Consider the following 144,179-nt stretch of genomic DNA (forward strand, 5'->3'; position numbering starts at 1 on the left):
CTAGTCAGTTAATTATGTCCATCATTTTTTTTTATAACCTCATCCTTATTTTTCACAGTTCTTCAGTTCATCATTTCTAGTCTGTCAAAGCCAGTCCACACTTTTGCCTCTGTCACTGTCTGGCAAGGCCATGGGTAAATTAGCTTGAGGCAGATATCATTTCAAAATTGGTTGTATAACAGGTAAATGACACCTCCTGCTTTCACACAGACATCAACACAAACCCTTCCTACATTTATTTGAGTGAAATAGGCTTTCATTAGTCCTTGTATCCAAGCCAGAAATACATGGTTTGGTGCTCTGGCATTATTGCTTATAAAGTGTACTCCAACTCAGTTTATACATAAATTAAGATGGTAAATGAGCTGTGCAATTGCAGAATCATGTTGCATTTTACATCTATAAAACTTTTAATAGATGTAAATGACATTTTTTGAAATCCAATATATGGATTACCATCAAAACGCTCAATATTATTTTGTCGATATTTCCCAGACTTAAATCTTATGGGGAAACTGATCTCACAAGATGTGTCCTGGCTTTGTGAGGCCACAACATTCATACTTACAACAAAATTTTCTTTGCTCAACTGCTATAATCTGGTAAGACCCTGGGAGACACAGCTTTACAAGTGAGTGGATAAGGAAATCACAAATTGCAGCAGTGTGTGAAACTCATCTGCTTGTTGAGTTGCATTGTGCATTTGACTGTAAAGCTGTGTCTAGTGATGTTGTTGTGCGACCACATTTTACAGTTAATTGAGTAAAATGGTCTCATGACTGAGGGGAATTAAGACAAAAAAGACTAAGACAATTTCTTATTTTGCTTAAAAAGCCATTTGTAAGTTTTTTTCTGCCTCCGCACGTATTATCTTGCAGGGAGCGAGTGGTGGTAAATGTCACTTGACAAGAGCTTTGGCCATCACTGTCTTTATAATACAAGAGGTTACAATAGGCCCTCTGATCTTCAGGGCAAATTGGAGGCTACAGTGAGTCGCTATTGGAAAGTGATTGGAGGGGCAATAGCAATAGCAAAACTTAAATCGCTCCTTTAAAAGAAGATTGAGTGTATTCAAGTTAAGCAAGAATGTTATCCTTCTTCTGCATTACTTACATTGACATGCATGTTCAACTATAATAAACCCACTGAATGTATTCAGTTGCAAGTGACAGCTGTACTTCTGTTTATTCACTTAATTGTCAGCCAATCATGTGGGAGCAGTGCAATGTGTAAAATCGTGCAGCTACAGATCAGATCAGATCAGATCACATCAAACATCAGAATGAGGAACAAATGTGATTCAGTGACTTTGAGAGTGGCATGATTGTTGGTGCCAGATGGGCTAGTTTGAGTATTTCTGAAACTGGTGATCTCCTGGGATTTTAACACACAACAGTCCTCTAGAGTTTTTACTCTGAATGGTGTGAAAAACAAAAAAACATCCAGTGAGCAGCAGTTCTGTGGATGGAAACGGTTTGTTGATGACAGACGTCAGAGGAGAATGGGCTGGAGCTGACAGAAAGGCTACTTGGGAACCTTGAGGTGGATGGGCTACAACAGCAGAAGACCACGTCTGGTTCCACTCCTGATGCTGCAGTGGACACAGGCTCACTAAGCTGGACAGTTGAAGACTAGAAAAACATAGCCTGGTCTGATTAATCTCATATCTGCTGAGGCAGCAGATGGTAGAGTCAGAGCTTGGCATCAACAGCATGAGTCCATTGGCCAACCTGCCTTGTGTCAACAGTCCAGGCAGGTGGTGGTAGTTTAAGGGTTTAGGAAATATTTTCTTGGCACACTTCGGGTCCCTTAATACAAATCAATCATTGTTTGAGTGACACAGCCTGTTTGAGTGTTGCTGCTGACCATGTACATCTCTTTATGGCCACAATGCACCATCTTCTAATGGCTACATCCAGCATGAAATGGACCATGTCACAAAGCGAAGGTCGTCTCAGACTGGTTTCATGAACATAACATTGAGTTCAGTGAACTTCAGTGACCTCCTCCGTCTGAATCCAATAGATTTGGGATGTGGTAAAACCATGAGTGTGCAGCTGACAAAGGATGTGATGCAATCATGTCAACATGGGACAGAATCTCTACCCAGTATTAGTACAATGTTTGGAATAAAGTGCTCGGTTAGTGTATCTGTCTGTAACTGTTTGATAGCTTGTGTGTGTTTTTAAGTGATAAAATGATGGGAATTAATGCTGCAGGATAGAGAGAAATGGAGTAAAATGCCATTATCTTACAGTAGCTGTATAATTGTTATTTTCATTTCATTATTACTTTCCTCAGTTATTATGTGAAAAGCTTTTATTTCTCTAATTCTATGAACACACCTCCTCCCTGGATTACAAAAGGCTTCTATTCAACCTTGATAATGTCCCTTCTATAAATACCTATGAATATGCGATTACATTGTAGACACGTCTTATCACATACATGACATCCTATATATGAAATGGATAAAGAGCTGGTGTTACCGTGCATAACACTCCCTGCTTATGACATCTTAATTAGCAGCATCTGCACTTGTTCACAGCAGTGAGCGTGAGTGATGAACTCCCCAAGTCACCAGAGTCTACTGGGACTTAGTTCTAATGGCCGCTGAATATTCCTCATTCTGTGACTGGCTTCGCTGCAGTCCTCAGAGAGTTGATACCCCATGTTCACACTTCCAGGTCAGGCCATGATCCCGTCAAGCCTTCCCACCTGGGGGATTAAACAGGGAGGGGCGCTGGTGGTATTGGCATCAGTGGAAGTACTCTGGAGGCCCCAGAGTGTGTTTGGTGTTCATAAGTGTGTGTAAATGCGTGTACATGTGCATGCCTTGTGTATGTGTGTGCCTGTAAAAGGGCTGAGCAATTCATTTATACTTTCTGGTTTTTACACTTCAGAAAAATAATTTCAGTGACCAAAGTTATCACCACTAATTCATGTAATAAATAAATCAACTAAAATGTGACCTTTTGCACAAGATGTTTTCATTTCAAGTGACGTGTGCTTCGATTTCAACTGTTCGAAATATTCATAAATTCATTTCATTTTCTGTGTGTTTTCTTAAATTATTTTAAAATCACAAAGAGATGCACTTTTATTAGAAAATAATAATAATAATAATAATAATAGTTCAGCATATTTACAGTACAGACCTTGTAAGAGAACTGCAAGGGAAGTGTTTGAAAAAAGCATAAAAAAGAAGTTGTATGTTATTGCATGCGTATGGCATACACATAAAACCATGCATTTTATATGAATGTAGTTGTCCTCACATTTCTATTTGGACATGCAGGTGATAGACACAATAACAGGGACTTCTGTACAGTATGCACTATGGCCTCAAATATTACCATGAAGTGGGTTTAGCACCTCAACACGTCTATCTGTGATAGAGATATTGATTTAACGTCAGTTAGTCAGAACTGTTGATCATCATCTGTGAGGCAGAGAGACTGAAGCTTCAAATCGAACATCATATGCTTATCAAAGATAGAAGCATATCACACAGGTGTTCCTATTATTATGTCTACCTTCTGCTGGGATTAACACAATAACAAACATTATCACCCCCCGACCCCCTCCACTCCAAATATGAAACATATTAATTTTAATTCCCATGCTGTTTCCTGGCCTCCACTCTGCTTTTCATTCGACATCACCTGGAGATAGCAGGACGTGAACTGTGTAATATTACAGTGACAGCATAGCATTAGACAGGGGCCAACCTTCCTTTTATAAAAACTTAATCTCCACGCTTGTGAATGTCCTTTGATTTGTGACCTTTTGAGCCATGGGGCTGGCTCTGTGTGTCCCTGTAAGAGCAATGCACCACCCACCCTCCATTCTGTGGCTCAGTGATTAATGCCCTGCCTTCATATTTTACTCTTTTACTGCTTGAACCTGTCACATAGCGTTCGTAGCTTCTTAAAAAGTTCACGTTCACGAATGTAGTTTGGTCGCCGCCTCCATGGCAGAATATTCAGGCCAACACTTGTTGCTTTTTAAGCAGCACATTCAAGTCCAGTTATTCAGCGATAACAATAATGTAACATCAGAGGCGCTGATTAAATTCCAGTCACTCCCCTGACAGTGACTTTTTCACAAGGCTATCTATCCAAAGACTTCTTTAATCTGATCGCTTCATGTGGATCGCAAGTGGATTTTTGTTCCTCTCTGAGCCCCCACTATTCATGTTTTATTAATGTCATATGCTGTCGAGTTGGGCTCTCCTAACTGACTTACCAAGTCATCCCTTTCCTTGTCACAAATCAAATTAGCCCAGGCTGTGATTAATCATCAGGCGGAGCACCCAGTGAAAGGGGGCTGACACCTTATTAATTTCCTTAATTACATCTTGTATTAGGTTTCAGAATCGTCCCGTCTAATTATGCTGCCTTTGACTCCTAACTCTTTCAACCTGGCTACACAAATTATTTGTGCAACCAGGGGTATTTAAATGGATTTCATTTAATATAGGTGAGTGTGATTAATGTAATAAGTGGGGGGGGGGGGGGGGGGGGGGGGGTTCAAAGGGCTTCAGTTTCAGTTCTTTCTTTTGTTACACAACAGAAAGTCAGGGATTGGCTTCAAAGTTAGATTATACAAACCATGGCTGAAAGAGGCATTACATCATCTTGTGTAAAATGTTATGTTCTTAAATTAACAACAGCATCTTTAAAGGTTAGAATTTATTGTCTCTCATTAAAAGCGTAGGCAGTATCAATATATTGCTATTTAGCATTCAGTAAAACAAATATCTGACTGCTGCAGCACAGCACTGTGCTTCCGGGTAGCAAAAAATTATGAATCAGCCAAATGATCAACACATTTCATATGAGCTCGTGGATAGGCTCGCAGAGCTTTGCTGCCACTATCATTATTTGTGTTTAGAAGGCAATTCTGGAGGTGCTGAAATGAAAAAGAGAGATTATGTGGCTGAGTGCACACACACTGCCTATGAATCATAGGAGAAGGACTATGCTGTTAAATCGATGACGCAGTCCAGGCATTCATTTACTAAGTTGTTCATATGGGGAGCGAGTTTAAATAGTTTTGCTCTGAGCACTTCAGGAAAATGCACAGCCAGTGTTATATGAAATGAGAGCTGTGGCTTGGGACATCCCTGCATTGGGGCCTGCAGTTTCTCTCCAGTTGAACCTTTCACATTAAACCTTTGCTATACTGAAAATTGCTTCATGTAAAACACAGTGAGCTGCTTTCACATGTTCTTCATGGATTCAATGAAGCATAGTTAGCATTTCTATTCTATTCTATTCTAAGTGCTTTTTCCATTTTTCAGGTAAGAGGCAATCAGTAGCTTTTCATCCCAGGGTAATTTGATAGAAGAGTCTGATGTACAGTATAATTGGTCAGGCAAAGTTGAAAGGTGCTCTGCAAAACAACACCATGTACAAAAGTGTAAGCTGCCTCTGCTTTTGATAAATTCTTCTTGTTTAAGTATTCTTAAATGAATATTGATATTAACTGTAGCAGAAATTAGACCAATAAATAAAACATAATATAAAAATAACCACAGCAGTTTTTAAAACTTGATGCAACACTGGTCAAGTTAGTATCCTTTAATATGAGTAGAGACACCATCTGCCTCTTTGTGAGCGTATGCTGTAGAAAAAATAACTTGCCTCTATATTTCAGTGCCTCTAATTAGTCTGTCAGTTTGCATTATGACAGCTTTGTGTCACCTACAGTTATTATGTTTACACAGGCCTATTTGTCTTGTATTTGCTGTCTGTCAGGGAGGGTAGGATACACTGTACTACTGTGAAGGGCAAAAAATGATACAAGGCCTGAATAAATAAATAAATGAAAAATGAATACATTTTGGTATTAAAAAAGGTTATATCTGTATTTTAACATTTATTCATTTTTGTATTTATATCTTTGTTTATTTATTTATACATATATTTATGTATTTATTTACATATTTCTACATTCATTTATGCTTTTCTAACATTATCTATTTCTATTTCTGTATTCAAGGTTAAGGGTTAGGTAGGAGGTCCTGCCTCAGTCTACACCTAGACTGGTTATAGTGGTGTGATTAATCAGCTGTATCTACTACCAGCAATTATACAATGACAATCAGGAAGGCAGGCTCTTGAAATGAAGTGTGACAGTCCTTATAGTGTCTTGCTTGTTTGACTAAAGCTGTCAAATAGATGTGGTAGAGTAGAAAGTACAACAGTTCCCTCTGAAACATAGTGGAGTGGAAGTATAAAGTAGTATAAAATGGATTTTAATAGAGTCCAATTACCCAACCAGGTAAAACTCTTTAATCCTTGTGTGAAAACAACCGAGGTGCCTCTTAAAAAGCAAAAAGGTAAAAGACTAACTAAACCACCGCAACCACAAGAAACCTAAAATGAAATATTAATGTCAAAATCTCTACAACTAACCCTCCATTGTCTCACTGCTCATGACTTAGCACCAGTGTTTGCTACAATTAGATAGAAGATGGTGATGAAAGGGTGAGCTATCTTAAGGCAAAAGTTAGAAACTAGCTAACATTTGGGTTCATCCATAGACACTTGACACAATGTCATTCAGAAACTCAGAAGGTAAGAAAGTAAAGTGTATTAAACAAGATAGATGGTTAGCTACTGCTATTTACATTTACATGGGACACAGGTCACTGATGGGAGGAGGCAGACGAGATGTCAAGGTTAAGAAATGGTACGGTCCACTTTAGGGATATCCGAAATCATATTACACGTTTCTTCTGGGCATGAATATGGGAAATAAATTATGATATTTACAATTATAGGTAAGAAGATATGAATGTTTCAACCCCCCTGAACTGTTGTGTTTACCTCTTTTGTGGGGTCACAGTCTTTTATCAGGGGTGTCAGACCCCAGACCTCACCAAATTCCTCCCCCGTAATTCGAACCCTGTCTTCTACTATTTCCTTGACTGAGTGTTAAACAGGAGCTTTGTCTTTCCAGTGTTGTCAACTTCACGTCTTTGATGTTGTCAGTTACTGTTGACATTTCAGTCACTATTTAACTCATGTTCAGTTGTCTGACAACAGAAACATAAAAATATGTAAATTAGAACAGCTCTATTGGAAATTCAGCTGTATTTAAATACTGTATATGTGAGCACAGAGAGGAGGAGAGAAGCAAACAGATAAAGGGCTGAAACCAGCTGACACTATAGGCATAATACAAATACGACATGATGACAGACAAATGTTGGGCAGCTGCGTCTAGTAAATAAACTAAAGTAAAATAAATAAAACTGAACTGATTTGAACAATGTCAGATTAACTAAGCAGCTAGTAGCGAGTGAAATGCAAAGCTCCTGTTACCAGTCAAGTCAAGGCAGTAGCAGTAGATCTGGTCACACTGCTATAACCAATCTGTCTTTAGACTGCATGAGGTGGGACCACCTACTCAATTAACATACGGACAAAGAAATACAGAAACAAGTAAATGTAGAAAGGTAGAAATGTGTGTAACTAGTTGTGCAAGTGAAACTGGTACAAGTTTAGTTAGAAATTAAACTAATCTATATGAGATAATAATGAGAGGTCCAGGGGGCAGACAACTACTGTATTTCTCTCCAACAGATCCATGAAGGATAAAAAGTGAACAGCAAAGCATCCTGGATGTTTAGCATAGATTCTTGCGCATCCACATATTTTCTTTTACAATACATTGTGTGTTACATTTGCTCAGACATCATGGTCATTTTAAATTAATGTCAGCCAGATTTCCTACGCTCATCATATAGTACAACTATAAAGGCTTGTCATGCAAGATATTAAACTGCAATCCTCCAAACTATTATTCTCTGCGCCATTTAAAGGAATACCATGCTTATGAGATGTGAGAGGCTATTACATAATATTGTTTATATAGACTAATTCTAATGGGTTCATTTCATACATGTGAAAAAGAAGGAGCAGGTTATGCATAGAGCTGCTGCAACATGGTTTAATGACATGGGCAATTTGCAGTTCTTAGGAACTGTTTTAACACAGCGCCTTGTGTTACAGCAGGACTTTTTGCATGGTCTATCTGTCTAGTTGCACTCATCAATGTGGCCTGACAAATAAAATGCATTGCGCTGATGGCTCAGGCAGTAGTATCTCACTTCCAATGTGGATCAATGGCCATCGCCTTGAGACAGAGACACCATTCTATTTGGGATGATAGCTTGGGGAAAAACAAGGTGGGGATGGTAATACAAAATAGAAATACCCTGGATAGTCATACCCGGGCACTGTCATGGGAATAACATCTAAATTGATTTCTGCACTGTGCTCATGTTAACATTCCATTCTAGCAGCACGGTTTGCTCTACCGGCTACTTAGATAAAGGAAGGAGTCCTGCCATTTTGCATGCTTATGTGTCTGTATGCTTGTTGCTAGGTTATGGTGATTTGCTAATCAGCGGTGAGTTGTATGCATTTTACGGCCACGATAGCACATTGTGGTAATTCACACTAAATTTTGGTAGCCTCAACAAGATTTGCAAAATGACTACAGGTCACACACAACTGTCTCTACATCTTATGCAAGGAACGTCTGCTTGTGTACTTGGCACTGTACAGTGTAAGCAAGGCACTTAGGTTTCGCCTGCCTATGTGAAATGATAGCATTGAATCTAAATGAGATATGCCTGGCCCTCCAGTGTGGCTCTGTCTCCTCCTGGTCCAAAAACAGTGTCCTTCACAATCCCTGCTTGCCCTTGGGCCTCTCATTTGCATACAAGTGAACGAGGCAGCTCATTGGCTGATGGTGGAATTAGGAAAAGAGGTTCTATCATGCACCGATTAGATGATCACCTTTACATTAATCTAGACTACAGACTCTGCTGAGAGCTGTTTCTAACTCTGCTGCGTTAGTGTGACATTGATGAATCTATATGCAGATTAAATAAATAAAAGACAATGGTAGTACATTCAAATACATGTCTACAGAATCAGTATACCAGATGGATTTTAGGAAATCTGGAACCATTTTTTTTTTTTGCATAATAAAATGAGAGGATAAGAACTTGAACATGATGTTTAGCAGCAAATTATTCTATCTTTATTAATAATCAATGTTAATGAAGTGGTATCTGGTACGTTGTACTAAGAGAGGAAACAGAATGGTATGTTTGTTTCAAATTCAAATATTAATTCTGTTGGATTTTTCTTTTATAAACAGTGTTTTTCTATACTTCTGTATTATTGTATTATTTTTAAAAAAATCATGTGGTTTCATGCTTGGAGTTGTGTGATATGTTTTAACAGAGAAGGACTGTTATTCATTTTAAAAGGCAACAGAATGAAGTCCTTGAGTCCTTGAAGCTGATATGATATAATATAGAGCAGACAGAGTCAGGTAACAACTGAAGACATTGAAACTTTCATTTTGACAGCTTTTGTGTGAAAAAGGTGAGAGTTTAAATTCATTATCCCTTAAAAAAAAGTGAGCTTGAAGAAGAGTTTTATTTATTATTCTTTTTAAGTATAACTGAACCCAAAGATGGTTTGTCACATACTGTACATAGAAGAACCGAGACTGTATGTGGATTTGGTCGACAGTCACTGTGTATCACTGTAAAGACAGACACTTTTTTATATTGCTCTTTATTCCACATGACTTTGTGGATTAATGCAGTAGAAATGTTTGAACTTCATGGTGACTCAGTTCTAAGCACTGTCCCCTTATGTAAAGAGGTTCAAACTCAACTCACCGAACTGGGGCTCTTAGAGTTTGCATGTCCTCTCTATATCTGTGTGTCGTAGCTTTCCACCAGAGAACAAAGACCTGCAGGTCAGGTGGACTTTAATCTAAATATCTAGTCTATATCTATGAAGATGGTCAATTATCAAGATTATATTGTATGTAGAAGTACAATATCGAAGGAAAATAGACCTACTGTTTCAGTCTTGAAGACACTATTCCATCCTAATTTTTTGATCCGTTGTGACTGGTGGTGATTCCCAGTCATTGGAACCACACTCGTGATTGTGTTGAGGCCATGTGAGCTGTAAAGGTCATGGAGCACTCACACAGTATGAATCTCATTAAATAAATGGTGAATTGTTAGTGTAGAGCAGTGAAAATTCTTATAATTTGGAGGTGTCCTTCACTTGTACTATCTTTTGAAAATATTCTCACAGGTTAAGAAAACACAGGAAGCTTGATGGAGACTGAAAGAGAAATAGTGCATAAACCCAGTGACATGGCGAAACTTTCTGGTCAGTGTGTAGGCAAGACAAATGCTCTAATCCTTTCCATTGTCCAAACTTTAGATAAGTTCACTGCAGCATACTGTGCGTGTGGGCAGGTTTGGACTGACGGCACAGTGCTTTGTCTTTGGCAGGGAGCCTGAAGGCCTGGCTGCTGTTGTGAACTCTGCATACAAACTTGGACAGACAACATGAAAATTTCATCTGACCTCCAAACAAAACAAAAAGGAAAGGAAAGAAAAATACAATCTGGTCCTGGTTATTACAAACATCATATACTTTTTCACATGACACATTTGCTAATATACTATAATATTTCAAATGAAAATTATTTATGCAGGAAGGTGACATTTTAAACATATTTTAAAGAATAATATCTAAATAATTTCAAAAGACCTACATGATGTAATGCAGTGGAATATCAGAACACAAAGATGTTTTTTTATTGGACTGAATTGCATTGCACTTGGTTTTCTACTTTCTGGTCAGTCAGTATATAGGCATGTTCAAAACATGCACTTGTGCTTCTTGGTTTTCACACATGAAAGAGAGATTTTCACAGGTAAGTGTGTTTTAAGGCTGCAAAGTGGGCTGTGTGTCCTCATCCTCCTGTGATGGTCCCACGCTGACAGCAGCAGATTGTTCGCGCCGTCTGTGGTGGCCAGAGACGCTCCTGCATCCCCTGTGTGCCGGCATGAAAAGGTCATGAAAACAAATGATTGAAAGCGAGCCTTTCTATGTTATTATAAAATACATGTTTGTACGGCTTGAGATGCTTGAGATCTATGTGACTTACAAAAATATACTCGGCATGTTTGTACGCTCCCCTCAGGCGTGGAACAATGTATTGGCTCCTCTTTCAACCTAACCCCTCTCTTTCCCCAATCCAGCTCTTGCTCATTCATTCACCAATGGCCAAAAATTGAGAGTCAGGGTGTTGATGTCATTCCGGCGGTGTGGAGACACACTGCTGTGAAAAATGTTCTCTGTTTAATGGGAATGGGTGAAGTTTGAAATCTCCTGGGGAGGTCGGTCTGTGACGACATCAGTGCCCCCGGTGGGACAAGAAGACATGTCGTGTACAACACTTGCGCGCTCATGTACATCATGATGGATCTCGTAGTTTGACCCTTTGCAAGTTGCGGTGTTTTGGGTTGAAACAGGAGGGGAGATAAGGTGAGGAAAATAGTAAAGCAGTGGGCAAATAAATTATCATTATGGCAGCTGCTGACAATCACAGACTGGCGAGTCATTTGGCTGACAAGTGTACTGGTGGTTGGCGGGCATGGTGCAGCGTCATGGGACTAGGACAGTGATGTATTGTGTACCCATCAGAGTGTTCATTTGTTACAAACAATAGCACTGCAGCAGGCCACTGGTGCGTTTCGCTTTACACTATGTCGTTTGCTGTTTTGACCTTGTTTATCCCGACAAACTTCAGAAACTGTTGCGCAAACGCAGCTGTGGGCTACTCTGTATCAGCTTTGCGATCTTTGCGATCACTGTGGCGTCTTGTAGAGGATCACATATTCCTCATTTACTTCTTACTTATGATGGTGCTGATACTGGGTATAATGACATGTAATTTTCCCATTTCTTATGTCCAGTAATTAAAAAGAATTAATCATGAATCTACCCTAACAAAAGACTGTCTGATATCATTACTTTTCATTGCAAATGGGCCTCTGGTAATAATGCCCTAAGTCTCTGAACAGCTATCACTGAGACCAAGTTTTAGTGTCATTAAGGATTTTGGGACGCTTTTAGTTGTCCAGCTCCAATAGATGTTCATTGTAAAGGCGACATTCACAGTGACTCATGCCCATAATGACTATAATTATAGACCGCAAAGCACCCACAGGTAAGGAGTGTGCCCTTTCCACAAATTATAGGTTGCTGTGCAAAATGATTAAAGAACATGAATGTGATAAAGTGCAAAGACAGGAAATATTGTCAAAGAGGAGTGGAGGCTCTTACTTAAAGCTCCTAAAAGCAACCAATCATTTAACTTGTATCCAGGGCAAAAGTTTGGCTGTTACTTGAGATACCCTTGGAAGTTACTAATACAAGTTTATAAACAACACTGTCCAATATGTGCTGCACACGTCTTGGCTGTATGAAAGAGGTTGTCCTTGCTGTCAGGCGTTGATTAGCCATCCAGCGTGATGTGGACATGGCTGTCTCTGTGTCTCGGTGGGAGGTCGGCAGGACTTGATGGATGTCTCTCTTTTGAGATTGCACAGCATCGTGGAGAGGGAGGAGGACCCGGCCCCTGTTATCTATTCATGCTGTGTTCCTTTCTGCTCTGCCTAAAATGGAGCAGGACCTCCCTCCACAGCACGACTCCATCATTTCTGGATAGAGCTAAGGAGTGCATAAAAGAGAATAAGAAAAAGCACCTCTTCCATTTCTGATCCCCAAGCACCTTTTAAGCAAAAATCCACTTAGAACCTGCATAAGTAGGGAGGGAGAAATCCCTTGATTTTCAACAGAAGCACTGAATTTGAGGATAATCTTCACAGTACGTCGTTGCGGGACGCGTGTCTCACAGACTGTCTCTAAAAATACACACAGAGGCATGGTAAAACAGACAAATGCACACATACACTCACATAAATTCATTTACAGCAGCAGAAAACCACCCGTATACACTCATGTACATACACACAAATTCATTCCCTGACTCATTTTCTTCTGCACCAGCTCAGTAAGACTGCAGGACAGTGAATCCTATTAGATATGAGAAAACAAAGAAGGGAACGGCTCATTGAAGAGGAAAAAACACGCTCTTTTCTCCCTCTGCCTTCGTATATTCCTTCACGATTCTGGCAAGACCACTGGGAGATTGATGTGTCGGTGTTTTTCATACCTTCTGTGACTGCTCAGCGAGGCACCGGGCTCCATGAAACTAGCCAAATTCCTAAATGATGAATGTACACAAGCGCGTCCTCTGGGAGAAGAAACGAATCTCATATCAGCCGAGAGAGGAGGCTGATATTGAAAATCATCTGGAATTTTTGCCTGGCACAATATTGGAAATCTTTATTCTAATTGCACGAATGAATTGAATGTGGTGTTCTGATAAATCCACTCTGCCACCAAGGGAATTGTATAAATGAAGCATCACAGATTTGTTTGTGTGTTTACTGCATGTGTGTGTTTGACTGCCCGTAAGTCATTTTCATACCCGCCTTGTGCTGTTGTTGATTGCTTGTTTACTCAAGCAAAAACTCTGTTCACAATGTTAACATATCATATAAATGAAACTCTTGACAAGATCTTCCATGAACATATTACAATATATCAAATAGTCATATGAGGGACATTTTTCAAAATATCAGTTACCATATGAAGGAATGGGGAGGCAGCATATCAGTATAGAAAACCATTTTTATTTCTCATAAGGCTGTCCTGTAACGTACTTATATCTACTGGGGGATAACTGTATGTTTCTCCTTTGTGACTAATACTTTCTCACTGTCATTTAGAATAAATCATCTCTCTCTGGTGTGTGAGAGGGAGATCACACTGCTGTGGAGAGTGCGGTCATGGACCACTATCCACAGCAGAAACAGACACTAACTGTCCGATTATGTTCCCGGTTTTTCTGACGCTGCTCTAAGTCCCTACTGTATCTGAGTGGGAAGCTCAGGGGTTGTTGTTAGTGCTGCTTTCTTTTTTGAGGCAGATCTATACAGTGTTTTCCTCATCTTTACAGAAACTACAAGCATTTTCTGGCTTAACCAACAGCATTGCTGGATGACAAAAGTGACCGATACCTATTTTTATGATTCCGTTGTTGCTTTTTCCAATGCAAGCATACACTGCAAAGCAGTCCTTTACACACCGTATTGGAACAACAGCCTCTGGATTATATTCAGGGGCTGATCAATATTCGGAGCTCCTAATAGAGTCTTAAATATATTTCTCAGCTTCTTGGATCTCTCATCTTATTTGTAATGTATTTATATATGTATATATACACAAATTATCTTACATACAAAGAAAAGATGTGCTCATGGATTTACATTGGGCATGCCCACGAATAAAAGTCAAAGTGAAATGTCCATCAAGGAGTTTGAAGGTGAGGCCACGAGGGCAGACCTTAAATCCTCCCAAAGATTCTTAACTCTTTATAGGCTGCTAGTGGTCGCATTCACTGAGAATCCAGTGTTTCTCAGCTAAATGTCCTCCGTGTCTTCACAGCAAAGCCAACCTGCTAAATTAGTGAGTCCAACACAAATGCCCTCGGGACATAAATAAAAGGATATCAAAGTAATTTCTCTCCCATAGTTCTGCAGATCCTGTGTTCAGGTCCTTGTAAGCTCCTCAACCTTCAGGCAGGCGGGGCGAATATCTTCAAATAATGTTTTAACAACCTCTAAATAACCCCTGCAAAGCTGTTTCAATTTTTCGAGGGGGAGACAAAGTGAGGGAAACAGAGAGAGAGTAGGTCGGAAACTGGCCACAGCTGTGTGGAAGAGGAGAGTCACCAACATGGGGCTCATTGATCAAACAGGGGATTAGTCTGGTTTGAAATCCTTGGCACCACGCGAGCAAAGCTGTTTTATCTGGGTGGATATCCTTTCTGTGGTCCCAGGTAATCCAGTCAGTAGCCGCGGATGTAATAGTTTTAGTCCGTTCGGTGGGAAGAGAAAGGGTAGATGAGGGAAAGAGCCTGGCACACAGCCCTGCAATGGGAGCTCTCTGTTAGGTCCTGGGATGAATCTGCAACACACAGGAGGAAGAGGAGAGGAGAGAAAACACACATACACTTAGATAGAACAAAGGCATACAAGTGTGCGAGGATTAGACCCCGAAGAATTGCTCCGTTCGCATGTTTCAGGAACAAGGGGAGTCTTTTGAACTGCGGAGGCTTTGTACAGCCCCGTCTCATCCCCTGGTTCCTGCTTCTACTAAAAACAGTCGGCGTATACGAGTGGAAACAACACTGAAAATTAAGGTGTGTTCGGTATTTATAGGTAAACTGGGATATATCTGGAAAAAGCTTTAAAAAAAAGGAAAAAAACAAACACCTGATGTGTTTTCATGCTGTGTATGTCTGCTTGACAAACTGACACTCTGGCATATTTTTGACTTTATCGCAGACTATTTTAGCAACATCATTTCCACCCCCAGCTCGCCTGCACCCCTCGTTTGCACCTTCATGCCAAGCCAGCCAATCAAAGCTGAGGATTTTCCTCCAACCTGATAAATTGACTTTGGCTTTGCTAAATGGGATCGGGGCCCCCACTGTGGAGTCTGAGCTGTCTCTCCGTGACTCTGGTTCAGGGACTCTTATTCAGCCTCAGCTGCAGACCTGGACACATTTCAATGGTACATTGTGCAACCTTGAGACTGCTATTGAATGTCAGTCTTTTCAGCATCCTGCTCAACCTGAAGCTCAATAAAATCTTTGTGCGTGATGTCTGTAACAGTTAAAGCAGTTGAGTTCTTTGACTTCTTATGACCGTCTATTCGGCCGAAGCGTGTAAACGTTTGCCAGAGTATTTCTTCAACTAGCTTTTATCACATTTTCCTCTTATTTTTCTGCTTTGAGACTTTAGATGGAATAAATCTGAAGTCACCTGCACACTGTGGAGCCAATTAGAAATCCCATAATCCTGTTCAACTAAGAAATACAGCCATGACATTTCCAGCAGGCCTGGCAGGTGGTAGCCAGGTGTGTGGATTTGATTGTGGAAGGTGCTGCTTGGGACTTTGTGTGCTGTGGCACATAGAGTCTCAGAGCTCCAATATGTTGGACATGCTAGCAACAGAGCCAAATGATTTTATTAACCTTTTTTTTTCCTATGGGTTGAGTAGTGAGCACCTGTGCTCGCCTCCTGCATTGTGCACTAAAGCAGGCAGAAGCAGGCATTATAAATCTAATTTAACATTGAGTAGAAAAAGAAAACATAATGCAATGCAGTTTTATTGTTGGTTGATTATTGCATTTGATCTGACTTAATAATTTGATACACTGAAAAAATCTTAATTCTAGTCATTTGGCTCATTTTTAAGTGACAAACTATTGTTTGAAAACCTCTTTTGCTGCTTTCAATCCAAATTAACTCATTCTAAGTCAAGTGCCATTTGCAGCTCTGACTCTTTCATCACATCGCACTTACTTGAATGAATGAAAATATCATTTGTATTTTGATGCAGATCCAGATCCAGACTAATAGCAATTTTCTAACACTAAAACAACATATTTGCAGGATTTTGCAGCTTTCACAGGGGTTTGTGCTGAGGATTGTCTAGTTCTGTCTTGTCTGAAACAAGGGAGGCATCACTGGAAACAACCCCATTGGTTGACTTTTTAAAGAAAGTTCTTTTTCAAAGATCAAGTGTCTTGTTAAGACAGATGTCATATGACTTGTCTCACAGCTAGAAAGACTCAACTGACGTACACAGTGCTGACGTATTCTCCCTTGCTGACTATATCATTGCGTATTTAGATAGTTGCACTGCAGCTTCTCCTCTGTGTTGCTCTAAATAGCTTCAAAATCCCACATTTAACATGTTGATTTCTCCTCCAGATCTTGTCACAGCGTCTTTAGATTTGCTCTTTTCTCTCATGATCCTTAAACAAAGTAATCCTCTGGGCTCATCCGTCCAACATTTGCATCTGTATCAACTGCTGTACGACGACATATCGAAACGTTGGAGCAGAAGAATGACCCCTGCCAGAACAAGAGCACTAACAGGTTACACATTACGGCTCACTCTCTCTCTTAGTCACAACCCACCAGAGGTTTGTTAGCGAGAGAAAAGGGGTTGTATGGAAATGCTGTCATTTCAACCCACATGCATATGAGTGAGTGTGTGTGTGTGTGTGTGTGTGTGTCTCTCTCTGTGTGTGTGTGTGTGTGTGTGTGTGGTGTGTGTGTGTCAGACTCAAAGTGTCCTGTTCGTTTTTGTCCTCTGTCTCTTCAAATGAACAGTGCAGCAGGTAGCGGTGGATTGCTCAAGGATTTCCTGCCTATCCCATCTTTGCTGGCAACTAAGCCATCTGCATTCTAATTTGCTAGCCGCATTAAATTGCAATTTACTCAGACTTCAGTTAGTAAAAGGAGCCAAGGACAATTGCCTTAGCAAAAGAATTTAGTGCAAACACAGCCTACCCTTTCCCCCCTTTCTCGTTTAGTGCTGAACAAATCAATCATGCCAGCTGAGAAACCTCTTCAAACACCACTAAAGAGCACCCTCTAAAAACAGAAGACTCCAGACGACAAAATACATCAAGATCCATTTAATGTGACATTGACAATGGAAAAAGCAAAGAAAACAAGTATAAATTAATCAGTAGCACTTGGAATGAACTCCCCCACTCCAAACCTGTATAAAAATGTCATGAATATGACAACCTGGGCAGTCTTTTGCAGCCATCTGTCAGCTTGCAGTCTCATACTTTTCGAAAAAAGTCATTTATTATTTATCCAAAATGACACACTGTTTATCGTATGTGTATGATTTTATGTTGGTCTTCATGATGACATTACACAGGAGTGAAGGAGGAGGAGGAGGAGGAGGGGGAGGAGGAGGAGGAGTGTTGTCAAGCACAGAGGTGAGACAGATGATTTTCTCTGTGAAGTTGAACTTTATGTGGCATGGCCGCTTGGAGTTCATTTTGATCTACGGCAGCGCGCGGTCTCCCAGTTTGACAAATTAGATGGTGATGCATCTGCTGGCAGGTCACTTTTGCTCTGAAACTGTCTCACAGATGGGCTACATCTCGTCACAGTGTGTTATTTTGCTTGAAAAAGTGCTCTCTGCTCCTTTTAATAAGGGGACACGTGGCTCTCTGAACAGCAAGTAAATCATGGTGGACCAGTTAGAGGGGATACACACTGTAAAGTGTGAAAGAGTGTGATGCTTCACTGGAGTGTAATGCTTAGCACTCACTAATCTGAGCAATTACATACTCCTTAGTGGAACTGCTGTGGATTTACACAGTTCAAACAACTACTGTACATGAATACATGGTTATGTTGCAGTGTCAAATTACTAAAAAGAGTAATTTAATGCCTGATAAGGTTTGTATTATGACATTCCTGCCTTGATACTGGTGACATATTCATATTCACTCCAACACACGAATAGTGAGGTTATCAAATAAATGTAATTCTTTTCACTATCATCAAAAGCTGGGCAGAAGAACGAGCAGGAGAAAAGATGTTTTCATTACAGCCTCTCTCACTCTGCCTGTCTCTCTTAAGGTGTATAATTGTTTGGAGGGAGCAGAAATGGATTGATCTATTTAGCCAGTGGAGCGGGTAATGCAGATCTATGGTGGGCGAGTGTTTTGGAAGGTGCTCCCCAGCCTCGCTCTCACTGTGACTTCCACAAACAAAAGGGCCTGCCTTGTCTGCTGCTACAGAACAGGCAATGAAGGGCTCCCTCTCTGAAAGACATAAAGAAAGAAAAGAAGAAACATGGGTGTCAGGCACTGGCTTTGCTTGGCTTTTTACTTTTCATGCCAATTTTTATGAAAGATGGTGATGAAGTCTGTGTGTGGGTGAACATGTGTGCGTGCCTGCCTGCCTCATTGCGCTTCACTGACACTTTTCAGAGCAAAATGAAAACCTGCAGGAAATAAAATGTCTGTGAGTAAAAAAAAAGAAAGAAAGTAAACAAAAAAATAAATAATAATAAAAAAAAAAAACACAATGTTGTGTTGTGGGCTTGCTGACTTGTGACAAAACAAATACAAATGAGGCAATTTGGCCTGAGAGGCAGGTGAATGAGGAATGTTGATTAAAACAGAGAGCAGAGTGCAGGATAAAAGGCCTTTCATGTAGCCTGTGGGCTATGCTGTGTGCTGATAGCTGCTTCAACAAGACCCTCAGAGGGGGATCAGGATATCAAGTGGACTCTGATAAGGAGCCACACAACGAAAAAGGGAAGAGGCCTGCCCGGGGGTCTCGCGCACACATGTGAGCATACATGCACAAACACATACATATCAAACACATCAAACGTGTGCGTGCGTGCACAACTAGGAGAAAACACAGAGAGGAGCAAGTAGCATGTCACAGATTAGTGCCTAATGGGATTGGCAGACCGGTGCAAGGCACTGTAATCAAGCCCACACAGTCGCCGATAGCAAAAAACAGGACATGGAACAAAGGAAGCAATGAAAGGAGGAGGGACTGATCCTGCCATTACACACTGATCACAAACAGCAGGGTTCTGCTGAGGGGTGGACCTGGCTCTCTGTGTGTGTTTCTACAGTACTCAATGAATGCGCTGCTACAGTATCTGCACGTTTACCCATGTGCCGTACATTTCAGTGATACACGTATCACCGTTTATAAGAAAAACGCAGCAACTCACTTTTTATTTATGCGTGCGCTGCCTGTGCCGGGTGATAAATATTTACAGTGGGTGGCGATGCGTTCAGTATTTGTGTCACGCCTGCCCAATCATGCACAGCATGTAAACACACACTTGATTATTTCGCGCTGAGCATTTGGGTTAATGAGAAGTCATTGAACATGAGTTGGTCCCACTCCTACTGCCTGACACTCGAGTGCATACAGTGATGTGAGAGAGAGACGGGAAAACAGAAACAGAGAACAGCTTGAGAAAAAGACTAACCTTTACAGAAGCAAGAATGCAGCTCAATTTCTGTTGACGCATCCTCTGCATTTTGCTTCCGGAAGCTAAAAAGGGGAGTATGGCTGGGTGTTCTGCAAAGAGAGGGTCAAGAAAAAAGGACACGTGTGTATTGGGTAGAAAAGCAGCTTCAGGCCTGACCTTTGGCCCTCTTCTCATAAGATTTTGATTAAATTAATCCAAAGCCATTTTACTCATAAATATGCATTAATGCTTTGTGTGCAAAATTTTACAATCTCGACCAACGTTTCTCAAGAGAATAGAAAGAAAATGACTTGTCCCAAGTTACATAAAAACAATCATATCAAGTTTACTTATTTCAAAATTGTGCAAAGGGCTGAGTAGAAAATTAGAGATGCATTCTTTAAAGTGAACCAAGTACTGCACCTTACCTTGACAGGCTGGCAAAACCCCATTCGATCAACTTCTTTCTGAAACTTTTAAGCCTGTGGCGGCTGTGAGGGGGCCGAGTGAAAGGCTTTATGTCTATCTGCCGGCATATAAATCTGCAGAACAACCTTGGGAAGCCCCGTGTGGTCTAACCTTCACTGGCTGTTCCCTCTTTTCCCTGCCATCACATTAGTCTCTACTTCTATTCAAAGTCATTGTCACCAAGCAGTAAGAGGATACGGAAGGGGGGGTGGGGGCTGCTGATCACGAGCACAGGGGGTGAGGGGGAGGGTGGGGTGGGCCCAATTAAATGAATACAAATCGGGTGATCAACCTGTCACCGAGTGCTGGACTGCTGGCTTCGAGGACTTAACTCCCTTCATTATTTTTGCATGCTGCATTTGGAGTCAGTTTACAGAGCCGAAAGGCAGTGCAGGAGCAGAGAGGCCGTTAACTTTATCTCTGAGAGGAGCGCGGCCTGAGGCAGAGCCCACCTGTTTGTTTACTGCCTGTTTTATGTTTGTTGTGTACTACTATGGGCCTTCATGGATAGGCTGCTTACACCGGAACAGAATCCACCTTGTTATACAGTAGTCGATACAGTGTTACTTGTGCACGTCATTTTTTACCCACTGGTTTGATACCGTGCATGTTTGATTGTTCAGTGACAGAAATTATGGCGGCAGAGAAGCTTTGTTAAAGCATTTAATCAAAGTATTCAAACACAGCTTCTTGCTATTTCTTTGTGACGTCCTCACTTCAAGTCTAAGAAGAAAGGTTGAATAGTAAAGTGAAATCTGTCTGACATTTTAGATAGAGACTATGTGGAAATGGTGTGTGTGTGTGTGTGTGTGTGTGTGTGTGTGCACTCTAATGTGCACATGTGGATATGTGTGCAAGTGTTTTTATGTCTGGTATGATGTATTGTACATGTATTTGTGCAGCTGTACATTGTGAGTGTTGATCTGTGCATGCAGATATATGTATTTGGACTGAGGTGTGTGTGTGTCTGTGTTTGCGTGCGTGTATGTGTCTATGTGTGTGTGTGCGTGTGCGTGAGGTCTCACCCTTGTGGTCTTGATTTTGTTCCCAGAGGAGCACATCCATCCAGAGTTGTCAGGCAGAGTCTTGCACTCCTCTCCCTCCAGACATGGTTCCATCTCACACCACCATTTCCCAATTACAATGGACGCTGGGGAGGGTGAGCACAGACATGCGACATAGCAGGTTAGTTTATCACGCAGACACTTGTGTACACACATATTCGCGCATGTATGCACCCAACACAGATGGGCACTAAAAGTAATAATAATAAAATAAAAACATACAATTAAAAACACAAGGAGTAAGGCGATTCTAATGTAGGCCGAATCGTTACAAAAAGTTGAACAAACGCAGAAGCCTCCAATGCAAACACATTGTGTACATTTGTGTACATATTCAACACTGGCACACTTGTATATGTGCGCTCCCACACACTATATTATGAGCTACTCTGCTGAGGTACACACAGCCGTGTTATCTAAATGAATGTTTTTCCTCCTCTTTGGCCTCAGAGCGATTGTATCATTGCTGCACGGGTACTTCTGCTGTTGACAATAATGTCTTATACCAACAGAAATGAATCATTATTTTGTTTTTATATAGCTACATTGCATGTTAGGGAGCAATCTCATTTTTAATCAAAACTAATTGCCTCTCATTAACATCAACTGAATTCTTCCTCCAGCTATGTGACAAAAACAAATATGTTCTCATCTTCTCATCAAGATCCCACTTTCCCTCTCTTACTCTCTATTTGTATCGGTGTGTGTGTGTGTGTGTGTGTGTGTGTGTGTGTGTATGTGTGTTATCTAGGTGTCAGATACCTTTCATCATTGGTGAGTCACCTGTGTGAGTAGCAGATAGATGCTAAATAAATAACCTTTGTTAACCTACAGTATATGTTCTCCTAATTAACTTACCACAGCCCATATGTTCAATTAATCACATGAGGAAATGTGCTTCCCTGTTTTTTCACATCCAGTTGTGCTGCAATTATATTACAATATATTATAACTACTGACCCAAAAAACGCTGTTGCAAAAATGCATTTTATACACTTTCCTTTTTTTTCTCTTTTGTTGAATCAAAACGTAGCACACAAATCTAAACCATTCTCTCAAACTCAAGTTCTGATTCATTTATTAACCATGATGTTTGAAAAACTTTTTGTTTTCCACACTCCTCTGTATGAGGATTGTGAGCTTTCTGACAGCAAATGTGAAAAGTTCAAAGCAATATTTCAGACGAGAAGTCATCATTCCCCCCAACAAATTTTTCCCGCATGTAGGATTTTTTATTAAAATTTGCTGTTTAAATCACCAAAGAGCATCTTTCCTTTCATCATGCTGACATAAAGAGGATGTGAAGGTCAAATGATTGGGTGAATGCGATGAGTTTAACCGGCATCATTTCATTTTCCAAACCCATTTTTTTGAACCTTTCGGAAAAAGAAATAATATTTTTTTTCCCCTCCAGCCTGTGTTGCCAAGGTTACAGGCCAACCACCAATCAATTGTGAGTATGAGCAACATGCCGTCTCCAACTGATGGAAGAAGATGGTTAAAGTGCAGTCCCTCACAGCATAGAGTGTACTACGGTTCTGTGTGGACGGACATGCATGCTTGCACGCACTCACCCACGCGCACACAAACACACACACACACACACACACACATATATTTGAGAAATTGACTGGACACAGAGGCACGCCCCACTGCTCCTCAGTGAACTTACTGCATTTCCTGACTTCCTCCTTCGCTTTTTCCCTCCATGAGCCCTGAGGACACTGAATGCCAGAATGAGAGCATCCACTAACCAGCTGTGAACCCGCCCTTTGGCTTCCCCCATGGCTGTTTACCTTATCCACTAATTACCGCATGTTGGTCCATCATCCACTGTGCTCCTGCTATCTTGCTTTTTCTCCCTCTGTCTTCATCCATGGGCTAAATATGCATTTCACATCATTAATCATGTTTACATTCAGCTGCATTTTAGGTTCAACACTATGCAGGAAGTCGTTGTTAAGTGGCAAATTATGACTGGGCTTGCGGAGATGTGTTTAATCAGTTCTTTCGAGTGATGATGATGTGCTGCGAAGCCGGCACTCTGTTTAGCCTCTTCCTCTCGCTGCAGAGAGTGCGGGGGAACAGAGACATTGTTTTTCATTATACTACCAACTGAGGACGATTTATATTCAACTATGTGAATGCAGAATCTAGTCTGAATTGAAAATGGTAAAGTAATACCTGCAAAACAAAAAACAATTCCTTCAAATGGAGAGAGAAAGCTGGAAAGAGACAGAAAAGGAGGCAAAACCATGCAGGATATTGAAACACTGCCTCACCTGAGCTGCTTGAAACATGGGAGCTGCTTTGCATGAAAGTTGATTGATATTTACTGTACTTCACAGAACTGAATTCACCTCACACTCTGCGCCCTGAAATGTGTGCGCATGAAGCATAGATCATTTCTATACGAGGAGCCGAGAAAACAGCTGCATTAACATGAGCCTGGGAAGGTTTGGATAGTATTATTTGTTGCATCTTTTGCATTATTTATTTTCATGATGACCAACATTAAATTCCTTTACAGTGCTTGGTTGGAACTGGTTGTTCAATAATCCACTCCTGGATTATTGATTTTCATTATATGTTTTACTGGTAACATGATTCTGTTCTTTTTTTGCCAATAAAATATTAAATAATGCACTGTTTTTACGCCTCTGAATTTTATTTAAGCCAATGTTTCAAGTGGGCAGCATGGTGCTCAGCGGTTAGTGCTAGTGTTATTGTTCTTCAACATAGGAAGACTGTATCATCTGGAAGCTTTGTGTTTCTACTCATATGTTAGCTTCTTTACTTTCTTTTTCACCTGTATTAAATGTTTGATTATGTTTGTTTGCTTTGTTATAAGGTCTTTGACATTGAAAGCTTCACTGAGATTCTTTCGGCCATTGTTGTGTTTACAAGAGGTTATGATACGCCCTATGAGCAGCGCTACATCCTCAGGTCAGACTGGACGCTAAAGTGCATCGCTATCGGAAAGTGACGAGACTGGCCAGGGCTAGCTGGTTAGCATGCTAACTTCAGTAGAAGAAAAGATGTGATAGAGTTTGCAACGTGTCCGCTATAGACTGGTAAGGAAACAGCTGCCAATTAATGCTGGCTATGTAGCAATAGCATAACTTTGAAATAGCTCGTTTGACGTTAACATTTTTCACATAAGCTGCTGTATTTCAAACTTATGGAGAGCCATGTGTCAAAGGGCCCTCATTCACTTATTCATTTCACACTAGATTTATTGAGAATGGACATCAAAGCTATTGAGCTTGGACATTAGATTCATATTGTTACACTTAAGCTCCAGCTACACTTAGTTAAGTGTTTTGCTTATTGTCACTTCACTTAAATGTTTAACCTTCAGTGTGCAGAATGTCTGGCCAAAATTTGCTACTAGAAGTTGTGTAGTGTGCAGTGTTTTCAGGTTCCTCTGTGTGAACCTTAAATCTGAGTTTCACACATTTGTACAACCAGACTGTGGAACTCACACAGGAGTGATGTGAAATGATGTGAAAAACGTGAAACCTCCAGTGCACATACCTTCAGAATGGACTTGATGTAGGACAAATCTTGTATCTACTAATTAAACTTTAACAATATTTACATATTCATTCTAGATCCTGTATTCAATGAGGGAAGAGGAGAAGACGTAATTGTAAAAAAAAAAATGTAACTAGGTATTTTAGGTTTTGTACGGAAATACCAGATCCGAAACAAATTATTATTCTGATAATGACTTGCTGATCTTTTTTGTGACACAAATAAAGCTGCCTGATTTCAAGGTTCGATAAATGTTGTGGACACTGTGGAGTCACGAGGCTGTGCTTAAGTGGCCTTCATAACTCTTCAGCCTGAAAATAAAACGTCCAACCAGAGAACAGCACTACCTTCTCATTAACTGTATATTATGCCCACAAGATCAAAGATGGATTACCAGAGTCTTCACAAATTGCAGTGTGTTAGCCAGAAAATATGCAACCGTTCAGAAATTGTAAACTAGAGCAGGGTTGCAGTTCTGCACTCTTGTAAATCATGTAAAAAAAAAAAAAAAAAAAAAGTATTGTTAAAGTTATTCCACAGCGCAGAGCAGATGATGTAGATAATCCACCATCTTGAAAACCTGCAGTTTTGCACAACTCTAATTAATATCTTGACAGCTTCCCATCTTGTACTAAAAGGAGAGTAAAAGTTTAATGAGCAGTGACTATGAAATACATCTTATAAATATTCATGCTCAAATGTGATCTTTGCCTTAAAAAAATCTATTTTAAGTCAATCAGTGTGGAAGACAGCAGGCTCATCTCAGCACAACTCGACAACACATTGTTAATGACATGTTTGTTCTGATGGCCACAAGGATAAAAAAAAAAGTCGAGCCTCATGTGAACACACACATGTCATGTCTCCGGCTGTAGCCGGGCCAGGACATCTGGCTCCGACCTTGACCGCTGGAGAAGAGCCATTTCTGGGCCGGGATCCATGCATCACTCTCTGGTGACCACTGACCTCCAACAGTCGTTTTAACTACTCCCTGTGCAATCGTCAGCATAGAGGGTATAACCTTTGTTCCAACATCAGCAAACTTTACTCCTCCTGTGTGTCTGCAAGGGAGTGTGTGTGGGGCGTGGGGTGTTTGCAGTGGGCCACTGTCCCAAATCCTGCTTTGGATTTAGGACTAATAATTCTCAAATCCATCTATTTAAGCTTCAACATGATTTAAAGCACCAGCACCAATTAACATGATCCTCACATGTTACCACAAAGTAGTTGCTTTACACTGTCAAAGATGACAGATGGGCTTGGAATAATCAGCAAACAAGGAATGAAAGCGTGTTTGATTCAAGATGTTAGCCAGGTAGCAGGCTGGAGTCTTTAGCTTTGATGGACAAACAACCGAGAGTGGGACTTGAATTGATTGAAAAACATGGAGCAATGGACCTTTTACAAGTGCATCTGTCAGATCACTGGTGAGCGGGCTCTGTGATGGATTGAACTCGCTGACACGTCCCTGCCAGGTAGCAGAATGTTTGAACACCTTGACGGATGAGGAAGAGAATTGATTTCTGTCTGTGTCAAAATGTGAATACGTGTCTTTGGGCTCAATGAATAGTTAATGTTTTTTAACTTGGAGCGGCTGCTCAGCACTTGGTGGACTTAATCATAGCAAAACGGTGGCTTTCCAATCGTGTCAGCTGTAGTGTTTGCTTTTTTTTTTTTCCTGGGGAGACACTTAAATTAGTTGCCTTCAGTCAAGATCCGGAGCAGAAAGCAATTAGGGTTTAAATTCTCATGCCATTTGGTGGGTTAAATTTACTGTTCGGGGTGAAGGATCGATGCTTCCCACAAGATAACACCTAGCTCCACTGATTTCTTTCACTGACTCATTCAGGTCACATGGGTGTTTTTCTTTCTCCTCTCCTTTACATGAGCAGTTTATATCAGTGCTCTGCAAGTGCCCTGATTACTCAGTTATTAACCGAACAAATGGGCAATCAATCATTCATTCATATAATCATCCAACTAAAAAAATAGTCCATTTATTTAGTGATCCATCTCTCACTTTACTGGATGAATTACACAGTTTGATTAGAAAAACACATTTCCATCTCAATGAGACAGAGGTATGAGGGCAAGCATTGTGTAACAGCAGTAAACTATCGGAAGGGTCAAGGGAGCATGAAGCAAATGAAGCGAGTGTATAATTACAGCAGGAGTGAGACTTGGACCACTGAACCCAAGGTCAGCCTCAGATAGTCATTATTCTGCATTAATCTTTGCCCTCTTGGAAAAGAGAGCCAAGGTTTGATTAGCTATTCAGAAAATATTGTTTGGCTTTCTAATCACATGGCTTTAATGAATTTCTGAATTCATAATGGACGTCCTGCAGACTCGAAGAAGAATTCCTCTGTTTTAATTTGATTATTTTCAGTGAGGAATTAAAATTGAATTAAAATGAATTCTTAAACATGCCTGCAGAGGGGTTTACTAGTTTGCATGACCTCAGACTCAGTTGAAACTGGGACTTACAGTTACACATACAAAACATAAGCAAAATGTATCAAGCATAATGCAAAATGACACACAGCGTGTGGAATAATTCAGGGCCATATACTCTAATTCTACAATATTTTGTTTAAATATAATTATGTGAAAACATACACTGCCTCCAAATGTCTCATTTGTTGTTACGGTTCCTTTTGGAGTGTGTCTGTGTGCATTTTGAGCATGAGAGAGTGAGTGTAACTTTGTGCCTGTGGAGTGTGTGCATGTGTGTGCATGTATGTGTGTGAGTGTGTGTGTACACGCATGCCTATTAATGAATGAACAATGACTCCTTTTGTTGTGTGGTTATTTTCTTTCCTTTCAGTGGTTACAAAAGCGACTCACGAAAAATGTATCTCCCACACAACTGACATAGATCTGCCCTATGTTTCTTCACCTCTCTCTCTCTCGATACAACCACAGACTTGTTACTCCAAAACAGAAAGGAAATATGATGTTGTTTTTTTAAGAAAAAAATCCCAAAAAATCCATATATATATATATATATATATATATATATATATATATATAAGGAGACAGAGAAAAAAAGAACTAAGGAGACCTTTCAACTCTGGTCGAAGGTCAGATCCTCTCCTGGCAGGTTAAAGGTTGAGAGTCTAATCACATTGCCAACGCTGTGAGAGCTCAGTGGGATGTGACAAATATGGAGTAGAAAACCTGCTTCACAATCATTATCTTCAACTTCTTGAAAGACACAAACATCTTTTTTGACCCTGGAGGATTTCTGTGTTTTGTTAGTCTCTCCTTACGTCTTTCTTTGTGTGTGTTTGTCAGTAAGAGAAAGGAGTTATTGTTTTCTATTGAACAGTATAATCTGCTCCTTCTGTTCCTCCTCCTTCCCTGAGGCAGAATCTGCAGCAGGTTTACGTCTTGCCAACCACGTACAGTAGCAGGGGTGGGGACTGATATCATAAAATGTGTGTGTGTGTGTGTGTGTGTGTGTGTGTGTGTGTGTGTGTGTGTGTGGGGGGGGGGGGGGGGCAGTGATTTTATGATAGAAGGATGAGATGGTCTCTTGGCTTGTCTTGGGTGTCACCAGTTTAGACATGCAAGAAAGTACAGTGATTAGTAATTAGTAAACTCCTGCAGATCACATCTGTTTGTCTGCACAAGGACAAGCTTTGCCAATAAGGAAACACTTTGTCTCATAAACTACATTCTTGATGGTAACCATGACTGCCCTGCTTATAATGAAACTATTATATTTTAGAGACCATATCAAACAGTGCATCTTATTCCAGCATAATTATGATGCTCTGTTTTCATTCATGATGTGCATCTGTTTGACCAGTAATGTATGTGGAACAGCACATCTTGTCCCTCCCCTCAGGTAGAGTCCACGAGTGTCTCCCCCTGGATGTATCTCAAATGTACCATGACAACCTGTCATGCTTGGCTATATGCGCCTGCAGCCAGACAGAAGGGTTCATTCCCCATCACTGATCAGCAGTGAGCGGGCATCTGCGTGCATCTCTTGTTGAAGAGTTTACTGCTACAGCAGCTACATGACAACACAAAGTGGTAGCATGTGTGCAAATTAGGGCATCTGCATGCATGTGTTGAGTAGATGAGCGCATATGTATGTGTGTGTGTCTTTCTGCGTGTCCATACTGTGGTTTAGGGCTTACACGTCTCATACGTTGGGATAAAGGCAGTGGTGCGGTGACGAGCGCCTAATCTGAATGCATGTGATCGGCCCGGTGAGGCTGGAGAGATATGAACGTTTTACTTGTTAAAAGGAATGTTCTTCACTAAGAGTCTCTGTGGCCCTGACATAACTGGGACATAGTTCTCATAGTCAAAGCTAATAATCAATTCCCACTACGGGGATAATCTGACAGCAGACCCCCATGGAGCGTGACGCCTCCCAACGCAAGCTGTCGTCACATCCCCGTATATTAATAACAACCAAAACAGTTACCAATAGCAACTGAAATAACCCCATGGGGCTCGCATTCACGAGGTGACGAACACTTGACAATGGGACTGATCTTCGCTGTGTGCTTTCATGTTGGAGTTTGACGCTAATGACCGATAATACGGCACATCATTGAAACTGTCTGTTTCTGCAAATTTGGCCAAAGATAAAGGAGCGTTCATTCTTCCAGGCTCTGTATGTGTGTCCAAACCAAATGACCTCTGAAGATATACCTCTGATTTGTTATATCACAACACTATCATATATATATATATATATTTTTTTTTTTTTTTTTGTGGGGGAACATAACCTGTGTATGGTACAGTGGCGGTAGGTGTCCCCCAGGGGGGTGGCAAGATGAGCTGGGCTGCGGCATCGTTCCTTATCTGGATGGAACATTAATAACGCTGGGACCTGGGGAGAAAGCTCCATCTGGGCCGGGTCGTGCGCTGCTGAGGGGCCAGACCACTGACTCTACGAGTCTATAATCCCTCACATGGTGCAATGATAGCCTGTGGGGCCCAGTTGACAAACACACACTTTCAGGTGTAGCTTTCCTAGACAATCAAAACCCTTGAATGGAGTGCCCCCCCCCGTCCATTTATTTCCACACCTACAAAAAAACCCCAAAAAACCTTAATTAAATGGTGTGTCTGCAACGCCTGACACTTCCGACTACAAATGAGCTCTTATGAATAATCATAATTATTTTGTCTGCCCTTCAGCCCTTATCCCATGGTGGTTTCAGTGTTAAATAAATTACAAACAGCCTGATTCACTTTGAAGCAGGTGAAAACGATCCAAGAGAGGCTGTAAAGGCCCTAACCAAAGGAAATCATATTATTAAGAGGGCAGGTCACCTTAGCTCTTTCAGTGGGGTGCTCACGTTGCCGCTCACTGACCTGTCGATTCAATTTTTTCACCACTCTGTCTATAAGTGCTTGTTAATCAATATACTAATAACAAGGATCGTCTCGCTGTGGGTGTCACAGAGGCATGAAGTGGTGGCAACATCTCCCACCTCTCCACCTCCACGTGTCAGTTTGTGTAATTCAGTTTTTGATTTCTATATCTTTGTCCATCTTCTGCTCACAACTTCTTTAGATTCCCTTATCTCGCTGTAAAAAAAAAGAGCCTGACGCATCAAGTTATATTCTGCTTTCATTTTTTTTTTTTATAAGCCAGCAAGCAATGCTGTTCATCTGAACGACTGAGATGTAATTTTTAATTGTGGACAAGAAAATATCCAGTTTACAGGTATTTTATGAAGCCTGTCTATGCCATGTTTAGTGAAAAGGACAATCTCAAAGGATATCAAAGCAGTCCAGAGTCCCTTGTCTGTTCTGTGCTGCAGAGGAGACGGCGTCTGGTTGTCTGCCTCTCTGTACAAGGACAACACAGCCTGCTAAAAAGGCTACATCTCAAGGTCAGAGCTCTGTAAATGTTTCATCCAGGAGATGTCTCCAACCACAGGGCAAACACAACATCAGTTTTTTTTTTATTTTATTTTTTTTATTAAAACCCAAGGACTAAAAATTCAGCTGTTCACTGAAAAATTTAATAGGATTTTGGCTAATTTTTCTTCCAACCAGGAGAAGGTTCTCTTGTATCATCCTCAGGTCATATCTAATTCATATTATAGCATCGTCTTGAGTGTCAGCTGTGCCTAACCAACCCTGTGAAGCCCACTGAGCTGGCATGTCTGGCCCTTCATGTAACATTCCTGATAATGGATATATTTTTGGTGTTATTTCCTTGTGAGAGGGGCAGTCAGAGAGATGACTTTGATCTCTGCTGAAGGTGGAGGTGAAAAGATCGAGACTGAGGAGCAGTAAATGAGCTCCGCGGAGTGAAGGGGGCATCGCAGTTCTGTCTCAGTAGACTTCTGACTTCCTGTCAGCCCCCCCACCCCCACACCCACCCCCACCCCCACCTCCACCCCCCTCATAGAGCTTCTTCTGCCTGATTGTTTTTCTCAGCTAAGGTAATTCAGGTGCACTAGCCTGGAGCTTCCCTGACTTGTGTTTATTAGTTATTCATTTCCATCAGCCTGAGTTGCTTTGGGCGATGTGATCTGCAACGTGCTCCTTGCTCAGGTGTTCAACAGCCCAACTGGATCATCCTCTCTCTCTCTCTCTCTCTCTCCCATGATGCCCAGCAGCACAGCACTACTGGGTTCTTAATGGTAGAATGCATTTTCATTATTGGAGAAAATCGCAGAGAGACAGCACAGATGTAAAGTTATATTGGAAAATGCTGTGGGTCTTGGTCTGAAGTGTTTATTAAAGCAAAGTGTTTTCAGAATTGTTCATTCAAACCTGATGATAATCCCACCTTGGAACATTTCATTTCTCATATTCAGTGATAACAGATAAAAGAAGTATTCACATTCCTCACTGAAGTGAAAGTAGCGATATCACGTGATAAAAATATTAAATTTCAAGTAAAACTCGTGCAAAAACATTCAACATTTTAGTTCACTAACAAGTATTAGCAACAAGTTGTTCATAAAGAATAAAACTTCTTTATTATTATTATATTGTTGAATAATTTGTATTGATGCATCAACATTTAGGAGGTACTTTAATGTTGGTCGAGGTGAAGCAAATCTTTATTATTTTATACATTTGTGGGTATTCATATATATAACAATGTGGCATATTTTATAAATGAATCAAATTTTTTATTTTCAAAACATAATCTAACAACTAACTTCTAGAAAATGTGTAAACTCCTGATTGTAGCTGTCAGATGTAAATACCTTACATATATACATGTATGTAAGGTATTTACATATATGTAAGGTATTAAATAATTATATTTCTTAATTAAATAAATTGTACTTAGGTACTAATTTGTATGTATGGTCAGCCGATGCACATGTCATGTTGGTAGCTGTAGTTTGGAGGAATGTGCCAATAAGAAATCTCTAATTTAATAATGCATGCATGGCCAAAGTGATACTATAATAGCCCAAACTCAGCAGAAATGTACACAAACCTTCAATGTATTCATATGGAAAACTTGATCTGATCTTGATTTCTTGTATATATTTATTCAGATGATAATTTTAAACAATATCATTTTGTCTAAAAAAATTAATTCAATTTAAGTCAAATGCTATTTTTTTTTCACAAGATTGTCATGTTTTCTTTGAATTTGAGATAAATACTTTCCATTACAGGAATATGTGAAGCTTTTTAATCAAACTCATGCAGTGTAAAATGAACAAGTGCTGGATCATGTTAGCTAGCCATAGTACGTGGCTGGACCATGTATGGGTGCCAACCGTGGACTTGGTTTCTCGGCTGCTCAGGAGCTTCAGGGAAGCAAATTAACACTTCCAATTCACTGAGCATCGCCTCCTTCACAGCAAATAAACTATTTTCACCACATCTACTATTATTACTAAATGAGGCAGAGAAATAACTAAACATAAGACACTCTTTATCTTGTGTGTTTGGTGATATTTTCAGTCGCTTTCATGGTTATTAAATCAGGATTTTAGCATATGTGGTCCAGCCATTTTGACCTAGTCTTGTTTATACATAACATGGGCTAGGGAAGAAGATGTATCATAGATAATAGATAACAACTTCTTCCCTCACAACAGTCTTCAGTAAGAACTAATCAGCAGCAACACAATTTTAAAACAAATGATTTGTCCTCACCATCAACACAAGAGGGTTTGTTGCGTGTCGTCCCGGCCACTTTCCCCGGTAAACAGGAGCACTTGACTGTCTGAGAACGCTCCTCGATACGGTTCTTGTTACAGCATCGGTGGGCAGCAATCACCTCACACGTACCTCCCTCTGCAGACAGACACACAGACAGACACAGTACACAGTCAGTACATGTGAGACAATGGGAAATATATCAGTGAAAAGTAACTGAAGCAACCACAGAGCGTGTTCATTAACCGATTATAGCTCAACTGCGCACCACACTGTGCATTTTCTTTAACAGAAAAATCCAAACAAACAATAATGATGTGAACGAAAGATTTGGAAACCTCAACTACCTCACATCATATCATGTGCTGCAGTACAATTTTTGGGCACTGGAAGTATGTGTTACAAATTGGCCCTCCAGGCATCTCAATTATGTCATCTAATTTCCTCTCAGTCAACGTCGGCTGTACTCACTCCATACAAATCAGCCTATGATGAAGATCACATCATACACTCAGTAAGCGTAATGTGGCTGGCGTTAAATCATTGATACCTTCCATATGTTGTCAATATGATTAAAAAGGATGAATCTTTTCACTGCGCTACTCTATCGACGATCTGGCAGTCATTAGACTTACATGGCTGACAAAATATGGTCTTAGGCTATGCTACACTAAAGCATTAACTCCAAAACACAGGTGACATCAGTCAGAGCAAATACTGTGCAATAGGTCCCAGTCTGACAAAGGAGGATGTCAAAAGAATTCTGTGAAAAGAGAAGGCGATATGCGCCGATGGCGGTACTGGGTCAAAATAACAATAGGGAGGATTGCCCAGGGGAGGGAGGGGGGGTGTTGGAGCTGAGGGACATCCTGAAATGAGTGAGACAGGCAGAGAGAGCGAGAGAGAGAGAGAGAGAGAGAGAGAGAGAGAGAGAGAGAGCTAGAGGACAAGGTGTGTCTGGCTGCCAGGGACTGGCCATGCCAGTGAGTAATGAGGGAGCCACTGGAAGTGCCCCCTTCACACAATTATAAAGCGTGGGGCTAATGCAGCCAGTGGAGCTGCAGGAGAGAGGCCCTCCATCACCACTCTCCCCTTTCCTTACGCCCCAGGAAAAACTCTTTATCTTCCCTTGACAGCCACCGCAACAGACACCAGCATCCAACAATTAAACTGGAGCTCATCCCAGGACAGAGGAGAGTAGAGGATAGGAGAGGAGAGGAGAGGAGAGGAGAGGAGAGGAGAGGTGAGGTGAGGAGAGGAGAGGTGAGGAGAGGAGAGGAGAGGAGAGGAGAGGTGAGGTGAGGAGAGGAGAGGTGAGGAGAGGAGAGGAGAGGAGAGGAGAGGAGAGGAGAGGAGAGGAGAGGAGAGGTGAGAGTGCAAAAAGAAGAGGAGACAAGCAAATGCCACATTCCATCTTGTTTGTGCCTCATTTCACTTGGCTGTACCAAGTTTTAAAGAGGACATCCTGCTGTGGTGGGAAGATGCATTTGCTTCCACTGGTGTGACAACAACCGGTGTGTGTCTCTCTGGCTGAGTTGGCTGTGCAAATGTTTAAAGTGGCTCGGGTCATGAATTACAGAACTGAGCTCCCAGCAGCCTAGACAAGTTTGGCAACAGTTTTCTTCTCCCATTCCCACCAATGTCTGTCGTGGCCAGACCAAAAGCTGCAGAGTCCTGGATTAAAAGGCAAACATTTGCAGTCCTGCTGGACCGTGCTGTCGTGCAGTATTAATGTCACTCTCTCAGTGCTTGTTGTTAGATATTTCCGGGCAGGAGGAGGCAGAACACTGACTATAAAAGTGAGTAGAAAAATCCCTTGAGTGTGCTAAAACCCCAAAACCCACAATGTGTTTTCTTGTTGAATATTTTACCGACAACTTCCTGACCTGCAGACTTGCTTTCAAGTCAGAGCATACCTCTGAATAAGTGAGGACTTTACATTGCGTCACTGAATGCTGAATTGTGTTGAATCCCCTCAGCTAGCTTCAGTGGTTGATATGCTGGTTAGCACTACAGAGGCTTAACCGTCGAACAACTGACAAGGGACAACAAAACACAGCCCTTGTCATCTTCATATCACTTGTTTGAATGTTACTTGTCTTGGTGTGTGACTTTTGGTTATGGGATTTAAGTTACAAAGACAATTTTGCATCCTAAATATTTAACACTCTGTGTTTTCCCATTTCACCAAGGGGACACTTAACATTCACAAATTGACCAGTTGTAGAAAAAAGAGAGTTCTCAGAGAACCTGTGCAGCCATATGGGTTCTACTGGGGGAATTAATCTCCTGTAACACATATCGGAACATAATCAAGGTATGACTGTGAACATACATGTACACACATGTCAACAATACCAAACCTTCAGCTACATAAATGAGGTTGGGATGTTGGAGGGCATTGGCATGAGGGTATCACAAGAGTTATATTATATGCATATAACTGAGAGTTTATATAGTTACACTTGTGTGATCGGTATTGGCTGTTGCTAGACAGCAATGAACCAATGCTACTGATCATGAATGAAATTGCGACACCAGTTATGGGAGCGCAACTTCCTCCTTCTATATGTTGTACAGGAAGGGCAATAAATGTATCATGATTCATGTTTACCTTTATAGACTTTCTGCAGTTCACGTTGACAGTTAGTACAGTACAGAAGATCAAGCAGGTTTTGAGCTGCTGCCAGTTGATTTTCAACCTAGACTGAAAGAATTGAAAACTGATAGTTGGTCTTAAGGGACGTTCAGCACTATTCTGTATGAAGTATGGTACAACTTACTCCTACCAGACCTTTGGTAATGTAAAGAATTCACGGTTTGTGGGGATTAAGCTTGTAAAAATGTTGAACTGGGGGACAAAAGTGATCTTTTCAGTGAAAAATTGTAGTGTATGTTTCACTTTTAGACTTCTGACTGAAAATGTCTCTTCTGGAAAAGACATTTTTATGATTACCCTTCTGATGATTATTATAATTATTGCCATCAGAACTTGGGGATATCCCTAACACACACACACACACACACACACACACACACACACACACACACACACACACACACAGTCACTTGCCAGCATGTATCAGCCATGGAGTGAGGTCCTGCCATCAGCCAGGTGGACATTAGGCGTGATCACTATGAACCATCTGGTATGTGGAGGAGAGAGCTGTGTAAATGGTTTCACGATGACTGTACTGGGCCAGTCATGAGAGCCACTTAGACGACAAATGACCACTTGAACTAGACATAATCCCATTCAGGTAGCTGGGAGCTCAGGGTGGGGTAAATGACCATCCATTATCTGTGTCTGAGTTTGTGCGTGTTGTGTATTTATGCATATGATTTCTTATGGTATTTCATAATGGATATTTTCTGCTCAAGTGCACAGTGGTTACGGTGTGTGCATTCTGGTACGATATAGGATCACCACAACTTGAGACATGATGGCAGGTTGTGATGGATGTAGTGCTTGGAGCCTGTCAGGCAGCTAAAGGGGTTAAACCAACCTGCAAAGATGGAGTGGCTGGCTGTGCACTGTAGCCTTTGGTGAGGGGAGGTGAAGGGCATCGATGGGACCACTGACTGGTCATTTTTCTCCTGGTGGCCCACAGTGACAGCAGCCATTAAATGACTGGATGAGGTGATTATGTTTAAGGAAATCAATGCTTCATTGTTTTCAGCTTAGCCCAATGGCCAATTAGGAGCCGTTAATGAGGGAAGGTTGTAAAATGTGGAGATAGAGAGAGGGAGAAGGAATGGGGGCTCATGATAAAAAGCCACACTTCATATTCAAGTGTTTTCTGCAGAGCACAAAGAGTTTGTGAACCGGGAAAAGTTATACGTATACATAACTTTTCACATTAAGATAAATGTACCACACTGGTCTGAGTATAAGAAAGTATTTTTTTTTCTGGAAAATACTTAAAGAAGTGTTGGTTGTCTTATATCTGACAACTAGATAATTACGTGCTCACAAGATGAGATATTCTTTGTGAATGGAGAGAGTACTGGTTTTGTGTCAGAAAGTGTTGCATTATGGGTTGTTTGCAGCGCACTGTGTATCATCTGTCTTTTAGAGTTAGTCAGTCCTAGAAGGGTTTTGTTACGAGTTAATGGCGTCTCCTGTTGTCTTTAGAACTTGACCATGGAGCAAATCATCAGTCAAGCTGGTCAAAATTACTACTGTCACATATGATGAGGAGCTCAAAAAGACAGCCTGAAAAGTGCTAACTGCCAGAGAAAATCATTTTGACCTCTTCCAAGAGCATGGCAGGAGAGTGTATGAGTATGTGACTGATAGGCAAACTACACAGATGTGGGATTTATGTGATGCTTAAACGGCATTATTCATGTTTGAGTTTTATGAGAAAAAAGGCTTGAAGGATGAGGACTTTCTTCTCGGAAACGTTCCCAATAGGACTCGTGAAATTATTTTGAATGTTTTTCAAAAAACGGGTGTTGGAAAAGGGGTTGGAGGTTGGATGGGTTTGTTTTATAATCTGGCCAATACTTGAAACCTCAGATGCTTCAAATCAATGCAGTTATAGATGAATTTACAGCGAGAGGTATTGCAGTAGGATTGCAGTGCATAAACCCTGCATTACAGAGATCAGTGCACATTTAATAGTTCAGTGGTGCAAAAGCCACAGGCTACAGAGGGGGCATTTTGCTGACATGGTTTGGGTCTCCTCTGAGGGGAGTGTCACTGCAAATCAATACAAAGTTCTTCTGATTGATCACCTCTATCCTGTGATGAAACGTTTCTATCCTGATGGGAGTGGTCTCTTCCAGGATGACAAAGTCTCTATCCATAGGGCATGAGGGGTCAGTGAATGGTTTGATGAATATGAAAATGATGTGGATCAGATGCTATGACCTTCACAGTCACCAGATTAAACCCAATTGAGCACCTATGTGAGATTTTGAACTGACAGCACTCTCCACCACCACCATCATCATGAAAGGACGGAATATCTTTTGGAAAAAAGGTGTTTATCTCTCCAGTAGAGTTCAGACACTTGTAGAATCAATGCAGAGAAGCATCGAAGCTGTTCTGCAGCACGTGGTGGCCCAATACCTTACTAAGACACCTTATGTTGTCTTTTCCTATAATCTGTCTCCCATCTGTACAACACGCAACCCATGACTATATTTTTTTCAGTTGATACATTCAAGGTCACAATAACAAACCCAGGAGAATTTATTCTCCAAAAGACTGCAGGCTTACAGACAGTTTCTTTTTATCTTCTGAGTTATAAAGAACATACTCTACTGGCAGCTGATTTCCTTCTGATCTCACTGCATGTGGCAGTTTTTTGACACAGAGATAAATGCAGGTGCTCATGACAATGTCACCACAAAAAAACACAAACTCTTTTCACTACACTTTGGCTCAGCTTCAGCGTCAACAACTATAATCTATGCAGAGTAGCCAAGAGCAGTACTCACTGGCACACCATCAGCAAGCATTTCTGTCACCTCCTCTCTTTTTAACTCTCTTTAGCTCTCTCTCTCTCTCTATCTCTCTATCACGACTCCTCTCACTGCTACAGTTATTAGGTAATAACATATGGCCAAAGAAAGAAACACAGCACCCGAGAAAAATTAAGCCTTTCAAGGACTCATCATAACAACTTAATCAGTGCATACTCAGGTTAAAATGAACCATTTCTGCCTGTGTGTTGGAGTGGCTGCTTTGTTTTGCCAAACAGACAGCTGCTGCATCAACCCCAGTCCATCTCTCCTTGCAATTCCTCCTTCTCTGCAGGCTTGCTGCTGTTCCCCGGTGCTTCTGCCTGACAGCTATCCACTGCTTCTAATTGTGAATTTACATCTCAGGTGGAAACAGGAATTATAGCTCCCGTTGTCAGTAAATAATTGTAGACATGTGGAGCTGAGAAATGTAAAAATGACACTCAGTTGTTATTCAAGAAGCAGAGTGAGAGCTGCGTTTCAAATTATTGCCGAAAATTATTCACATTTGAAAGACAAATTGAGCCTCTCACAGTTGCCAAATGCTTCTTTCAGTACAAAGTAACTTTGTTCACTTTGTAACTTTGTTCACTTTGTACTGTGTGCCAGACAAGTCCATTCAAATCCTTGCAAAGTTTTATTAAACGGCAGATTGTTTATTGAGTTGATTTATTTCTGTCAACGGATCCTTCTGTGAAATCATGCATAATGGAAAATGACCCAATTTTATGCTGCACGGTTTGAAACATGCTAAAATGCATCTGATTGAAAAGTTGTCAGATATGTCCAAATAAAGAATAAAAAAAACTGTATTCTGTTTGTCCCAATTAGTGTTTTTATTTTTCAGATTGGAGGGAAGAGAGAGGGAAGGGATATTAATGACCTGTTTCAAGAGGCAAAGGCATCAAAGTGGCTGCGGGCCAGCTGTCCCACTGCATATATGTTTAATGATGCTCATCAGAATTTTGCTTTTCATTACTTAAACATCAAGCTGGAACTTCATGAACACTCCCCCTGATTACTTAGGATAATGTTTAAACACGTTACAAAGCACCGCTGAGTGGATTCCAAATGGAGGCCTTAGAGGCAGTGCCAGGGAACAACTTTTCATGTCCTTCCCCTTGGCAACAGATACGGTTTATATATTTTATCAGAAATTACACAACCCTCATTTACTGCTCAAATTCCACTACTTCTGTAACAGGACTGGTCAAAATGAATAGTGTGTGAAGAGAAATCCCAGCATGGAGCAGAATTAGACCTCAGTGCTATATTTTCATGATGGAGTATATCACGGCTAATGCGCTCTGAATCACACCTTATGCAGTATGTAGGCGACGTGTGAAGCAGCATGAAGAGAAAGACTGCATGCATAGTGCATAGTTCTTTGCATGAGCCATATTAGAGCTACACTGATATGTATGTTGCTGAACAGATCTGTTAACATGGACACTGAAAGATTGAACCCCATGAACTCCTCTCATCATTTGGATATTCTTTGTAGTGGTAAAGTCCACTAAGGCTTGAGCCTCAGCCAGTTGTTCTCACTTTGAAGGCCCTTTACACACACCTAACTCTTGCCAATGAATAATAAAAGTCAGCCTCAAGGAGGAAGGCTACCATTCGCTGTTAAACACATCTAAAGAAGTGAGAGGAAGGCAAGCTTCAGGACATTTTACAGTCTGTCTCCACGAATAACAAACAAATTAATCTCAGGGATTGTTGTATTTATCTAATCTAAAAACCTTTTGACCCATGTGTCGCTGATGCATCAGGAGCTGGAGTGGATCCACCATTTATCAAGTGCGCATCAGCACCCTGTTGGAGCGATCCGTATGGTTTCTCTGACCTCAGCCAGAGTGAAGGCTTCAGGCTGGTTTCTCACTGACCCTGCTGTGGCCTGGATTTCACTTTCCTCCTGAGGCAGCATCACCCACAGTAATGGGAGTAGACAAACAAGTGCACATAGCAGCTATAGTTGCGCCCGGAGCTACCACAAACCTGGGGGGGGGGGGGGGGGGGGGGGCACTCCAGAGCTCAAGCTGACTGACGGGAACCACTGACCCAGCTACACTGGAGTCACATGAATCAATGTTGTTTTTCCCCTCTGTTGGTATGGCTTACTTCTGAATCTAGCTATACCCTAAGAGAATACTGAGTACTATTCAACTACAGTGGGCCCAACGTACAGAAAGGTATTCTGAATGGGTTTGAAAAAAGACAAGAAAGCCAGGGGAAATAAAAGACATACAGAGAAAAATCTTAGTATTCACCTTCCTTTTAACAGGTATTCTCGATGCATGAAGACATGGAAATGGCTCCAGTTTACTGAATAGGAAAAGTATAATGCAGCAATTGCACCATTGGTGGTAATAGTCTTGACATCTTTAACAGGTAATTCCATTAGTACGAATAAGAGATGCAAGGTGCTGCTGGCCACGGCCCTGGTCGATTCTTAATCACCTGTATGGGTTTCCTCTCATGGGCCTGTATGACTCCAATGCTCACATCTTTATGGTTATTAAAGTTAACGATTGCTGCGTGCCTCATTTACCAAGGCTCTATCAATACCAGTTCAGCACCATGAAATTACCCCAGTCCAGAGGGAGCAGCATGACAAACCGGATTAAGAGGGGCTCTGTAATGCCCTGGCATATATAACTCTCCGTGTCATGGACTCAGCCCGCCGCAAGAAGACCCACTACCAAGCTCAGCCCTAGTGAAGGGAGGGGCGCTACCGAGGGGCTGCTGACAACCATTACAGCTTAAATGTCAATCCAAGCTTTTATTACCCACATGGTTGTTCAGAAAAGTGATGAAAACTAATAGCTGGCAGGTAAAATAATACAAAAAAAAACACTTTGGAGAAAACACATTAAAAGTTCTCAGAAGTTACCTTCCAAATGAATGGAAAAAAGAGGGGTGATTATGCTAAATATATGCAGGATATAACCTACTTCCGTGGTCTTTCAGGTGTAAGCATAACTTTGTTGGATACTCTTTTATAGGCACGACAGTTACATTTTCTATGAAGATGGGCTTCGTTGCATTTTAAATGTGGTGTCAAAATAAAAACCTGCAGTAAAGGGGAGAGGTGGCTTGTGTCCCTTCACTTGCATCCTGCTTATCTTATTTCCATGACAGGAGGACGAGGCCAGAAATAGTGTAGTGCAGTGCCAGAAACAGTATAATATAGAATTTACTGTATGCTGTCACACTCATATAAAGAGGTGCATTAGATAAAGCCAGCAATTTTCTATTTATCACTTCTTGTTTCTCACTTTATTCCTCTCTACTTGTGTGCGTGTCTGTGTTCGCGCACACTCTTTATACTTTTTTCTTTTTTGTCTTTAAAAACACAACACAACCACTGAATCCAAGCCTGCAGATGTGGCCGTACCACTCTGTGTTTTACTGCACCCTGCAGTAGGCTTCAATTGGTGAGGCCTGACCTCTATTCAATGTCCATATGACACAGGTCACTGCTCGCTCTAAATGAGAGTCGGATGGTGAAATGAGCAACTAAATTGTCCATTCAAAATCACAAAACTGCCTTTTTGAACGGCACCACAGAGCAGCCTTCAAAAAGTGACATTCCTTGGGAGAAAACAATTGGATGCTGTGAGGCCTGGAAAATGGCCTGAATATAACCCATGAGTTTCAGTTCACCTCCTCGGAGGAAAAAAAAAAGGAGGAAACTAAGAGGAAGGAAAAAGTTTTGAAAACGGTTCAAAGTAAGGTTCCAAAATGCTATATGTGATTGTTTAGTGTGACATAGGGTGTAGTTACTGTCTGGTCTGAGATCTATTCTTAATACTGTGCAACACAGAGTGACACAGTGGAGGAGGTGTGATGCACGGTGGCTGTCTCAACCAGCAATCACGCTATACTGCGGCTTGTGCGTGTGGGGTCTGGAACGACATGTCGCCCCAGGTTCAGGCGAGGTCTGCCTGGCTTACACACAATGCATTATCTAGCATGCATAATGCATCAGCAGGCACTTAACATCAAATTATGGATGCATGCAAAAATTCCCAGAGTAGTGTATGTAGAGAAAGGGCACTTTGCTGTGCAAATAATCTGCCCACTTTCTGTAAAGCCGAGCAATCAGGGAATCACATGATTTTGCATAACTGGGCCTCATATGCAATAAATGTTAATAAGCTCATATCCTTCTCACTGGCATGTTTGCATGTTTTAATGCTGCCTTTAAGCATTAAAGCAGTTGGCTACAGCTCAGTGTCTGTCTTTTAATGGCCTCTCTCATTTATTTATTTATATTATTGTAAACACTTGCAGGCACAACCAGCAATTTAAATGCACTAGCACACACAGTACAAACACAAACACATACCTCTCGGCTGTTTGTGGCTAGTAAATAGTGAAAAGTGACCCTGCTTTACCGTGTAACTGTTGGAGGCCCATTTGAGCTAAGGCAGTCTGGTCTTCAGCATGCGGCCTACAGTATGCTATCGCTAACATTCTACAAATGTGTCAAACGCACACAATCTATTGCTAAAAAGCTCACAGCTTTTGCACACGTTTTACAATTCAGCGCCTGCATTCTCTGTTCAGGTCCCGTGTCACTGGCTGACGTGTGCATGACAAAGTGTTTTTCACTGAGCACCTTATTAAAACGGATATTGGCTTTTAAATGACGCATTCGTGAGATGATAATTGTACGGCAGAGCATTGATCATTTTCCCAAAGACTGACTTCCAAGTGATAATCAATCCAAGTAAGAGCAAAAAGGAGGAAAATCAATGTGCTAAACACTTAGCTGCTGTTTGACAATGCACAGTAAGGATGTCAGATGTGGCATTTAGCAGCTGACCTTGCTCTCGTGGCGGCAAGGACGGGAGACCGTTGTGGATTATGAAGAAGACGTGTTGTGATGTGAAGCTGTCATAAAAAGCTACAATTTTTCATGACCGCAGAAATTTTATTTAAAATGATCAGGTAACAGTCCTTTTTTCATACCTCTTATTAGACGACGGGTCATACGCTAAAGAACAGCTCGAATTACGTTTTTTCATCACTACATTAATTCATGAATCAAACAAAGGGCACAAGGGTGATTCACTAGGTTCCTATGATTTCATTAACGGACACTTTCTGAATAATTTCCCATAGCTGTTACTTTTGTCATATCATATGCAGAGCGTACTCTGAGCTTGGTTATATTTTTAATATCACAATATGAAATTATATATAAACTGAGCCTTTCACCTCATCTTCCAGTGTGGCTGAGACAACTATTAACACTTTTGCCTTCTGACGTGGTCGAACTTTGTGTCGTGCAATGCAGCTATTTTCCATCATAACCAGGCCTCAGGTTTCCAGCAGACGAAGCAGAGACAGAGCATACGTTCCATATTATCTAAGATAACATGTAATTGTAGCCAAAGATAGCGAGAAAATGATTTGAGAGGAGGCTTCACTGTTAATTCTCACCACTCTGAATGGTATTTCTTTACTGTAGAAGCTAATTATCCTTCTCATAAAGCAGCAATGATACCTTTACAGACAGGTTCTCAGCCTTATCAGAGAGCAGAATGGAGACTATTGAAAACAAGGCACAGCTCACAATGTACAACAGATTAACTACGGACCAAATAGACATTGGACAATGATAATCCATTTTTGTGTCACAGAGCACTAAAATGGGTTTTCAACCTATTTCTCTACCTTTGGGGAAGCTATGACAAATGACTATAAGCGAGACGAGAGGTTTTGATGGGGGTAAGAATGAGAGGAGAAGGGGAGCGTAGTTATTTGCAGTGTCTAAAATCGGAACAATATGAGGAGTGGAACACAATTTGGCATCAGATTACTCACAGCGATATCCATCAAAACATACAATTCAGTCACTCAATATCATTACTGTCAGCTTGATAAGCTTTTAAGCTGGAGATAACATCTTGATGTGGTAACACAAATGGGAGAAGAGTCTCAGTCTCATCTGTTTCTATTGTCGAGGCCACAACAGAGAAAAATGAACCGCGTACCACAACGATGAGCGAGATGATTCATTCTAAAAATGATTGAGGAGTTTATCATTAACAAACCGCCGTCTCCCATCCCCACAGAGATGAAGACAACAACAAAGTTTCCACACCATTGACATCTCTTTGAATCAATACTTTTATATTCTGGGAGTGTTTATGCGAATCACATGTTTTCTCTGTGTGCAGAGAAAATAGCGCAATCAAATGGTTTTAAAGATTCCTGTGGCTTCTTATCAAACGTCATGACGCTGAATTGACTTCCTGAATGCTGGAGCTCTGTGAAAAGAAAAAGCTCTAACTTTCACTCTTTTTCTCTTGTCTGACTGAGAGTGATTGCTTCATCTTCCGTAGCAACCCTGTGCAGAGAGGAATCAATCATGAATTGAAATATGCCTTGATTCAGTCACAGAAACTATTCCCCATCTACCAGATTAAATATCAACAGTAATGAATGACACAGTCTCTTGTAGCCATTAATTATAAAGATTAGAATCATGACTTTGTTTTCAACTCAGGCCCATGCTGATTCTCAAGGTCAGTCTCTCTTCTGAGAAGACTTAATTGCAAAGAAACACAGAGACGGAATGAATTAAATAGTTTTACATTTATTTTTCTGTTGCCTCGTAACTTGTTCATGCAAAGTTATGATGAAAAGAAAAACAAGCAAACGATTGAATTTTCAGTCCTGTGTTGACAATATTCACATACAGTGCATGTGCCATAGGCATTATATTGTCTCCTAACTGTGAAACCCTTACGTAGAGATGAAGTGAAAACTTGAATCTCCTCATCAGTCTTGCCTCTACATACCTGTAAATTTGATCTGTGCCACCAGGGTGGACTGTGAAATCATGTGGCTGCACATCAAAGTGTGACTGAATTCAGTGTGCATACTAATGCCAGAGCGATGCATGCACTGAGCTCTGAGATGGAGAGAGAGAAGAGGAAAGGAGAAGAAGAAGAAGAAGAAGAAGGGGGAGAGGGAGAAAGCAGGAAAGCAACCAGAGAAAATTTCTCTTCAAAGAAAAATAAATATATTAGAAAAACTGAATTATGTTGACATTTCGAGAATATTTTATCCAGGAGAAAAATAAGGTTAAACTCAATTTTCAGGTACATAAAGGTCCACCTTAACTACATTTCCATGCTGGTATCGACCTTTTATCTACAGATTGTACTTGCAAAAATCCCCCCAGCCCCACCCCTTCCCTACAATACATCAGCTTGGGAAGAGATATGGCTGGTATGCTGCCAAAAGCAGCAGTCACCGTGTGTATCCTCTTTATCCATCATATCCGCTGCATCATTTCCCTGGTCATTGCCTGCGCACTGGTGGTGCTCCAAGTTGTGACTGCGGGTTCAGAGCACGAAGATAAGTGATTGTCCTCCGACAGACAGACGAGCTACCTTGACAGGCAATGAAGAAAGGAGCCTGTGCACAGCACTTCAGTAGATGCTCTCCCTATTTCTCTCTGCTCTGTCTCCCTCCATCCATCCATCCACCCATCTGTCCATCCATCCATCCACTGCTCTCCAAGGTAGGTCAAAAGAAAGATCCTGCTTGGCAGCTCATTCCTCACTCTGATGAAGCTCCTTGTTAGAGACTCATCAACTCCTCTCTGTGTCTCACACACACACACACACACACACACACACACACACACACACACACACACACACACACACACACTGCAACACTATCTTTCACTCTAATACTTGTCTTAGAATGTCTCTATTTCACTTTTGCCTTCCATTCTCATGTCTAAGCTCTCTCTCTCATTAAAGACATCTCCAACCGTGGAGTGTGCGAGGGAGGTATAGCATCTGACCAGACTGAACTGTGACGTGTTCAGGGAGGGCAGATTGCACCGTGCACCAGCTCTCATTACTGCAGGTCACTAACCAGAGGTCATCGAGGCCGAGTGGGCCCAGGGGCTGGAAGCTGTTGCAGCAAAAATGCATCTTTGCCCTAAAAAAAAAATATATATATATGCTTTGGGATGTAACGCATGCCACAGTGGAGAACATGAAAAAGGGAGATATTAAAAAAAATGTGTGTGTGTGTGTGTCTACTCCCATAACACACACACCAAAAGATTAGACTTTCAAAATGACTCTTACTGCAATTAAGTCTGTCACACAAAGGAGACATTCAGCGCAGTGCAAGTAAATATTCCTAAATGGCAACTAATGGAATTGTACAGGTTGTCTTTTGGTTGACACTGTTGCAGAGAAGTGTATTTTTGATTAATTTCATCATGGGGTAATTTGTACATTCATTTTCACATTATTGCTCCGATCTGTCAACACCTATGCACTCTAAACGGAAGAAAATACAATAATGATATTTGCCAGCTGTTTCTTGCGCACAAATCGAATTAGAGTGCAGCTCTCAAGGACAGCAACAGATGGTTGATCACAAGAGGAGAGTAAATCTCCAGCAGTTATTGTACTATGACACTCCTATGTTTATCTCCGCAGTCTTCTGGAAAAGCTCCATTATTTCGTTTTCGCAAGTACTGGCATTTTGTAACGGCAAACTGCTGCACGTTTCCTACCAGACAGACTCGTTCAGTTGCTCACAATGGCAGCTTGTTAAAATGTGTTTGAAAAGTCTCCTATCTTTCTTTCTCAGAGTTGCTGCTGAGGCAGATGCCAACTCTTTTCAAAATAGAAATGTCTTCAGACCCGCCCTGCTCTCGTCGAATTTAATTAATCACCTTCAAATTTGGCGCCCACCCGCCCTCCACGCACCAACCTCCACCCCCGAGAATAGCGCCACTTTTTGGTGACGTCACCAGTGAAGCTTGACACGCCCTCTCTGGCCCGCACTGCCCTGTTGGCATCGGCTGGAGGGCTCCGATAAGACGAAGGAACAGGGTGAGATGCAGATTGCGGAGAATCCGTCGGTTTTGTTTCTGATCTGACTGGAGGCTCTTTCTCTGATTGTGCAGTATCTCCTCTCAAAGCACAGCAGCCCAGCAGCGTCTCTCACAGGGGAATATATAGGAGGAAGGACTAAGCTGATAAACTTTGATATTCAGCTAATCACTTAAAAGGAAATTCTGGTTTCATACAACCCAAGTCTTATTTGTCATAGTTTTTTACCATGATTTCTACTGGTAATAATGCGAGGCAGATGCCGGTCCTCTCTTTTTCGCATTGCTAAACGAGATATGAAGTTTAAGGACATTCATTTGGCCTCCGGTATCTGGAACAATTTGTCATTATTTTTAATCAATTACGTGTTTTATTAACCCACAACGAAAAATCAATAGATTCATTGATATTGAAAGTAATCCTCAGCTGCAGCGCTGTGCGTGCAGCAGATGAAAAGGATGAAATGAGACAGAAGAACAGGCAGTCGGACACAAAGACAGATGGAACAGGTTGCAAGCCAGCAAGCTCACCATACTGTTGTGTCTCCTCTTATAACTCATCACAAGGTACGTTCCTTTTTTCTCCTTTCTTCATCAGGACTGGGTCTCCCACTGACCTTGTCACAACTTTAAACAAAACTTTTTCTTAGAGGACACAGTTTAACAAAACTTTCCCAATGTATTCACTTGCTCCTCTTCCGGAAACAGGGCGGTGAATATGGGTCAGCCCCCGCTGGAACACCTGAGGATTTTCAATAGCAGAGCTATTGATGCAAAATCTGGATGTGAAGAAGGCACCTGAAAAGCTCTTTAATCAAAATCACTACCTCAGCTCAACACTAGATGAAACCATTGGACTTTTTTTTTACTAATCCAATGAAATGGAAGCAGGGAATAAGGAATAAAGCCTTTTCTAACATTCACAAAACAGACAATTGGAGAGGAGGAGAGCCAACAGAGAGGCACAAGAACCCATAACATGAATGAAAACACCTGTCAAAGCTCTCCTTAAACTCTGTTAAACACATCGTACCTGTCATGCACTTTAGGAACACTGCAGCCTTGGAAATGACACAAAGTTTCCTCATCAAAGTGCATACACAAACCTTGAGGGACACACTGAAAGTTGAACACAGTAATTTGTCATCTCAGTCGAGCAAAACTATCGATCAGTGTGTATACTGTACTGTACTGTACAAGGCATTCATAACTGTCACATATGGCTCAGTGTAGGTGCTGCATCAGACAGACTTTCAGAAGTAATTTGGTCCAGTGCACTTCACTCTGCAGTGTGTCTGAGCTAAAGCTCTGTTATATGGCTCCTAAAGTTTTTAGTTGTAACCTTTGTAAACCTTTAGAATAAATCTGCATGAGAAATTCAAGTTTGTAGATGGGTGTAAAAGATTTGTATATGCAAAAAATCAAACAAAGAGACTGTGAATAAAATTTGTGAATGACACAAAGTCAAAAATGACTGAATGAATTTTGACCCTGTTTTTACATCTGAATCTGATTGGACAACGACAGTCCGACCACAAGGCGAGTCCAATCAGAGGGCAGGTGGTTCCGTTACCTTGACCTTAACCGCAGATCCTGAAACGCAGTGGATTTTCAAGAGGCAGAACGGCGCTGGCTCTCCTGTGACCCAGGTGAGTTTACATTCATACACAGTACAGTAATGTTTGCCATTATTGTCATTATCTATAATGAACTCAGCTGGGTCACAGAAGACCCCATGCTGTCATACAAATCTTTTCTACACATAAAATTGAATTTCTCATGCAGATTTATTTTGAAGGTTTACAAAGGCTGGTTTACAACTACAAACTGGAATTATTTGTGAACACAAGTTTACTTAAAATCTTTTGTACTGTAGTTTGAGCCGATAGTGTTAAATCAGGATGCCTTGTCGTATTATAAGGCAGTCTCCGTAATATTGGAAAGCATATGGACGGACTAATTAGGAATGCTCTGTTCTTTGCCACAAAGCTCTGGGCCACTGACTACACTGGCCAGGTAATGAGCTGAGCTGACGACATAGGATCCCCTGTATGTTGCTACAGGGGACGCCCAGCTAAGACCTCCAGACTGGAGACGTGTTCTTTCAACACGCGCAGCGGCATGTGGCAAGGTACACCGCACTGCCCCCAGAGCAAAGCACTGTTCACTCAGTGTTAATGAATCAATCAATTTCTCCCAGATAAATCACAGTGAACGCCTCGCAACGGCCGACTGTCACCATGATGAATTCCTTCATTTCATGTAATAAGCTGGCTGGGAAGTGATTTATCCCTGCTGCGCAGGCGGCTATATACAGCAGTGGACAGGGGCGAGAGATACAAAATGAAGTGTAATATGTCATTGAAATATTTCCCATGCAGTCAGTGAATAAGGTTGAGCCGCGGGAAGAAAACACTTCAGTCCAAAATCCAGTCGATATCAAAAGACTTCACTCAATCTCTGGTTGAAGCAGCAGCCGGTTGGGACTTTCGGTTGAGCGGCTGATCTCGTGCTGCGCTGAGGGGCCCCTGATTGACCATGAGCCAAAACACATTTCCTGACATCACCATATAGCTTGCTGACATTTGGCTTGAATTATGCACTGAGTCTTTTCAAGGCTTGTGTTCGCTCTACTCCTTATATTACAGAACGAGACAAAGATAAGTGGGAGTAAGGACTAAATTCTAATGCTATTGATTGCCTTTGCTCTGCCCTCGTTCAGGGCCAAGATTAAGAGCTGTTGTGATTCTTTTAAATGCAGACCTCTCCTCTGGCTAAGTAGGAGCCACCGCTTACTAATCAATTTAAACCACTGCTGAGCTCCAAGCACATAACAATCCCCTCCCAGTCTGTGTGAAGGGATTGATGTGAGTGTTCTGGTTTCTGCGCTGATCCCAGTTAAGTGATGCTATTACTACACTTCAGTCCATCTGCCTTTTGACCCACAAAACCTATAATACTACATTAATAGCAGAGCAAGTGGCGCATCAGTTAGTATTATTTTCACCGCAGAGACATCTCATTGTCCTCATCCAGTTATTTTTCTGATCATATGAATAAATTGTAGTGATCTTTGCAAAAGTTGACTGCAGCGATCAAGACCTGAAAAAAAAGAAACGCATTAAAGTCGATTTAAATGAGCCCTATCAAACTAATTCTGCATGAATAAAAAATGCCTACATCCATAATCATTAATCATATTAATATTAACATTGCTAAAAGATTTATACCGACCAAACTCCATTGATGATTCCATTTGTTGAAATGGGAAAAGGCTCACAGCATTTTTCTCCCTGTTCCACATATAAAAATATCCTCCACTTTAATTTATGACTCATTTGGAATCCATAATAGTGAAAGTGATAATAGTATTTCAAAGTTTTCTGCAGAGTGAGATAATTGGAAGTGAGACATTAGGTAGCAAGTGGACAGTAAATGAAAATAATATTACTTAGTGAGCACTGAAAAGATGGTCCAGAAGCCCTTGCCCCGACTAATCTGTTTCAATTAAGCAGCTATGCAGAGACGCTTCGTACGCGTGTATACTAGATGAAAGCTTGTGAAAATATGTGGTGTAGTTTCAACTGTTTGTTCAAATGATGCCAAATATATAACGTTACATTTAAAATAGATATGTTTTCCATAGTAAACACAGAGCAACATCTTTGATTCCTCCTCATCCAAAACTTCAAAAGTTCACAGATGAATCCCGTCCCCCCCCCCTGAATTAGCCCCTGAGGAGCTGTCTTGCCCTCTTCCTTGTCATTATTACCACCTTTATGGTGCAATCTGATAATTAATTAAAAATAAATGAGATATTCCCTGAACTTATGGGCTGTAGAAATCGAGAGGTGATGTAGGAGGCTGTGCTTTAACGACTTTGGTGGCGTGATAATTAAGAAGCTGTCATCGCCTGTTACCTTGTCATTGTGTGTGTGTGTGTGTGTGTGTGTGTCTGTGTGTCTGTGCGGGTCTTCGTGTGAATAGCCCACTAATCTCTTAATATGTGTCTGAGGTCTCATTTGAGTTCAAAGGTCACCATTTAATTATACTGCGGAAAATACTTAATTTTCAATTATGATGGCGCTGGGGAGCTCACCTTGAAAAAGGACGACTCAGAAACAGGCGGACGCGGCCCCTTCTCACCTTTTCAGAGGTGGTTTTTATTTTTTTAAACACTGGAGTTTGTCACTGTGGTTGATTTGCATTGGGCTGTGGCATAATGAAGGTCTCCTGTTGGTGACCCTTTTTAGTTGTGACTTAGGGGTCATGTTGCTGGGATAAGCTCCAGCTGCATAGGAATCTGTCTTTCACTGGGGCAATTAGCGCACACACACACACACACACACACACACACACACACACACACACACACAGACACTGAGTCGGGCACAAAAGCTTGCTTGCACACAAACACGACACTTAAAGAAACATTTATGCCTGTTTTTAGGTAAGAGGAAGTCACATGCAAGTCTAATGCTACTCCTCCCTGCAGATAACTGAGTTGTGAACAAAAGAAAAATGAATTTGGAGCAAGAACTGCTGACACACAGTATGAAGGAAACAGGGTCATGACACACTTGGGCGACTATTGTTTGAGTCATTATTCAAAACACAATTTTCACTATGGGAAATAACCTGCAGTGGTGAAACTGCTACTCAATTATAATGTGCCACATTCGAATTGAAGTCAAAGGAAATGAGTGGAATTTGAACAGTGTCGAGTGGCAGGTTTGACAATGTACTTTTAACTCCAGCTCAGTCCAGAGGTGATGAGCCACATTAGAGGAGACATTAATGTCCAAAAGGCTGAAAGCGGCAGTTTTTCTTCAGGGTTTGAATTCAATTTAGAGCCGAGAAGTTTAGAAAATTTTTCCAGTAGAAACGAGGTTAGCATTATGCAAAATTGCCCATTTTATGTTGCCTCAAATGTTCTCAGAGTGGCAGCCAATAGACGGCACTCAGCAGGACACTTTCCTACGAACAGTTGGCATCACTGAGCCCGAGCAGTGGGACAGTCTCACAGCACAATGAGTGATGAAACGGCTCCCGATCCACGTACTGCGCCTTGTTCACTTTCCCTCTTCCTCCCTGTCTGTTTCTCTCTCCCTCTCTCTCTTCAATACTCAACTGAAAGCTTCCCTTGTTCTCAGCATGGAGAAGCGGATGCAGGTTGAAAGACATTTCTTTTTTTTCTTCATCTCAGCGAAAAAATGAGTTTGTTTCTGGCACTGGTAGGGATACGGCTTTTACAGCTTTCTGCTGCTGCGATCAGGTATGGTATGTGGGTGCCAGTTCTCAACATTTCCATTTTGCCAGGCATACAGATGCCCCCCTACACACTTTTCCCACCACCAAACACTTTTACCTATCTTACTTAACTGTTACATGCAAACAGTCCAAAAAAGGTGAGGGTGGAAAGACAGGAAGGATGAGGAAACCTTTTGCTAACACTTTATTTGGATAGTTCACCTACAGAGTGTTTACAGAGCATTAGTAACATTTCAACAGGTTATTAATTGAGATTCAGCTGTTTGGCTAACCCTCACTCTAACCACTAAATGGTATACTAATTGTTGAATATGTGTAAATACATTGCTGAACATTAGTTGAACAAAGATAACATGCTCCATGTGGGCGGACTATCCAAATAAAGTGTAACCAACTTTTTTACTGTTCAGTGCAGTTTCTTTGTTCGATTCAAATGCTGCTCATTTATCAGGCAAAACAACCTGCTGAACAGGAGAGAAAAAACACAATGACTAAATTCCCTCAGAGGTGCAGAGAGAGGAGAAGGAAGGAAGGAAAGCAGGAAGGAAGGAAGGAAGCCACCCCGTTTCCGTTGGCTGACTCATTTTTATTACAACTGGACTCAGTGTGCCTCTCTCTCTCTCCACTTTGAATAACACCCACGATTGAACGCCTACTCTCAGTCTAAGGTGACATCCATCTGCTTCATAAATGCAACCTGCACACAAACAGGAAAATGGCACTGAAGTGATGCTGACTAAGATAAGATTGTATATTTAGGCTCTGAAAATAACAGCCCTACACAGGGTGGGTGTATTTATTTATGACATAGACTGTTTATATTAAAACATGCATATCAATACTTTTGTTGGGTAAAAATAATACACTTTGTTCTTAAGCATAGGTTCAGATATTTTTATATCTTAAACTTTAATACTATCCTCTCCTGTCATATGATTATTGATATAGTAATAGTCAGTATCATTCCTCCCTGTTACTGGCTGTGAAGTGATCCCTTAATGCAACTGCGACATAAACATGGCCAGAATTTTAGAAACACATCAAACATCCCCACTGCAACTTCACCCCTCAAACAAATGTTTGACTTTTTGCCCAACTTTTTTGAATCATATATTTGTTCATTTAATGATTTCAGTAAATTTTGTGTCAATATGTGACGATCTAAATGGTGTTTGTTTTTTCGGTTGTAGCAGACTAGTTTTCAGCACAAAAGTTGTGTATGACAGGCATAGAGAGGAGAAATAATGATAGCATCCAATACCTCCTTCAATATACACAGCATATGGCATGTGAGCGCTGTTTACAGACTAGCGAAAAATCCAAACCCATCCTTCTACATTTGAAAGATTTTAATTGTTCGTCGTTCTAACCGTCTGCTTTGATTGAAGCACCAGCTCTCATTTGGGACACATTTCCACTGGAAGAGGAGCTCTGCTGCAGAGAGCAGCTGGAACTTAAACCGTTTCATGTATGTAGAATATAAGCCCTGTTTTGCTTCGGTTTGTTCACAATTGTTCTAGGTTTTTTTTTTGCCAAACAATTTGGAGTATGCGTCTATTCTTCTGGGACACGCTGGCTGCAATTGCGTTTGTGTGACTGAGCAGACTGTTACTAATTTCCTTTTTCTGTTTTCACCTGTTCTCTCTCTTTATTGGCAGAGCAGACCTTGAGGCTCTGTCTTCTCTCCGGCACTGGGGACCCTTTAGACATCCAAACAGCACCTGGATCGCACGCTAAGACATGCGGCAGCTGTGATATTTCAAAAACTGAAAGAGAGGGAGCATGAGAGAGGGGAAAGGCATGCAGGGAGTTGTGTCTACGGTTCAGCGATTATTGAGAGCATCAGTATCTGCATGTATCCACTGAGGTTTCTATGTACACTGGACGTCAAAATTGTGTTTCTCCTGTATGCAGCTTCTTCCGACTCACGCGAGCAAACCCACAGGCATGTGAAATTTAAAGAGGAAGGGGGTCTGCCAGGGTCTCAACTGGACCACAAATTGAAATGCACTATTTAATATAGTCAAAGCAAATAGTTGTAGTCTGAGTGTAAGTGAGAGAAGCAGGGAGGATAACAGAAAAGGGGTTGGGGTTGGGGGGGTGGGGGGGTCTTACTGGTTTCCCACAGAGGTTTACTGCTGGGTGGTCAGAGCATCCCAGGGTGCTTCCTTTTTCTCCTGATCGTGGTTTAATTAGAGATTCAACAGCATCGGAGAAGACGAGGGAGAGTAGGATAGGGGCCGATGTGGAATGAGATCGGAGGTGGTTACTGCGCACTGCACTGCCTTGTTTGTACTGGATTAATCAGCAATTGTCCTACAATTGAGAGCTGGAATATTTATTCTGCAGACAAGCTGATAGCACTAATGATGGTAATAATAACAACAATAATAACAGTTGAGTCTCTTGGGAAAGCCTTTTCTGTGGGCATTTCTTCAATAATTACATGATGCATACCCATAATTCAGCACTAATGTGTTGTGAAAAATACTGGGGGCTGAGAGGTAGGTTACACAACAGAGCGAGGCTGAAGTCTGAAAATAAACCAGGCAGAGCTAACATGAGGCTACACTACTGTATGGCTGTGTATTTAAGAGATAAAGAAGCTGAAAGGCAAAAATAATAATCCCACTGAGACATGGGTGGCCCCTGAAAATGCAAATGATGTTGTTAGTGCGTGTGGATCCCTCTATGCCCGTGACCCCCACACCGTCCCCGAGGTGAGCCCAAATTGCTTTGACAGGGGCGCTTGTTTTTATCTCATGCTTGGCTTGTCCAGGCCTGTGATTGATGCAGGCCTTTCCGAAGTAGCAGCACTCATTGTGTTTAAGACCACATACCTGAGTTATGAATGTTTCATTCAGGAGACTAAATATGAACTGGTCGGGTGAGAGCCTCCCCAAGAGCACTGAGGAATGGAAGACTGATGCATGCTAATAATGGCCTCAGAGAGGCTAAAAGAAAGAAAGAGGGTAATAGTGAGAGAGAGTAAAACGGGCAGCAGCAATATCATCAATTCACTGGCTTCACTGTTTCCTTCAGTCCCTGTGTTTCCACCCTTTCTGTCAATCACTCCCAATTCCTGTTACCAGCAACAAAAATTCTACGACAAGCCTCCAAAAACAGAGAAATCACATGAACACTTTTGACTAAACCAGCACAGCAATAGATCCATCTTGTTGACTTGGGAGACGTGGGGAGTAGTTTTTTTTTTTTTTTTTTTCCGCAGTGACACGCTGGCCTGTCGCATCTGAATTCAGGCAAGATTTATCAGTATAACATTTGTTTCAGTGGTGGCTGACAAGTCCTGCTGTGTCCTACAGTGAGGTCTGCACGGGGGGAGGTGGAATAAAACCACAGAGTCAGTAAGTCACACCAACCCACCTTGCTCTGCACTCCTGATCTGACCCCCTGTCCCCCTGCGGAGGGGAAGAGGAGGAGATTGAAAAAAGCACTCATCCACGAGCCAAGAAATGTCACATCCGCAGCGAGATAGTGATACCGATGCATGTTCAAGAGGTGACATGAGTGTATTTTCCATTGGTTGCCCTCTAATTCCAGGACAGTAGCTGTGATGTGTGTTAGGTGTGATGTGCAAATAGTTTAGACGTGCGCGCACACACACACACACACACACACACACACACACACACACACACACACACACACACACACACACACACACACACAGTCCCTCACTTAAACTCAATGTGACTCTATGGCGTCAAGTCCCATCCATGCTGAATAGTTCCTCTCACCATGAGCAGATTATGATTTGTGGTGAACTGAGGCACACTAGCTGCTTAATGGAGTTGAACAGGATGGAGGAGTCTCATTCTCATCTGCCAGTGAGATACATGCACATACACAGGGAGACTGATTGAAAAAAAAAAGAGAGGGGGGGGGCAGTGAGAGGGGAGAGGAAAGAGAGAAAGGATGGGAAGGGGAGATCCACTGGGATGTGTCAAATGTTGCATGAATCACTAAATGCTTCCTTCTCTAATTGGCTCTATTGAGTGCATCAGCGTCTCCTGTGGTGGGGGCCAAATGCATCCCAATGCATGTGTGCGTGCGCTTCTCACATCTAACATTCAAAGTGATGGGGATCAAAGGATTGCCACTGTGAGTACAGTGAGTCATGAAGTGATATTGTCAGATCCACTAAGGCTCAGATCCTTGTATGCAAACGTATGGCGGAGCTCAGGACTACAGTGCAAGGGGATCTACGATGCTTTATTCCAACAGTTGAAAGCCTGACATCAATGTTGAACAGACATTCAAAGTGAATACCAAAGGCCCTTGTCCTGGTCCATCATATAAAATGAGCAAATCTTTGACAGTGCCCGCTCATTTTCATGCAAGAGCACTTAAGCAGTCCTGACACAAACACAGCCGAGCACACATGAAACCACACTCTCACTTTCTCCAATGTGCACACACCGTCACACCACTGAAGCACACAGAAAGATACAACCAAAAAAGGTGAACTGGGGCAGAAAAAAATGCTTCAGGTTTTTTTCTGACTAATGGCTTTCAGTGGCTTACATCACCATTACATCATTTTCACCAGGCACGTATTAAGTATTCATGGATTCTCCAATCCCTGCATTGTTAAAGTAGCCATAATCTTCCTGCTGTGTGCGCAACAATTGAAACTGACAGAGCAAAATGCAAAAACACACTGCGTGTAACTCCAACATTTATATTTTATGGAACATGGGATTTAAAAAAAAAGTGATAGTATTTCTGATACATTGTAATTGAATAACATCATTAGACATTGATGCATTCATTATTTGTGTAATATATTCATGAATATATAACAAATGTCATATTCAATGATTTTTGCAACAATGGCGTATGTATTGAGTTGGACAGTGTTTACTAATGCACATTTAAACACTAAGAATACAAATGATAAATAATAATTTGCTGCTGCACTCTGATGGCTTGTATTCAATTTTCTCATTTTGTCATCTTGTTGAGTGCAAGTCTTTTTGTAAAGGCTCCTGGCTGTCACCATGGCTCACCGTGCAGCTGCTGTTTAAGCTTATTCACTGCTCTCATATGGTATTTTTTTTGCACAATACTACATGTCGCCTGTAATGCATAGCATAACAAGGCTGAAGCATGCACAAACAGTGTTCTTGCCTCTTTCTTTCCTTGTGCACAGTAACAATTTGCCTTCTGAAATGTGTGTATACCGGTAGGCAGGTGGTTATTGTGCTGCGTGGGCAGTCGGCACATGGCAACTGCTTGGTTTCAAATCACCTTGCAGCAACACATCGGGGATGTTGTATGGTGGTCGTCAAAGGGGTCTGTGTTTGTGTGTGTGTGTGTGTGTGTGTGTGTATGCAGGGAGGCATGAAGGGGATATTGAGGCCAGCAAAACTACACTGTCATGATAGACAGGCTAACATGCAACAACCTGGAAGAGAGACTCTCTCATACAGTTAGTAGGTGTTGGCTATGTGCCAGTCACATTTCCAAGCATAAGCACTGCATCAGCCTGATATATAAGAGCTACTATTCATCGAACCAATAAAATAAGAGAACTATTACAAATACAAATACAATACAAATTATTGTCTTTGCAATAAAACTTAAAGTAGAATAGGATACTGAGAGGAATTTTGTTGATTCCTGTGGAAGCTTATAGGTCTTTGTTGCAGGAGATTTCAGAGCGTGTGGCTGGTTTCAAAAGGACACAGCCAAATGTTGAAGGAACAAAAGCACGGTCAGGTCTTCTGATGCTCTGTGCCGTGTTTCACAGGAGTTTACCTTTTGTCCTGTTGCTGAGGCACAGACGCATGAGGACACAGGATCGGTTGTTTTCATAAGCCTGCTTGGAACAGAAAATATAACTAAAAATAACCAAGATATTGTACTGTAATGTCTCTTTGTGAAGGAAAAAGCCTAAAATTTCACCCAACAATAAGTCAATTTCCCCCCTTATTTTCTCACATTTCCCTTTTCCCTTTTATTTGTCTTGCCAACAAGCTTTCAACAAAAAATAAATAGGTAAATAAAAATGTGTGGGAAATGTGTGATGTGCCATCTATGGCAGGACCTAGCTGTCACATGTGTACACTGCAAAGGTAACACATCTATAGTATTAAAGGAGAGAACTCAAACGGCACCTGAGGTGTAATTGACCCAAACAAGTGGTTAACATTGTTGGCAATGTTTCTAATCTGAATAAAGTGAAAATGAATTTGATGCAAAGATAAGAAGAACATAGTTACAACTAAGACATTACGAATGATAATTGAAGCTGTGAGTCATTCAAACATCTTTTACAAGACATATTTGCTTTTGACAGTGTTATGCAAACTGGAACTGTACTTCACTTTATATGACACATTTCATATGAGTGCAGATGGCACGTGGATTGAAATATACAAAGAACACAAACGTTGGAACAAACTGAGCTCTTGTCTGGCTTTTAATTAACAGTGGACTGCAGCAGTCGGTACGAAATTCAAACAGCTCAAAACATAACAATAGCATCAAGCAGTTCACCGTGTCCACCTACAAAGGCTGACAAAACCGGTGCCAGGAGCTGGTGTTACTATTGTTTTAAAGGAGCTGAAAAAGCAAAACATTTCAGTGTTTTTGAACATTTTACGTATTTATTAGGGAAACAGTAGTGAAGGCAATGAGGGGAGAGAGAGAGAGCTAGGGAACAACAACATAGGTCTTGAATCCAAAACTGTTAAGAAATTAAGATAAATGAAAAATGCCTTGCCTTATTTTTTGCAGCTATAACCTAAGGTAAGTCGTTTTTGCCATGCACCCCACCTGTACTCAGGTGAGTAGGTGATACGCTTGCGAACCCTCGTCTTTTCAGATGTGTTGTTATGATTCCAATGTATGTTTCCTCCCCATTCCCCAGTTCTCTGCCAAAATGGCCAGGGGGAATCAATTTAACAGGTAAGGGTCTGACTCTTGGGACTGCTTGAGTGCACAGATAACCCAACTGATTGATAGAATACACTTCTACCTACACAGGGCATCTCAGACACACAAACACAACATATACTGGATGATACACTGTGGAAAGAGGTAAGGAGAAAGGACGGTTTCCGGTAAAAACATCCTCTTCTCTGACAAACCTCTGAAACTCCGGGTAATTCTCAGCCCTCTGTCCTCTCCCCTTTCCTGTACCTCGTGAGGCTGCTGAAAATAAACCTAGAGGACCTGTGGTGTACCCTGACCACTCTGTCTTAGCTAAAACTGCCAAGCCTCCCCCCAGGAGAGACTAAACATCCTCAGATGTACAATACCTGAGCCCTCCAGGCATTTGGCTCTCCTTTACCTATCTGAAAGCCCTTACAGTCATCACAAGCATCCACGGGAGAAACACCCCAGCTGAAATAAACAGTGCCAAATCACATGTGTGCACAGTAACCCTGTTTTGTGACCATGAACCTCTAAAACTCCATTTAGTGTAACTTTGCAAACTCAACTCGGCTTCCCTCAAGCCATAAAGCTGGCGATGATCACAGTGCAAGTCATTAAAGGAATAACACTCGGGGAACATCAATAAATGCCCAGAAGGCTCTTGGTTCAGGTCAATCATTCTAGTCGGTTAACGGTCTCCAAACAACAGGGCAAATTCATCATAGGGCCTAATCACATTGGGCAAGTCCACATTTCGCCTCAGAACAATATCCGCTAACGACATTAGTGAAGGGCTAGTAATATGATGTGATTTCCTGCCGTCACACGGAGGTGCTGATCGATGGGAGGGATGAGTGGAGCATAATTCAGGAAACCCAATGTTCCCATACAAATGTGGCTACCTGCTGTACACACACAGTTATGCGTGGGGTTGCATGCAGAGGCTGTGTGTGTTTGTGTGTGCGTGAGCGTGTCTACCACACAGAATGGGATTAATAGGCAGGATACCTCTGCACACGATAAATAAAAAACACCCAGGTTTGCTTACTTTAGGACCAAGGCGACACTAAATGTCACTCAGGTTTAGCTGAAGCATGTTGGCTTTCAGTTTGTCTATTTTTTGCTGTTTGCTGGAAGTGAGACTAATATGTTTTTTTCTTGAATGGAAAAAAAAGAAGTATTTTTGGGGTCAACAGATTCAATTAACCTTTAAGAAGAAAAGTGTCATACGGAAATAAAGAAGCAAAGAAACCATTCAGTGAACCCATGGATGCACTAGCACACACAGTACACAGTATCCGTTCCCTGTGAATTGAGCCCAGTGACTGTGTTTCCCTCTGAGGAAGGATTCCTACCCAAGTCCCACAGGGTGCACATCATTTGTGCCAATAATTGGTTTGCAGTTGGATTTTTAGGAGCTCAGATCAACAGCAGATCCCAGAACACATCTACTGTATAATAACTGTGTTTCCCACAGCATTCGCAGACTGTAACTGAAGCAGGGTGGTTGTTAAAACCCACATCATTAGCTATGAACCTATGACTGGATCCAAATCCGTGTATTATAAGTTCTCAAAAACATAAATTAATCTTTAGTATGATGTGCCTCTCCGGTCAGTGATATTTATGTACAAAATATTTCATCTGAATATTCAGTGTGGAGGCAAGGATATTTATTTGAACCGCCGTTTGTATAACAACGGCGTCTTGAGTTTTGAAATATTTGGTGACCACATTAATTTTTCTCCTGTATTAGTTACACTTCACTATGCTGAGCCCCTGGGCCAAGTGGCGTCTCAGATGTGTAGCTGTGTGCTGAGCAGTCACTGAGCAGTAACATTTTTGGATGTTCCATGGTGTTTAAGCGTTACCGGGCTCTTGAGCAGGGAGAGCTCAGCCTAGGCAGTCTGTTCGCTCTGCCACCTCACTGACAGCCCAGCAATGGTGTCTGGATGCAGGCCTCTGTGGCCCCCCTCCTCCTTTCACCAAACACCACCTACGCCTCCCCAGAAGCACCTCCATCCATATTCACAGCCGCCTGCTCCCTGTCATATTCGCCTCCCTGAGCCTCTACTACTGCCCAGTTTCATTGTCACTCAGCCGGGGATGGATGACCAGGCAAGCTGGGAGGAGGCCAGGAACTGAATAATGGCTAGATGGCTAGTCTATCTCCTACCAAGAGAGACCAGCAGTTCGTTTGGAGGCGATCTTACTGTGCCTATGAACACAGACTCCTGAGAGACACACACAATAGAAGTGTGAAAACAACACAGGGCAAAAAGCAAAATGGCGCAAAAAAGAAGGCAGCAGAGAGCTGACAAAGAAAACAAAGGAAAATGTGTTTCTCTTCTAACAATCTCCACAGCTGTAATTATCTGTGGCTCCATGCAATTACCACATCATATAGTTATTCAGCAAAACAGAAAACACAACACCGCAGTGCATTGCCACAACACAGACAAACACTGCAGTATCTGAAGACATCACAGCTGAAATTTTGTGACAATATGGCATAGAGAGACCTTAAAAAACAAACCGAAAAACAAAAAAAACAGTATGTGGGATTTCTTCAATCTTCTTGCTCTGGAGGTCTGATGGAGTGAGCAGCGTGATACAGCACATCCCTGCAGCTCTTGTCCGAACACAGCTGCCCTCTGATGGTGGTCCCACGCTGACTGGTGAGCATTACTGGCCAGGCTCCAGCTGATGTCCCTCGAAAGCTTCTGATCAATCACGCCAGCTCATTACCAATCATCCTCCCCTGCAGCAGGCAGTGGGGTACCACCTTGGAGTCACCTTGGGTATTTAAAGTAACTGTTTGCACAACCCCCTATATATGCCAGCCTGCTCAAGCTTACTGTTGGTAGATGTTGCAGGTGGCTCTGGTTTTATACAGAAACAGACCTGCTGAGTAATTGTCATAAGGCTTGTTGTGCTGGTACAGAAGGGGACCGGGAGCTCTCTACTGCCTAATCCAGCTTTGCGTCTGTGCCAGGTAGCTGTCAGCTCCAGCCTGGTCAGCTGGTGGGCTGGCAGCTACAGCAGCAGCATGGCAGAGAGGGCTCACTGTAGTTCACCTGGGCGCTGGGGCTCACACCCATCCATCCTCAACACCGAGTTGTGAGGCTGAGATGTGACAGAGGACCTGTCGCACCTCTGGCGGAAGGTCAGCCTTGATGGAGGGTGCCCTGCAGCAGATGCTCCACGAGGATGGGCAAGGTTAATGTGCCTGGCTTTACCCTGGGGTACGTTGCCTTGTCAAAAATTAACAGAGGACAGCTCAATTGAAAGTGAGAGCAAGCAGGTTGTACACAGGCTTGCAAATTTAAAATGACCTTAATTGCAACCTTTATACACCAATGAGCCACAACATTATGACCACTCACAGAAGAAGTGAATTATGTTGATGATCTTGTAACAACTGCACACGTGCATGTCTGGGATGGTAAGTGAACATTTCTGAGTTCTCATAGTCAGTGTGTCCGAAGCAAGAGAAAATGGCAGGTGTAAAGAACTGGGCAACTTTCACAAGCACTAAAACCTCATGGCCAGATTACTCGAGGCTCATGGGGTGCTCCCCGTTAGGAATGGTGAGTACCTGTCGACAATGGTCTGAGGAAGGACAAACCTGTGACAGGGTGTTGGGGGATGCGCTGGAACAAGTGGCTGCTCCATCTCGCAACTTACAGGATTTAAAGGATCTGCTGCTAACATCTTACTGACATCCAGACACCAGGTCCCTTCAGAGGTCTCGCAGGGTCCACGCCTTGTTGTTGTCAGGGCTGATTTGGCGGCATGAAAATGACCAACAGCATGTTGGGCAGTGTCGGTTGTAATATTCTGCCTCATCAGAGTAAATGTTTGTGTTATATGTTTGTTTACTTGTCAAGAAATTGCAAATAGCCCAAGTATACTTTGCTGCCAGAGCATGTTCCCTCTTCTCTGCTGACATATTTACACCATCCTGAGCATCTAAAAGATGCCTCAAATTCTGAAATAGTCTAATGGGCCATTATTTACCTCGGCTACAAAAACAAATGTTGCTGTAATGTAACTGCTGAAGCTGTAACTTTGCTTGTCTGTAGATGGTACATGCCTGCAGCAGCAAAGGACTGCTGCTGCTGCTGCTGCTGCTGCTGCTGCTGCTGATGCTGATGCTGCTGCTGCTGCTGCTGCTGCTGATGCTGATGCTGCTGATGCTGATGCTGATGCTGATGCTGCTGCTGATGCTGATGCTGATGCTGCTGCTGCTGCTGCTGCTGCTGCTGCTGATGCTGATGCTGATGCTGATGCTGCTGATGCTGATGCTGATGCTGATGCTGATGCTGATGCTGCTGATGCTGATGCTGCTGATGCTGATGCTGCTGCTGCTGCTGCTGCTGATGCTGATGCTGATGCTGCTGCTGCTGCTGCTGCTGCTGCTGCTGATGCTGATGCTGATGCTGCTGATGCTGATGCTGATGCTGATGCTGATGCTGATGCTGCTGATGCTATGTGGCACAGGTTGAACTGGAACTGTGGGTTCACAATTACAGGCTACAGGTAGCTGTCACTGCATTTGTGGTTGCTGTTCCTTTTGTCAGAGACATTGTGCTTGTTTACAACATACAGGAATGTGACCAGTCATCAGCGAGCTCTAAATTGATAGCCTGCTGGGATACAAATTGCGCCACTGATGAAGACAATTTAGGGAATAAAATTGTAAGGACTGTGAAAGTATTTAGTGTGGTGTTTTGGAGAAGGAGAGGAAATACACAGAACTGGATATAGATCTGATGAGTTTAAAACAATAAAAAAGAACGTGGAGTAATGCTAGTTCCTTGCAATGATGACTCAAAGCTATTTGATTCTCAAGGGCTTTCTGATACTTAACAAGGGTGTTTTCATCAAGGACTTGGAGCCTTTTTTTTTTTTCCACTTCCATGCTCATCGTTTTGTCATTCTGTTTCTATTCTGGTACTGTCGATCTGCTAATGTGTGTATCAGCTTGTTTATTAATATAGCTGCCAAAGCTGGAGCCATGGGTTAGCAGTTTTACAAGAGATGCTGCTGTCACATTCCCAACGTGCCTCCCTGGGACATTCAGAGAAAAACACAAGCAGAGTGTTCCACTTCCAGAAAGTTTCTCCAGAGATGGCTGGCGCTAACAGCATTATCATTATGCAGACATGTGCTGCTGAAAATTAACACAGCTAGAATGAAGGTTTTATAGGGAAACTGTGAAAGTTAACTCTCAACAGTGCAGTTTCTCCATCTTCAGATGAAGAATGCTTAACATACCGCAGGCCTGGCATGGGAGACAAATACTGCGAAAGGTGTATTTTACACAGTGCACTGGAGGAGAATGGTAAATATTGCAGCACCAAGTCAATGTCACAGTGGGACTTGTGTGTCCACGGCTGTAGCCCGAAGGTACAACAGTGGAGTTCAACACCAAACGGAATTCTCGCTCTCTTCGCTCTGAAGTCCAGTCTGCTCTATATAAAGCACCATGTCAGTGAAATTCACTTGGACAGCTACACGTTTTTCTATTTTTTTTTCCTACGGCTGTATCATACTCTCAGATCATTTATAAATGAGTTGGCGGGATGTCTGCATCACGATGCGTGCCTGAGCATGGTGAGAGCATGATAATAGACACACTAGCTCTGGCTGGGCGTCAGTTTTCTCCAGTGAAGTAGGTTATGGTGAGGGTTATTAAGTAGAATCACACTACCAGCCATGTAAATTCCTCTCCTTGTGTTGGGCCATTTTTCAGTGTGAAATGCAACGAAAGATGAAAAAATAACAGGCAGGAAAGATATTTTCACGCTCAGACACATATTAGCACATGTCCATGCTTTCATACAGCGTTCGTTCATCTTAGAGGTAAACGGTATCTGAATAATCCTAGCAGTTACTGGAGAAGAGAATGGGTGAAAGGGGGCACGCAGCTGTAAGAGCCGGTCAATATATTGACTTCCATGGCTCACCAAGTTTGGGATTAAGGCAATAAGGCACTGAAAGACTGTTGAGGCTGAGCTATGTGTCTAAGCGTAGGCATTCATATACAGACGGGTGAGAAATGAAAGGAAAAAACAACATAAAGTGTCTGAGTAAGGTGCTGGGCCACCAGATACTGCCAGAACAGCTTCACTGCTCCTTGGCATTGATTTCTTAAAGTGTCTGAATTCTACTGGAGGGATGAGCACCATTCTTGAGGGGCACCGCTTTCCTCAAAGAGACCACTCCCATCATGTTTCATCATAGGATAAAAGGTCACTCAGAATAACTTGATTTACAGGGACCGTTCCCTCTAAGGCCCAAACCATCCCAGTCACCAGATCCCCTCACTGTGGGGGTCAAGCATTCAGGCCTGTACTGGCCTGAAATCGCCCACTTGTGAAGAATATGCTGAAGGATGACTCACAACATTCATTTTGCATAGATCTAAATGCAGATGTCACTTTAGTCACTGTTGCTATTGAAACAGCTGAGCATCTTTGTGACTGAAGCTGCTGCCATCTGTGCCCCACCAATAAACCCTCTTTCAGAGTCACTTGATTTTCTCCTCTTGCCATCTTGATACAAAATCCGAATCAGCTGGTCCTGCTCAGCATTTTTCTACCTGCCGCAGAGCATGACTTTGCTTGATTGTACTATGCAGTCAACCTGTGTAGCAGCATCATTATGTTTCCCCACTCATTTGTTCAGGTTTTTCCTTTTATGTGTCACCCATATGTGTCTATAGTCCATAGTCTGAACCCAGCAACAGACATTCGATGCTCCAGTGAGTGCCAAGACAAGACAGCCTGTGTGTGGGGTTCACAGCAAGAGGGAGGGTCTGTGTGAGTGGGATGACAGGTCCAGCTACCTGAAGGTTGATGGGGTGCAGGTGTCAGTCATACTGTGCCCTGAATGCTTAAGGGTTTTGCCGTGCGTCACCTCCCACCATCGGTGACCTACATCTGCAGTTCTGCCATGACAGCTCTAACATGTGTCCGTATACCAGAGAGCTTCCGTTTTCTGCAGTCAAGGTCATCTGTGTTGCAGGGGTTGGGGAATCGGTAAAACACTCCAAGGGTCTTAGGCAACGACGGGAAATATGTTGAGCTTGCCTGAAAAAACTGCTTGTCAGCGATTTGCTACACAGAGGTTTGGGGTCAGTGTATCTGGACATGCTGGTGCTGGTCGCACGGGCGGCATGTGAAGAGAACATGGTTCATCACAGAAGCACAGAGGGCCTGACCTTGCACAGCCAAAAATCGTTCTCAGGACGTGGGAGAGAAATGACCATGCTGTCTGAGTAACTTCAAGATCATGTGCTTTCTTAAGTGCTGCTATAATCAAGATTTAATTACATCTTGCATAAATTGTTAACAGATGCGGCTCCTGAATATCACAATAAATGCTGCAAGATTTTAAAAAGCAAAGTACTTCTGCTTTCTTTCCACAGTTGTGTATTAAAATGCAGTGGTAGAAGTGAAACAGTTGCATAACAATTGATCAGCCCCCTCATTGTAAATGGCTGAACATTGCTGTCTTGCCAAATTTAACTGGAGGCTTGGGACTGGTTGTCGTGGGTGGACGCAGGGCCTGCTTCCCCCTGGCTCTGACAGGGGCCTGTGGGCTGCCCAGGGCCACTCGACATCATTTCTAGCCCCAGTTCCCTTTCATCTCCATTATTTATAGACTTAGAGCAGAGGAACAATCTCCCTTGCGGCAGCTCATTGGGCTTATGTCTCCACTCCCTCCCCATTACACAGAACCTTTATTTACACAGACATCACTGGTTAAGCACTGGCCTCACAGGGACAATGCTGTAAGCCTTCCATCTTTTACTTCTGTGTAATACACTACAGTAGGAGGGAGAGGGAATGGGGGACTTAGCATTTCACCGTGAACAGCAAGAGAATTTATCAAGTTTTGAGAAACCAGTCTTTATGGCTTTGTATCGTTGCAGTAACTCTCAACTAGATGTCATCATCATGCAATGTCCTCGTGTTTTCTAAGTATATTCTCCTTAAGCGAGAGAGAAATCAACTCTGAGAAAGCAAATTCAAACCTGGACTAAATGTGCTATAGTTGCATTTGAAATTTTCTGTCTGTCACATATAGATGTCATAAATAATAATAAAAAAAACAACTTTGACAAACTTTAAAAAAAATTTAAAAAAAGAAAAATATACAGATATACAAAACTAATGGAAACAAGAGTCGGGGTGTTGATGTTGGCGAGTTTCTTGGAAATACTTAAGCCAAAGGAAACTTTTGAAGCCAAACGGAGTGATGATGGAAAGAAAGATGAACAGACTGAGAAAGACAAATGCCAGCATGTGTTTTGTGCATCCTCTTTTATCTTACTCTGAAATACCAAAGGGTAATGTTAGGAGCTTTTGTCATCCTAATTTTAATACAAAGTATCGAGATAGCTTTGTAGGATAGCAGGAAGACGCAGTTGTCGCCCTCAGGATGACGCATCCAAAGCCAGCCCATCAATCTCCAGACCTGCTGTGTCTGGGTCTGCTGCTTAGGAATTCGATATGAATGCCAACACTGATGAAACCTGATGCTGGCCAATTCTGCTTTTCTACTTTGAATAATCAGGTAAAATTGGATGATGTATTGCATGTCAACTTAATTCCATATGACTGTGTATATGTCTGCATGAGTGCCTCAGTGTGTGTACATACTGTATGTGTCAGTGGCGCCACGTGTTAAACCATCTATGAAAGTAATTACATCCCTGGAATGAACCAGTGTAAAAACTTGAGGATGCAATTATGCTCCCATTGAATAACTCATCCTTCCTGGCAAGAGCTAATTGCATTAAAATGGATTGTGTATAGTCCTCTAGCATGAGGCATTAAGATTAACGCCAGGAGAGTTAATAGTGTGTCATCTCCTGAGCACCCCACCCCCCACCGCCCCACCCCCTCCGAAACCAACCAAGCCCCCCCCCCCCCCCCCCCCCCCTCATATCTCTAATATAAGATTAGAAGCAGGGAGAAAAAGAGAGTGCAGGAGGATAGAAAAACATGTTCTGAATCTCTTCTTAGCATCTGCTCTCCCAGCTGGGAAAACACCCAAGCTATTCATCAGGCTGCACGCTGCTGTCTGCATGTATTCAACTCACTCAAAGGTCACAGCGTTAAAACACCAATCTCAAATCCTCTGGCCTGTTTTTGGAGCTCCGTCCCTTCAAATAGAGCAAACCTTTAGGCCAAACTTATTTACGTACAACACAGACAGGTGTGGGTAGATATATGCATTTCTGCCTCATTTATCAACCTCTATTTATCCTCTGTGTTTGGTGGCCCAGGGTCATGTTGACAATATGTCTTCTCCCTACTCCCATTCTAATAATTAATTTGTTTTACTTTTTTAAATCTTTTTTTTTTTTAGATTTAAAATTCAACTTTTGAAGGTGCGTCCTACACGGTAATGCTACTGAAATCGGCCGTGTGTGTGTCGACACACACAGGAGTCCTCTGAGTACAGCTGTGAGTTCTCTCCTTGCTAAGTGTAAGGTGTGTGATCTGTGTGGCAGCTTACACACATACACACTTGGGTTCCAAAAAAACGTGTGTGTGCGTGCGTGTGTGTGTGTGTGTTCAGTTGTAACACTCCCAAATGGCTCAACGCACTGTGTCATAGTTCCCTGTCAGGCCCTCAGCGCTCCACCAGGCGGCTAATGCCTTGAAGAAATGGGCTCCCAAGCTCAACATTAATCCCTACAGCATTTCTGTCCTCACTTTCCTCCTTCCTTCCTGTCAGAGCAAATTTAATGTGACACATATTCACAAGAACACAGGCCCTTGTAATTGTTTGGGCTCTGGTGGATCCCAAGTCGTGATAACGACAGTTAGCCATGTGGCTGTAATGCCGGCGTACCAAAACATTTCGCAAAGTGAGGGCAAATCCTCACTAATGGCTGCTGAGATATGAGGAAAAAGAAACACAATTTCTCAGTTAAATGATGTGTAAAACAGATCCCACACAGGGGATGTTCCTCAGATTTTTTCTTTGCCCTCTCTGTTCTAGGAAGAGACATCTTAGAAGTACTTGGCTCATATCCACAAAGCATTTTCTCACCCATAAATACTGTATATAAAATATGAAATATATATTCTGCATAGCATTAAATTTAGGGACTGATGTTTTTTTTGTGATGTTATGCACAGTTTGCAGTTTTAACACGCAGTTTCAGTCTTAAAGAGTTAAGGCTGAAAAATTAATCAGGGATGCGTTACAGTGTTTCAGACACAGACACACAAACTGAAATTATAAAAGTTTAGTTACTGATTAATATTTTCCTGCTTAAAAGCATTTCAGACATTTTGTGATTTCCCTTTAGATGCAGAGCTGCAGTTTAAGTATGTGATTATTTATGAAACATATCTATTTATTAATCATTAATTACAACAAGCCTGCTACAATGTAAATCTATTACTATGAAATAATTAAGCATTCAACTAACACCGATTTCCATGAATTTTACAAATGATTTATTGTTTAAAAATGAACAGTGAAATAATTTATCATTGAAGAAACGTGACTAACTCTTATTACATTCACGTGCCGTTCACCTCTTTTAATACCTTTTGTGGTATTTCTGTTTGGGCTAATACACTGTCGGAACGGGCAACATCAGACTTCGTGCAGTCATGTGCTACCTCAGTCTCAAGGGCTTATCACCCAGGGAGGTCCTGGAGGACATGGTGTGGCAAAGCAGGGAGAGGGAGCCCCTTTTTTACAGCATGGTGAAGCAGTGGGCTGCTGAATTCAAACGTAGTTTTTTTTTTTTTTTTTTTTTTTTTTACAGTGTTTAGTAATCCAACAAATGACTCAACTGGACGCTTCTTTAAATGTATCTGTTGCAAACAAACAATCAAAGTAGATGATGAGCTTGAAAAGTATTTTTAGGACCTGAGAATTGTGAATTGGTTGGATTGAAAAAATTAACTCTCAATCCAAAATGACTTCTCCATTGAGCACATACAAAAGTGGGCACCAGTTTCAGGCTCTTACTCCAGCGCAGTGTGTGCCAAACCAATAATTCATGTTTTTAAGTCCCCTGAGTTGCACGACAAAACTTAAGTGGCAGTGAAGCTAACTGGTCTTAATGAAGGTCAGTGTCTGACCGAACAGAACTAAAGCAGAGGAAAGTGTGGGAGGGCGTTTGTCTTTTTATGAAAATAGTTTTCTGCAAAAATGTTAGAGTCCTCTGCTGGTTTGAGTTTATGTTTTCAATATGTTTTATTTCTTTTAATTAACTGAAAATAACATTTATCTATAGTATCAAAGTGTTACAGGCTGACACAGTTATAGCAGCTTATGTTAATACTCAGCTGCTATAAAATGACTCATATGCACAAATGTATTTTCAGTGCTCTGTGAGATGACAGATGTAATTGATAGTGGTAGCAGTTGTACTCTTCATTTATGGGTGAATGAAAAAACTGTTTGACAAATCTTCCCTGGACAAAAAGGCTAAAGCTGTGGAATCAGTGTGTTTTCATTTAAGGGGCACTTGTTTTATTTACATGAAGTAGGTTATTTGTGTTACTCTACAGGCAGATTTATGACAAATTATTTCAGCACCGTGCACTTTTCATACAGGCCTTTGTTCGTGTGTGAGCCGTCAATGTTACAAGACCTTATGTTCACATTGTTATCTACTGCAGAGTTGTTAGAAATCATTTAAACGTTCTTATATAAACTATGAAATAGGAAAGTTCAGCCACCCCCGACAAAAACATGACAAAAATGTTCTCAAGCAGAGGAGAGTATTTCCTGTGCATCAGGGTTAATACCAGAGAGACTCGTAATCTACGGCACTGTAGCTCCAGCTGCAGCTCTTTTGAAATAAAACAGGCTGTGGGCTGAGTGACTTCATCTGATCAGAGCTCATTAACATACAACATATTCACAAAATACTTAACAGTCATTATGCAAAGCTAATTATTAGATGAACTCTAGGTAATTGTGGTGTGTGCACATTGTACACTTGGGTGCTGCTATTTGCCCATGTGGTTGAGTTAAGCCTTTTTCGCTCCATCAACGTAATGTTATTAACGACATACAAGAATCAGTCAAAGCTATCATGAGAACGAGGCGGCACACACTGCTGCTACAGCTATGTGTTATGATTATGTTTTTGATCTCACTGACTCTGTGACTATGGTGGGTCTGACTGTCTTAGTGTACCCGCTCTAGGCTAAGGCTGACTTCTGACTACTCAAGCTGTAAGGGTAAGGAAACATCAGTCAGTGGCAATAAGGCCGCTAAAGCCCTGCGCAGCTCTTTACTGGAATCTATAGGGCAGCCATCAGCCTATACTTGTTTAACATCTTGTGGTCTGCTGCTTGCTGCTGACAGTGCACATCTTTTAAGTCTCAAACGTGTGCATGGGTACAGTAAACAGTATCTGAGTGCACGTACTTCTTGAGAGAGAATAAAGATACGGTCAGGGAAAGCACACTTCCAGCCACGGTAAAACCAACTAATATGTGAGACTTAAAAGCTGTGGGCGAGGGAGATAACCTTAATAAAGGCTCTAAAATTATTTCTTTTTTTTTCCCGCATGCAACAACAACCCCAGGAAGAGGCTAATTGTTATGTGCCGTTATATCCTGGCTATTAAGTTAAGAGCACGTTTAATGAATTCATGCAGTGGTAACAGCATGAAATCAGTCTTTGAGGCTGTCTAAAAATAAACCACTGAAACTGGAGTAGAAATCAATCAAGAGCCCAACAAGCTGGATGCACATTTTGCACCCCAATTCTCATTTTATATATCCAACTATACTGAGCTATAAAACCTTACTTAGCCTTCTTATTGCTGGATGACTGCAAGAGAGGTTGTATAATAATCCTCATGTCTTATTTAAAGCTAGTGTTACTGTATGATTTATTTGATATCTTGTCCTCATAGGTGCTAGCTTCATTGTGCTACGAGTCAAACCACACTTCATATTCCACCAGAGCTATTTTCTACATGAGCATAGTAACCACATGCCTGAGTGCATCTGAGTTCACTGTGAGTCACTCAAAGCTCGGTCAGACTTCATCCAGCCAGCTGACTCTCCATCATATTTGGATGCATCTATTCCACTCATTTCCAGTCATGGAGGAATTGCAGATTTTGCAAGATGGCATTCAACCCATCAGACGTACACACTCCATTTGAGAGCACTGCATGCTGCCAGATAAAATATTACTGGTTCGGTGAACTAGATGAAGAGTTAAAACTGGGGGTGGGGGGGGGGCACAGGAAAAAAGGGCGGCTTTTGCCATGTGTTGATTTGAATGACCTGACAGCAATCACGCCCAAACAGACACTGGGAAACAACAGCTGTAGTTTTGGGCGAGCGTACCGACTGACGCTGGGGTTTCCAGGGCAGACATTTGCAGCCCACGGCGTGCCACATCCGTGTCACTGAGGCAGAGGTGCATGTGAATGTACCGCCACGAGCGAGGGGCAGACGTGTTTTTATGCGATTAAGAAGATCTTACAGGCGGTACAGGGAGAACACACGGTCTCGCTATTGATTTGGCCCTGGGTTCTCCTGCTGTGGTTGTTTATTAGCCCTTGACTTCGCCTTTGTGCTGAGGAGACACCTGCCGAGACCTGACTGCCAGCTGACAGACCAGATTCCTGAAGTCATGGCTGGATGCCGGCCCACCCAATAAAAACCCACAGGAGCACACATGCTCCGGGAAGGTGTGAAGCCTGCGTGCGTGTGTCCGTGTGTCTGTGTGATTGGCTATCTACCCACTGTCTGTCTGTGTCACTGGACACATTGCTGATGTGTGGTGTCCAGATACGTGTACGCTTGTGTGCGCCGAGTTCATATCGACTGCAGTGTGATGAGAGTTAAATCCAAGCGGCCCGGGGAGGTTTGGATGAATCAAAGGAGCTGGCAGACAGATTCCTCTATGACTGCAGACAGGACCAGTCAGACAGCTGGTCAGTCAATGCCTCCTTTTCAATACATATCTGTGTGTGTGTGTGTGTGTGTGTGTTGAAAACACCCTCATTCCCATGCACCATGGCGGCTTAATCTCAGTGTTTCAGACCAGTTTAGGCACTGTTACTCTGAATAAATAATGCAGTCAAAATGTATCTATTAGTTTAAAGCAATGTGATAACTCAAAGAGAAAGTGAAAGTGAGAGAGTTCATTTTGAATTCAGCTTTTTTAAACAAGCTGAGGTGAGAGACTCCTGTATTAAGGAAGAAAGCCCAGTTTAGTTTAGTTTTTTTTTTTTTTAACCTTAGAAAAAAAGCAAAGTAAATTCCTCCCCTTCTCTCACACACTACCTTTTAGAGAAGAAACCCATTAGGCCTGGGACAAATGGCTGATGGGACAGGAAAGACTCAATAATTCAACAACCATTGTTTCCTCTGATGTGCACCACGCTCTCAATTGACCTCTGCTCCTCTGTTGTTTTTCCTCTACCGGCTTGATGGATCTCTTCACTATGAAACAAGTTTAGGAAGACTCCAAAGACCCTAAGAATATAAATAAAAGCATAGCTAGAGGCAGCAACTGTAGAGACTGCATTATGTATAAACACGCACACAGGCATGTCAGCCGAACTGAAACAAGCAGACAGAGAAACACACACAGATAAGTGCACATGCCCTGGACTTCTACATAAATCAACTCCTATCTGTTTATCAACAACAGGCGCGCCCCGGCCCCACAGCTTAGCAGTCACTCAATGATAGATTAATTACTCCAGCACTGCTAGTCTTTGCACTATAGCTAAAGGCTTATCTCCAGCAAACGATGAACTTGCACGTATGCATACGTGAACGTGCAGGCTCACGCAGAGGTCCACAGCACCATAACCCCAGTTGGAAAGTCATAATCAAATCTCTCTCTCTGTCATTAAAGGCGCTTATTAGACTGCTGAATCTGCTGGTGTCGTTGACTTCAGTGGTTTAATGAACACATCAACAACAAAATGTCTGTGTGTGTGTGTGTGTGTGTGTGTGTGTGTGTGTGTGTGTGAGTGTGTGCTGTACCAAAATACAAGTGAGGTGACCATTAATATGCACAACAGTCCAACAGCTCACCAGAGGAATGTGCTGTAAGAGGTTGTAATGATGTTGCAGGGCATTCGGAAATCACTCACATTTTTACTCAATTATCCAACAGCCATAACTGCCGGCTGACAACTTTGACCAAATTAAGGTTTGATCCAGCTCTAATTACTGGCTGGATGATTTGTGCTTGTAACATTTGGCTCTGCACGGCCTGGTGAACCATTGACTTCTACACAGCGACTGGGAAACCAGTGTTTTGATCGGGGACCATTGCATTGCATGTACAGTATTTCCATGTGTAGACTCTGAAACCAGATGCTTACAGTGGATTCAGAATTGTTGGTTAAGACCTGGACCCAAGCATCCAGCAAGTCCTCCAACCTTAATGACAATATAGGTCACTTGTCCTTACCCTCAGATACGATCCATGGGAGCGTTCCAGTGGCAGGTGAACCTTCACCTTTGTTGTCATGATAATAATAATAAATAAGTGGTAAAGGTTGTCTAATGAACATAGTTTGGTTAGGTTTAGGAAAAGATTGTGGTTTGGGTAGTTTACTGTAATTATTCTAAATGAACTGTACTGCTTCTCTAGTCTTGGAGACCATTCAGAGCACTTTACAATACTTGCCATATTCTCCCATTCACTCACACATCAATACATCACACTCATACACTGATGGAACAGCCATAAGAGACAATTTGGGGACCAATATCTTGCCCAGGGACACTTTGACATGCCAACTGGAAGAGGCGGGGAATCAAACCACTGACCGTTTGATCAGCGGATGACCTGCTCTACCTCCTGTGCCACAGCCGCCCGATTGTCCTCTGAGCTTCATTAAACAGTCATAAACTGGATTTAAGGATTAAAAAGGGGCGGAACACACAGCTGATCTATAATGTTCCCGTCTTGTCCCGCAAGGTGAGGGTTAGTTATTCACTTCAGCACTTTGACAATGAAATCATATCTACCAGCTGAGTGTTGTGCGATTCAGCAAGGGGCTGGTGTAATTATTGCTTTGAGTAATTATTTTTTTTCTCAAGCAGGCAAAGACTAATCCATCATATTGATAGTCCACATAGATCCCTATGGGGAGAGCACGTTGACTGAATATTTATATGTTGGCGGACCACGTTTTACAGAGTCAGTCATTGAAACTGTGTGAGGTGATATTACTCCATACTACAGCGAACACGTTCTCAACAGCAGCCTGAAACAAACAGATTTGTTTTTCCCCACTGAGGGTATCACAAAAATCCTCCATCTTAAAAACAGAACTGTTTTACTTTTTCTTTTCTTTTTTTTTTTTAACCTTCCTCCCTTTTTTGGGGACAGGGCATTTGGGAATGATTTCAAGTATTATTTAAGGCCCTTAATAAACCAAAACTATTACTGTGCTAGATGAAAGCAGACTCTCACACACAACCCAAAAGGAAAAATCATTGAAGTTCAGAGCCCAAAGTAGTGTAAGATAATGCTGAGACATGTTTCATGTTTCTGCTCCTGTCTAGCCATGGCCAATTGGATTAGTTGAACAAATGATGAACTAGAAAAGTGAAGGTCTTTGTCTGTGTAGCACCAGCATGTGTTAGGCAGATTAAAAGCCTCTTCCTCTTCATAGAAATGTAAAAAGGCAAACAAGTAAAAAAAAAAAAAAAAAAAAAAAAAAAAATCCTTTTAGTAAGCGAAGCAGTGGCTGTTCCTTTAGTCGCAATGAGCCTGCATAAGACCACTTGGTTCACAATACATAATGTAAAACTAGCTGGCTGTGGAAGCTATGCTATCATGGAAAGGTGATGCATGATGGATGGGGACGCAACTCTGCCTACAAAGGCTGAACTCTGTGAAGAAGGGAAGCTGCTAAACCCTGCAGACGGCATCTTAAGTTCCGTCTACCGGAAAGCTATTGGTTAACGATTTTTTCACTTGGTTCCTGCGGGAGCTATCGGCTAGCTACAGCACGAGGTCAAATTCTGAGTCAATGTTGCCCCAACTCTTTAATCTGCACAAGGATAAAACCTATTATGATGGAACCTAGAAGAGAGTGAACACAGTTGGCTGCATAATGCCAGCCGGTTCACAGGCTTCATCAGACACACACTGACTGTCTGTTGAATATTCAAACATTTAGCCGTCTTGCACACAGTGAAAAGCAGTGTGAAAACGCTTTCCTGTCATCACAGAATTCTGATTAACTTCAGACTAAAATGTCATAGATAACGACAAAATGTATTATATTTTCAGTCTTTACATACAGTAGTGTAAGATGTAATGAATTATCACTGATTTACATAAGATTTTACATCACTGTTTTATATAATAATGCATATATATATATATATATATATATATATATATAAATACTGCACCTAAGAAACCTAGATATAGCACTAACCACACAGCACAGACACACACCTACATGAATGCATTCATCCACACACACACGCAGGCAGTGTGTGTCTCCATTACACACTTGTGTTCCCATCTCCTGTTTTGTTCTCTACTGTAATTGGAAAGCCAGTGAAGGCATTCTGGGAAACATGACCACCCAGCCAGGGGAAGGCATCCAGGCAGAAGATATTAAAATGTATAGGTTTCACAATTTTTTTATACTTTTTTTTTTTTTTGTGATGTGCAGTTCAGAGTTAGGTGGGGCTACGCCATGAACCGGAGTGGAGGGCACAGTCATCTTCTCACATAGCCCTCCGGTGTCTTCCCACGTCTGTCCCGGACGGTTATCTCGTGGGCATGCTAAAGTTTAACGCTGATGAAAGCTGACTTACATCATGAGAAATTAATGTTACACATCAGCCAGAGTGCTCCTGCAGCTCAGGGTGGAGAAATTTAGATCTTTTACTTTTCCTTTAGCGAGGTGGATGGTTGTCCGACGGTTGCGTATTTGTGTGTGTGTGTGTGCGGGAGGGTAGTGGTCAGGATTATAGTGCGCAGAAGGCCTACTCGTGAGGGATATGGGTAGATTAGCCAAAGGTCTCAAGAGTGCCTCTAATTTTCATATAACGTTCAATAATTCCGATTTTATTCTTAAAGGATGACACGTTTTAAGAACATTTTCCATATGTTCATGTAAGTTTGGCTGAAAACGCATAGATTCTTAAAGAACTATGTCGATGCTCTCTGCAGATTAATTAGTGCACAGACATCCCGACCTTCAGACTAACACCTATGTTTGTTCTCGTTCCGTGCCAGTTCTTTAATTAGCCAAGAGGCTTTTTCTTCTATGGATTTTTACTGACAAACATTTTTGTTTTGTTACCTCCTCCTTTATGCATGTCAGCCTGCACAGAGGCGACACCAACAGTTCAAACTGTGATGTATCTCAAGATTTTGTCTCAAACCTTCATGTGTGTTGTAAAAAAAAAAACAACTACATTTCACAGGGAACATTACAAGTTGCTTTGTTGAGCAATTTATATGCTGAACTTAATTACTGCTGGAGCCAAACTGCCCATCGTCAGCATTCAGCAGCAGAGATCAGAGAGTTGACTTCTTTGTTCTTCTGGCTAATTAGTACATGTGTATATGTGTGTGTGTGTATATATATATATATACACATATATATTTCATAAAACAGAAACAGAGGAAAAAACTGTGGAAAACAATTGATGTAAAAATCATTATCATGATAAGCATACATCTCAGAGTACATAATAGTTTTACACAGTGCTCCTATGCGCAACTCCAATGTCTTAATTTCATCGTGACACAGATTTCTAGCTATACATGCTCGACTGTGCACATTTCTCTGTCTCTAGCTGTCAGCCTCTTGACTTTCTTCCATTCAGCCCCTTGAAATCACTTATTTAAAAAAAAAAAAAAAAACAGTTGTAACCCTCTTTTTGCCTTATTAATTCATGCCCTGTTTTCTGTGTGGCAGCTGGCGAGACAATAGGGTGGGGACTCCTATCTCCTTTGCTCATTGTGTAGCTGTCTGTGTATTACTTTGTAATCTGTTGGTTTTTTTATGCTATCTACTGCAGGGTGGGGCGGCGGGGTGGGCGGGGGGGCGGCGGTGGGGGGTGGGTGGGGGTGGGGAGCTTGGAGGCGGCGGGTTGGATGAAAGCTGGTGGGACAATTTATCATTCTGTTTCTCCCTTGTCAAGTCAAAACCCAAGACTGTTCTTCTCTTTGCCTATTGTTATCACTGCTCTTTGGCTAACAGTCGAGCCATTTCTAACATCTGTATTTCACACATAATCCCCCGCTGACTGAGGTTTGAACATTCCCCCCACAGCCCTTGACACAGCAAGCTGCCTGCCTCCTTACTTTGGCAGTTGCTGCACACAAACATGCACAGAGACATATGCCAAGGGCTTGCACATACCCCAGCAGAGATGCAGATAAACAGTTGAATAGATAAGGAGCCAACAAGATGAAATGTAAAAACAATTTGACTTGACATACCACATACGCGCACACACTCCACCTCCTCCCTCTCTCCTCTATTCCTGCAATAAGAGCATCATCTCTGTTGTTGTCTTTGTCAAGCTGTGGTGGTGTGAATAGATGCTTTTAGAAATGAGATGAGATCACAGGTAATTAAAAGTGAGGACAAGGATAAGTGTTGCTCCCCTTTATGGTTATATACAAAAAAAAAAAAAAGTCTTTTAGCAGTAGGAGATCAGGAGTGCCATGCAGGAGTGGGGACATGTTCAAAAACAAAAACATCACTGTGAATTAAATGTCAGACAAGCACCCGAAACCCACCACAGGAGGAAAAATACAACTCTGGTTCAATTTAAGTGTAATTTCTGCTCACTATGCAACTATTTGTTTCCTGTGGGCACCATTTTATCATTCACCTCACAAAATATGCCTGGAGAAATTTTTTTCTCCCACTTGAGCACACACAACTTCTTTTCTACGCTGGAATTTCTAGCACTGAAAGTACGGCTGTTTGTGGCAACTTTGCCCATCTCAAAAAAAAAAAAGTACTTGCCTGAAAAAAAAAAAAATCTCACTAAAGATTTTGATCCAACATTTTTTGAGACTCTGGCATTTGTAAAAAAAAAAAAAAAAAAAAAAAAAAAAAAAAAGTGTGTTCTGCAGTGGGGAATAGTAATACAGTCCAGGACGTGAGTCTGAATACAATATTGGTCTTGGTCAAAAGGCTTTACTATGTATGCTATTGACATCTTTAGAGGCTAAAAAAAGTCTGCTGCAAATAGGACAACCTACTGAAAAAGGTACAGACAACTTTTGCAAGTGTTGCACTTAATGTTAGTTGTTGAAAATATTTGAAATGAATATATTAATCAATCCAGGAACTATGCCACAATTATGTCTTAAGATTTCTACATGAAAATGAATCATGCAGACCACTTTTTTCCATTTGTTACATATTCATATTTCATTATTCATATTCACTGCATCCTGACAGTAGCGCCAATCATCCAACCAAAGACATAATTAATCATTGTAAACTTCTGTGAAATAACTATTGGAGCAGTAAGTCACCAGACGATTGGCATCTAAATCCACAGACATGGGGAAAAATCAGCAACATCCGATTTGAACTTGATCCTAAACATGAGATGATAATGCTTAGTTTGGCAGAAAATCTTCAGCTCAGGTGTAAAGAAAAGTGAAGCAGCTGGAATGTAACTACGTACATTTACACAAGTGCTTAAGTACATTCTTGTGTTTTACATTTAGTATTTCCATTTTATGCCACGTACTCCTCGGCATTTCAGAAAAACAATATCAGTATTTATTAGAAACTTCTACTTATTAGAAATATTAGATTTATTTATGAGCTTTAGTTACTAGTTTAGTTGCTTTCTGATATACTCTCCATATAAAACCCATGCATTTAGAAAATAAAATGTTATAGATTAAAAAAAAAACAGGATATTAAGTTAATTAGCTCCAACTTGACAGCATTAAAATGCTGCTTTAATTCATCATGAATAAATGTCATTTAATGTATAACACTATAAATATCAAAAATCTTCAGTAAAACTGAATCGAATCGAATCCAAATCATGTTCTGCAGGAAACATGCCGTTCCCTATGCACAACATGACCCATGTCTGAACTGACTGAGCCACTGTTCAAGTGCTGCTGCAGTGGCAAGGCCAAAAAAAGGCCAAATTTAAGGACAAATTAAAGTCCTTTTTAACAAAACCTTTTCCTTATCTCTTTACATTCAGTGCGACTTTGTTTAGACTTAAAGCACACAATGCCCGAGCTGTAAGTGAGCAACAAAGCAGAGATCCTGTAGTGCTTTCACTTTAGGTTAGACCTTATCAGCCAGATTCTTGGCTACATATTCCCTCCTTAAAGGCTTAAACAGAAGTGATGGTGACAGCACAGGTGTGGTTAGTGGCAGCAAATCTGATCCATTAGGAAACTAAGGACTCCTCTACTGCTCTGTTTCTACAAACACCTTTCTACCTCCTCTCCCTCCCCTCCTTCACTCTGCCAGACCCCGCCAATAGCACAGACACTCCTGCTCTTGTCCTATTCTCTTCCCTATCGCACTGTTTCCATCAGCTTCTTCTTTATTTATATTTCTTTTTTTATTTATTTATATTTTCCCAATAGCATTCAGACTATGCAAACACTTTTCACTGCCGCTGGCAGTTTGGCTGGAGTTTGTCTTCTTTCCCTAAAATGAATATATAAGTATTTTGGATTTATTGTTGAAGCTGAAGCATGAATTATTTACACATTTATAAGTTGTTGGAGGATCCTCCACCCAAAAACAATGAAGGGCAGCAGACTGGTGTGGTTTATAATAATTGTTCAAGTTGGATCTTGTGCAGTTTTGTGTTGTAGTTTCATCACAAAGACAGTGTTTACCCAGCAGGACATATTATTTCCATTTTAATTTAAACTCAACTTGTATTCTCTTCCACTCTTCATATGCGATTGCACCATTAAGGTCATAAATATGCATCAGCAAATCAAAACACGCATTCAAACTTCCTTCAGTCTCATCACTTTTCCACATTTCCTTTTCCTCCACAATGCATTGTATTGAAGTAAAAAAAAAAAAACAAGCAGAAACCTCCAGTTAGCTTTGTGAAGCTGTCCCATCAAGTGAATAAGCTGTCTCTGCCAAATAGATGAACAACGCAAATGGTACAAGTTTCTGCCAGTTTGCATGATGAGAAAATGATATGCTGGGCAATGGCCCTGGTGTTGATGAAAAGAAATATGGAAAATAGTTTCCATATTTAGCATCCCCACGAGCATTCTGTTGGGGGTGGCTCTGGCTCAAATTCGTGTTGCTTTCTGTGAGCACTGGGATGAAACATTAGTGGCTGTTTTTAAACCCCATCATTCGACAGGCATGGTAATCTACAATTTCAGGAGCTGCTTTTCTTGTCCTTAAGTGACACCAAATGAAACAGCAGAGATATCTCAGGGTGTGAAATGAGAAGAGGAGGTGTATGAAGCACAAACTACATCAATTTTCATTTTTATAACAGATGTAGTTGGGGTAATATATGTCCAGCATTGGAGTATGAGGTAAGGGCCAGGAGCCGCGCCCTGAGTGGGCTCCTTTTGTAGCATCAGGTAGTGATTACCGCTCAGGCCACGATCAGAGCACAGCCTCCCTACGCTTCCCTGGTGCTGCCCTCTCTTCTGCTCACCAGGAGAGAGTCAAGCAGCCTGATTATAACCTATACCAGTACAGGTGCAGTGTGTGTGTGTGTGTGTGTGTGTGTGTGTTTGTGAGTGAGTGTGTTTGCTGTGCACATGTGTGCTTCGACAGATTATAGTGTATACTCTGCAGGCATAGTCCTGTAGCTTCTACCCCTGATTAACTCAGTGGGGGTAAAATCACTGTGAGGGCTACATGGGGACTGGGATGAAGAAGGCATGGAAAGGAAAATAATAGTGCAGAGAAGAAGTGTGGCTGAGTGGGAGAGTGGGTGGACAATTTGATAAGATTGTGCGTGTGTGTGTGTGTGCGTGCGTGTGTGTGTGAGTGTGTGTGCGCGTGTGTCTGAGTTGAACTCTGTGCTTAAAGATGGTTTGTCTTGCAGAACGAGACAGAAAAAAAACTTAGAGCAAAACATAATCACTTAAACACAACAAATCCGTAACCTGCAGCATATTTCACATTGCAAGTCTTGGTCCTATGTATTTGTATGCAAATTCAAATGCATATGATACAATGTGGACTTTTATTTTAGTGTAAGCATTTTAAGAAAAAGCACTTTTGTTCTGTTACAGTCTTTTTACAGAGGCAGAGCGTGATGGAGTGACTCGAACTTTATAAATATTTTCTGTTGCTCTGGTTGTGTAAAACCATCATTGCAGAACTTGGCATTTTCCATTACGGCTTGACAGCTTCTCTCTGATGTTTGAAAACATCGCCTCATATTTTTATCAAGCCCTTTGGTCCTTAGCCTCATAACCGGGCTAGGAAAATCCAAGGCAACAAGTTGAGCCTAATAGGCAATTAGCTTTTCAATAAGCCCTACTCACTGTGATTACTGGACTACATTAGTCTGTGATTGTCAGTAAGAAATGCTCGCAAGCTAGATAATCACAGCCATGTTAGAAAGTAATTAAACTTTTGGTGCAGTCAAAAGTGTTTAGCAGGTGGAGGTTATATTTATGGAGTACGCGTTGGTACACAAATACTCCGAGAAGCAAATCGAATATAGGGCCGTTAAACGTTTTTTTAGTTTACCACTAGACCAAGAACAGAGCATTTCTCCAGGGGTAGTCAGTTCCGGTTCACTTCACACATTTTGTGTTGTCTCGACACAACACTCTCTGACACTCCCCTTCCTACTCTCATACTCAAAGACTTCATAGTGTGTGCCTCTGCTTCTCAGTGTCCCTGGCCTCTCCTTGCCCCAACCCCCCCCCACCCCCTCTTCCTGTTTCCTTGCATCAGCTCCATTTTTGTCTCTGAGTGTCTGTGAGAGCTCCAGTCGCTCACCCGCTTTAGCCTGAGCCGAAGGATCGATGAGCGACCGTGCCTCTTACTGTAATCACTGACCCGTTCCCCAGCCACCATTTGGCCCCTGACCTCCTTTTCCTCAGCTCTGGCCGCGGAGCTTTATTTCTGCAGAGCCAGGTCCAAGAGGTCGTAATGATTTCAGTTCACTTGGGTTACAGCCCCTGAGCCGGCTCAAACTCTAAAAGTCGTGACAGATTTTGCTCCCATTACTATCCACGGCTCTGACTTCACACTGCTGACATCACTCGGCCAGATTAGCAGAATATACGCCACGTTACATAGATCCCGACAGCCAGCAGCCTTTATACGATACAAAGCATCTCAACGTTAAAGTTTGTGACAGATATACAATCCCTTCCTGACTGACCACATGCTTTGTGTAACTGAGGAGTTTCTTCCTCAGAGAGCCTCAAGTATCTAGGCTACATACCTGTGGGTGTTTTGATAAATCATAACTTACGTAGTCCAGATATCTGTCTCCATGGCAACCCATAACCCTTGATCATAGAATCTGCAGCTCTGAATAGCATAGCATGGCTCTCAGCATCTAAGAGCAACAATTACAACACACTTCCTTAACAACTAGTGACAGAAGGATTTTGGTGGAAATTGTTTGCGAGACAATCAGCACTCCTGAAGCAACACACAACACCGACTGACGGAGTGAAGAATAAATTATATATTGCAAAATAGGAGGCAATAACTTTCAGGAGTCAGAAGTCAGAGAGATATGCATCTGGGGTCAAGTAAATACAGAGTTTTTTCACACGTCTGCATCCTCCTCGTGTGTCACTAGACCTCGATCGCCCTGCTTCTGGCTTGGTAATTCGTCAGGTGAACACCCCTGGAGGTAATGGTGTAGTGTTTGCTCAGGCCCAAGGATGCTCCCTCTGAAAAATATTCACTGCTCAATAGCTGCTGAAATCAGATGGCAGACAAAAGATTCTGGATAATTAAGTGTTATGCAATAAGGGCACGGCTGTCAGAGGAAGCAAAGTGACAGCACGGCCGACGTTGAATAACAACATCCGCGGCGCCGTAATGTTTGAAGAACAGGTTTTGTGCATGATGCGGGGGGGGTGATAGGGTCATTATTTACAATAACAGCCCTCTCCCTGAGATGTTGAATACTTAATCCATCATCTGTGAATCATCGGCAGAGAGTGATTGATTCCTCAGTGTCTTCTGCTGCTGCTCCTCTACAGTGAGAGCCGATAGATCCCGCTGGCTTCAGAACATACATTTGTCGAATCATGTTGATACTGTTTATAGCACTCATGCCATTTACATGTGCGGTGAGTCATTAAATTGCAGCGTGAAATGAAAGGAGCTGCCCACAGACACGCACAGACATATGTATAAATCTCTTGTGCGTGTGTCTTTAATCTACACTTTCTCGCTGCTTGTTGCATATGACTCAATTCAGCTGAATCTTCAAACAGACTGCGAAATATGTGCTGAAAGAGGGCTGATTGAGTTAAAAGACTTCACTTGACTTTACTTATTGCAAAGTCAGACAGCAAAGTTTGCTCCACTTCAAAAGACACTGATTGGCTCAGTGCTTCCCTGATGTTTAATTTAGAGGTTTACATTGTCTTTTTTGTTGTTGTTGTTGTTATTTTCCCTATTGTTGCGTTCTGTTGTGTTATTTCCTGCAACCAATGGCATGTAAGATAGCAAGTGGAAAATCTAATATTTCTAAACTTAAGTACAAACACATTTATCATGTTGACATCACAATAATCACATTAAACAACCTCATTATTTGCAAAGTGAAAAGTTTGCTGGAGTAACATCTATGCCCGGATAGGTTCGAAAAATGTTAAGACAGTAGAAACTAATTTATGGCGAATCTGTGATGTGCTACAAATTCATGTCACACTAAAATGAGAATTTCTTCTTTATGAGATTATAAATATATATTTCTGTGACGGAGCACCCATGGTGTGAAAGCAAGATTTAGGTTTCAGTCTGGTCACCAGGCGTGTGAAGGGGACGCCCTGTTAGCTCCCATTAGCCAGTGGGCTGCCATGTCACTCGATATTAGCATCACCCAGTGTCCACCAAGCCCTCACCCAAAGGTGAGTCAGAGTCAAAGCTGCCGTTTCTTACTATGGTGCCAAGACTCAAGTCACTTTTCTTTTTTCTCTCCCCACTCCTCTCTTTTATGCGCTTCATCTATTTTCTTCCAGTGCGTCTCTTCCTCTCACATTCTTATAAATAAGTCATATAATTGCAAGCAGCAGACAATGTTCTTTGCTTTGCAGCACATGTGTTGCAAACACAATGGATAGAAAACGCAGACACTGGATGCAGAAATGGAGGGCTAAAACCAGCCATTGTTTACTCTCTGAGGAGTCTAGCTTAGAGGTTGCATTAGGTGCTTAAAAAAGAATTTGTTTATCCCGGTGTATAGTTGGTAAATAATAAATAATGAATTAATTGATTCCTTTCTTCAGGGGTCTCTTGCTTTGAAGCAGGGTGGGCTTTGAAAAGTTTGGCATCAGAGAGAATTTTGCCAGGTAGCTGCCTAATTACACTTCCAAGGCCTGGCTGTCGAACAGATTCTGGTTTTTAACTATCACAAAAGCTGCAGTCTGCAGCCGTCGTAGGTATTAATAACACTTTTGTTTGCCAAAGTATTTTTAACTGAACCCGCGACTGCACAATCAGAGTAATGTCAGTATTTTTACACCTTTCTGTGATGTATAAAAGGCATATGCCATATTGTTATCTCCTGACCCAGTGTAAAAGTCAAGTTTAGATGTGGATAATTTATAGTGTGGTTGTTAAATAATGTAGCGGATCAGAGGGTGATTCATGTTCAAACCCAGATCAAGTGTTGACTTTTATCTGACACAGACAGAGAAACATTTGATCAATATCAGTATCAGTTGTTCTGACACATTTATAGACTTCCATCTCTGCGCTCTCTCTTTTCTCTGGCCATCTCTCTTTCATTCAGCATTTTCTGTTTCACCATGATACCCAATAATATTTCACTCTTATAATTCACCCTGGACAATCATTCAAAAACCAAATAACAGAAGAGCTTGCTTGTCTCCAGCGGAACCCGTCTTAGCATAATGGAATCAGAAAATTCATCATATCCTCTCTGGATAATCAAGGGTTATTTCTGAGTTTTTGAGTGGGAGGATTGTCAGTGTGACTACTAGACTGACTAATAAATTGTGACATTCAGGCACAGTGGGCGTACATCGTAAAAGATATGTATCTCAATAAGTAACCATCACGTTGCTCTTGAGAGGAGAAGGTCTTCATGAAACACCACCAATTAAATATCTAGTTGTACGTAACATTGCATCAAAGCGCATGCACTGCTAGACGCTGAGGCAGAGGGACAGTTATGGGGGTTTGCATAGATTACACATGATAACGAGGAGGCTGGCGATCACATGCAATAACTGTAATGTGACAATAATCTGATATAATTACATGTAGACGAGTCGTTGTTTGTGTGTTTGCTCATGTCTTGGATAACGGTAGTTGTGAGGCAAAAGAGACCAGCACATTGAATGAGCAGGGATGACGCAGACAGGCAGAGTATAACTGACTGAATGAGAACAAGCTTTTAGGAGGTCAGGGGTGTTGTGGGGTGGGGTGGGGTGGGGTGGGGTGTGGTGTAGTGGGGGGGTGGAGGGGCTAGGGAGGTGGCGGGTTTGTAACCGGACTACTGCACTGAAGTGTTGCAGCTATAAAGCATGCATCGGTATGCAGACATGAACTACATTTAATGTGAGTATGCATCCGTGCATAGGCGCACGGTCACTAACGTGCACCGCCTCACACAACAGGGAGCACAGCATGTCCACTTGGCAAGTAAATGAACCAGTAAAAAATCTCAGCATGCACACGTCGATGTTAAGTGCCTCTCTTCAACATGAGAAAGTTAACGTGCACCTCCTGGCTGTCGCGATGACAGAAGATTGCAGCATCTCTAAACTAAGTTTGATCAATGGCAGGGAAAAAAATAAAAAATGATATGTTTCTGCATTTTACAACGGGGCCAGGCGTTCCATTAACACTAAAAAGCATTCTTGACTTTCTCTTGACATTGCCCAATTCTCCTGTCTGAGTCATGCTAATGTGAGTGATTGTGAGTGTACCAGTGTGGGTGTGTTTAATGTCCCAGCAGTTAAGACTAGTAGTGTAAACACACAGCCTAGCACCATCTGTTTCTTTATGATCCCTGGTTTGACTGTGTCTAACTTACTACCTCCTTTCGCTTCCTTCTTAATGGCCGCTCTCTAGAGACGACTGTGAAACTAAGGCTTTACTTTTAAAAGAACCACATCCACTGTACCATAAAAGCTTAAACTGTCTCCCATTACACCCAACCTGGCTTTGTGGGTTCATCGTGAGTGGTAATGGATTAGCAAGAGGACAGCATGTGGTAAAGCATCTTAGTCAACATTATGAGGCGTTTGTGTGTCTAAACCTGCATTATTTAGAATTTGTATGTTAAATTACTTGCTGTGCTGAGGCTCAACTCCAGCAGACTGCATTTCCTACTCCGGCTCATATCTCTCTCCCTCTCCCTCATCATGTGTCTCTCATTCTTATTTCACTCACGGATCTCTTGGATCTCCCCACCACCCTCTGTACCACCAAGAATCTCCTTGTTTAATCTATCATTTAAGAGCATTAGCTAGAGAGGGGCTTATTAAGAAAAAAAAAAGAAAAAAAAACACACCCTGGCCGATCCGCTCCCTGACAAGTGTGGTTTTTACTAGGGGGATAAAAGTCTGCTGTAATCTTTCACCCATTCTGGAGGTGCTAGGTTAAGTAGGTTAGCAATGATTTGGCATTTTAGAGTGCAGAAACAGGAGACATTAAAAGCCCCCACTAGTATGCTACATATTAAGATTGAATTCCTTTAGAGTGAGGCTTATTGTAGACAACTAAGGAGCAGGGGAAGAAAATGTGGAAGTACTATAGAGCAGTGAAAGAGGAGCTTAGTATCAGGGTGTTGATGATTATCCTGTTGTTCTGTTCGGATTTCTCATATCAAATGGATTTGCCGCTTACAAGCTCTGATAGCTGTGGTGCTTATAATATGTGTTAGCGAGCATGCCTATATATGTGACTGTGTGTGTGGGTGGCGGTGTGCACTTTGCCTATGTGCGGGTGTCTGAGTGCATGTAGGTAATATCTTTGTTTTCATCTCCAAGGGGCCTTAGCAGCTCGTATGTCTCCACCATGATGGACGGGGCCCAAGTGGTTTTCCCAGCGTGCTGCTGATCCCGTCACATCACCATGAAATGTTGATAGCGCGGCAATCGGGAAGTCGAAGACTGTTGGGTTGGTGCGCTCTTTACAGGCTGCTCTGCTCATTGATTTGTGCTTTGGTTTTTAAGGGTTTGGGTTTCCTAACGATTCACCTGCGGTTCTTTTCCTCTTTGACCAGAAAGAGCGGACCCTTGGGATGTTACTGTACGCTATATCGGACTATATCTGTTTGGCCTGTCTCGGCTGCAGTGAGCGCGAGATGCTCCACGACACTGTACGATACAGATCTGTCTACATAAAGTATCAGCCTGACACACCACAGGAAGTCCAACAGGCACACTGAGCATCAGCATTTTATATCAGCCAATGAAAAGATCCAAGCTAGTGTTGCAAATACTGGTCAAATGTCTCAGAGCAAAATCTGAATCATGCTTGGAATCGTGCATTTCATTTGTTTAGAACTATCCTGGATATAAATGGTACAAAGGCCTTTCACAAATTTAGAGGTCGTCAGCAGTCACATGAATTCGAGACAACTTGAACTGAGACATGTCTACCTCTAATGAAAGGCAGCTGTTGTGCTGTAATAATGACAGACATGACGTCCAAGTTGAAAGAGGAATTATGTTTCTGGGAGACTGATTGACAGTCGCAAGGAGAGCCGACTGATAGTTGTGTCCGACTCCTTCCACAAACACAAAGAAGACAAGGTGTTGAGTGGGAGGATAATGGCAGAGGACATCAAAGCATTAGTGGCAGCTCTGCAACTTCGTATCCAGAGAGCTTCGCTATCACTGTTATCAGTGCGTCGTGTTGCTCACACAATCCCTTAACAGCCAATCACACTGTAAGTAAAGCTCCGATTTGAGGTGACTCAGTGGATTATTGACTTCAAACTAATTATAGTGGAATACTTTTTTTTTTATTAATCACCCATGGAGTAATCATCTTCTAGTACACAATAGCCAAATGACCCCTTTCAGTTGACATGACCCCTGTCTGAGACCAAAGAGCCTTTTTTTTTTTTCTTTCTTTTTTGCTCTGTGCTATTAGTTGAACAAAAAGGAGTCTGATATAGGTTTGTCTGGTTTTGTAATGGCTTGCCGCCACAGGGACACGGGTTTGTTCATTGGAAATCTTAAACAAAGCACAAGGTCTTTTGGCCCTGTCTGATTTGGGAGTGGGGAGAGCGGGATTGGCTATTATCTCATGGGGGTTGCCGCTGAGGAGCATCAGGAGGCTTCAGCCAGACCCCAGGTGCACTGTCATACACAGAGGAAATTGAGCAAACAGGAGATAAGTGAGATGGAGGGCTGTCTCTCTCTGTAGGGCCACGCCACAGAACCATCCCTCACTATTAGGTTTCCACTCCCCTCTGCTCCTTGCCTCTCGACCCCACTCTGCTCTCCTCTCTCTCTTCTCTGCTATCTTAAACATGGGGCGAAATATCCACGCTTAGTGTTTGGTGGTGAAGGACGTCTTGGGAGACTGGGCCTTTTCGATCCCCCACCCCCTCTCTATACATAGCATCAAACTGCATTACCGTGAGACAACAACCTAATCAAAAGCTAGCACTTGCTATTATGCTGTGCAGTGCATACTATAAATATGACATATCGACATGGGTGGAGGTGGGAGGTGGCAACAGGAACAGTAGGGGAGACATTTACAGTCTATGCAGCTGCTTGTGCTGGAACACCCCGAGGCGAGTGCATAAACAGACAATGCTCAGACAATGCTCAGTCAATGCTTGCGTTGGCAGAACAGAAATGTGGCAGACAGGCGAGTCAGTGAGCAAGACAAGTCACATTATGGTGGCCCACGACCGTCTAGCCTGGCACATGAATGAACTGAGCATTATTAGAATCAACACATACATAAACATGCTCAGCATCCATGTCAGCTGGTGGAGGTATAACCCCCCACCACCACCACCACCCAGAGGAGATGGCAGCGACAGAGACAGGGGGTGGCCTGTGGTGGTCATCACAGCAGCTCACGAGTCTGCTGGAACAGAGCGGCAGTGGCAGGCTCCAGATGTGGAAAAGCCCGGGGGCCCCCCGAGCACATGTCCCCCACCCATCACAACATACCCCCACAGTGGGTGGAAAGATGGAGGAAGTAGGTCGCTTCTGGCTTGAACACATCATTTAGATTGAGAAAAAGGGAGACGGTTGCATGCCTCAGAACGCATTGTGTCTCATTTTTGGGAGGAAAAGATGGAAAATGTGGGGGCAGTTAATGACTTGTCTGTTATCTGTGTGGTGTGCTTGAGAGAGCGCAGATGTGCTTGTGTTGCCTTGTGTGGCAGTAAAAAAAAACAAAAAAAAAACGATGACTCGTGAAGAAAAGTGAGAGTTTGGTGAGTTATCTCCATAAAAAATAAAACTGTACCTACTGTATTCAGGACCAGATTACATAAGGACAGAAGATAAAAATGTCACCATGTTGCATCATGCTGGTGGACAGCCAACCTTTACTTTTGTCCCACTGATAAAAAGCTATTTTCTCTCTTTGCCAGGTTCTGTTGTTAGCCTCATTAAAAATAATTAGATTGAAATAAACTGTACATGCAGAGAAAATCAGCTGTGTGTTGAACGCACTGTATGTTAGAAGCCTCGCTGCCAGCTGAAACTTGTGCTTTTCTTGCCATGGCAGCCATGTTAACTCGTCCTTCTTGTGTGTGGGTGACATTATCATGACAACACTGAACAAGTGGGAGGCTACTCTGTCTGCGCTTGACATGTGTAGTGTGATGGCAGACTTGTGATACGCTCATTATAGCAATCGCATCTGTAGATGCCACATCCACATGCCAAACCATGTCAATCTTTCCTCCCTTTTTTTTTTTTTCTTTGTGAAATTTATTTCATCTCCAGCCCTGCAGCAACTACCATCATAGTCTTACTTCACACATCACCCCAGTCCTGACCTCTGACCCATATAACTCCACGCCATCCGGAGAAAAACAAAGGAGGAGGGAAGGACAACAGCAGCAACCCTGCAGCTCTCTCTTTCCGCACATTCTCCTCTTCTCTCCGACTCTGTGAGTCTGTGTAGCAGCACAGGCAGGATTTATTAGCTCCTGGAAGTTGTTATGCCCAAAACAAACTGGATCAATCTTCATTAGTCATTGGTCAGTGTGAGCTCAGGCAGAGGAAAAAAGAGGCTCCTGTCGCCCGCAAAGATATCTAGAGTCATTCTGATGGATTCTCAGAGGAACTGACCTTTGTAGTAGTCAGTAGGGGCTCGGGGGGTGATTGAGGAGCCACTTGGCCCTGGTTTATTGAGTGCTTCTTGCTAAATCTTTGGGCTGATTGTTCAGTTGTTGTTTTTTTCTCCCAAAACTTGCAATTAGATGAACGGTATTTATTGTTTTTGATATAGTAGCGCTATGGAGGATAAAATCCAGTTACATTCTAGGGTGTAAATCATTGATGATCAGAAATATTCACTGCTTTCTTTATTCATTAGATTGATAGAAGAGGGAATTCCAGCTGTACTGATTATTCCTGATGAATCCTTGAGTGAAGGTGAGCGTGACTGAACATACACGTGTAAGACTTTGTATATGTCCTTGTGTCTTCTCTGCAGGGGGCTGTGCGGTAGTGCAAGTTACGGTTATCTGTTTTCTTATGATGAATTTATCTTTGTTTGATTCCTTTACTTCTGTAAGACTGGCAGCCCACCTGCTACAAAAGCCTTCACAGCTTATCCCTCATTACATGTGTGTGTGAGTAATGAGGGAGATTATGTTGAAGCTCATCTAAAGCACAAATGTATGCTCTCGATGAGTGGCGACGTGTCACCATAGTAAAGCCAATCTGCTCTCACTTACACTGAGACAGGCGAATAAGCAGAGCTCTGTGGTTTATTACTTCAGCTATTATTGCAAACAGGCATCTGGATGGACCTGCAGATGAACCGGTTATGCCCCCGCGTGTGTTTAGGTGTGTGTATGAGAGCATTAACAACATCTAATGCAGCCATTCTCTTGCTACTGTATGTTTTCTCCTCTCCTAATATTAATGTTCCCATCTTATAAAGTGTTATTGAATCAAATAACACTAACAGGGCAAGGTGAAGTCTGGGGAACCGAGAGAAGCAGCAGATAAAGAAGCTATAGACTGAGGAGCTTATTTTCTTTTCATTTAGTCCCGAGTGGTGATTTCACATCTCCAATCGATGCTGGGTAATAAATAAATAAAACAAACATAATGTGAATCTGTTTCTTTCAGATTAGCCCACATTAGAGTGAGGCCTCACCATATCGTCATGTAAGGAGAAAGAAAGAAAAAAAAAATCTCTGAACTTTCTCCTGATAACGGAGGTTTATTACAGTAAATAAAGCATTCCCTCGTTTCCTGTCTGCTGAAGCTGATATTTTGTAAGGTGTCACTGGCAGTCTGCAGCAGTTTTCCCAGCCAAATACACAGCGCGGTTCAGTGTTGGTGTGAATGCTAAAAACACATTCCCTGGGAGAGCATTTGTTCATGAATACCATTTACTGACATTATGATCCTTCAGCACTTGCATGCAGCTTGCTGAAATGTGTGAGGAGAGAGGAAAACTTGATTTTCATCTTATGCTCCCCACTCTTCTCTCACTCTTTTTTTTTTTTTGACCAAGCCAACGGTCCAATTATAGGGAGTGGAAAGTAGCGAGGAGAAGCAGAGTGGCGAGTATCGGAATACAATTTATGAATCATTAAGAGAGAGGGGGCATTAATATTTCATAGCCCTTAGACCACCAACAAGTGTTGGAGTGGATTCAGTAAACAGGCGTGTGCGCTCTCATGTGCGTGCGTGCGCGCACCGCAGCCTCGACTGCATTTATGCAGCACTGGGATGAATTCATGCACAACCGCACCCTGCACCATAATGTAAATACACATATGCTTAGCCTCACACACACACATACAATAAACACACATTAAAATCCCCCTGGTGGAATTTTAATTGCCGGCTGTGGGGGTGACACAGTGGGGAATCTGAAATCAGCCCCCCAGCACTGTCTTCTCACCCTCACCCTCACCCTCCTCCTCCTCTCCTTGGCTTCTACTCCAAAATGCTCTCTCCTCTCAGCCCGTGAGCATAATTACTCCTCTATCTACAGACAGAGCAGTGGTTTCCTCTAACTAAAGAGCAGCAGGCTCCTGCTTCCTCCTATCACTCCAGACCTTAGCTGGGTCGCCTCTCCTAATCACCCACTAAAAGCCTGGAACTATATCAAAGGGTGTGTGTGTGTGTGTGTGTGTGTCTGTGTGTGTGTGTGTGTGTGTGTGTGTGTGTGTGTGTGTGTGGCCGCTTGCTTGCGTGTGTGCCTGTAGAGGTGTATGTTTGTATGAGCTTTTTTGCGGGTGAGATGTGCGCTCATTTGCGTAAGAGTGTGTGCGCACGCTTTCTCCCCTCACACACTGGGTATTGTGTGTTAGATCAAAGCCATAAACCCCTCTGGGCTTGACACACTCTAGCAAGGCTGCTGCAGCGTCGAAGCTGAGCCGCAGTAATTCTGCTGATACTGTATGCTGCTATTAAAAAAAAAAAGTTGAGTGGGGGAGTGAGATTTTTTTTTGCACAATGGGGGATCACAGAATTCTGTGGGGGGTGATGTGCGTGTGTGTGTGTTGACGGGTTGGGAGAGATAGGGGAGGTGGTTGGGTAGAAGAAAGCGATATGTGTTCAGTTATAGATCCCACCTCTCGTGCTCTTTTCCTGAAGCATTCCCCCTGGGTGGCGGCGACACCAGGATTTCTGCAGAGGCTGGATAGTGCAGGTCAGTGTTTAGAGGGAGCTTTGCTGACGGCCATCGCTGAGCCCATGCCACCACGTATAAAAAAGAAAATATATATATATATATATAATAAAACAACCCGGAACAGCTATTGTATATATGCTCCGCAGGGAATACAACAGCTGAACAGCATGTACAACAAGGGCCCCAGTCGTATTTAGATTTCACAGTGAACGTGTGAGTGTGTTTTTTTTTTTTTTTCACCCCATCTCTAGCTTTGTGTTTTCAGCTCTTTTCTATCCTTCACAGAGAATAACAGGTACGTGCTTCAGTGAAAGGGGTGAGATGACACGGTGACTGTTGGGTGCTGAGCAGCTGCTGCTGCTTGTGATGAGGAAAGGCTCGAGCGTTTCAGGGGGGAGCCCACCAAATGAGTATTCTCTCTCTGTTCCTGGCAACTCCACTCGTCTTGGCCAGTGGTCGAGGGTCTGGGAGCGAAGTGGTGCCGGGAGCTGCAGACATCAAGGCAGCACTGTAGGTGTCATATTTTGTGCCACTTTCTGTTTTGGTCTTCTATCCCAGTGGGCTGGTGGTGGGAGACGGGAGAGATGGCTAAATCAAGAGACTTTGAGGTGGTGGGTCAGGCCACACAAGAGGGAGGAGTTCTCCCTCTTCTCTTTTTCTGCTGCGCCCCTCATTCATTTTGCTTCTTTCCTTTGTTCCTCATCCACAGGAGAGCTGGGGCTTTTGGAATAGCAAATGAGGACTTTTGGCAGGGGTCTCTGTGGGAGGACAGGTATAAAAAGAGGGGACGCTTCTCTAAATCAATCTCTCGATCTCTCTCTCTCTTTCTCCCCTTCTCTTTTCTTTCTTAATACTCCCTGGCTTTAGCATGAGAGCCTGATGAATAATGGAGTGAATCATGACCTTTGCAGTGTGGGTTCACGCCTGCTCTGGCATCCTTCTGATCTGATGAGTGCTTTTGATCCAACCCACACCGGAGTGCAAAGACACCCAGAGAAGTACAAACCCTCTGATAGACTATACTGTACATGATTTACCACTCTGATCCCTAAAATGACAATATTTACCTCAAAGTGAATCCACAAAATGCACAGAATCCTCAGCTATTGCTACAGGAAAAGGAGAAAAACAAAAAAAATCTACAAAGGAAGTTTTAGCCTTAGCTGTCACTGCATCACCCATGGCTTAAAATATGTGTTGAAACAGTTTGTTTGTTTTCTGTGCCACTGAATTGTTGGCGCAGAGCTAATATGACAGTCCTTGCACCTCTAAGTGAGGTGTTACAGCAGCACGTGTGAACACCAGCTAAAAACACTTTGTTTTTTACTTTAGCATCCAGCTGCCTTTTTTTCACATGTGTCAAAGTCTCCTTCAGGCTGGATAATAGAATACAAACGAAATTAAAAAAGAAATAAAACACAAGTTGCGATCTGTTGATATTTCTGTCTAAAGGACCTGCTCAGTTCGATAAATGTGCACGGCCCCGACCTTTTCCTGAACTCCGTGTCACATAGTAATTGACCTCCGAGTCAAAGCTCTCCCTCTTTTTACACACCTTCTCTCTACCTTTGCTCTGGGGAGTCTTCTCACAGTGAAGACTTAAATAACATGCTCACACTTCAGGGGGGAGGCAGAGGTGGAGGGAAAAGTGCAAGACAACGGTGACAGAGAGAAAGCAAAAAGGAGGGGGCACACCTGTCTCCGCAGGCCCGAGTAGGGAGATGATATCGTGATTAAAACGAGATGTAGAGCCCGAGAAACATCGATCACACAAAACAGTCCTCACCTCGGCCGCGGAGTCCCAAGATGTGGGAGATATTAAAAAATCATGAGGAGTCGATCCTCTCAGTTATGTCAGGGATGAGAGAAAGCGAAGGTGTGAGAGAGGGAGAGAGGGAGAGAGAGAAGTCTTTAAGTGTTCCTGCCAAGCGGAGTGTGAAGTAAGGTCAGGAGAGCCGCATGCAAGAGAGCAGAGAAGAGAGGAGGTGAGGAGACGGGTGCTTCGTTCAAAGGAGGGAAAGCTCCAAAAACTCACTGATCCTAGACTGATTGTCATGACACAGTCGCTGGTGCAGAACAATACTAAATTATGATTAGGCCTAATAATAATAATACATTATCCGAGAGAAAAATTATCAAGGAGAAAAAAAAAAAAGAAAAAGAAAAATCTTCCTTTGCCGAGCTGCTGTGTTGACAGGTGGCTGGATTTTGCCACGTGTTTGTCTGACAACAGGTGAAGTGGTTGCAGTGGTCGCTGGGGGACTGTTTGCGCTCCCAGATTGTCAGAGTTGTGTTATCAACCTTGGAGAAGGACTGATGAGTCATTCTGGTGCAGATGGGTTCATTCTCTCTCAGTCTCCTTTCCACGGAGAGGAAAGTAAATGAGATAAAGTGAGACAGTCTACCACCTGTGTTACTCCTCTTCCCAAATTGTGCCAAGTAATCAGTTGTAGTGAAACAAGTCAGAGGGGTGGTAATTCAACAGGTGGAGAGAGTGCAAACAAACCAAGCTGAGAAACAGACAAACAAAAAATAAATAAATAACAGTTTAGGCGAAGGAGGTAAAGGTGGGTTTGCAATGAGGCTTCTACAGTTCAGCTCCTGTTTAAAAGCTCTGAATTTATGCATCTTTTCTAGAGACTCCTGGACTCTTTCTAAGAAAAACAGTTGATCTTTTTTGTGTGTGTGTGTGTGTGTGTGTGTGTGTGTATCATATACACAAAAATAAACACACACCATTCACAAATGGGATCAAAGGCCTGATGGAGTTGAACACAGTGCCTGGTAAGTGTTGTTGCCCCCTGAGTAAATGAGTGACAATTTACCATGTTGTTGTTGTTGCTGCTGTTGAGCCCTGTGAGCTGTGTGATCATGTTCAAATGCAGGGAAATGGAGGGAACAAATGGATTTTCGGAGTAAGGATAGCTCTTAGATCTCCACCACAATGCTTGCAGCTGAATCCACCGGCCACTGATCATTGCTCTGTGACAGACGCTGGCTGCTATTGAAACATGCCATCTGTAATTTTAGTCACAGGTGCTTGTACACTGGAAATGTGTGCAGTGACATTTAGCTGCACGACCAGTTACACACACATTCCATTCAGCTCTTCCAAAAACTGTGATACTTGCAATAACAAGCGCGAGTATTACACAATGTCGAATGTGAAGCCCGACGCAGACAGACCTATCTTTCTTGAGAGTTTCAGTGTGTCAGAAAAATTAATTAGGCAAACTAATTGATGCTATTTGTCAGATTTAGCTTTGTTGCTCAGTGGCAATTAAATACTTTCTCCAGAGTGAAAGTTTGATTTCAAAGCCAGTCATTCTTCTTACATGGTAATGATCAATTCTGCAGCCCGTGCCTTTTTAAGCTGTGCTATGCACCATATGTTTCCACTCTATTCCTGCTTAGTCCATCCACTCCTCCAGTTAAGATCCTAGAGAGACAATTTGCGCAGTCCATTAAGGGCTTATGAATTGGATTTAGAACAGCGGACTGGTGTGAATGGAGGGTCTAAGCACACAAGCTGACAGCCACCACTCCCCACCCACTTTTTCACTCTGTGACAAGTGTTGGCTCGGCGTCGGCTCACGTCTCAAACACACATACAGTAACTCATTACCCGTAGTCCAGAGCTCACAGCTCTATTCACAACACAAGCACAATAGACACTTGGCTGTCTATCGACTGACATCTATTCTGCGCTGTACACAGGCCTGTGCAGGGAGCGTGATGTTCATTAAAGTGACAAAAGACGCTTTAATCTCATCACCGCGTCCACAGACGACAAAAACTTGAGTCGTGCCGCTAACATGATCTTGTACATCCAATGAACAGCTTTCAGCGCGAGCTCAGGTATGAGGAAGAGCGCGACGCTTTGCTGCTTTTGATGTGCAAGTGTTACATGCTGCTCTACCTCTTAATATAGCCAGTGATGAGGGAGAAAGAAGAAAATAAATGCATGCTTCAATTTGAGATGTTTGGTGTTTCTGATTTGAAGCCCGTTTCATGTCCACAAGCCTTGTTTACTTACAAACTCAAACAGTCAAACTAAAAAAAAAACATGGCTGGAATACTATACATAACTAATTTAATGTCAGACCATGCTGGGTGGTTTACCATAAAAACCACACATCCACACAAACACACACAAATACACACACACACAATGCTCACGTCCTGAGTCAATGTAAAGATGTGTGATGTTTTATGTTTTCAAACCCTGTATGTGTTGATTTATTCCCACTACATAGAGATGCTGGTTCAAAGTCCTCCAAATTGTGTGGTGGTAATTTATTAATACGACCAAGTTCTTGATGTTAAAAATTCAGATCTTTAAATTGAATTACGTTATTCTTAGAAAGCGCTAGATGCTAATGAATTGGACATGCATGATGATGCTGAGTAAATTCCCTCCTGGCTCTTAAAACTGTGGACGAGTCTGTCTTTTATTTAAACAGCATGAACAGAGCGTATGTTTGATAGGGCTGCCATTATAGGGGTTGTGAAGTAAAGCAGCCAATGGAAAAGCTGCCAACAGTTCATGTGGTTTTTCTACACAGTCTGATGATTAAGTCTGAAATACAAACAACTAGAATAAACTCCTGTTTGTCATTTTAAGAAATATTTTCATTCTGATCCATTGGTGACATTTCCTATCGGTCCCTGGGGGAGGGTCGTCCCCAGGTGTGAACAGTGAGGAACTGTGGGGAAGTGAGTTCTTTGTCTGTAGAACAGACAAGATCCTTCTTTTTGTCATTACGTTTCAAACTGTCTGAATATTGTGTGGGGCTATTTAAAGCAGAAATAAGCTAAAAGTGAACACATTTAGCACCGAGCCTCTCACATAAATGGTGAATAGCAGACATGCAAGTATGAATACTAGATGTGCTGCAGGTAAATATGTGCAGTCATATGTATGCGCACTGAAAAAAAAAAAAAACTCAGCAATAAATGTGAAATGAGTGCAGAACAAAGGGAATTTGGTTTGAAACATAATTCAAGTTTTAGATAAGCCGGGTGCTCTAAAAGATGAGTCAAAAGGTTGGTTTGATATTGTCAAACCTATTTCGAGTTTGATGCAATCACCTTAGAAGTGTCTGTAGTACCAGAGGCTTTAAATATTAATTTCACCACTTAAGATCCACTGATTCAGAGAGAAAGTGGAAGCCATAGGGCACTTAATGGGATACTTATCACACTTGCTCTGATAGGCCCAGTGCTTATCTTGCTATTTAACACTTGCTATGCTCAGAATCATGCTGCATGTTTTTTTCATCAACGCCAGGCTGAGACATCTGCTCTGGGTCTGTGAGTGTGGAAGTTCAAGTGTTTGCACATTTAAGCACATGGTTGGTGCAAAAGCAATCGCGTGGGAGTGCGCGCACAGTGTGCGTGCATGTGCATCTGTGTGTGGTTTAGCGCCTAACGGAAGCTGGGTTTTTACAGTGGCCTGTTAAACGCCCAATATCAAAACTAGGCCCCGCAGAGCTGTCAGCCGCACGGCAAGCATAGGCCTAATATCTCACATGGACTGCGGATTAGTTTCTGTCTGTTGCTCAGGGTGAAATGTGTAATCTCATATCTGAGAAGTGGGAGGGAGTGGGGGAGGAGGAAGGAGTGGGATTCTTGCCATTAATGTCTAACCTTTTAAAAATGGATTTGCAAGTGTGACGAGATAAGGGGCCGAATGTGATCCTGAAAACGTCTCCACCCCGTGACAGGAAACAGGGAGAAAGGGACAGGGAGACAATCACTGTGTTCATTGTGATATTAAACACACTGTGCTTAAGATGTCGCCTTTCATCTCATATCAAATGTGTGTACAGAGAAGATTAGCTCTGTGTGGACTTAGCATATGTTCTGTGTTGGACTGATTAAGTAAAACAAACTATTTTGACAATGCAGTACAAAGCTACTCCCATTCAAATCTAACACCTTTAAAAGCAGCACCGTTTGTATAAGTGGTGGTTTTGGAAAGCAATCAGAACAAGCTTGTTTGGGTGGTGTTACCCAACAGCATCATAGCTGATGTCTTACTTTTACCTAGAAATAGGTCCTATAGCCTACATTGTTCCATTTAAATCTGTTTGGTGATCACAGAAATAGGTTGGACACCAGCATGAGCTTGATGAGTCCGACTGAATCACATTGTGGTACAAAATGCTACTGTTAACTTATCCTTTATTATTATCAACAAATCCTTTTAAAAGACATCATCCAAGACTACAGCCATACTAGCAGCTCTGTGAGGCTGTGCTTAGGCACAGTGATGCTTTGGGATAGATGCTAATGCCGGCATGCTAATATGCTCACAATGACAAAGCTAACATGCGGATGTATAGCAAGGAATGTTCTCTATTCAACATGTTGATCATGTGCCATGATTTGCTAATTAGCACAAAATAACAGGTATTTGAGAAGGACATTGCATGAAATCAACTTTAATGCACGGTCTCCAAGAAGCAAGCCGTTGCTCACAAAACTGCACAAAACTGCAAGATCAAACTTTGCCAAAGAACATGAAAAAATGCCTAATGAATATTGGCGGCACATTCTTTTATCAGATGAAACCAAAATAAATGTGTTTGGATCAGATGCAGTCCAGCATGTTTGTTGTGGACATGACCAAGACTACCACAGTGACTCCATCATGGGACGGCATGACAGCAAAAGGTGCAGGGGAGATGACATTTAGAGCTGGCCCGGTGTATACCCAAATACTGAATGAAAAGACGACTCCCAGTCTCCAGAGACTTGGCAGGAGAGTCAATTTTCCAACATGACAATTCCAAACACACTGCACAAGAAAGAAAAAAAAATCACACCAGAGTTTGTAAAGTAAAGGGGAAACTATGACCTGACCAGGTATGTCTCCACTTCAAATATAACACCTTTGGAGTATTTTAAAGTGGAAGGTAGAGCAACAAAATCCCTCCAGCAATAAGCAGCTGAAAAAAAAAATCATCTGTGAAGAATGTCAGAACTCCCCACAGGTTTGTGTTCGACTCCATCTCCAATCTGTCATCAAAAAGTAAAGACAGAATGGAATCTCACAAATGAAGGGTGCACTGACTTTTGTTTCAGGTGGTTCTTTAATATGGATCTTTCATTGTAGTTTTTCATTAATTGGCTTCATTCTTCTTGGGCTTTGGCTAAAAATAAATAAAACTGTATTCAGTGGATTTGTAATTACTTCATATTTTAGTGGTATTGATCAGGGGTTTACTGGGTTAGATAACCATGCTGTTGTATCTGGGTGTGCCATCACTTCTGCAACGAACACTGCCAGCCTACAGTCTTCTCAAGCAAGCTCAGTAAAGTCTGTTCGACGTGGAGCTACATTCCAGAGACGACAAATGTCCCAGAATTAACTACATAGTCCATGTTTATTGTAACAGTATGGCTATTTTGTGTGCTTTTCACTTATTTGTTGAGTTTTTGGGCAACAATAAATGACTATGGCACAGAGACAGAAGCTATATCAAATCATGGCTACAAACACAAACGTTGACAGTTTGATTTTTTGTGGATTTAGTCTCTTAAGAGGTTTTGAAGATAGAAGTTAAAAGAATAAGTAACGCTAGCATTGCCCTTTAAGTTTGGACAGACGGTGAAATCCATATGCAAACACTGATGAATATACACGCTGCGAGCTTTGAGAAAGTCATGTTAACTATCTGCCGCATCAGCCAACACATCAGTGAGGTAGTTGGGGAAAAGAAGGTAAGCTTTTAAAAAGGTTAAAGTTTTCACTGCCTGGCAGACTGGCAGTATGGCCTGCTCATGAAGACCCAATAACAACCTCTCTCAGCCGCTCCTGGCCCACCATTACAGCATCTCCCGGATCAAATGGATGCCATCTGTCTGGCCGGCCTTCAGCAACAGCACCACAGCAAGCTGGTTGGCTGGCTCAGGCAGTCACATCCTGTCTTGTTCTTTTGCATACACATAAGCACATTCTCTTTCCCCCCTCTTTCTTGCAAACAGACAGGCAGGTGGATCCAGCCAGACATGCAAATGTCCAGAGGAAAATGTTACGAGATGGCAACTAGCATCTTGCTGGGAATGAGATGTAAACGATGATCGATGGTAGTGTAGTCGTTGGACAGCGGACGTTGGATTGATCGGCCAAATTTCTTCAAAAACACTGCTGCCTCCTCCAACTGGCAGCAAGGTTTTAACAAGATCCACACATTCACAGAAAACATGAATCTAATTGTCTTTACTCTCATATTCAGCCACAAAGCATAGGCGCAAGTATTCTTCCTGGATAACAATAAGAGATTAGAAAGATTAGCAAGTCATTGCCTTATGGTTCTTAAATGTTTTACACCATTATCATAGCTAAACCTACAATTTATGCAGTATTGATGTATATTCTTCTCTAGTACCGATTTATATCCTTCACATGTACAGTACGGAAGCCAGATTCCTACTTTAAAACTACATAATCCCCTCTTGCTCATGAAAAGGAATATGAGTCTGTTTTATTGCTGCTGCTTTCCCATGTGTAAGAAACCTATTACGAGTGTCCTTGCAGAGAGTGCCGAGATCTGTACGCCTTCCTCATCCAATTCACCTCAGGATAAGATGGTGTGTTCACAAGAGCCTATAAGACCTTACGAGGGGCTCGTATTCACCTTCCAATATCACCAAAACTACTAACATTAGCACACCGCACCTCTGGCTACAGAGTGAGAAAGAGGTCTCCTCGTCTCCGAGCGCTGCTGTTGGATAACCTCTGCTCCATGCAACTCTAGGGCTCTCATGTCCTCAGGCTCCAGAAAATCTGCCCTCAGTGATTCAGTGCTGAAGTGGTACTCAAGTTCATCCCAGGTGTCTTTATCCTTTTCTGATGTTGGTAAAGTGAAATATTTATCACACAAATTGCTGACTTTTGACACAGAGAATGACATAATCTAATGTCTTGCTCAATACGTTGGTGTGTTGTATGCTTGGATATGGTGTTTTGGCTGAGATTCTTTACACACAAGCAGTGATATAAAGGCTGACAGCAACATGCAACTGGGTTTAACATTAACTTTTTAATATAGTCAGTCATGTATATAGGCCATTTTATGTAACTTTAACACATTAAAATGTCTAAAATTGACTAAACCTATGTTATACATTTTTTTGAGTTGTGTACTTACATTTTCCTAAATGTTATCAGTAAACCTAGAGTAATACAATTTTAATACGGTAACGCTCCGTATCATTTGGTCATCTGTCAATGATATCATATCCCCTATGCATGTGTAGGTGTTGTAGTTGCCTGTCAGAAGCTCAAAATGGACTTTTATCTAGTTTTAAACTACATACACTTTTTACATGGTGGTTTTCAACTATATATCTTAACCAGATGAAGGATTTTAATCACCCTACCTCTGGATCTTATGTTATCAGAGAAAAAAGCCAGGCAAATGTTAGACAACTCAGCTCCCAGCCACTTGAGACATCCTGTCCTGTGTCCATCAAAGCACGTCGGCAAATCACTGATTTTATTTTTAAGTGAAACTGCTTTATTCGTTTACCGGTTTTAATCCCCAACACTTCCCTGGTGTCTCTGTCCTCCGTACGGCTTTGGTGAAACACTGACTTTAAACGTGAAACTGCTGTATTCAGTGTTTTTAACTGTTATAATCACCGGGTCTGTTTGATTTCCTGAATGGCTGACACTGAAAGAATTCTAACCGGGAGAAGCTTACAGTAATTGTGGTGAAGACAAAAACTCACCCAACGCCATCTTTTCTTACTGTTTTGATTGAGAGACTCCTGGCAACAGAAGTTACATACGGTGCATTTAAGGTTGTAGCTAATGATCATTTTCATTATCAATTGATTATACATGCACATACACATTCATTGTACATGGCAAAGAAAGGCATCAAATTCTCACATTGAGAAACTGTAACCATTAAGTGCATTTTTACTTTAAAAACAGTTTAGGTGTCGCTATCGCTTGATGCGGGAAATGCGGGACCATATCCTAGATTTGGTCCATTCCTCTTCGATATGTGCCTGCAATGGTCTAACCCAATGTAAAGTTCTACACATAATCCACTATATGAATGCCAGACTAGTCTTGTTCATGGAAGCACACTTCTCCCCATATATGACAGATGGATTGAGGAAGTTGTAGATAATGTTAAACTTGAGTAGATTCTCTCTCATGGGTTCAATAAAGACAAGAAACCTGGAACCCTTTTCTGGGTCAGTGTCTACTTAACATTAATCTGCTTAACATTTCAGCAGACACAAAAGAGGACTGAAGAGGGTTACTTTTATTTGTATCATGTTATCTGTTCATTTACTTTTATTAACTATTTATCATTATTATTATCGTTATAATACCAGACCACTGCGGCATTGCGGCCCCAACCATGATTAAAACTAAGTTACACTTTTATAACAAAGTAAAAGTTGTCAAATCCAACTCCACTAATGATTAATACAGACACGTCAAATATACACAGACAGTCAAGCAGAAGAGGATAAAAAGTCTGATGGAACAAAACAGTCTCCCAAAGCAATAACGCTTCTAAAACATGCTGACATAAACTTTATTCCCACTTCCCTTTATCTTTATTTGAGGCATCTTTGTGAGCCAGAACAGCAGTTAATTTCAAGATTGATTTGACATTGTAAAGTTTGTCCTGCAAAGCAGCTCAAGATAAGTAAATAAAAAATTATGACAAAGCATTAGATAACATTGGCGTGCACTGTAAAATGATTAAGGTTATATAACATAAACAGAAGTAAATGGTGTATTTCTCTAAATGACACTGCTATTCTACTGTAACAAAAGACAGGATGTCAGGTTGTATTTTGAAGAACTGGAATGTACTCAAACAACAAGTTATCAAAAAGCTGAGGTACAATGTAACAGAAAGTTCAAGATCAAAAATGTGACTAAACGATACTGTTTCTATGTGCACATCATGTTGTGATACAAAAACATCTACATATACATACACATACACATCACACAGCAAATTTTGGTAGGGTGGCTGTCACAATGTCAGAGCGGAGAGCCACCTGTCAGAAACTGATATATCCTCCAAGTCAGACTGATACTTCTCATCTCTAATGAGTCTCCCTTTTCTTCTTCACTCTGTGCTCCCTGTTCCTCCTCACTAGCTAAATATTCCTTTGCATTCTTAGCGTTTATTCCTCTCCCCTCCGGTGTATAACGCCAACTACATTACACCAGTGGAACAAATAGTCGTAGCTCTTTGAATATGTACCCCCTTAAGCCTGCCCCAGCTGCAGCTGTGGGTGACATTTCCCATTTGCTGAAGAGCCAAGAGAAAAAAAAAGAAAAACTACAATGTTGTCTGCCTGCCTGTCTGCCCTCTCATGTGAATCATCCAAAATTGTAATAACATCACTACAGCAACATGTTGCTGCACAGAGACCCGGCCTTGTGTGTCTGCCCTGACAGTGTGCGCGCAGCTCCTCTACAGCTCAACAAGCTCTGAGAAGCAGCAACTACAGCTGAAGCCATTTCTCATGTCGTGGTGATGCCCTGATGATGTCACATGTACAGTATAATATATCGTACTAACAGCATGTGTGCATATCCATCCTGCCATGAGACAGCAGATAAAGGTGTGCAAGTACAAAATAAGTGGCTAAGATAGTGAATGAGTAATACTGGTGACTGGGGCTAATATGAGCCAGCTTCATCTCTGCCTGCCAGCTCTCTGTCTCACATACATTCTGCAAAAAAAGAAAAAGAAAACACAGAGGTGCAGCCCGCTCCACTGAATGTCTCACAAAACATTTCTGTATTTTTTTTCATGGATAAATCAAAAAGTTACACTTTGATTGCACCTGAGAAAAAGGGGGTGTCACGTCGAGATGGGAGAGCAGTTCTATGTGAGGCTTGCACTTAACAATACGGGGGGAAGAGGTGGAATGCAATACTAAAAGCTAATATATAGCAAGTGAGCCAGAGGTACTTCTTCTCTCTTCAGCGAAACATCGCACCGCTACTCTTCTTTGCATCTGCTGAGAGCGAAACTAAAGCCCTTGATCCTGACGAGAGCAGAGCACATTGGCTCAGCTCTGAGTACACTTTTCATTACACGCTTACACCAAGTCACACACATACAGGAGTGTAGGCCATCAATAGGAGAAAAAATACAGAAATTGAAAAAGAGAAATAAAGCAGCATTTGGCTTGTCTACAGAAACCATTTTTTACCCGACTTTCTGGCTTTCGTGTTTGCTCTGGACTGGACAATATTAACCCACACGGCTTGCTTTTGGGCCAAATGTTGGGCACAGACATGCTATTTCAACTTCCCATGATGTGAGGGATTGAAAATATTTTTGCAGCGTGACTTAGTCTGATTGTCCTACAAAAGTAAAAAGCTCAGCGGCAACATTATAAAAGTGATCTTTTTGTTTGTCTCTCATGAAGGAGCTTAAGCTCACAAGCCTTGATGTGGATTCAACTCCACAAGGACAAAGAAAAAAACATACTATGATAAAAAAAAATGAGGTGAGGGATGCAGTTATACATCAGTACAGTTCCAGCACTTTTTATTTAGCATGCAGGCGTGCCTTGCAGTTTATGCCTTGGAGGGGGCTGAAATCCTCAAGGACGGGGAAAAGATGGTATGATCAAAGACGGCATGTGGAAAGGTATTCAGTTCTACCAGCTCAGTTCCAATAACACTCTTATTTTGTACACATGTATGCCATCCTGTTTTTATTTTCTGTCGATGCCTTCAGGGAGAAGGTTGAACAAGTTCCTTAGAGCAGGCATTAATCCTCATTTACACTCAACTCACAAAACTTACAGAAAGCAGGTCAAAAGGTCTTTTTGTTGGAAAAGCCTTGCAGCTCACATCACTTAAACCTTTGGGATGAGAGATGAGGAAGAGAAAATCCTACACAGTCTGTCTGGCTGTCCAAGGTTCAAAACAATTTTTCCTTGCAAATACACGCTGCCTTCTTTGCCTGAGTTTCCCAAGATAATTGAAGTGAAACATGTCTTTTTTGGACATTGCCACAGGGGAAACTGACATATAGAAGATTCTGTGAGTGAACGAACAGGATTGGGATAAGACCCGAGGAAGATGAGCTCTGCAGCTAATAGGCAGACGAGATGTCCGGAGAATGACAAAGACAAAGAGCATAAAAGTGGGGAAGGAGATAGTGTGTGAGAGAGGAAGCTCCTCTGGGTCATTAGGCTACAGACAGACACATGCAGGTGCCACCTCATCCTTCATTCTTTCGCTTCTCCTGGCCAACAGGCACCGAGCGGGAAGGTATGAGGGCATTGAGCCATGTTCAGTGAACCTGACATGCGCTGGAGATACTGTGGCAAATGAAGATACATTGCAGGGCCAGCGGATACTAATTGTCCTCCTACATTTTCAACAGTCTGTCACCATTCTCACCATGTACAGTACAAGTGACTGGCACATTTAATACAAGATACACAACAATGTGAAAACCACAACATGGTGGCTGATACGGATTAAAATAAGATATCCTGTCTATTTATTCAGGCATTTGGCTGTGTCCATCTTATGTGTCGTACTCTGTATAGCAGTGATGAACAGTTAACTGTGACATCTCAACCTAACTTCCATTATTAGAGCGTCTGCTGTCAGATAAAGCTGTGATAAGACAATACAATGCTGCCTCGGCACAGCAGCCACATTCATCCAGACACATCAGACAAGACAAATAGACCTCAGCTAATGCTGACAGAGCACCGCGGTTGGAAAATTTAGACAGACTTTCAATCATACGTTTGACAAGTGGGGACATATTCAAGCAAGGGGATTTCTGTTTCCATAATTCCAAGACCCATAATCCATTTTTGGCCCCTGTCAGGCCTCGAATGAATGATTCACTGGGGTGAACTGAGAAAGCAAGTAACCATGGCAACAAATTGAATATATGCATCTCAAATTTCATGTTATTAGGACTGTGAAAACAAATCTAAACACAGAGGATGCAAAGATGAAGTGGTTTTCACACATTTTGTGAATGTATATTAATGAGGTGTGTTTACGTTTAGAGGGACAACATGAGAGAAGAAGAAAAAGTCTGAAACTGCTTTAAGTGGGGTTTTTTTGGCCACTTTGCTGCGACGGAAACAAGCTGCAAACGATGCTAACATTTTAAATCTTTACGTTGATCGTATTAATCTGATTAATCTTTCAAAGGATAAAATGTCAGTGAAGGAGGAATTTATCAAAGCAAACCAGGGGCAAAAGTTGAAATTCAGAATCAATGATTCTATCTGCGTCTCTTTCAACATTTAAGAAATTAAGCCATAAAAGACAGAAACATGTGTAGAATATTCACTTGGCATTAGAAAACCAGCTACATGGCTAAGATGACAGAGGTCAACATGCAAGTTTTGTTTTGGATTCTGTTGTCTGCTGTCTGTTCACATTTCTGAAATTGTGGCTAAAAGCAATACCAAAAATAATTTATGCTTTACATACTCCACTTAAGTGTCTTACGAAAAGTGATTGCGAAAAAAAGCAAAGAAAAACAGAACAAGACAAAAAACAGACCAGTGAAATGTGTTAGAGAGTAAATTAGTAGTACGGTTAAGACAACCTAATTTGACTGCCACTGGGTAAATGAGTTGCTGGGGCAAAGTGAGTCCTCTGCAAACAAAACACTCAATGAGCAACATTTGTCCCCTGCAGTGGTTTTAAATGATGCCACGAGGTAGCTGTGCTGAATCACAATTACCTGGCAGTGTGTCTTTGCTCCATTAACATAAGCAAGCTATTTCACTTCAGTGAGATGCCACTAAAGGGCTTGAGGGGCGTAGAGGTGATAGAGAAGCTGCATAAGATACTGTATGGATAAAGATGATAATGGTTGATGTTACAGTAACTTTCTGTTGCTCTCTTTAATGCAAGAAAAACTGATGTGTTGCAGGGAGCTGGAATAAATAGGATCTGACAGAGAAAGTACACATAGAGGACTATTTAATCTAGATGAAAACAGGTTGACTGCATCACAAGGTACTGATAGACAGTTGGGTTGTTTGGACACACTTTGCACTGTGTGACTGGTTTGTCTATTTTCAAACTCTTCCGTTTAATGAAAATAATTGGGGGATTGAGCCACCTGTTGTAAATAGCACCTGTACACTCTGCCTGACACAATTATCTGAGATCAGTCAAGAATAGGATCAATGTGATACCATCTAATCTCAGTCAAGAAGGTAGAAAATGCACCAGAGTGCATTCACTTAAAGGCTTGTGATGAGAAAGACCGCTGAGTAAATAAATACTAATGACACGGCAATATTGTCACAGGTTGAAATGGAATCTGTTTGCCAAGACTGAATGTGAAATACTAAGAAAAACAGAGGTAATTTCTCACTGGGTGACTGACTTATTGCAGTCAAATATACTGGCAAACAACATCGTACTTGACTGTTTACTAAACCACACCCATAATCACCCGTATGTAAGAGAAATTGGGCCCAAGAAGTTTTTATTAGGAGCTATAATCTGGATCTAAAGAGTTTGGACAGTGGGGGCTTCTTTTTTTTTAGCTTTTACAAAACCAAAAATACAAGAGAGAAATTGAAAAGTGAAACAATTGAACATTGTGTTTGTCTACTCCAACATAAGTTAGCATGCCCGGCTAACTAGCTTACTGCCAACAGTAGTAACCTAATCTAGTGTTAGTTCCAAAGGCAATGGGGTGTCAGTAGCTAATATTTTCTGTGGTTACAGGTAACGTTAGAATAATAACTGTTCAGGACTGGATCATCCATTGTGTTGGAGTTTAGCAAAAAAATAGCATATTTAGAGTTTTAGTAATAGCATTAGCTCATACTAGCTAGCTGCAGCTAATCAGATCAGCTCATAACAACTGACAAAATCTGTTTGACATCAAAGACCCCTTGTGTTAATGATTACTGCAACTTTCAAACGGTGAATCTATCACAGTTAGTGTGATAATTGTGTTAATGTCCCGTGAGAGAACGGAAAGCTTGGCTGGCACTTGGCAACTAAAGGAAGGGTATATTTAACAGTCAATTAAATAGAAACATATACAAGAAGGGGTGAATGAGGAAAGAATATATAACTTCTGGTCTTCTTTCTTATTGGAGCTCACCTTTAAGTGAATATCTGATTATGTGTGGAGGAAAAAGTCAAGAAATGGTACACAGGCCATAGAAACTGCCAATTCAACCTCCACTGCCTCCACTCTTGCTGGCCATAAAACGCAGTGTAATAGGATTCCTAAGCTTTTCCAGTGACTGCTTCCACTATCACACAGACATTTAAGTGCACTAATCCATGACAAATTGTCTCATCTGATCCATGACAAATCGTCTGAGGGGCCGATAGAGACGAGGAGATGGAAGGAGGGAGGGAGGGAGGGAGGGCCGAAGGGGTGGGGGAAGAGGCCAGGCGCGGAGAGAGTGCTGCTCGGCACCTGAATGATCAGGCAGTTATTGCCTAGTTTTTTTTTTTTGTTGTTTTTTTTTTTATAGAAAAGGTTGCTTTCATTACCTCGAAGGACATGTGTGTGTGCGTGTTTGAGAGAGACAGATCACATAGCACTGATGAGCTCTCTACCTAAGCCCACAGTTTTCCAAGCAATTATAATCCCATGTGGAGGTAGATTATAGGATTTGAGATCCTCTGTTGGCAAAAGGCAGGATTTGTAGATGCCATATTCACAAAATGAATTCTAATTAAATTTGCGTCATATATGATTTATGATTTCCATCACCCCTTAGCTCTTAGTTTAATTTATCTCTAAAGGAGGTGGTTTTACATGATACATACACAAGTGAATATTCTCTCAAACAGAAAAGCACATATAAAAAAAAAAACATGGCAACCTGTAGCCTCATAAAAGGTTATTCCACAACGTTTAACAGTAATGGTTTGGATATGTATGCATGTATATGTATGTGTGTGAGTGTGTGTGTGTAAATGTGTGCATGTGGCTTATACTGTTTTTCCACATGAGCCAGTGCTGCCAGCCAGATCAAACAATTCCTCTTCAAAAATATGATTCAGGCGTCATCCATTCAAGTAACTGTAATTTAATTGAATGTTCTTTCACCATCAGCTCTCACACTAATTAGTCCCCACAGTTTAATGGGGATGTAAATAAAGCTGATTTAATGGCAAAACAAAACAAGGAGAGCCTATATGGAAAGCTGTTGTTGTGGATAGTGTGGATGGATCTGCCGCTCACACTGTAAAAAGCTTACACCTCCACAGAAGAAGCGAAGCAGCGAGATTACCACTTTGAAGATGACTGTGTAAAAAAAACAAAAGTGCATGCTCACTTCTGTGTGTCTGCCACCAACACTGCGCTATTGTAATGAGAAGTCTGAGAACTATGAAAATGAGTTGCGAGTTGAAAACAGTGTGTGCACTCACTTTGTGAGCCAGTGAAGCTAATTTCTTAACATTCCCAAACACTGCCCGAAAAATCATCAATCTTCTGAAGCAGCCATCCGCTCGGCAATGGAAAGAAAGAGAAAAAAAAAATCAATTCATGCCGTGTGTATGTATGGCTTCCATACTTCCACCCTGTCCTCATTTACCAAAAAGACAGCTATCCTAAATCAAGCTGAAGGTTTATTTTAACGCCCTGTATCTTGTCAGATTTTTCTCTCCTCAGAAAACCCCAATCCTTAGATCTTAAGTTAAAATACTGGAGCTTCAATGGATACATAAAGCTATAGTTCAGCAATACAGTATTTTGGCAGGTCATGCTCTTAAAGCATCTTTATATTTACCAAACACATCCTTGATTCTGATCACACTGTTGCTCTTGTTTGACCATCTTGGCTAATCAAAGTAATAACATGTTTTCTTTCACCTCAATGAGTTTCCTGCACTGAGGGAGCATTATGGCACGCTGAACAATGAGCTCATTAAAATGCCTTCCAATCATCTGTGATTAGACTTTACAAGCCATTTCATATCAATGGATAAAAACATAACAGCAGCACCACAGCATTAGTTATCAGCCTTTTCAGCAAGTCCATAACCCATTTTGTGCTGTCATGTAATACATTTCTCATGCACATGCAAAATCAGTATGCCTATGGCTGGCATTCACTGCTGAATCACATTTCATTGCAAGCCTTTGATCAGGATATTCTTTCAAATGAACAGCTGCTAACTTACACAGTAAGTGGTTTAATTTAAAGTGTGAAGCAGAGTTTGGTAACGGTGTACATATACACTGTGCTGCCTTTGACATCATGGCTGATAAAAAAAAAAAAAAAAAGTGGTCAAACAAAACGTCAACAACAGACTGCTAGCAAAGTGTAACGGGCTAGTAGAGTTAGTTTTACAGCTGCACCTGGAAGAGGAATCATGCTGCTCTATTAGATCTGAGACTCTCTTAAACTGTCCTGTCATAGTCATAATAAAACAAAGCAGCAGCTAAAGTGTTGTTACATTCAGATGGCCCCACTGGGCATTGATACACTATGAACAATGCTACTGGATGCATACTGCAGGTGAACAGGTGTAAATACATACAGTGCCCGCAAAGGATAACTTATCGATAATACTGTACTACAATGTGGAGTCAAAACATTAGGGAGCACTTTCATTTTAACGATAGAACACGCCAAATCTACAGTAACTACTGCCAGAAATACACTGACATTGTAAATTGGTTGCACTTTTACTGACTTGTGATGGAGTCCAATACTACGTGCTGTCAAGAGTGGTCTGATTTGTGTGGCTGCTGTCTTGGCAGTGAACACTTGTGCTCGCTGTGTTGGCAGGTGGGGAGAGTGCAGAGCCGAGGCTTGTGTGTGTCATGTCACATTCAGCTCATCTGTCAATGTAGTGGATTATTTCTTGAGAGACCAGAATTGGCTGCCCAGAATCAGGCCGCCATCAATCTTCGGGCGCATGAGCAGGATGCAGGGGAAGGCTGTGTGAAGCGGGGGCTCATGGGAAAGAGAGCGGCGCCGCTTCCTGAGCAGGTGACGAAGCAGTCAGGCAACTCGTTACTCAATCTCCGCCTCAGTGGTGACTATGCCGATTTGTCATGGAAACATTCGGAGAAAATAAATAAATGCGATCTTGAAACTTTATCTCTGCAGTAACATTTCTTTTTTTGGTATGCACTGTCATTTCACCATTGCAGGAGGCAGTTAAGCTGATTTCTCAACATTGTTAGATGCTTCACCAGACCAGAGGATTACATCTGTACCTAGCTGAACATGACCTTCACTTCCCCTCCTTAGATACCCACACAGCCCCTTGTCTGTGTATCTTTGTCTATGTGGGACGGTTTTTGTACCACTCAGACTCTCAGACAGTTGGCTGGGCTGCATGCCAAGATCCACAGAAATTTATTTCAGGACACGGTTTCTTACAAAATACCATCCCAATGTTCCCCCTTTCAAGACTTAGCTTCTAGCTGTCCAGAGGACAATACAGAAGCATAGCAGGCTCCAATGCAAGGCACGGGAAAGAAGCTTCCCCTATGTTATCATTAATACATTTTAAAGATAATCAGCCAATAATCTGAGAAAATTGAGGTGTGAGTCTAAGATAAAACACGGTTTCTATTCCTCTTTCATCTGCACAGAATACATTTTCAAACCCGTATATGTCGTGCTTCATTAGAGAAAACAATCTACAACTTCATTTACAGTAAGGCAGACAGTACATCGCAGCGCGTCTCCCAGAGAAACGCAAACATTATTTGATTACAGAAAACAGCAAAGCATGAAAACCAATGGATTCTTCAAGGCAAGACATCTCTTTTTTTTTGCCACGTCCTACATATCCATATCTATTTATATCTGAGGGCTCTGGCCTCAATGAAACCAGAGAGCTTCTCAAATTATAAAATCAATTCTAATTCAAATATTCATCATAGCATTTCAATTCTGAGAGAGCAGTTCTGGTTAAATCGGTTAACGCTACTCCACGGCTGAGTAAGATTGATGTCAGCTTAATCCTCTTAAAAAAAACATGATATACAGTAAATTGTACAGTTGCCGAGCAGCAGCGAAAAAAAAGAGAAATGTTTTCCTTCTGAGCGCCAAGTTGTAAAACATCATAACGTATCCCAGCATCATGATTGTCAGCACCAATTATTGCTGTCATGCATCAGTTTGTTTGATTTTAAAAGTTTTCCAGAGTATTTGTGCTAAACTATCACTATAACAGCTCCAATATAAATTCTGGTATATTAAGTAACATCTTTTTTCTTTTGATTATCTCTAAGTGACGTTATTCAAAATTGAATGTCCCCAGCCTAAACCAGTCCAATAATGTAAATGAAATCCGAGACTGTAAAAGATCAGATCAACCGAGTGTGTGTTTTTATCATCCATCTCTACAATATAAGTTTGCATCCTCTCAGACCTGACTGACGGTGTCCTGAACGCAGCTCCTGTATCCCCAGAGGACCCATGAAAATCCCACACCATAATGGCCTCACCGAGAGAATGGTTTGTGAATATGTAAGTGTGTACATGTCCGCACCCTCCTTAGTGTTGTATGCAGTAAGTGTGTGAGTTGATCTGTCTGACAGGAAAGCTTCCAGAGGACTCTCAGCCATAACCATCCTTTGCCTAGATGACTCTTCTAGATCTACGTTGGTGGTGGAGGTTGGAGAGGGGGGTGGGGGGACTATTTTTTGTTCCTCTTCTTCTCCCTTGGGACCACTGCATTATTCAAAAGACACTTACTGAGCCTTGCACTTCCTTGTACATCTTTGGCACCAAGCTCGACTTGCCAACCAGTCAAAAAAAAAAAAAAAAATGAAAGAAAGAAAGAAAAAAAAAAAAAACAAGAAAAACTGGAAGCTAGCCTTTAAAAATTCATACAGAGCTCTCTGTCGCTCATCCCTCACCCTCTTGTTCCAATTAACGGGACCGGGATACTTTGAGAACTTTCTATCTATCATAGCTTGGATTTTCATGTGTCAGCTGTTCCGAAGCAAAAGTAAGCCAATTCTCCGACATGCTGCTTAAAGTCACCAGTGTTTAACACAAGCATGGACAATTCAGCGCTGGATTTTTCTTCCTCACGCTGTGCTTCAATTACCGTCTTTTAGCTTGGCAATGCAACACACAAAAGAGAATCAAGCAGAAGATAGCATCAATGTTTAACGGCCGCTTGGCTTCCGGAGAGAGCCACACTGCACGAGGGTTCAGCATGGGAGTCACACTCATTGTTAGAAGCTTAAAGAAAGCCTTTGCTTTGCTCGAAAAAACCTTTGCCTGCCCTGTTACACTCCCACATACACCATAAGAAATGCTGGTAAGCTTTTCCATAATCAGAGAATTAGAGCTGCCTCGGCGTCTACCCTTCCCCTTTTGCCCCTACAGTGCAGAAGGCGTCAAGCTTAATTGCCAAACGTTTCCAGTGCAAAAGAGGGAAACATAATTGTCATTTCCATCTAAGCCACAGTGATCAAAGCTCTCTTGGTTACCAGCACAGTAATACGGATTTTTGCCTACAGCTTGTCCTACTCGTAACAGTCTGCCAGCAAGATTCAGGGTGCAGTAGTCAAGAATTCCTCACCGCAGACAGAAATCATACCCCCACCAGCAAAATCACAATGTTTGAAGATGTTCTTTGTCTAACAGGGCTTCCACATTTAGGTTTTAAACACAAGCATGCAGCTCAGCAAAAGAATCAAAGTCAAACAACAATATTACTTCCATAAATAGCGCAAAATGTGTACGGAGAGATAGATTTGAGTGTGACTAAGTAGAAGTATGTAACATGCAATTAGAGGCACAATTAGTAGTCTTCCCCTTTCCTTATCTCTTATGACTGTGAGCATGGTGAATCATCATGTTACAGTACAGAGCTGTGGCAAATCATTCTGACTTACTGCAGCAGCCTCTTGCTGTTGCTGCTTTTAAACAGCCAAAGCCGAGAAGTGCTGCCCCATCGACAGGGAAACGTCTCGCACCGTAAGATTATGCCGCTAAACTGAAATCTGTCAAAGAGGCGTACATACCCAGGGTGAGAATGTCGGTGCGACCGGGTCGGGCCACATGGTGCTGCTGGATGGTCTGGTAGAGCGTGGCCTGGCACAACAACAGGAAGCCAAGGCTAATCCACATGGCCAACAACCAGGACATGGTAAGGCCGGGTCTGCAGGACAGCACGCAGCAGGGGAGGAAACAAGAGGAGGGCAGGGGCAGAGTTGTATTACAGCATATCCACACACATATTTACAACACACACATTGTCTTTAATTCACTGTGTCAAACAAAAGAAAGAGACAAGAATACTGGCACATCTTCTGAAATACTGTATATCAACTTGAAATATTTAGACCAAGACGTCTACTGGTATGATTTATTTACATATACGTCCATGGGTATTTTCTTATAATAACATGAGGAATGAAAAGAAAAAAGAGCGACAGAGGCTTCAAGGAAAAAACCCTGCAGACAAAAGACTCAAGCAAATGATCAAACGCAAATTTTATCTCGTTAATGTTTGTCTTGTCCAAACCTGCTGTAGCCTAAAAGGACTTGTACCACACCAAAATAAGACATAAAATGCAGGAGAAGGAAAATATCCTACTCCAAGCTTTTTGTCAGACAAATAATTTTTTAATGAGCTATTTCTTCTTTTTATGACAACTACATCGCCGTTAATATCGTCACTGGAGCCCTGAATATTGCATAAAGTTTATAAAAGATAGGATTTCTATGCACAAACAGCCTTTTTGCGGATTTGTTCAGTGAGTGCCTAATGGCTGGTGAGGCCCAGCATATGGAGACACGCCTTAGCCCTCATTGAATAATGAAGCTCTCCTCCTTTCCAGGTGTTATTAGCACCTCTCTGCATTCAGGGCCCCCACAGTGGGATATTTAAAATCATCACCTCCACCTCCTCTAAAACAACTTGGTGTGTCTGCCTCAGACTTTTAAAACGGCACATCTCCAACCTACTCACTGAGGCTGTTTAAGGTACAATTCTCGGACAGATGATCAGTTTTGTGAGGAATATTTTCACCCCACTCACCGGCTGTATCACTCAGACATCACAGGATCTGGCTACACTTGTGTTACATTTCTCACTTTCCACTGAGATTGTGTCTTTCTGTGTGAATCTAAAGCTCCTTTAATGTTTGATTCTGCCATATCACAACAGGCTATGAAGCAGAATGAACCCCAGGGGGTCTGTTAAAGAAACACTTCAGAAATCATGAATTTCACGTTTGAATAAGGTGCCTGTATAGATAAAAATGAAGAAAGTGCCATGACAGCAGGCCAGACCCTGTGGGTTATTTCCACAAAGCAAAGACACTGCTTGCTTGCCTGTTTGCTCAAACTAGACACACTTTGTGTTTTGAGCGTCAGAGATTAAAGCCATTAGGCTACTAAATGTTGCCCGTGTGTTCTTTGCCCTCAGTGACATTGAGACTGCTTAATATTCAGCGAAAATTAAGCATATTATTATGAACAGCACATTGTAAATCCCCACCCCTGTACTAAATCCAACATAATCCGCGGTTTTTGTGGAAATGTGAACTGGTCCCATGAGTGTGTTTTCCTCTTCTGTCTTTTTTTTTTTTTAACCCCACAGTGTGTCTGTTCGCCAAGCTGCCTGCATATACAATAGAATCGTTAACTGCATATTGCATAGAGACCCTGAGCTCCTCCCGGTTATCGGAAAGCATTCTTGCTGAAAATAGTATGTGGCGCTTACCAGCAGCGTTTCACCAGAGGTGAAGACGGACGGCAGACTTTAAATAAAACGAGCGAGCGTGAGTCTCATTTAAAAGCAACTTCAGAGGGAAAGGAAGCAGCTTTCAAGAAAGGAGAAGCTAACTCTTGCTCTCGGTGCCTCGTTTCTTCTCAGCGCAAGTAAGCTTTTTATAAACAGGCTCCCCGTCTTCTTTTCCACGCGATATAAAGAGACACATTCAGAGCAGTTTACTCTCAGTTTTGTTGTGCCATGCAAACCGACAGAACAGCTCCTCTTTGCGTAATTGTTAAGTCCAGCGTCAGATAGTATAAATGCGGTCGAGGAGTTGAGCGGCAGACACACCTGCAAGCGGGTGAGCCGGTGGAGCACCTGCGTGCAACATCGATTTCACAAAATTAGACTCGTTTCGTCTCCTGCACTCTTCCCGGAGAAGACTTCAGCGATGACTCCCACAAAACGTACGTGTCTGAGTGTCACACATTAGTCTGGAAAACACTCGGGGTGGTGGAGATGTCTCATCATAACACAGGCTTCCATCTGAACTTTTTGCATTTTATTAGATGCACTCACAGTACCTATTTTCAGGAAGGTGTCAAGGTGAGTGCAACGTGTTTAGCCCATCTAAGCATGGTTGAAACTTATGTAACATGGCCGAAAAGAATATTTGTATCATGATATACAGGACGTCTTTAGTAGAAGCTGTTTCTCATATTTCTTGCATACAGTATGAGCCCTGTCATCTTTACTCACATCAGACACATTTTTCTGCAAGCTGCAGCCTATTTTGTGGGAAATGTTTCCCTAAGATTCAGTTTTCCTGGTAAAATCATACCCCCAACCCCACCCATCCCATCCCATCCCCAAACACCAGAGGTATTCCTCGAAAGTCCCACACCCTTACCTGAGCTGTGCGTTCAGGAGGAAAGGAGCTCAGTCAGAATCACTGCCTGCCTGCCCGCCCAGCAGACTCACTCCTCTGTCTTATATCCATCCATACTTTGAAGCCAGGGATTCCCGCGCCAAATTCCAGTAGTCAGATAAGCCGAACACCGCACAAAAGGAGCTAAAATGCTGTTCTTTTCCTCAGTATCCCCTCCTATTCACCCCTGCTGCTCAGTCCCTTTTGAAATCCTTGGCAACACAAAACAGTCACCAAAAGCAAAACACCCAGGGGTCTGTGTCACAAACTGGCCAGGATTTGAGGGATGGGAGGCTGATCATGTCACTGCTGTATCAGCCACATAGGTGCAGGTCTCTTTTCCTCTCCTTCCTTCAGTCTGTGTGTCCTCTCCGTCAGTAGAACTCCTCTGTTGTGGTGACAGGGAGCTAATTTACCCCCCTCACTTGTCGTCTCCTTCTCACGCGTGCAGCGGAAGGCTCCAGTGGAATGACTGCTCTGTCTGCTCTTGGCTGCGTCCCCCCATTGAGAAGCTGTGCTGATAGTGTGAGCCTCAGTGCTCTCTCCAACGCACTAAGTAGAGTCTGTGTCAGAAAGGCAGAGCGAGTGTGAGTGAGCGTGCATCCGTGTGTGTGTGTATGTGTGTGTGTGTGTCTGTGTGTGTATTACAACGTAGACCAGCTGGAAAGAGAGAGAGAGAGATGAGAGAGAGTCAGATCACATGTCTTAAAGCAAGACTGCCCACTCCTGCATCAAGACTTCATCAGTAAATGAAGCATTCTTTATTAACCCATCGCTCTTTATATCCCAACCTCCCATCCACAACGTCATGAGACATGCAAGTGTAGCCTTCAGCTCACTTTGTATGTGTCTGAGTGTGTCTGCCTGCGTGTGAGTGTGAGTGTGTGAGCTGGAGAGGATGTGGAGGGAGGATGACTGAATGTTCCTCTTTTAGTCATCAACCTCAAGCGAGAGTGAAATACGCTCCAAGCGCAGCACTTTTAATAGAAGGCAGAGTACCTCATCAGAGCTCTGCAATCACCATATTATCCATCACTGTGCTCTTTCTACCTGTTTTTGTGGTGATAAGTGAGGGTTTGTTTTAGCGGCCAGCCCCCCCCCCTTTTTTTTGAGAGGGGGGGGCGGGTCCCACTGCTTTGCATTTGCAGTGGTGGCCTGAAAGAGTCTGTGAGCATCCCTCTGTCACTTGCTCACAAACGGAATGTGGTGGTGCTGACAGAAAGACATCCACTGTCTTGTGTGTGTGTGTGTGTGTGTGTGTGTGTGTGTGTGTGTGTGTGTGTGTGTGTGTGTGTGTGTGTTTGTTTCCACTGTGCCTCAGCCATGCAGGCAGGTGAGAGCAACTGGTCTTGTTTGTGTGGAGTATGTTTCCCTCCAACACATTTCCTTCCATATGGAGGAGCTCCCCTGTAACTCATTATACTGTTAACCAGAGATTTACAGTAGATGCCAATCCCACGCACCTGCCATGGCTGACTCACTCACAGTCTGACATTTCATAGAATATGAACTCTATGCTACTCACAACAATACACAGCTGAGGGGCTAAATAAGCTGGCAGACAGTGAGGATAGTGTTGGTTCTGTGGGGGATCGCAGACAGATGAACTTAATGATGAATATCTGGATGAACTTTGTCTCAGAGATGTTAGCTGCGCCCTGTTCTCTTTGCACGCTGTGATTTGTGTGAATACGCTGCATCCATGTCTCAGAGAGCTGTTGTGCAAAATGATCAGCTTCCTGATTGGCTGCCATTATCCACTTATCCAGTTAGGTGGCATTTTCGAAATGGTTAACAAGCCCTTCAATTGCTGGTCACTGTGTCGTGCCAGAGGGCTTTCTGGACCACCCCAGCTGCTACTGCTGCTGCTGCTGCTGCTATCGCCTCTGCTTGTTCTTCATACGCCATAGGATGATCTGACAGCCAGATGTGCACAGCCCCACAGTTAAAATCTGCAGGGGAGAGAGGGGCTGTATGTAGAAAAACATAAAGTAATAAAATGGAGGGGAGATGTGTGGGGGATTTATTATTCCCTCTGTAGGATTCCTTAAAGTGTGATTTGAGTACCTGAGCGGGTAAAACAGTAGCTGTTAACAGAGACCTCTCGTGGCTGAGGCAGAAGAAATAACAGTGGTGTGGTTGTAATTCCTGGATGTGTTTTTAGCCATGTGCTGATGTGTTTTTGCTTTTGGATTTTGTCCATTGTATTTACACAGCTCTGTTACAATCTGATGGGACTGCAGTTATGAATAGTGAAGCTGCCATCTGGATCTCCGTTGGGTAAAGCACACCACATGTTAAATGACCAGATTCACATTAAGGAGGAACTGCAGAGTAATTACCACATTGATTAGTGTTTCTACACTGTCAAGCTATATTTATACAAAATGGCTTGATGACCAATAAATAGGCTTATTAGTATTTGTGCATATTTGTTGATATTTCCTTTTGTAAGGAGCACTAATAACATGCACGCTTGAATTTCATTTTGTCTTCAACACATAATGTCTTTATGATCTGTCCCATTAGACTGAGATGAAGGCGTGAAATGAAACAGGCCCACAAACAAGCCTCAGAGGAGAACTTAAGATTGAAGGCATCCAATTACTGCATGTTCCTTTCAGCATGTGCAGTACCAGCACCAGTCTCCCATTTGTATCTTAATTTTTTTTTTTTTCTCCCTGTTGTTAATTTGTGGCGTTCTATTTCTCATTCTGCGTCAGTCTGAGCTGTGTCGGGAGAATGACCGGACAACAGAATTTCACAGTAATTCTGGATTGTTGTCGCGGTCCTGCTCTTCTCTGTCTCCGTTCTCGGGGGCTTCCATCATTTCCAAACAGCTGTTACCACCGCCTGTGCCAAGACCTAACCACAACCGACCAATCACTGGCCAACTCTGTGTTTGGATCTGGGCAGCCCTGTTAAACAGCAACGTCTGCCAATAACGCCGTCCCGCTCTCTGTCTTTCTTTCTCATTCTGTCATTCTCTTTCTTTCTGTTTCTCCCTCTGGCTAATACAATTCTTCCTTCCAATGGAGCCAACAAGCTTCAATATGCACCCGCTAGCAGAAACAAAATACCAATTTAAGCCCCCTGAGCAGCCTCCTGCTTTCCTATAAAAAAATGACTCTGTGTCCACTATTATTCCTGCATGCTTTTCATCATTTCTCACTGGGGCAAACCAAGCATTTCCTCGCCTGATGAGGGGAGTTGTTGTGTTAGTAAACCTACTCTCCTTAGACACTCACTGCATAAAACATTCTATCAGAGAGAAAGGTAGAGTGACACAGAAGGAGAGAAAGAAAATGGCAAAAAGGAAGGGAAGATTGAGGCAGGCAGAGAAAATTCATTTGGAGGAAGTATGCAGCGGCAACTCTTGCTCACTGGTGTACGGTGAAGGGAAGATGATGATTAATGATTAATGAGGCTGATCTATAGTAATAATTTATTTCACATTTGTCAGTGCGTTCATTTTTCTGCTTTTGCTCACAGGTATTCATTACAGAGCGAATCTGGCTTTGAGGGTGTTGTCGATTTGTCGATTTGGAAATTTAAGTGTAGCCTAAAAGGTAAGGTGAGAGGATATACAGTTCTCCTCACATAAACCTCTCAGGCTTTACCTTCAGCTCTTGTCAGCAGATCCTGTGAGAATAAACACCTTAAAACCACTAAGAACTCTAAAAGGAAGTGATACTCAGTTTCACATGAGTAAATTGTTATTTCATAGCCGTAAACATTATTATTTTTGTTGTCTCGTCCCTAATTACTTTCTCATTTTCATCAAGAGGAAAATTCAAGCCAGTTAGTCATTAATACACTTCACTCCTCTGTAACTGAACTGTTTCCATTCACCGGTGTCAGTGGCCTCTGGTAGAACCTGCACTTTTCCCAATGGGCTGCTACACACATTGAGTGATGTGGCACACATCAGGGAAAGTGAGCAGGAGAGCGAGAGAGATAGACGTGACTGTGTTGCGTGGATCAGCCCACTCTGGTTCTATGTAGCCGTCATCTTCCTCATATCTGCTTCCCTCTCCAGGTAACTATCTGTTCGGTTCCGCGGCTCCGTCCACATTCCAAACGTTTATGTTGTGGTATCTTTATCATTGTTTAACCACTGAGGCAGCCAACAGTGGACTGTGGAAATAGCAAAGTTGAAAAAAAAAAACATAAAGGTCTGGCTGAAAAGCTCAGAGAAAAGAAGTTATAATCCATAAAAATCCAAAGTGCATCAAATAGTTGTGCATCTAGCAGCTGTAACTCTGCAGAGTGGGTTCAAGACCACAGCTCCCAGGGAGCCCAGTATAAACACCAGTCAAGATTTACAGCATAAGTGGTCGTCAGAAGACAAGAGGAAGCCTGTCTGAGTTTATTTAGCAGGATAATGTATAGGTATATTTTCTGTTCTGGTTTCACGACAAATTCAAATACACTAATTTAACTACTCAAAGACAGGTCAGAGCTACAGAATTTTGTCACAAAAACATTCAGTGAGGGAAGAAAAAGCCGCTCAAATTCAAATATGTCTGCTGCTGTATTTACTGCTCTACTGTCCAGTTTGAATTCTGAACTTTGGTGGATAGTTATATGGTCATTTATGAGAATGTAGCCTTGTTGTTGATGTAGTTGTGGACTTTACTCCCACTCTGTCCCTGGCAGGTGTTTATGTTCAATTACAAAAGGCATATGCAGTGTTACATTATACCACTTTATAAAGTCTTAGGGAGGAGGTGTGTTTACATGGTTGGGCGTGCCTGTCTGTATAGCCTTCTTTTATCATCCTATTAGTGCAGAGTGTAGTTAGCATTAGCATCTGAGCCTTAGTTGTGTTTTGCCTGTGCTTGTTGTCATGACCTGCTTGCTGTAGCAATTTTGATTTGTTTGCCTGCTCTGACTGCTCTGTTCTCACACTTCACACTGCAGACTGTGTAAGCCTGCCTCACTACAAGGAAATAATTGTTTTTACTACACCTGCTCTGCTTCTGCTGAGTCTGCTTTTTGTTTCCAGCTCTGTGATCAGCTGTTATAACAGGCCACTGGGTGTAGTGCACACTTTACCTATTGAACCATTTTCTTAAAATAAAAAAAATCTGGACTTGAGCTCTACAACGTTCCTATTTCCAAGTGATAAAGTAACCTGGGGTAATAGGGTGGTTTGAGACTCACCAGGACTAAGCAGCCACGCTGACTTGTGTCCCAGCAGTACTACTCCACAAATCACACATTCCATAGTCATCTGGATCCACTGTGCACCTGATGGCTCTCCTCTTTGCTCACTCTTTAATGGCCAGCAGTGCAAATGCTGCACAGAGTAGGTAGACCACCTCAGCAGGTACGAGTGAGCTCTCCTTCTCTGTCTCTTACACCGGTTCCTAACATCTGTCCATCTTTCTTTGATATATGGGCGTCCTCAATCCGATCTTCCCCGGACACAGTCCACCCGAATACGATCACCTGCTTCGAGACTTCAGACACTATAGAACCACATCCAGGCTTCAGTGTTATCAATGTAATCATGTCAGGAAAATAGAGCTAACTGTCCAGGTCCACGTGCAGCTGCCGCTGGGTTGCTGCGTTGACTACACCTGTTGGCACCTTCAACTGTGTCTGAGGCTTCTCACCTGCTTGTGTGAAAGCAATATCTTTTCCAGGTGGGGGGGGGGGTACTTTCTGTTGCTGGTGGCATGTGCTGTGCTACTGCCTTCAGCATCAGGTCATGGCATCAGAGCCAGCACTACTGCTATCTGCATCTTTTTTTTTTCTGAGGCCTTTAGGCAGCTGCTCAGGATGTACTCGAAAACAAAAACACTTCACAAAACAAATACATTCCTGCATCATTACATCTAAGATTTATAATGTGTGCAACTTCAGGTACTATTTACTATTGCACAATTGCTGTTCTCTATCTGCACATACATTTATATACAGTATAAGGCTCCTTATCTCTGCCTGGCATATGTGCATATTTATGCTGATGAACATATGACTAACACTGTAAATCTTGGCACACAAAACAGTCAGTCAGTCTGCTACTCTTTTTATACCTAGCGGCATCTAGAGAAGCCTGAGAAGCCAGGGTTTTACATCAAATGAGAACATTGAAATTCATAAGTGAACTACACAGCAGTTTATTTTTGACATTGTATATGTCATTTAGTAGATCATTTGTAAATTGCTGACCCAAGATATGTGACTTCACTGCTCAATTTAAGACCATCTCAATTTAAGTAGAATTCAGGAAACATGGGTTTTCTATTCTTTTTACATGTAGTTATTACATTATTCCTTTTGCATACATACTTATATTCATACATATTGTCGAGGAGTAGCACTGAAGGGAGAAAATACAACTAAATCATACACACGCAAAAAAAATCCAGCCTGGCACAAGCTCAGTTTTTTTGTGTGTTTAAAAATAAAGTGCTTGAGGAGGCCTAGCTTGTGAAGAGCTATACAAATCATAGTTATGATTGCTATCAAATTGGCTATCCTTTGTTTATTAATGTGTACCTTTGAGGTAATTTATTACTTACGCCACCTTTGCACTCAAACTTATTGAGATTACTTTAAATGCTTTTTGTTGTATGTTATCTAAGAGTGTGTGTGCTTGTGCCTCTCTACTCAAACTCCCAGGGAATATTACTTACCACATATTCAATCATATACTGTAGGTAGCAGTGGAAATAAGTTGCGGGGTGGTTTTTTTTGTGTGTTTGAAGTAGGTCAGAAATTCTGTGCTGGTAATGCGCTGGGACTCACCAGGTCTCAGCAGGGGACGTTTTCTTTCCCTTGCCGGTTCAGGATGGAGGAGTAATTGAGCGCTAGACGACTGTACTCCTGGAGACGATGGCAGCCATGGAAATGTCCCCTCACAGACCAATAAAAATGTCCTCTCCTTCTTGCTGTAATTGGACCAGGGACAGTGGGGTTGGGTTCTGGCCCAAGGAGACCACCTGTGGAAATGCTTTGCTCAATACACCACTATTAAACTGATGAGACAGGGGACCTGCTGAGAGAAAAAAGAGTGATAAAAAGAGTGATGCTGATGAGAACAAGGACACAAAAAAAAAAACTGCAGCCACTGCTTTTCACTTTTCAAATTGGAAAGCTAGCAGATGTGTAATTGTTCAAGACTTCCTCAGAATGACAGCTGTCAATGCTCCTCAGCGTGACTTAACGGAGTCACAGTGACAATAAGTGAGTGATTTATCTGACTGCTTGATAACACAGTTTGGGTCTGTGTGCCAAACCTCAGGTCCAGAACAGGTGAATCAAATTTCAAAAGTTAACAATGAAAAAGGCTGAATGCTGCAAACAAGAAAGGTCTCCTCGACCATTTTTGAAAGAATTCTCTCTATCATTTGACAAATTTTTGAGGAAATAGCATCCTCTTGTCTCTATCGTGTCTTTTCTTCTACTGAAGTTAGCACGTTACCCAGTTAGCCCCTGTCCGTCTCGTCACCTTTCAATAGCATCTCACTGTAGCCTCCAACCTGCACTGAAGAAGTAGCGTTGCTAAGAGGGTGTATTATAAGCTCTTGCCTTGTAAACACAACTTTAAGGAAACACAATTTGTCACTTTGTTTCGTTTCATTTTTATCTGCAGTGCAAAACTAAAACTGTCTGAAAGGTGGTGTACAAAAGAAGAGTTTCAGAATCACTGAAATGTTTTCTCAGCTGTATTTTTACTGTATTTGTCTGGAGACAGTGTTACAGAAGAACAGGTTTGATGTTATCCCAACCTATACAAAAGGGCATGATCCCTCTCAGTAAGACTCAGTCCTCACTCAGGTCATCTTAAAAACACACAGACAGATCACAGACAGCAGAAGGATTCAATTCCTCACACATAGGGTTACTGAATTTGTGGAAGAACAGACCGAGATAAAAGTAAGAGAGAAAGAAACGAGATAGAGGATAGAGAGAAGCTGGCAGCAGATAAAGTGAAACAGGTAAGGCATTCACACTCGAGCTCCATTCAAACATTCATCCGGCTTCTCTCTTCTGCTGCATTCATGCTGCACAGCCAATTCCAGGGCGATAAGCCAGCTGTGTGCTTCTCAAGGTAAGGGAGTGAATAGAGCGGTACAATCTTTGGCTGATGCTGAGGAGGGACAGAGCCTACACACTGACCTTCCTTACGCCAGCTTTACTTTCGCAGGGGAGGAGAGTTTCATAAAGGGATTATTCCGCTCAGTCACCTTTGACCTGTCTGGCTGCCTTCCATAACAGCTCAAGCTGCCTGTCCATCACTCAAAGGGAAGCAGAAAGAGAGGGAGATAAGAGAAGAGATGGTTTCTACCTGTGGGAAGGGATTAAACCCTCCATTGCTTTGCTGGGGAGGGAAAAGCAGGGAACGGACAACTGAGTTGTCAGCCGCCGCTGCGTGACTCCACAGGTCAGGGTAATATGGAGGAACTGAAGTGACCTTTTTCATCAGCCATGAGACAAGGGTGTTCAATGTTTTCCCTCTGCTGACAATTATGATCTGTCAAAAGTGGCGATGAAGCCCTGCGGAAAAATTCGGGCGCTGAATGTCAAACACCCAGAGTTCCACCCACAAAGGATTGCATTTTCCAGTGCAGTTCACTGGAGTTGGAGGGGGGCTTCCAACTCTACATTGAGAGGTACTAGGGATGACTCAGCCATATTTGAAAGCAGCATTTTAGAGCACACATCTGTTAGAGTGACTCACCAAATCTGGGTAATAACGACTTCAATTTAATCCAGGAGCTGAGTACAACCATGAAGAGTACGCAATAGCAGAAACCTTTTTTCTCCCATTCCCTCAACCTTCAGAACAGGAAATGAAAAACACCAATGAAAAACATTTATAATATGACATATGTTATATCACAACTGGTGAATGGTGTGATAGAAGCATCTTTTTTGTCTCAGTGCTTTGAACTCTTAAGGGCCACAGCTGACCATGATAGACAGTTGTTTTGGGCATGTTTTGGATGACGATGAGCCAGTGAGCTGTAACCACTCACTCCAGCAAAACAAAATCTTTGACAAGTCTCAAAGGAAAGTGCTACAAGGGAAGCATCCAATTCCACCTTTCTTTCAGCAATCGTCTGCCAGGCACGCACGACTGAAAGAAGCAGGATTGAGAGGGCAAGAAAGCAAAGGAGATTGAGACATAGAGAGGAGTGATGGGGGTGGTGGTGGGGGCAGGCAAAAATATGAATGCATGAAGTAGCGTAAGCAGGAAGCAGCAGAGAAAGAAAGGTGGTGAGAGTACAGAGGATTTTCTCCTCTCCACTCTCTCTCTCTTTCCCCCCCTCTGGCAACGTAGTGGTTATTTACTACAGCCTTTCCTCTCCTGGTGGAATAGGACGGAAATGGGCTCTTAACTGGGTTTCCATACATCACCTACTGACACTGACGCTTGTAGTTTTTGAATGCCTATACATCTGATGTTTCTTTTTACAATCAATTATTTACAGAGTCTAAAGAGTCTTGCAATTCATCATCTATTTGCAGTGTGTCACCCCTGACATCGATCATGTCATCTTACTCTCTCAACTTTGTTTTAAGTGGCCAGAGGAAAGTTAGTGAATGTTTCTGACAGTGTGAGTAGAGAAAAAGTAGAAAGTGAGCTTAGCAATTTACCTTTCATCACCCTGGACCCCATTAACCATGAAAAAAGGAAAAAAAGCTTATATTCTTATGATGATGCTGCCGAGTGAGGGAATCCATTGCCTGCTTAATGCCAACTTTTACTGCACTCTCTCTCATCTCTGGGATATTCAAGATAGTGTATAATAATATTATAGTGTTTGTAGCCCATTATTAGGTGGTTGTTGTTTTTCAGGCCTGTTGGCTGGTCTTTGAAATGCATGCGGTATGTAGAGTGTGGCAGAGGAGGTCAGTTGAGTAGGTGGACCTTCATTGTGGCCCAGGACTCATTTGTATTCACACTGCTAAAAGAATGTGGCCACATGTGGCCCAGACCACCCTCAAATGTGGTCTGAGTGATCGGATCTCAAATGTGTCCTCACTGCGTCTTGGGTGCGTTCACACCTGCACTTAGAGCTGTCCACTTGTGATCAGATCACCTGAGACGGATGTTAACACCAGGTCTGGCCAGGGCCTATGTGACAACCGGCTGCTCCCAGCAACTTTAGCTCTGTTATTGTTTTCCTCTCCTTTTCCTCTTGTGACAGAGAGCCTCAAGATAACCGCAAACTCCCAAGATAAAACAGTTACACAAGGATACATTTCACCTCACACTGAGTAAATTTGCGTGTGTTTGCACCAACCTTCCAGGGATTGTGTATGCATTCGTGCCACATCTAAATCTGATTCACCTTTTTCGCCTGAACACACCTTTAGGCAGGAGGTAAGGATGCACACATGGTGCAAAGTGTTTGACTGTGACACCAGAGATTTTGATTTCTTTGAGCTATGATCCTAAAGTAGTTTTTTTTACATATGATTGTGATTTTTTTTTTAGCCATGGCCATGATCTTTCAGCAGCCTTACCCAAGCAGATTTAGTTGCTTAAAACTGCAGGTTGTTTTGAAAAACAGTGAGAAATTATTTATACTATTTTGTTCACTTAAACCATTAAGCCAAACAGCCCAGCATGCTGCTTGCTTGTGTCTTGTGTAATACAAACAAATAAGACTCATGAAGAAGTCCTTTGCATTCAGATGGAAAGTGGGTGCACCTGTAGCCCACAGGGTGGATTAAGTTGTCATCCAATGTGGAAATATGTTTAATTTTCTCCACATTGTGCCTGCCCCCCAGCAAGAGCTTTCACAGTCTGATTGCTTTTACATGAAGCTAATGCAATATGATTGCATTATGATGCAATTCAATAAATATATTAACCTTTACAAATCAAAACATGTCATCTCCTCATAGCTGTTGCTGTTTTCCTGAAATGCTTGGATTAAACAAAAAACATAATTGTCATCTTTCACTTTTACTGTTGTGTGCAATGTTTGTTCAGTCAGTAGACCTGTTACTCCTCTCCTTTGAATGAAAATAAAAGAAATGCTCATGTAAAATCTTCTGTTTATCTCCCCATTATTAGAGAGGAACAATGCCTTTTATTTAAAATGCCACAGGCATGTAGCACAAACACTAAAAAATGCATCCTAGACAAGCAATATTTCCCTTTTATAGCACCCTTCAATGAATTGATGAATTTGATATGTGCATGACCCTCTCCATGCTCATTATACCATTCAACCTGGATGAAGTTCATGTCAATATATCTGCAGCAGTATCTGACAGAGCTAACAGGAAAACAGGAGGTGGAATTAATATGTAAAAGGCTGTAAAATTGGAAGTAAGAGCAAGGTGAATGATGGCAAGATGATCATAAGACGAACGAGGGGAAGACGACAGTAGCAAGAGATGGGGAAGCATGAGAGGAGGAGAGAGAGGTCTGATTGACAATTTGCATCCTCTTCAGAGGGTATCAGGGGACATGATTGAATCCAGTCAGGTTGAACCCATTAGGGGAGTGCTGCTGTCGGAGGCCGAGCAGAAAGCCATTCACCGGCACCCAGTCCCTGCTCTTCACTGGTCTCCATTTATATTCATGCTGGGGCTGAGTTATTGAGGAAGAAGAGTGACCGATGGAAAGAGGGACTGGAGCGAGCGTCATCCAGCCATCCATTTGCTATTTGTGAGCCGTAAAGTTCTTACCCACTGCCAAGACCGTTCACTTAACCTGTGCACGACTGATCCCATTTGCATGTGATTTTCATGGGTCAATATGTCTATAAATTGGATTCAAATTGTCGACATGTAACATCTCAAACCACTTAAAAGCGCTGGGAAAATCCTCTGGGGAAAATGCAAAGGACATTTGCATTTTAAGCAGTTTAACATGTCTCTTCTCATTAGCCTGCCTTGACAATGTTGGCATAACTGAAATCTAGCTGGTGCATTTTCTTGGAAGACAGCTATGTGACACATTTTGGTTGAACTGAGGCAATCGTTTCACTGAACGTTTTTTCTTTGTACTTCTTCATAGATCCCTGGGCGTGATGAGAGCAGTGGAGATATAACAGACTTGGGGGTGTGATAAGCCACAATGGCCGAGGGCTGCTGGGAACAGTTGCTGACAGCCGCCCCAACCCTCATGTCTCTGTTCACCTCAGCCAGACAGCTGATCCAGAGCAGCCTGAGAGTTTGACTAGGTGTCAAAGAAGGTGGAGTGCTGTGGAGAGTCATCCACGTGTTGCCATTTATCTCACAAACACAGCACATACGCCCAAAGCTACGACACTGCAGCAGCCGTGGTTTGTTCCAGCCAGCTGTCAAAGCGGAGACGATGGGACCACGCCGACAGACCTCTTTCTTCTCAGGAGTGAAAATCAGGAGTTAGTAAAGGAGATTTCATTCTTTGTTTGTGAAAGCTTGGATTGGACCTTTTGTTATATTCTACAGTTGTGTGTGACTCAGACGTAAGTAGCAAAATAGGGACACTGTGGTATTTGAAAACAGCTGTATTCATATTTTAGTCTGTACCTTAGAAGTGCACTCAGTAGGACGCCAAATTGCCTATTAGGCTGTGTTTAGAGAAGCTGCCATGGCGCCACTAATCCAGTTTTTATGCATTTACTCCTTGCTTTGATGTAATTATCAAAGCAGAAATTTGATAAGCCCATTCAGAGTATTTTAAGAATCTAGCAGAAGCTGAAATAATATTCAAAGTCATAAATATGAAGGTCATTTGAAGGAGAGGTAATTAGATGGATGCTTGTACTCTTGGGACTACTGTGGAGTGGACTGGCTACGGAAACATACATGTAGCAATACATCTGTTCCTAATGTGACTGGTTTTTTTTTTTTATCTCTCTCAGCCTCTCTCTCTCTCTCTCTGTCTCTCTTTGGCTGTCTCTCGTTCCCCCTCTCCTGCCTCTTCCTCTGTGTCCCTGAGGTTTAAAATAGTCACAGAGGGATCATGTTCGAGTTATGAATGTCCCAATTAGCAAGAGGTGGTACTCAAGTGACTGGTGCAAAAACATTGCCAGGCCATAGTTTTATTTAGGCAGGCTTAATGCAAGCTATTGACTTCTCTATGAGGACCAGGACTAGGTCAAATATACTTCACTCACTAATGCATGCCTAATGGTTCCACTATAGATTAGCCATAAAAGTGGATGATCATAAATATTGCTTGATTTTAAAACATTTATGAGTGAAATCCAATACCCTGCTTCTAAAATTGTGAGTCACTGGATTTAGAAATCTGCTTCATCTTAAAAAGTAGTGGAAAGTATTTGGACTCAGCAGAACTACATCTATTTCAGCATCAGTAAGTATCACTCTACGAGATGTTATTGTTTTGGTTGTTTTGCAGTCTACTATGTGGCACTTCTCTCCAGCTGACATATCCATAGCAGTGTAATGATAGAGGAGGAGCGGCACGTCTCCAGGCTTCCAGAGCTGACTTGTTCATGCTGGATTACCATGGTTACTTCTGTTTCCGTGGCACAGCTGCTGACAAGTGCCTGCTTCACCTGTCACAAGCTCATCTGTAACCTTCGACCCCTGGCAGAAATTTAAGCAAAGGGCTGCTGAGCTCAATCTCTGAAATCCCAGTCACACCACACAACATCGTCAGTGCTGTGTGATGTGTGATGTGTTTTCAGAGTGGAAACTACAATGCATTGCAGAGCTGCAGTCAGCAAGAATTTCCTTCCAGTTGTGGTTTGACAAACGTCTCTACTTGTGGGATTGAAGGATATAAATTCTTTAACCACCCTGATGGGTGCTTTAATAAATAACTTGTTTGTCGGGAAGCCCTTAACTGTTGAAGCCAATTGTCAGCTCAGAAGTAATGTACAGCACATTTTCCCTTGCTAAAACCTTATTAATAGACCACTAAATCCACAGAAACAATCATAATCTGGTAACCCACTCATACATAATGGGCGGCTGAGCTATTGAACTGAACACAACAGCCTGGCCTGGCAACAGCCTGAACATGCCACTGAAATGACGATAGTGAACTGTGATATGTTGTTGTTGTTGTTGTTGTTGTTGTTGTTGTTGTTGTTGTTGTTGTTGTTGTTGTTGTTGTATAAGTGCCTGAACAGTGACGTGTTCACTTACTGACGGACATACTGAAGTGCATTTGAACAACACCTGAACTCTGATGCAGACTAAACTACTGGACCAAGACCAACTGCAAAATCTATTCTTAGTATGACTCTGGTGTGGTTCCCTGTGGAGTGAAAGCAAATGATTTTATGATGGTTGGTTCTAGCAAAAACTAAATTATCATTAAATCCTTCTGAAAGCCTATATTTAAACAGCACCACATAAACAGAAACATATATACAGTAACAGAAACATATATACTGTAGCTGTCAGCATGTAAGTGCATGCACTTTACCAGATAGATCAGAAGTTGTCAAAACATATATCTGTAGCTTGTATCCTGCTCCGTTCATCTTAGTAATTCCCTAAGTGACAGCTATGTAGTGACCACACAGTAACTGTACAGTAACTGGAATACTACGGTGCCAGATGATTCTCCTCTGTCCTGTTTCTCTCTGTCTGTCATTATTTATGATATACAGTGTCCAGCTGCAGTCTGGACTGACAGTGCTTTGTAAAAAAAAAACAAAAAAAAAAACAATAAGTGTGCACATGAACTGGGCCCGAACCGAAAGTCAGCAATACAGTATGACTCCAGACCAAATGAGCGTAACTACAGGCGTGAAAGCACCATCAGGTGGCAAAGTACTGTGTGATACTCCTGCTGTTTAATCCATTGCATGTTGTGCAACAACTGGCAAGATAAGAGGCTGCAGGTGTCTCTACATCATCAGAGACTTGAGCGTGCTCATTGCATATTTTCTCCTTTTACACCACTATTCATGAACTGCTGACTTATATGAAGCACGTTCTGCGATCAGTCTCACCTCACTTTTCTCCTGCTGTTCACATCTTCCTGTTACTCCATAAATACATCTCTCTGTTTCTTTTTCTCGTTCTTTTCCCGTCTCTGTTTTACTCTTACACTCTCAACAACTACCTGCACACATTTCGGAGACCAAAACAATTTGTTTAAACAAGCACTGCTCTTTTGTTCCCTGCTGTGAGTGGGGTCAGGAAGAGGTTGGCAGCAGATAGTGTGTGTCCAATGGATCGCTGCTCAGGAGTCAATTAACTGGGGTCTGTGCAAATGAACAGAACAAGGGCGTAATCAGCTCCAATCTCCTGCTAAGTCCTGCCTCCTGACTCATCTATTAAAGCATGCTGGTAAATTGACTGCTCTGGACATTAATGGGATGAATCTTAAGTGGCGGAGGTTGGAGACTGTTAAGAAACATGGTCCGGCATTTTTAGGAGGAGCCAGATAGCAACGGTGAGAGAGATGTGGAGGAAAGATACCGAGGCTATGGCGGCCTAATGAAATGCACATCCAGGCATGGTCTGCTCAGATAACATCCTCCTTCACTACATCGCATCAGCGTAGGCATTAGGAAACGGAGCAGGGTGCATTACAAGCGTTTTTAATTAATTACCTTCCCATAGCCACAAACACAGCTTCAGTCACTCCGCACCACCGCCCCCAAACACTAATCCAGGAAATCCATGCTGACAATCCTCTCAAGGCTGTCCTCTTCCCTTAACATTCATTTCCCCTGCCTATTTCACGCGTGGAAATCCACTGGTGACATTTCAGGTCAAAGATGATTTCCCAAGTGTGATTTAGCCGCCCCTCCTCTACAAGTGAGCAGATCAATGAGTTCGCTGCAACACGACGATGAGAGATGATGAAATGCACCTATTGCTCACTGCCTGTAATATACTAACCAACTCACACCTTTTTCTCCCTGTACATTTATGCATTGCTAACCGACTGTACTGTGTACATCAGTGCCCCTGGGCAAGGCTACATATCGTCTGCTGCGCTTAGGATAATTTTTGTATATATTTACACAACACGGGGTAATTATTTTAATATACTGTATATAATGTAAGTAACTTTTAAACCCCTTTCCTCCACTTCCCTCTCCTCCAGTACAGTATAAGTAAATGCATCGTAACTGGGCTTAACTGGCATCTGGCGTTACTCTACTTCCTGCTGAGACAAAGCGACTGTGTGGCCTTGACTTTTTTCATCCAATTAATCTGGAGAGAGGAGAAAGGTGAGAGGAGGGGAGAACACATGGAAATGACCAAAGCCCTTTATTCCTTAAAAACTTTTCTTCAGCCATCTACTATATATCAGTGTCTTTTAAAAGTTGGACTGTCCATTTCGCCTGTAAAGATAGTAAAATGTATTTTAACAGCCTCCATAAAGTAAAGCTTAAAAACTAAAACAATGGAAGTCTGACCCGCACTGTATACCAGCTGTGACATTAGAAGTGAGTAAAACTTTCAAATAAAATATGTCTGCCTTGTTCCTCCTATATTTCATTTCAGTGGTCTTCTGTTCAGCGAGCAGTGCAATAAAAGTTTGAATCATTTTTAAAGGCCTGTAAATCGAATCTGTGGATTGGACACAATGGGGAAAAGGGGAAGAAAGGGCACAGTCATCAGCAGGCTGCGAGATATTAGAGGCTCCTCTTATAGGAAGGCTCGGGGCTTCCGTCAATGTCAGCTGGCACAATGGAGCTGGGTCTGAGCTGGAGAACTGGCCAGTTATTTCATTGTTATTTGGTTCAGCCTATGTTCCTATTCTTCTCCTGCTAATGTCTCTAAAGAAATGAAAGGTGCTGCTGTGTTGTCACAGATATGTGTCATGGCATGTGGTGTAAAAATACAGTATGTGAAGATACAGGACATCTGTGGTTGACTTTTCAATTTGCTGCCTTAGCATATTATAAGGTTCTATCTGACATTTTAATATAAAATTAGTAATTTACATGAAACTGTTATTTGATAAGTTAACATTCACTTCACTGTTCTGTGACCATGGTTAACAGAGATTGAAAGATCATAGTATTGTGCAAAATATGACCTTTTGAAACCTCACAACTGATGAGCATGTTACAAACATTGTAAATGACAGTGTTACCGAAGCCAACTAAGTTGAGTCATTTTTTTATCTTGTTTGACCTTAGTGAAAAGTTCATTTATGAACTTGAGCTATAATGCTTGAAAGATTGTGATTACACTCCTCATGCAAAATTAATGTTATTAGTAACTTGAACTTTAGAGGTGACAGCAATTATTTTTATATGTAGATATCGGAGATTAAGACTCTATCTTGCCCCTACCTGGATTTGTGGGTGCTTTGCTAGTCACTTGTGTACCTCAGCTGAGATAAACTGATGACAGGGATTACAAAAGCTCAGAGTCTGACAGTGATAACTCTAATTTGTCCACATGGAAATGTAGAGGGAAATTTGGGAGCATAAATTAATGCAGTGATAGTGTTAAAATGAAGACTCTACTAAAGAAAATACTTGATTTTTATCCTGCCTACGCATAGAACCTTATAATTCCAAGCAAAAAAGTAGGTCTCCGTATCAGAGGGTTCTATGTGCAAAGCACTTGTTCTCGATTTAAAACTGTGATGGGATATTAATATTATATATTTAGGGTTTCATTGTGATGAAAATTAGCTGCTGGATGACAGTTCAGGAGGCAGATGACTTAATCAGAAGCATTAATTGATGCTCGATGCATCGAGGAGACGAGATGAGCGATTGAAAGTTAACACCGTGTGATTCAATCAATTCAGAAGGATTCCCTCCTGGTGGCCTCACTGAACCCTATAACTTCCTCATACTTATTACATGACCAAATAAGATTATTCTTAATGTAACTAGATCACATCTGTATGTGTGTGAATATTCTATTGGGTAACTAATCCTTAACACTTTACTCACGTTGTATATCCCAGTTATCTCTGTCCCACTAAGAGAGACTAACTGGCCATGATCCACAGAGACACAGGCTGTTTGTTATGGCTATCTACCTTATCAGTTCCTTCACAGCTCTCCTAGAAGACTATTGTTTACACTGGGTGACGTGTGACTGTGACCCGTGTAGATACCCCGCTTAAATGACAGAAAAGAGCCTTAATGAAAGAAAATAGACCTAAAGAAGGAAAATTCCCTCACAAGTTCAGATCTCCAGTTTGTGAAACCTGAAAATATCTTGTCATTGAAGCACTCCAAAGGATCTGACAGGAGGGAACAAAGTTTAGTCTGTTTTCATCATCATTTTCGTGCTGTAAAGGGTTGTTAAACAATAACTAAAGCAGCACTGCCGAAACATCCAGACCTATTGAGCTCATCTGTGTCGGAGTTGTGTACATGAACCCCACAGGATCCATCTATCTGTTACTCCAGCTCCCTGATGAGCTGTGCATCTCCGACCCAATAAAAAACTGATGGAGCTCCGCTGACAGCTCTGTGCTGCAGAGAGCTCTGATCAAAAAGAGCTACAGCCATTCTAATAGCCACATCTCATTGCATTATATTTCACACAGTAAATATGGCAGTGGCCCAGTGAAATTTAGGACACTGAGCTGACAGCCCATTTTTTAACCTACTCGGATCTTTCCCATGTAAAAACGGGACAGAGTGATAGATTCATACTCACCTTGTAGAGAATGTTTGAGGTACTAAGCAGCAGTCCAGGAAGTCGACATCCTTTATTGGCTCACCAGTAAGGTCTTCACATGTAAATGTGCTGTAAGATGTAAAACAGTTTGTTGCAGCCAAAGTTCTAAATTCATCTACACTTGGTATAGATTAAGGCATTTGTTAGTGTATGATGACAAGGACATGTGGCCCTGAGGAGTGTGTATGATTTTATGTTGTCGTTGCCTTTGACAAGTTAGCACCAGCTGTTTTATTTCCAGGACAAGGATTTGAAGGAATTTATCTTCACACCCCATATAGCACCCGATCTTTAGCCTTTGCTTCAGTAGCAGCACAAAAATCTTTTTCCTGTACTTTTCTGTGCCGTCATCAGTTCAGATTTTGAATTTTTTTGGCAGCAGAGTCAGTCATAGCAGATATCAAGGCCATAAGCAGATAACCAGATAATCCCACTTCAAGCTTCATTCCTGTGAGGTAGCACACAAAGTGTTCAATTGTCTTCAAAAGATTCGGCTCAGAAAGGATCCAGCTGCTCCTCTGACAGCTCGGCTGACACAGCCCTCTACTCTGAGGAGGGTGTTGTTAGGGTTCATTTATTGGTCGGGACTTTACACACAAAGACAAGGTTCATTTCACAAACCTTAAGCAGGTCTATGTGGGATCTTTTTTTTTTACACTAGAGTGCAGCAGATTTTTCCTGCTTAGAAACACCAATCATGCATGTTTTAGGTATTTTATAACCATGGTCGTGAAAAATTCTCCACTGGAAATATTAAAACCCTGACAGTGAGGACCTAATGATTTCTAAATTGAGCTGAAATTGGGCGATGTTATCCTTTAATGGAAGCATTTCTCTAATGAGGCAGTTGAGCTGGAAGAGGGAATGATGAAGACTCCAGTCAGGTGTGTTACACTTTGTGGGAGTCTGACTAGAAATAATGCTTTGAATATAAGCGAGTACGGAAATAAACAAGACAGTAAAATATGAGACAGATACCTCTCTTTCGTGGAAACACCTCATTAATTAAGCAATTGCTATATCTTCCATCTAATCATAGTCTCTATGATTGTAGTGAAAGCTGTTTGATTCACAAACTCCAACGTAAATCTGAATTTTAACTTTTTTTGTCCTCATCACTACCCCTGCAGCACATTAACATGTTACATTTTTTTTTTTTTTTTTTTTTAGTTCAAATGCTACAATATATCAGACAGTGCTGAGCTAGAAGTGAAAGGGCCAAATTGAGTTTGTTAGTTGCAGAGAGGATATGACAGGCCGAGGAAATGCCACTTTAGGAATCCCGCGGGTGCCTGTGTTCTGCCATGCACCCTGCACATTTAATGGAATCTGTGCACTTCTGGTTTCCATGGAGCGAAAATGTCAGAGGAGTAATATGGACATCCCCTCCTGACACTGCTGACTTAATTAAAGATCCTGGACACATCTCAGAGATACCTTGGGAAAAAACAATGGGTTGATTGGGATGTTTGGTGGTATGTTCCTTTGCCACATGGCTGTTGTAAACGTAGCATTGTACTTGAATAATAAGCCAATGTTGTGTTTATTGTATCTCTAATGATGTCTCAGGGACACAAATGCCTCAACTTGCGTTGTTGTTGTTGTTGTTGTTGTTGTTGTTGTTGTTGTTGGTGTTAGGTGAGAAAATGCAATGTACAGTGCATTATACACCTGCATCCTTTTCAGCACGCAGTAATAACTAATGATAGAAAACCACTATCATGAGATGTATCTACACAGTTATGAGATGTTGTACAAAGTTGCTGCCTGGTATTAAAAAAATAAATAAAAATGCATAACGCGCCTCTTCACGCCTTCTATACACAACCTAGTTGTGGTTCACATTCTGGCCCTTTGCTCTAGGATATTATTAACACATCAAGTCTCATCCAATCCAGTCCTTTTGTGTGTGTGTGTGTGTGTGTGTGTGTGTGTGTGTGTGTGTGTGCGCGCATGTGTGTTTCAAAGCTGAAGGCTAGGAGAGAAGGATCTGCAGCAGGGGCTTCAGGTTAATGTCAGATTTAAACATGAATTAAGCCCAGAGATAAAGTTGAAATAATTTTTAGATTTCAGAGATTTTAGCACATGTTTCTTCTTGAGACTTAACTCCTGATGTGATGATGTGGAAGACATTTTTAGCTCGGCTCTGTATGACGAAGCTGGATTGTTGACCAGCTGCTGGACACTGGCTGCGCTGAGCAGGCAGCAAACACCCCGAGGTTTGTATGCCCATAGTGCCAGCTAATGAGTTTGCAGCTACATTGATATTCTTCCACACAGAACTGCCAGCATACTGGAGCACCTTTTAGCATATGGTGGGAGACCAGGAATAGTTCTGACCTAGTTGGAGCTTCTGTACTTCACCATCAAACTTCTATCTCCCTCTAGATTCTGGGTTCCCATGCACTGGGCTCAACAGCCAAAATCTTCACTAACTTTACTTTGTAAATTTTTATGTAGTTCTCTTCAAAAAGCACTCTTTCTTTTTTACAAACTGAGCATCAGCTTCCATAAATTTGTCCAGTCAAAGCAGGTCATTTTAGGCAACTGCACTGTAGATTGTGTGACCAAACCTCAAATTCTAAGACACAAATTTGCCACAGACCTCTGTTCTTCTTCTCTGAAAGAACTGCACTTTAAAATAATTAATATTTCTCTCATGTGAAATTCTTGACAATCGCAGCTGTTTTTTATTATTTTCTGATGTGGATCGAAAGATCCCCATGCAGTTCTGACTATTGATTGACAAGCTGGGGGTTCTAAGAGCTTTGACAAACAGATATGTGTAAATAATCCATGCTGGCCACACTGAGGGTAGTGTCCATTTATATACATGAAGGTCAGTCAATCAATAGGTGGTATTAAAACAAGAAACACAAGGTAATGCTTTGTCAGATCAATGTGCGAGCAATCTATTGCTGTAATTCCACAAAGTTATGACCTTTTCAGTTAAATTCTAAATCTCCTCAGGTCACTCTTTATTTCATTGCTTGTATTAGCTTTGAACAAGTTCACTGCTGCCAATGACCCTGAGCATTGAACTCTACGGACAACACGACAAACTGCAACTTCCTTTCAAATCCTCGGAGGAGGAATTCAAGGTACAAAGAGCCAGAGCAGAGGTAGAGTGCATGGATTCAACTGATGACTGCCAGGAAGTGGAGGGTAGAGGAAGCAGTTCAGGAAACAGTGGCAAGACTCTGTCACAAAAGCCTGGTTAGAGTGCTCACATTAGGCCAAGTTGGGCAAGGATTGTTTCCAACTCCCCAGATGAACACCATCAGAGGGAAGGAAAGGTTTTGCCTTTCAGGGGGTGGTGAGAGCAGCAGTGGAGGAGACGAGAACCTGGAAGGTGGTAGAAATGAAGCAACGGGAATCTTGGACAATATGTGAGAATGCATTCGAGAGGAAACTGGCCTGCGCTGAGCTGTGGAAAGCTGAGCCACACCAAATCCAATTTCTTATTTCCAGGCCGTATACAGTGTGCCACCAAGCCCATCAAATCTGCCGACATGGGGCAAAGCAGAGTCAACGGCGTGTTCACTGTGCTCCAAGTTATGAACCCCGGAGATCATCCTCAGATGCAGCACAAAGGCGTCTTAGGAGGAACAGTTAGCAATGGAGGCATGATCAGGTCTTGCAGACCATTGCTGAAGCCATCAGTGCAGGAGTTAAGTCAGCAAAGAAGACCCAACCTCCCAAGCATTGGGCATTGAGGGAGAAAAGAAGAGAAGAGCCATCTGCCGTACCACTAATCAGGTATATGGCCTCAAGATGGCTATGGCTCACAAGAGAACCATGGATTCAGGTAAGTAGCTTGGTCGCCTTGGTTAACTGGAGGAGGATGATGACGCTGAAAGACCTGAAACACCAGAACATCACTGATGATATGTTCTGGTGTTTTAGTAGATTCTGAAATTCACTCAAATTGTTAAGCTGAGGTTATCATTTCGAATGAAATATTAGTATTACTTTCAAAACAAAATGTAAAATAGAAGTATCTTGACTATTGGTCTCAGACCTTTGGACTCCAGTGTATGTATACACCCGAAAGCTTCTTTTTAAAAAATTAAACTGAATGAATAAAATATTTGCTCGAAGCATATTTAACATGCTTAAACATTCACATGCAAGTGCACAGATAACAATCAAAATGAACTTAGGGTACAACAAGGGGGATTAATTATTCATGAATCTTGCATGTAGCCGTTAGAGAGCTGTTTTATGAATATGTTACAAACTAAAGTTCATGTTAGATGTTACAGAAAGGTTTCATTGTCTTTAATCTGGTTGCCAATGAAAGGGCCTCTGTGCATGATAGTTCAGGACCATGGACAGCTCTCCACCAACTGCTATTCATGTTTGCTGTTTGAGTTCAGCACCACGGACAGCTCCCACTGCTGTGACTGAAAGAAGTAGCCTGTGCTTTCTCTTCTGCATGTTGCTCTCCTGACTGTGTAACTACACTTTAGATTTCTGTCTGTGTCCTTGCTAAGCTGGAAACATCTTGCCCTTGTACACAGTCTTTGCGTCTCTTATACCATGACCTTCCCTTTGAGGACAATACCAGTCCCTTTTGACACAGTCTTGTGAGATATTAAATTGTCTTGTGAAATATTTGAGAGCATTCCAAGATAAAGCCTCAACAAAATATGTCTATCCTTGTGTGTGCTGTGTATTAGTCTGTAAACTAGTCTCCTTCACAGCACTAAAACCTTGTCTGTGTCTGATTCACTGTCATCATAGACACTGTAATTCACACAAACAAGCACACTGCAGGTGTCTACTTTCCTGGGTAGTTCAGGCTTTTGGTGAGATTCTCAATACACTTATTGTGATATAGCAATGTGCAGGCCTTTGTCTACCTGTGCTGCATAGCAACGCATCAAATGTAGTCTTTTGTAAAGCAGATAGAGACTTCCACTTCCTAGGGGCTGCAACATACTATTCCAGGTAGATATTCAAATTTCCTGGTGGAGTTCTCAATCAAATGCTAATTAAATTCCTCTATGGACTCTGAAGCTTGTAGTTGAGAGAAGTATTATGTTGTGAATACCTCATGTAAATGGCCAGCAAGTAACCTGGAAAGGTGAAAAGAGGTCTTAAAAGTTGATGTAAACCCCAGGTGTAATGCCTGCTGCAGCGATAAGGCCTTGTTTGTTTCCCCCCCTACTGCAGTAAGCTAAAAATTGACTGGCACTATCTAAGCCTCTGGCGATTATCAGACGTGCCAGAGGGTTCATGCTGCAAAGACTAATTAGTTTCATTAACTTGCATTCAAGATAAAAAACAATTGCTTTCATGTAATTGAAATGCTGATTTTCCTCTCCCTCAGCGCTCCCCCCACCGCTGCCTTGTCTCATTCTTGTCTGGATGCTATATCTGTACCCCGCTCCGCCCCTCCACCTCTGTACTTTAGGTTGATCTCACCACCACTCCTTTCTTAGCCTTTTTGCTAATTAATTTCGTTATACAATAACTCTTCATCGGTTTTGCAAGCTCCTGAAAATTGCTCTGCTGTGCGACTGCTTATTTTGGGGGTGTCACATTCCATTCAGCAATCCTGGCAGCTTCAAAAGCTAAACTGAAACTGTTTATTAGTGTGTGCAAATCAGCTCAAATACCAGGTACAAATTCATGAAAAAAAACAAGCAGAGTAAAGCACCCCCTGGTCGTGGCAAGGGCTGTGCCAACCCCCAAAAATCTCTGCATTGCTGTTTAATGCTGACAGAATAATAAACTCTAAAGTGGTGATCAGATCAGATGTTTTTTTCCTTTAATTAAAGTGAGGTAAGTTTCGCTGTGATGGTTAGTTCTCTGTGGGGAGACAGCTTGTCAGTCAAACAGCTTGAGTGTCTGCAGATGATGTAATTTTCTTTTTTTTTTTATCACTGTTCAAGCAGTTTCTATTTTTATTTTAAATAAACCAGCATTGTTGGTATTATAGTCCTGAAAGGCATAGTTCCTGTGTTCTCAGATGTAGATGAGACTGTGTTTAAGAGCAAATACCAAAGCTTTTATCATAAAACTAAAACTATATGTTCAATTACCATTTTGTTTACAGTAGAGCAGCAAAAAAACTATTGTCACTATTCACCATATCACTATTATTGTCACCCATCACCACCCCAGCTAATAACTCCATCACTAATCAGCATCATCATTATCATTTCCATAATAAAAGTTGCAGCATCCACAGCAGCAAGAACTGCAACTTAGCAGCTGACATCTTCATAATGAAATGTCACTTCTCATTCACGAGGAACTCCAGAGAATGTAGTCAAACAGTGATCCCATTTGACAGCATGAACAGTGTGTCATGGACTTTAAGCGCACATTAAACACACACGTGAGAAAGTGGGTGTCGACAGAGCTGTATGTATCAACGGAGCTGTGTTCAAGGCCAATGCAAATGACACAGACATCTCTTTTCATGTTGAAAAAGTTTCACAGCATTCATTGCCACATTGCACATTTTATCTTCTCCATCCACGTCTGTTAATTACA

The 144,179-nt window shown here is 42.0% G+C and overlaps 1 protein-coding gene across 4 annotated transcripts; it reads right to left on the reverse strand.

Moving 5' to 3' along the window:
- Nucleotides 1-13,586: 13,586 nt before the first annotated feature.
- LOC130160954 (chemokine-like protein TAFA-1) lies at nucleotides 13,587-119,830 on the reverse strand. Of its 4 annotated transcripts, none has more exons than XR_008826073.1 (6): nucleotides 119,097-119,826; nucleotides 116,490-116,626; nucleotides 32,981-33,121; nucleotides 21,293-21,417; nucleotides 19,818-19,909; nucleotides 13,587-14,942 (listed from the first exon to the last, which is right to left on the reverse strand). XR_008826073.1 is itself a non-coding variant. In XM_056363806.1 (5 exons), exons 2-5 carry the CDS (start codon nucleotides 116,611-116,613, stop codon nucleotides 14,925-14,927), a joined length of 408 nt encoding a protein of 135 aa, XP_056219781.1. In that variant the 5' UTR covers nucleotides 116,614-116,626; nucleotides 119,097-119,830; the 3' UTR covers nucleotides 13,587-14,924. The 4 variants fall into 4 exon arrangements, 1 of the variants encoding a protein (XP_056219781.1); XR_008826075.1 differs by lacking the exon at nucleotides 119,097-119,826 and adding an exon at nucleotides 118,196-118,719; XR_008826074.1 differs by lacking the exon at nucleotides 13,587-14,942 and adding an exon at nucleotides 17,484-18,621 and having other exon boundaries at nucleotides 119,097-119,828.
- Nucleotides 119,831-144,179: the final 24,349 nt, after the last annotated feature.

Source organism: Seriola aureovittata, chromosome 2 (assembly GCF_021018895.1).
Source record: "Seriola aureovittata isolate HTS-2021-v1 ecotype China chromosome 2, ASM2101889v1, whole genome shotgun sequence".
Classification (NCBI taxonomy): Eukaryota; Metazoa; Chordata; class Actinopteri; order Carangiformes; family Carangidae; genus Seriola; species Seriola aureovittata.

Excerpts from the sequence above, each read along its gene's own strand:
- LOC130160954 (XM_056363806.1), bottom strand. The coding sequence starts at position 116,613 with ATGTCCTGGTTGTTGGCCATGTGGATTAGCCTTGGCTTCCTGTTGTTG. Across the intron at positions 33,122-116,489 it reads CACCGACATTCTCACCCTGG|AGGGAGGTACGTGTGAGGTG; the intron begins GTATGTACGCCT and ends GTCTGTCTGCAG. Across the intron at positions 21,418-32,980 it reads CAAACCCTCTTGTGTTGATG|CGTCCATTGTAATTGGGAAA; the intron begins GTGAGGACAAAT and ends CACCCTCCCCAG.